The sequence below is a fragment of the Macaca mulatta genome, chromosome 8 (assembly GCF_049350105.2).
Source record: "Macaca mulatta isolate MMU2019108-1 chromosome 8, T2T-MMU8v2.0, whole genome shotgun sequence".
In the NCBI taxonomy this organism is placed as follows: domain Eukaryota; kingdom Metazoa; phylum Chordata; class Mammalia; order Primates; family Cercopithecidae; genus Macaca; species Macaca mulatta.
In genome coordinates this window covers 29,462,705-29,596,041 of record NC_133413.1, presented here as the reverse complement: position 1 = coordinate 29,596,041, position 133,337 = coordinate 29,462,705, and the positions used below count along the sequence as shown (strand labels likewise).

Sequence of the window (133,337 nt, the reverse complement as noted above, 5' to 3'; positions counted from 1 at the left end):
GAAAAAAGAGTCGGCACTGATTTCTGGCATTGCGGATTCTGCAGCCAGGGCGTCCCCTGTGCAGTGTTTGCTGAAGGTAAATGGAATGTATCACTACTGCCTCGTTTTCCATTTTTAATTTATGCTGCTCCTCTAGAGAACTATAAGAGTTTTTATTTTTCTCCCTTTACAAGAAAAATCAAGTAACTCACTCACCTCACAAATTATTTGGAATATGAAGAATCAGTGATGCAAAGCAAAATGTTTTCCAAACAAATACTGTCAACGTCCCTTTTCCCTTTAGAATAGAACATGTTTTGATACATTATAATTCTGGAAAAGTCTTCTCCCCTGGACTTTAGAGTGGGGAGTAGAGGTCAGATTCCGTCAAGCCAAAAGGAGATCCGTGTTGTTGATATTCTGTGTCTGATATTCACAGACGGATGGAAATGGTCATTTCCTAAGATTTTCTTCCTGTTTGAGAAGACCCACTGGCCTCAGCAGTCAGCACGTTCAGAGCTGGATCAGCTGTGAGGGTTTCAGTTGCAGCTGACACCTGACTGGTAACTTCACCTGGGAACCAGAACTCTGGGTGTAGTTTTGGCAACTAGTCAGTCCGTAGCAAGGTTAATAACCAAGAACGGAGTCAGAAAGCCCAGATCAGCCAGACATCTGCTGAATCTAGAGATCTTCATGGGAGCATAGCCTTGGGATCTCAGACCTAAGTGACGAAGTGATTGCCAGGGAATATGCAAGGCGAAGTCAGAAGTGAAAAGAAACGTGTCTTGGAACAACTTATCCCAGCATCTCCTGGTCTGATCTATCTTGTCACAAGCAAGGCCAAGAGAGGGTAACTCTCTTGATATACTCTCTCTTTATATTTCAAAAATATTTACTATGGACTAACAAAACCTATAAGGATACCAGGAATACAAAGATAAATGAGAGACTTTCAAAGCTAAAAATGGTAGATTGGACATAAATACCTTCTTTCACTCCCTCCTAAGACATTCTTAGTAAAACAAGAATAAAACCATTTTGTCTCTTATGGACATAAACCTACAACAATGGGCTATCAGAAGCATAAGTAAAAGTAAACTTCTTTTTTTTTCTTTTTAGAGACCGGGTCTCGTTCTCTTGCCCAGGCTGGAGTGCAGTGGTGCGATCATAGCTCACTGCCAACTCAACCTCCCAGACTCAAGCAATCCTCCCACCTCAGCCTCTTGAGTAGCTGGGACTACAGGCATGTACCTCCAGTCCTGGCTGATTTTTTAATTTTTTGTAGAGAGGGAGTTGTGTTATGTTACCCAGGCTTGTCTCAAACTTCTGGGCTCAACTGGGTTTCTCGCTTCAGCCTCCCAAAGTGCTGGGATCACAGGTTGAGCCACTATGCCCGACCCAACAGCATTTTTGAAACTGGAAAGCTGACGCACAACAGTGAATGACTTAGCAGACACGAGAAGGCTGAGTGTTAAGCAGGAAGCAGGAAGGCCACAGGATTCCCAAAAAGCTTAGGACTCAGTGGCAGGAGCTACTTTTGGAAGTGGAGGTGAACATGTGGTTAAAACTAGGCAATTGGTTAAAATTCAATTTAAGAAACAGGCCTAGAAACAGTGACCACATCTGAAGCAATGATTATCCCTAGCACTCAGATTATGTTCTTGAAATACCGTTTTCTACTTTCAAAAGAAAGACATGAGGGCTTCTTGAAGAAATGGCTGATACCAAGTCTGCAGTGAAAAATACCCATGATGAGCCTGGAACATGTTGTCATATGAGTTAAAAAGGAAGCTATGAAAAACTGTGAAGGCCATGTGAACAAGATCAGGGGTCAGCTTGGAAAGGTTACCATGGCCAAAGATGTTACAGTGAATGTCAGTGAGGATAAGAATTGCAATGAATTAAAATCCAGTAAATCTATTGAAATCCATATATTCAAAACGATGTAGTTTTTAAAACCTAAGTGATCTCCTTTAGAGGATGATTTGGAACTAATTCATTATTTTGAAAACTAGTAAATACAAGGAAAAAAATTGAAGCGTTAGATAAGTGTGGTGGCGGGAGCCTGTAATCCCAGCTACTCCAGAGGCTGAGGCACGAGGATCGCTTAAACCCAGGAGATGGAGGCTGCAGTGAGCCAGGATCATGCCACTGCACTCTAGCCTAAGTGACAGAGTGAGACCCTGTCTCAAAAAAATAAAAGTATATAAATGGTATAACTGTGTCACAAAATAGTAGTAGAAAGGGAACAAATCAACAAAAGGGAATTGACAGAATTAACATATCATCATTTTTTAGCCTTCAATAAATTAATGGATCTAGAATTTAAGCATCAATAACTACTAATATAAAAAGACAGACAACCAGACATTCTGTACACCTTGATGATAAAAAGTGTACTACCATCTATTGTTTAGTTCATGAATCCAGGTGAAATATATTAAAAAAGTATTCACTGTATATTCATTCAACTTCTTTATATTATTATGTCAATACTATTCACAGGTGAACTATGTAGTGAATATAATTACTTTTCATTTCTTGCACATTCTTTTACTCACCATTGAGTTAATAGTTGTCAAATTTTGTTTCATTTTCTGCAGACTTACTTAATTCAACCCGAAATGCTTTACCATTATCTAAATCTTCATTCAAGCATTCAGATACATCAAGTACCTTATCTATTTCATCTCCTATGGTTATATACTGATTTTTTAGTTTTAGGTATTTTCTATTGAAACTTCCCACAAGGAAGAGAAGGAGTTATTACTTTCCTCTATCACCCTAATATACATATGCACCCTTCCCGAACTCTATTTTCCAGATATTTTTAGGAAAATAGCAATGACCAAGAATAGGGGCAATGCTCAGAACCAAACAGGCCTGCCCTAACAAAGCATGACTCCAAGCCTGATATTATGATCTCTGGCCAAATGAGATTAAATTATAAATCACTAATTCTAAGATACTGAAAAAATGCCCTCAAATATTTGGAAATTAAAAATTATACTTACGTTCTAGCAAACCTACTTTGAGTATGTATCCAAAGGAATTAAAGTCAATGAGGTGATATCTGCACTCCAATGTTGATTGCAGCATTATTCATAACAGCCAAGATATGGAATCAACCTAAGGGTCCACTGATGAATGAATGGATAAAGAAAAGGTGGAAATATATACACAACTGAATATCTATTCAGCCATAGAAAAGAAGGAAATCCTGTCATTTGCAGCAATATGGATGAACCTAGAAGAGGTTATGCTAAGTGAGATAAGCCAGGAGAAAAAAGACTAATACTGTATGATGTCACTTACATATTGAAGCTAAAAAAGTTGAACTCCTAGAAGTAGAGAGTAGAATGATGGTTATGAGAGGCTGAGAGGGTGGGGGTGGGAGAGAAGGAATGGGAAGTTGTTGGCCAAAAGGTATAAAGTTTCAGTTAGACAAGAGAAATACATTTTGAGATTTAATGCACAGCAGGGTGACTGTAGTCAATATTAATGTATAGTACCCTCTAAAAGAGTGAACTTCAGATGTTTCGTCACAAAAAACGATAAGTGAGGTGCTGCATATGTTTATTAATATATTCCATGTTGTATACATACATATATCAAAACATCACTTTGTATCCCATAAATATATACAATTATGATGTCAATTTAAAATATTAATTTTAAAATTATGTTTATAAGTAACTCTGCATCAAAAAATCACAAGAGAAGTTAGAAAATAATTTGAACTAGATGAAAATGCAATATGCCAAAATTTGTGTACTGCCGTTAAAGCAATACTTCAAAGGAATCTATAGCTTTAAATGCTCATATTATAAAAGAAAACAGGTTTAAATCAATTTTCCAAATCTCCACTGTAAGAAGCTGGTGGCAGAAGGAGGGGAAGCAAATTAAATCCAAAACAAATAGAAGGAAGAAAATAATAAGGATAAAACTATCTTTGGTCACAGATGACATAGTTGTCTATGTAGAAAATCTATAAAAATCCTAAAAAAAAAAAAAAAAAAAAAAAAAAAAAAAAAAGAAAGGCTGGGCATGGTGGCTCACACCTGTAATCCCAGCACTTTGGGAGGCCGAGGTGGGTGGATTGCCTGAGGTCAGGAGTTCAAGACCAGCCTGGCCAACATGGAGAAACCCTGTCTCTACTAAAAATACAAAATTAGCCAGGCATGGTGGCAGGTGCCTGTAATCCCAGCTACTCAGGAGGCTGAGGCAGGAGAATTGCTTGAACCCGGGAGGTGGCGGTTGCAGTGAGCTGAGATTGCACTCCAGCCTGGGCAAAAAGAGTGAAGCTCCATCTCAAAAAAAAAATAAAAAATAAAAAAAAAACCAAACTCCTGGAACCAGAAGCAAGATTGCAAGATACAAAGTTAATATACAAAAATCAATTGCTTTCATATATACCAGCAATGAACAAGTGGAATTTGAATTTAAAAACACAGTATCATTTACATTAGCACTCTCCCAAATGAAATAAATTCTGTATAAAAAATATATACAAAATCTATATGGGGAAAACTACAACACAGATTAAATAAATCAAAGAACTAAATAAATGGAGAGATATTCCATGTTCATGGAAAGGAAGACTCAATGTTGTCAAGATGTCAGTTCTTCCCAACTATAAATCAGTACAATCTCAATCACAATTTTAGCAAGTTATATTGTAGATCTCAACAAACTTATTCTAAAATTTACATGGAGAGGCAAAAGACCAGAATAGTCAACACAATAGACTGAAAACAACAAAGTTGGAAGACTGACAATACCTTTTTTTTTTTTTTTTTTTTTTTGAGACAGAGTCTCACTCTGTCACCCAGGCTGGAGTGCAGTGGCGCAATTTTGGCTCACTGCAACCACCACCTCCTGGGTTCAAGCAATTCTCCTGCCTCAGCCTCCTGAGTAGCTGGAATTATGGCACATGCCACCACACCCAGCTAATTTTTACATTTTTAGTAGAGAGGGGGTTTTGTCATGTTGGCCAGGCTGGTCTTGAACTCCTGACCTCAGGTGATCTGCCTGCCTCAGCCTCCCAAAGTGCTGGGATTACAGGAGTGAGCCAGCATGCCTGGCCAACACCACCTAACTTTGATACTTACTATAAAGCTACAATAATCAAGACAGTGTGATACTGGTGAAATAATAGATAAATTGATCAATGGAACAAAATAGAGAACCCAGATGTAGAACCACACAGATATAGTCAACTGATTTTTTCCAAAGGAGCAAAGGTGATACAATGGAGCAAGGACAGTCTTTTCAGTAAGTGGTGCTGGAATAACTGGACACTCATATGCAAAAAAATATGAATCTAGACACAGGCCTTACATCCTTCACAAAAATTATCTCAAAATGGATCACAAACCTAAATGTAAGATGTAAAACTGAAACTCATAGAAGATAACTCAGGAGAAAACTTAGATGACATTGGGTATAACATTAACCTTTTAGATCCTTGATATTTACCTGAAAGAGTTGAAAACTTATGTCAACACACAAATCTACACATGAATGTTTATAGCAGCTTTATTCATTCATAACTACCAAAACTTGAAAGCAACTAAGATGTTCTTCAGTAGGTGAATGTTACATCCAGACGATGGACTATTATCCAGTGCTAAGAAGAAATTAGTTATTGAGCCTTGGAAAGACATGGAAGAACCTTAAATATATAGCACTAAGTGAAAAAGGACAATCTGAAAAGGCTACATACTATATGACTGCAACTATATGACACTCTGGAAAAAGGAAAACTATGGAGACAGTAAAAAGGTCAGTAGTTGCCAGGGCATACTGGGGAGACAGAGATGAGTGGGTGGAGCACAGAGGATTTTTAGGGCAGTGAAACTACTCTGGGTGATACCATAATGTTGAATACATGCTGTTATACATTTATCCAAATGCACACAATGTACACCACCAAGAGTGAACCCTAAGGTAAACTATAGACTTTGGGTAATACTAATATATCAATGTAGGTTTATCAGTTATAACAAATGCACCACTCTGGTGGGGGATGTTGATAATGGGGAAGGCTGTGCATGTGGAGGGCAGAAAGTATATGGAAATACCATCTTTTCTGCTCAATCTTGCTGTAAACTTAAAACTGCTCTAAGAAAATAAAGTGTTGAAAAAAGAAACTAACCATTAAAAATGTTAAATTGGATTTCATTAAAATCAAATATTCTTTTAACGCAGTGGCCCAGTGCTTTGGGAGGGCGAGGCAGGTGGATCACCTGAGGTCAGGAGTTCAAGATCAGCCTAGCCAACATGGCAAAACCCCATCTCTACCAAAATTATAAAAATTAGCCAGGCATGGTGGCACATGCCTATAATCCCGGCTACTCAGGAGGCTGAGGCAAGAGAATCGCATGAACCCAGGAGGTTGGAGTGAGCTGAGATCGTGCCACTGCACTCCAGACTCTAGCCTGGGTGACAGAGCGAGACTCTGTCTCAAAAAAAAAAAAAAAAAAGTCTTCTGTTCATCAAAAGATGTCAAGAAAATCAAAAGGCAAGCTACAGACTGGGAGAAACTATTTCCAATCACATACAAAATAGTAGTGTACACAGTAATGTATTGTGTGTGTACTTATCAATTATACACATAAAATCTATGCATTTCGTTGCATGTGAATTTTGACTCAATACAAATTAAATGTATTACATTTTTCAAAAAAGTATATATATATATATATATATATATATTTTTTTTTTTTTTTTTTTTTTTTATGGAGTCTTGCTCTTGTTGCCCAGGCTGGAGTGCAATGTCGTGATCTCGGCTCACTGCAACCTCCACCTCCCGGGTTCAAGCAATTCTCCTGCCTCAGCCTCCCGAGTAGCTGGGACTACAGGCACATGCCACTACGCCCAGGTAATTTTTTGTATTTTTAGTAGAGATAGGGTTTCACCAAGTTAGCCAGGATGGTCTCCATCTCCTGACCACATGATCTGCCCGCCTCGGCCTCCCAAAGTGCTGGGATTACAGGCGTGAGCCACTGCACCCGGCCCAAAATAGTATTTTTTAATGCTATTTTTTTGCAAAAGGATATGCCTTAAGTCTTGATCCAACCTGGAATTTTCAACTATATTCTATTATTCTCTTAGAGTTTTAGCCTAACCACAATGTGAACTCAGAGGCATGGTATAGGTTGGTAAATACTCTTCCTAGCTTCCTTTCTTTTTGGTTCTCTGCCTATTTCTGACACAGAGGAGCAATATCTAGGAAAGCCCTTTTGGCCTTTCTCTTTTGACCATGTTGCAGTACTCTTCTTGAGGGACCAAACTTTTGTTTTGGCAAGAGGCTTCTAATGACTTCACAAGCTCTGCAATTGATTCTACCCCATAAATGCTGGGGTAGAATTGGTTTTGTTCTTTACAGTCCACTGTGACTGGCCAGTGTCATCCTTCTTGATCTGTCACCTGGATTATCACTATTTCCCATTACCTGCTCCCTCCAATAATCTCAGGGAGATTTCTCCATCTAACACATGATTCTGATCACGTCACTGTCCTGCTTTAAATCCTACTGTGACTCCCTAAGACTACAAAACAAAGTTCAAATTTCTACACCAGAAAAGGCCACGGTCTGGCCTCTTTCTATTTCCCCAATTACTTTTCCTTGCCTTATTATTATTATTGTTTTCCTTGAGACAGGATCTTGCTCTGCAACCCAGGCTGGAGTGCAGTGGCATGGTCACGGCTCTCTGCAGCCTCAACCTTCTCAGCCCAAGTGATCCTCCTACCTCAGCCTCCTGAGGAGTAGCTGGGACTAAGGGTATGTGCCCCCATACCCACCTAATTTCTTAAATATTTTTTGTAGAGATGGGGTCTCCCCATGTTGCCCAGGCTGATCTTGAACTTCTGAGCTCAAGTGATCCTCCCATTTCAGCTTCTCAAAGGGCTGGGATTACAGCAGTGAGCCACCACACCCAACCTTCCTTGCTCTTCATTGTTCAAAGATTATGCATCTTTTGTCATGTCTCTACCCATCCTATCCTCTTGCCTGGTGAGCCCTGCCCTACCCTTGTGCCCACGAATCGGGATCATCATGCAAACTTGTCATTCTTCAGACCCAAGTCAATGAAATCTTGCAGGACACCCCCAGCACAGTCAGGCTCACTATCATCCATTATCTCTTTGACACATTGTATTACCTCTATTTGCTAAGTAGTCTGAATGCTCCCTGAAAGCAGGGTTTTGTTTTTATTTTTTCTTAGTCTTTTCATTTTTTTTTTAACATTCAACACTTGGCTCAGGTTCATTTTTTCAAGAAATAAATAAGAGAATGAGGGAGGGAATTGAATGAGTTTTCCCACTTTTGAAGTTTTCATGAGCATCCCTTAAAATGCAATCTCTCCTCCCACACACAGGGAAGAGACTCATCAAAGTCCTCCTAGCTCAGGCTTACAATTTAAAAAAGCAAACATGTAAGTCTCCTTCACTGTAGCAGCTATTTAATGAGCTATATGCCTAGCTTGGGACTGTTCTCTGATTGAGGGCTGCTAAATTTATGCTGAGAATATTAATAGGTGCATGAAGGGGCATAGGTATTAAGGCCTTAGGAGGCCTTTCCCTTCTGATATCCACCTACCCCTTTGTTGTGCCTGAGGAACAGGTTTCTTTTGGTTTGCTTTTTTGTTTTTCACAGGGTCTCATTCTATCACCCAAGGTGAAGTGCAATGGTACAGTCATAGCTCACGGTAGCCTCAAACTCCCTGGCTCAAACAGTCCTCCCACCTCAGCCTTCCAAGCAGCTGGGGCTACAAGCATACGCCATCATGCCTGGCTATTTTATTTTTTTGTAGAGACAGGGTCTCACCATGTTGCCCAGGCTGATCTTGAACTCCTGGCCTCAAGCGATCCTCCTGCCTTGGCCTACCAAGGCTCTGGGACTGCAAGCATGAGTCACCATGCTCAGCTAATTGCTTTTTCTAATTTTTCTCCTTTTTTTTTTTTTTTTTTGGAGAGACAGGATCTGGCTATGTTGCCTAGGCTCATCTCTAATTCCTGGCCTCAAGTAATCCTCCCACCCACCCTCCCAAACTGCTGGGATTACAGGCATGAGCCACTCTGCCTGGCCAATTTTTTTTTTTTAATTAAAACAAACAAACAAACAAACAAACAGTGTGTCATGTTGCTGAAAAAGCTCTGGGCTTGTTCTCATGCCTTAGCTTCATGTGTTCTAAAGCGACCAACTTCTCCATTTAACTATCTTCCTTGAGGAAAGGGTCTGAACCAATGATTTTCAGATGTCCTGAGAACATCCGGCTTATTTTTCTTCACCCAGTATGTTTATGCTGCTGTTGCCTTAGTGGCAGGATAATTTCAAACAGCATCCAGTGTGCAGGAGGATTTACATTCCCTCTAAGTTCCTGGCCCCCCTTTACATTCTAGGTGGGTACTTAGTACTTAAAGTATAAACCACCAAAAATTATTTCCTATTAATCACTGTATTGATTCACCCTAACATGTTGAGAATCAAGACATTTTTTTTTTTCTGATGGAGTTAAAAAGCAAAGAATATTGTGGAACAAAAACAATGACTGGGTACTGAGATTGTGGCCAGATGTCAGGGTCAGCCCAGAAATCTTACACAATCACAGAGGATGGAAAACTCATCTTCCTTAGGCATTAAGTAGGCGTCTTCCCTTAGGGAGGGTTTGAGTTCCCTGCCACGTCTTCCCAGTTCACTGGACCACAATGGAGGCAGGAACTCATCAATTACAGGCAACTCGGATCCCAGCACATTTTCCAAAGCACTTCTTGTTTTTCAAGCCCCATGTTCCCAGAACCAGCTAATTTCACTTCTTATTGGGAGGTAGGAAAAGTCAGAAAACTGCAAATGAAAACCTTTAGCCATTGAGGATGAACAAAGCTGGTGGAGACCAGCCCTCCCAAGGTGACTGTGCAAAGGGTTCTTCCCTGCAAGCACCCACCTTGCTCCACAGCTGCAGCTGCACCTCTCCCAGATGCCAGGGTTTGGACTCGGAGCTCCTCATCCCTTGGAATGACCTGGGTGATAGGAGCATCTGTTATACTATCTGTAGGTGACTTTTGCTGGGCTGCTGAATGGGAGCTTGTCGCCAGAACGACCAAGCCATGATCAGAAGCCTAGAACTTTCACCCCTACCCCTCATTCTCCAGGGAGGGAAGAGGGTCTAGCGATTGAGTTAATAATCAATCATGCCTTTGTGATGAAGCCTCCATTAACATCCCTAAAAGATAGAGTTCAGGGAAATTCTAGGTTGGTGAATGCATCCACGTGCCAGGACAGTAGTACACTCTAACTCTATGAGGACCTATGCTGGGGGGACCCTTCTAGACCTTGCCCTATGCTGTACCTCTTCATCTGACTGAAATATCCTCAGTAATAAATTGACAACAGTAAGTAAACTGTCTTCCTGGGTTCTGGTTGCTGCTCTAGCAAACCATTGAACCCCAGGTGGGGTTCATGGGAAGCTCCAGTTTGTAGCCAAATCAGACAGAAGTTGTGGGTAACCTGGGGACTTACTGCTTGTGATTGGCATCTGAAGTGGGGGCTGGTGTTTGGGACTGAGCCCTTAACCTGTGAGGTCTGTGGTAATTCTGCTCTGTGTCAGAATTGAATTGAATTGTATGACACCCAGCTGGTGTGGGAGAAGTGGCTGGCATGGGAAAAAGTGTGCACATCTGGTCACAGAAGTGTTGAGTGTGAGTGTAGAGAAAAACTGTTTTTCCACTATGCACCTGCCCATTGCCAGGCAGGAGACTGGGACTGGGGGTGCTGGGTTCATGTTAGATTCAAGGACACCCATTGTAGCTGTGATCTACAGATTGGGAGACCACCACTGCCACTGCAGGTGTCTTTCAAGACCCATGAAGTAAGTGACTAGATACTGGAATGTGGTTGCTGAAACCCTCAAACCACCCCCCCAACCCCGCTCTGCCCCCACCGAGCTGTACTTGCCAGGGGAAACAGGCAAGGGGCAGGAAGGGGATTCCATCTCATTTCTGCCTTCCAGATTGCACCGGGTACATCTTATTGACAAGATCAAATTCATAAACGGAACCTGTTTGCTGTGTCCCTATGTGGGTGACAGACCTTCCTGGGCTCACCTTCCATCACACTTTTTTTCTTCTCCCTTTGCTTTTTTTTTAAATTTAAATTTTTAACTTTTTAGGGGTACACAGTAGGTGTATATATTTATGGAGTACATGTCCCTTTGCTTTTAAAAAGCTCTTCCCCTGTGGACTTAACACTACAGAAAAGTACCCAAAACAAAATGTCCAGCACAATGATTTATCAAAGCAAACCCTTGTGTCGCATCACCCAGGTGGGGAGCTAGAATGTCAGCACCCCAGGAGCCCCTCTCTTTCTCCTCCTGATCCTTCCTATTTTCTTCCTCCAAAGTGATCATGAACCTGATTTTGATGGTAGTCACTTTGGTGGTGTTACCTTGTAATGTTTTTGTCGGTTAAGCATGCACTCCTAAATACTATGGCTTTGTTTTGCCTGTTTTGAGCTTCATATGAATAGCATTATGCAATCGTGTATTCTTTTGCATTTAACTTCTTTGCTGAACATTTCGAAGTTAATCCAAGTCTGTTGCTCGTTGGCCTCATCTGAGGACCTAATGGCTTTGGGACACCTGAGAAGCACCCTAGGGATGTGTTAAGTTGATTGGTTGGATATACAGATGTAACAAGACAAAACCTTAACGTTTCGATATTTTTCCTCTTCTTTCCTAAAAGTTCACACCTAACCAATTGAAGTAGTGTCGTTGTCTGGGGTAAATACCAGAGGTTCCTCATTTTACGCAAGGAAATGGAGTATGTGGACACACAAGAAGTGGCTTTAGGAGTAGAGATTTAATAGGCAAAAGAAAGAGAAAGGAGAACAGCTCTGTCTCCTGCAAGAAAGAGGGGCAACCCAGTGGGACTTCTGTCCCTTGGTGGAGCGCACAGGGTTTTATAGACAGGCTTGAGGCAGTGTCTGATTTACATACGGCCCAAGATTGGTTGGACCAGGTGGGACGTTTACATAGCTGGCCACCTACCCTAATCTTTTATTATGCAAATGCGGTTTCTACTTGGCCAGTGTGTGTGGCCTGCTCCTTACTGTGCACATGGTTGACAGGGAAAGGGATAGATGGAACCGCCATGTTGAACATGCCTAGCCCCAGGCAGCCTTTTCCTACTGGCACAGCTGACAGCATTCACAGCTGGAAGCTTGCATGTCTATGTCCGCAGATTGATTTTACAGGCTGCTCTTTGTTAGAAGAGAAGATGATTTGGGGGCTGCTTTTCATTAAAAGGAAACCTTACTGAGGACTTCCTTACCCTCACTATCTGCCTAATTTCTTCTTAACTCCTATATCACAATCGGCAGCAATTTACTTAGCTTTGAAGTAATTAGAATGCAATAGCAGTAAAAAAGAGAGAAAAGGGCCGGGCGCGGTGGCTCAAGCCTGTAATCCCAGCATTTTGGGAGGCCCAGAGGGGCGGATCACAAGGTCAGGAGATCGAGACCATCCTGGCTAACACAGTGAAACTCTGTCTCTACTAAAAAAAAGTACAAAAAACTAGCCGGGCGACTTGGCGGGCGCCTGTAGTCCCAGCTACTCGGGAGGCTGAGGCAGGAGAATGGTGTAAACCCGGGAGGCGGAGCTTGCAGTGAGCTGAGATCCGGCCACTGCACTCCAGCCTGGGCGACGGAGCCAGACTCCGTCTCAAAAAAAAAAAAAAAAAAAAAAAAGAGAAAAAAAAGTTAACTTTCTTTTTCATTTTCAAACTAGGCCCTTGAAAATCAAAAGGTGAGGTCCTGCATGGACCAGAAGTTAGAGTTTATGCCGTAAAAAGATGACAGTGCCGATGTTTCTTTGGGCTCAGGCAGCCAAATGTCAGAGTTGTGGGCTCTTTTGCTAAACCAAGGAAACCAGGTCACTTATACACTGAAATAAATAATGATCTGGGTTGCAAGCTGTTTTCCATGACAACTGACTAGTATACAAGATTTTGAGTTCATGGTTACATTTCACAAATGATAACACTGCACTTGTGAAGTTCAGATGTTTCTACGGCTCATCTCTGGAGGTAGTTTTATGGTTGCAAGATGGGGAACAGGATGGTTATGAGTAAGGCTTTACACCAGGGCCTTTGCTCTGGTGCATGCTTTTGGCCTCATTTTATATCTGCGTCGATCTCCCTGGAGTTGCTTTTCACTAGCAATGGTTAATTATGAAGCTTTCAGGCTCTGGCTTTAGGCAGGATTTTATTAGCCAGTAAGAGTAGAAAATCGGCTTGTAAAAATGTAGGACTTCATAAAAAGTATAGAACACTACAGATCCTTAAAGAAAAGGTGATGAGGTCTATAATATAATGCCTGCACAAGAAAATTAGAATAAGAGTTGAGAGAAGGAGAGCTGAGACACTATGCTTCTGTGCTTGAAAGAGGGTGACCAAAAATGGAAAGGCCCCAGAGGTGGAGGGGTGTATGTGTGTGTGCACACATGTGTAATGTGGAAGAGATTTTAAGCACATTTGTTAAAGAGGAAGTCTTTAAAGAGGGCAACATGGTTTCGAATTGAGGCTCTACCAATTGCTAAAGCCTGTGACTTTAGGCAAATTAACCTTTCTGTGCCTCAGTTTCCTCATTTGAAAAATGGAGTTTACAATCATAGTAACCTACATCATAGAGTTCTGAAGATTAAATGAGCTAATGCATGAAACAAGACCTGACATACAATAAATACTAAATACGTGTTTGCTATTATTGTTATTGTTTGATGTTGAAGAAAAATGACTATTAGAGGGGGTGAAAGTAAAGACTTAGGAGAGGAGGAGTGATTTGGTTAAGTTTCCTTAGCCCCCATCCCCTGCCTCCTCCTGAGATGGGAAGGAAGCTTAGGGATGCTGAAAGATTGGACTTTGAAGGGTAGAAGTACGTGCTCTATAAATGTGTTTTTTTTAATTGATGAAGGACAACTTTATTATCTACACTTAAAGGCTGATGAAAAACCATTACTTATCCTATTAAAGAAAATCTAATATTTCAGTTGAAAATATAGTAACTATACTCATGAAATATTAATTAAGTTGTCTAAAACACAACTTGAAAGCATCTAGCATGCATGATTAATTTCAGTACAGTGAATTCAAAATCAAGTATACATGTTACATACATCAAAGCTAGATTACAAATTATCATCATCATCACCTTCTTCATGTTTTCTTTTCATTGGCGGTAGTTTGTGATGACACCATATTAGTGTAATAAGAATGTCTCTGGACCATTCGTGGCGGATTAACCAGAACATTCTGAATTGCTGATGTTACAGGAATTAATGCTTCACAGGGCAATGTGAAGCAGACATCTGCACTGTAAACCTTTGCCTTGTGAGGGACATTTGAGTCTTTACACAAACATGGTTTCAAGTCCTTGCCACAAACATGGTTTGTGGGGGTGGTATGCCCAGTGTGTGAGCACCTGGTGGGCTAGTAACTGACCCAACATTTAACCTGGGTGAGACAGAAATAATGCAGGGTGTTCACAGGAGAATAAAAACTCCAAACAGAAGTTTCCCTTGAGTAGGGGCTATGGGCTGATGAACCCCTGAAAAACAGGGTGTGGACCAAGCTAGCTAAGACCAACTAGACGCAGTGCACTGGATTTGACCTAGGTTTCACCTAGGACCTCATTATATGCTCATTAACACACTAAATCACACCCACCAGTGCAGTGACAGTTCTGGGAACACCCATATGGTGTAAAAATGAGTGGCACCACAGTTCAAGAAATCTCCATCTTGTTCTAAGAATTTTCATCAATATTCCACCCCTTGGTTAAAGAAACCCCTATAGAGAGAAACCGCAAACCCCACTGTGTGATTCTCTTTAGTACACCCACAATCCCTGTTTTTAAGTGTGTACTTTTTCCCTTTGCAATAAATCTCCATACTTTCACCATTTTCCAACTCATCTTTGAATTCATTCTCAAGACGGTGTCAAGAGCGGGGTTCAGGGCCCACCGGCATTTGAGGACCTCCCCTGGCCCACTGATATCATGGGGACTGTTATTCTTCCCTCAGAAGTTGATGCCTTTTTCTCTAAAGACTTAAGCCTGTATGTATGAGACAGGAGTTTGACAGGACTGATTTCACAAGATAGAGGTCACAAAGACCCCTACTGATAAAACAGAAGCAGTAAAGAGGGCGGCACAAACCCACCAAAACCAAGAGGGCACCCCATGGGGAGCCACTCAGCGTTTCCTTTCCTGGTATACCAGGGTTGGAAAAACCACTCCAGGCAAATAACCTGGATAAAGATTGCAACGGAAATCCATTAGTGGATGACCTCTGGTCATCCTCACTTCTCATTGTAAGATAATTATAATGATTTAGCTGCCGAAAGACACTCCCCTGAGTGCCATGACAGTTTACAAATGCTATGGCAACCCGGGAAGTTATTGCCCTCTCTGGTCTAAAAGGAGGAGGAACCCTCAGTTCCAGAAAATCCCCAGGGCCTTCTTGTAAAACTCATGAATAATCCACCCTCTATTTAGCATATAATCAAGAAATAACCATAAAAATAGCCATCCTGCAACACTCCAGGCTGCTCTGCTTATGGAGTAGCCACCCTTTATTCCTTTACTTTCTTAATTAAATTTGCTCTCATTTTACTCTAAGCGCCTGCTCTCAATTCCTTCCTACTCCAAGTCAGGTAGCCTCTGTGGCTGTACCCTAGTTTTGGGGTTTTCCCTGCAACATATAGTTTGGAGCTGTTAAGCAATATCTATTGGGTGGCAATCTAGGGCTTGAATAGGGCTTGATCAATGGTGAAGGGGTTTGATTTCTTTGCCTTGCAATATCTAATAAAAATCTCTTGGGGTGGAGAGGTATAAAAGCTGGTCGGCGCACACTGCATTGCAATTGCACATCAGTAGCTTTCTTAGCATGGCTTGAGTAAATTTTTGCATCATCTAGAACTGTGGTCACATAGGGGAAGGCAAACTCCAACATGTGATTTGTACCTCTTGGCTCATATTCTTTGATCTCCTCGATCCTCAGGACCTGCGCCATCCTCGGTGGATGCCTCAGGGCACATCTTCCACGTGTCCTGGGGAGAAGCCTTCTCACCAGGCGGTGATCAGACTTGTGGGGCTTTGCCACCTACATTAATGGATTCCAGTCGCGATCTTGATGCAAGTTCTTTGCTTGGTGTGGTTTTTCCAACCCTTGGTGTACCTTAAAACAGAAATGAGCGGCCCCACAAGGGGTACCCCCTGCCTGGAGCACTGGGCCCCCTGGTCTGCCCCATGGCCCATCCCCTTCTGGGGAGCAGATGTTCCTAAATAATCGTTGAATAAAGAATATTGAACTGAATGTGGCAATTACATGAGTTAGCAACATTTCTAAATAACTTTTTTTTCTCGGCTAAAGATGATTGTTTCTTAAGCCACACATTTGTCCTGATAGTGTTTCAAGGCCTCATAAACCTAAAATAAAATTGACATCATAATCACGACACACTCAGCACGGATATGAGCGTTTGGAGAGCGCTTCAGCCTTCAGCACAGGCACGTGTGTTCTATTCACGGGTCCGTGCTCCTCGGAAGGGCTGATGGTTCCTGTAAATGTTTGTGTTCCCCGCGCCTTTCCTTCCTTCCCTTGTCTTTGGCGCCTGCGGTCATTGGGAGGCTTGGGAGAGGGAGTAGGAATGGCGAATCGGCGGGGCATGTCCTTCACGCCGCCCCGTAGCTCCGGCTGCTGGCGCTGGCGCTGGCGCAGCGCGCGGCGTTTTGAAAGCCGGGAGGGCTCCAATCGCAACGGCCACTGCCGCTGTCGGGCGTACGTGTTGGTGCTAGAGGCAGATACAGGGTCTCTCGCTGGGGGCTTCTCGGGACCAATTTTGAAGGGGTACTTGGCCACGACTTCTCTTCACCTCCGACCTTTCCTTCCCGGGGCTGAGACTCTGGTAAGGGGAAATTTTTTGCGAGCCCTGGCGGGGGCCGAGCCCAGAGCCGAGGCCTCTGCTGGGGCTTTCGTGACAGGGTAGGATCTGGTTATAGCCGAAGAAGGATTTTGGCAGCCAGCCCCTTGTGAGTCCCTGGATCGGGGTAGACAGTCTGACCTCCACTCCCGAACCCTGCTGAGCGTGTGAGATGCAGAGGAGCTGAGAGTCATGCGGTCCACACTTGCCCTTTGCTTTCCCTTGGACGTTCTACATCTACTTTCTCTTTTCTCCTTTACTTTTTCCTCTCATTCTTTTATTTTTCCGTTTTCTGCTGCCCGTCCGCGCCTTAGCTTTGTCAGTAGTATCCAGGTTTTTGTCAAGTCCCGGGGTCCCAGGCTTAGGTCCCAAAGGTCACTGACGTTTTGACCTGATAGATCTGTAGATTAGCTTGCTTGAGTGCTGCTCACCTTAATGCTGCTTCTTTTTTTTTTTTTTTTTTTTTTTTTTTGAGACGGAGTCTCGCTTTGTCGCCCAGGCTGGAGTGCAGTGGCCGGATCTCAGCTCACTGCAAGCTCCGCCGCCCGGGTTTACGCCATTCTCCTGCCTCAGCCTCCCGAGTAGCTGGGACTACAGGCGCCCGCCACCTCGCCCGGCTAGTTTTTTGTATTTTTTAGTAGAGACGGGGTTTCACCGTGTTAGCCAGGATGGTCTCGATCTCCTGACCTCGTGATCCGCCCGTCTCGGCTTCCCAAAGTGCTGGGGTTACAGGCTTGAGCCACCGCGCCCGGCCAATGCTGCTGCTTAAACAGTACTTGATTGTTAAAAATATCTTAAGTAATCCACAGAGTATGAGATTCTGCTCACGGTCATCCTACTGCCATTTCTAATATATCTTCATCTAAATATTCACTGTTTTTTTTAGCTGTCATCTTCATGAGAACCTTGTGATTTAGAATTAGTATGGTTATTTAACAATTAATGTTAAGAATGCATATACAATACATACATAATCTGAGGCAGAGTTTGGGCTACTGGCCAAAAGCCATCTGTCAGTAGTTAATGCCTAAACCTGAGTGTGCAGTCGGGAAAAAAGTGGCCCTCAGACAACTGTGAAATGGATAGGACATGGTATATTGAGGTGCAAATCGCTTGGAGTAGAAGGTGGGACTCAGTCCTAAGAGAATATAATGAAATGTTAAGACTTCTGTTTAAACCTAGTTGTTTTTAGAGATAGGTTTTCTTTTTTTAAAACATGCTGCTTCCGAATATCAAATCCTCCGTAGACTGAGCGGGAAAAGGCAGTGAGACTTATAAGGCTCATTATAAGATTTCCAGGACACTATGCGCCCGGGTTTTCTGCATCCTACTTTGTTGGCACCTCCTTGGTTGCTTTGTTTTTCCTTTCTCATGCTTGGATGCCCTAGGGCTCACCCCTCTTCTCTCTACGGTTTACTCCCTAGATGATCTTACCTAGTCTCTTGGCTTTAATAACGTCTGCGTGCTGCCATCCCACAAACTTAAATCTTCAGCTTGCATTCTAGACCCGTATCCACCCACCTATTTGACTCCTCTCCACAAAACTCTCCAACAGCTTTCTGTCTCTCAGTACAAGCTGAAATCTTGACTGTGACTACAGTTGAGTAGAAGCCAGAGTCCTGTGGCTACAATGCTCTACTTGACTTGCCACTTCCTACCCCCAGCCTCCCTGACTTTGTCTCTTTCTCCCCCTTGCTAGCTTGCCTCTTCGTGAAGATTTCTGCCTCAGGTCTTTGTATTTCTTGTCCTCTTTCTGGAAGACTTCCACTAGATATTTGCTTGGCCCTGCTCCCTCACTTCCTTCAAATGAGTTTCTCAAGGAGACCTTTCTTGACCACTTTAAACTCAAATATTAAGCCCCTTCCCAAGGCCTTCTGCTCCCTTCACTGATATATATTTCCCCTGAAATAGTGTACGTTTATCTTCATACTTGTTTGGGTCTCGTTTGCTGCTCTATTTCCAAAGTGTAGAACAGTGCACTGTTAGAGCACATAGTATGTGCTCAGTGTGTGCATATTGATTGAGTGAATGAAGAGTAGCTTCACACAGGTAGATAGAAATCTTAGAGAAAGCTGGGTACGGTGGCTCACGCCTATAATCCCAGCACTTTGGGAGGCTGAGGCAGGTGGATCACCTAAGGGTCAGGCGTTTGAGACCAGCCTGATCAACATGGTGAAACCCCGTCTCTACTAAATACAAAAAATTAGCTGGGCATGGTGGTACATGCCTGTAATCCCAGCTACTTGAGAGGCTAAAGCAGGAGAATTGCTTGAACCTGGGAGGCAGAGGTTGCAGTGAGCCGAGATTGCACCATTTCACTCCAGCCTGGGCAACAAGAGTGAAACTGTCTCCAAAAAAAAAAAAAAAAAAAAAAAGTCTTAGAAGATCTTTGAGGTGCCACATCACAGCGTCCTGTGGGGAAAGATAACACAGATGGAAGAAGGGGAGTCAGAATGACATGGGGAAATTATTTCCGAAGTAGAAATACCTCCTGCAACCACTCTGCTAAATAGTTTATCCTTCCCCAAAGTTCTGAAACTGGTTTTGAAGTAGAAATACCTCCTGCAACCACTCTGCTAAATAGTTTATCCTTCCCCAAAGTTCTGAAACTGGTTTTGAAGTAGAAATACCTCCTGCAACCACTCTGCTAAATAGTTTATCCTTCCCCAAAGTTCTGAAACTGGTTTCAGAAATTCTGCTGTCCTGCCTTCAAGTTAAATGCATCACTTCATAAAATTATTATATTCTTGACAAATACATGTAAAGGGGCTCTTCAGTGTTCTCAGTACAGGTAAATCTAAAGACAGTAGTGATTGTAGCTACATTTTAAACAAGATGAACAAACTTGTCATTAATAGACAGTTAAAGCTAGGCCTTTGAGATGATTTTCTTCCCCTTACTATGCAGTTTTTAAAGATGCTATTATTAAGGGCTCCATAAAAAATTTAAGCAAATCCCCCTTCTTCCCAACTTTTTATATAGATAAATGAGCTTATAGACATGTAGGAACAGTTTTGCTTTATAATAAATAAATCTAATAGGAAACCTGATTTTTTAAAAAGAAATATAATTTTTAAAATAAAAAAATTCTTAAATATGTTATAGAAGGAAGAAACACATTGAGTTGCTTTGTTTATATATGTGGTATGTACATTTTCTTTTCTTTCGTTCTTTTTTTTTTTTTGAGATGGAATCTCGCTCTGTTGCCCAGGCTGGAGTGCAGTGGCGTGATCTTGGCAAACTGCAACCTCCACCTTCCAGGTTCAAGCGATTCTCCTGCCTCAGCCTCCCAAGTAGCTGGGATGACAGGTACAGGCCACCATGCCCGGCTAATTTTTTTGTATTTTTAGTAGAGACGAGGTTTCGCCATGTTGGCTAGGCTGGTTTCGAACTCCTGACCTCAACTGATCCGCCTGCCTTGGCCTCCCAAAGTGCTGGGATTACAGGTGTGAGCCACCATACCCGGCCTCATTTTATTTTCACAGACAATTTTTATAACCATTTATTGAGATAATTGATGTATCATAAAAATGCATCTTTTGAAAGTGTAAAATTCAGTAGTTTCTAGTATACTCAGAGATTAATATATCAAACCATTATCTGGTTTTAGAACCTTTTCATCACCCCAGAAAGAATCCCCATACCCACTGGCAGTCATTCCACATTCTTTGTCTCCCCACCCCTAGCAACTATTCAGCTATTTTTGGTCTCCATGATTTGCCTGTTCTGGACATTTCCTAAAAATGGGATCATTGGATGGGCACGGTGGCTTATGCCTGTAATCCCAGCACTTTGGGAGGCCCAGGTGGGTGGATCACAAGGTCAGGAGTTCAAGACCAGCCTGGCCAATATGGTGAAACTCCATCTCTACCAAAAATATAAAAATTAGCCAGGCGTGGTGGTGGGTGCCGGTAGTCCCAGATACTCAGGAGGCTGAGGCAGGAGAATCGCTTGAACCTGGGAGGCAGAGGTTGCAGCGAGTCTAGATCACGCCACTGCACTACAGTCTGGGTGACAGAGCCAGACTTGGTCTCAAGAAAAAAAAAAATGGTATCATCATATATGTAGCCTTTATGTGTCTGGCTTCTTTAGTATAATGTTTTCAAGGTTCATTCTTGTATATATTGGCACTTTATTCCTTTTTATGACTGAATATTCCATTGTATAGCTATGTCACATATTTTGTTTATCCATTCATCATCTGATGGAGAGTTCTGTTGTTTCTGCCTTTTGACTGTTATGAAAAATGCTGCTTGCACAGTTTCCTTAAAGGATATAAGAGACCTGTTAACAACTACTCCTGGGAAGTGTGAGAGGGAGACATACTGATTACCTTGTTGTACTAGGTGATTTTTTTTTTTTTTTAGCTAAGTGCATATATTACTTTATAATTAAAAATACCCAATCACTAATATTATGACAGGGGTAACTAATTATACTTTTTGGTTTTAGTTTCCTCATTTTAAGTAAAATTGGACGAAATGTTTGTTGAGGTCTTTTTTAGTTCTCAAATTTTGTTTGTGATAAAATGAGTGATAATGTTATAGGCATTTTTTTTTGTTTGTGTTTTTTTTTTTTTGGTGAGACAGAGTTTCACTCTTATTGCCCAGGCTGGAATGCAATGGCACGAACTTGGCTCACCGCAACCCCTACCTCCCGGGTTCAAGCGATTCTCTCCTGCCTCAGCCTCCCGAGCAGCTGGGATTACAGGCATGCGCCACCACGCTTGGCTGATTTTGTATTTTTAGTAGAGACAGGGTTTCTCCATATTGGTCAGGCTGATCTCGAACTCCCAACCTCAGATGATCCACTCACCTCAGCCTCCCAAAGTGCCGGGATTACAGGCATGAGCCACTGTGCCCAGCTATAGGCATTTTTCTTCATGAATGAGAGTTGTATTCTTTGTATCTGCTGTGTAACTTACAATTTGTTTTCATCATAGGACTGAGAGTGGTTGTCACAATGGAAGGGATCAGTAATTTCAAGACACCATGCAAATTATCAGAAAAAAAGAAATCTGGTAAGATAGCAGATGTAAGACTTTTTTTTTTTTTTTACTATTACTATTGTTGTTTCTCTTAGAAATGTCCTAGTAATATTTAGTTTGATTCTTTATTATCGGTCACTTAGAAACTTTAGCGTAAATCCCCTTTATGATGTTAATATTAACAAATAAGACATTTTATAGGTCAGGGTTTGATCATATCTGGACTAATTTTATTGACAATCTAACAGGTTTGGAGGCTCTCCCTGCTCAATAATCAACTTAGCTTGACCCATTAAAGAACTGCTTTACCTTTCTCCCTCTCATCCATACATCGCTCTTATGAGGGAAAGATATTTTCCAAGGCAACTCAATGGACAAAGGACAATCTTTTCAACAAACACCTGGATATCCATGTGCAAAAAATAAGCCTTGACCCTTAACTCCCATTATATAAAAAATAGCTAAAGTTAAATTTCTAGAAAATAACATGAGAAAATATTCTGTTGTCCATTTCTAGTGACAGATTTTTCATATTGACCTTGTATCCTGCAACCATCCTAAACTCACTTATTCCATTAGCTTTTTAATAGATTGCTTAGGATATTGTATATGGTTGGTCATTTGTGGATAAATAAAGACAGTTTTACTTTGTTCCCCAGTCTGTATGGCTTTGTTTCTTTTACTTTTTTTTAATTGCACTGCCTTCAGTATGTTTTTGAATAGAAACGTTAGTGGATAATACTTGCCTTGTTCCCAGTGTATTATGTTAGATGTAGGTTTTTCACAAATGCCCTTTATTAGTTTGAGGAAGTTTTCTTCTATTTCTAGTTATTATCGTGAGTGGGTATTGAACTTTGTAGAGCGCTTTTTCTGAATCTATTACATTTCCTTTTAAAATCTCTTAATGTGGTAAATTATGTTAATTTTCAAGTGTTAAACTGACCATTCCTTGTGTAAAGCCAGTTTGGTTACGATATATTTTATGTATTGCTTGATTTGCTCATATTGTCTATATTCATGAGGGATATTGGACTGCAGTTGTCTTTTTGGGATATCTGTCTAGTTTTAGTATTAGGTTATTCTGTATTCATAAAGTAAGGTGAGAAATGTTTCTATTTTTTTAATAGAAATATCTTTTTGTTTAACTTTATGTGGAATTGTTATTATTCCTCCTTAAACTGGTGGAATTCACTAGTAAAGCTATCTGGGCCTGGAGTTTTCTTAGTAGGAAGATTTTAACTGTGATTTCACAGTTAATAGATATAGGGCTATTCAAGTGATCTCTTATTTTCTTTGTGAATTTTGTTAGTGTTTTTCAAGGAATTTGTCCATCACTTCTAAACTGTCAAATGTACTGGTGTAAATTTATTCTTGATATACTCTTATTAACCTTCTAGTGTCCTTTTTTATATCTGGTACTAGTATTTTATATTTTCTTAAATTTTTTTCCTTAATTAGTATGACTTGAGGTTTATATATCTTGGTGAATGTTGCATGCACTTGAAAAGGGCATTTTTTTCTACTCTTGTTGGGCACGGTGTTCTACAAATGTCAATAGGTCAAGCTGATTGACCTGTCTGTGTTATTTTCTTCAGGTCTTCTGTATCCTTACTGATATTCTGTGTACTTTTTATATTAATTACGAGAGAAGAGAGTTGAAGTTTCCAACTACAATGTGGATTTGTCTGCTTCCCCCACCCTCAATTTCTATCAGTTGTTGCTTCATGTATTTTGAAGGTTTGTGCTTTGTTATTAGGTACATACACATTTAGGATGGTTATTTCTTTTCTTTCTTTTTTTTTTTTTTTCCGAGTTACCTTTTGTCGCCCATAGTGGAGTGCAACAGTGCGATCTCGGCTCACTGCAACCTCTGCCTCCTGGGCTCAAGCGATTCTGGTGCCTTGGCCTCTGAAGTAGCTGGGATTACAGGCATGCACCACCATGGCTGGCTAATTTTTGTATTTTCAGTAGAGACAGGTTTTCGCCATGTTGGGCAGGCTGGTCTCAAACTCCTGGTCCCAACTGATCCACCCGCCTTGGCCTCCCTTTCAAGTGCATGCAACGTTCACCAAGATACATAAACCATAAGTCAGATCCCAAAGTGTTGGGATTACCTTGTCTGGCCTAGGATGGTTATTTCTTTTTGATGAATTTATACCTTAACTATTATGAAATACCCTTCTTAATCCTCAGTGGTACTCTTTGTTCTGAAGTCCACTTTATGTGGTAGTAATGGAGCCACTCCAGATTTATTTTGTGTTCTAATGATGTTTTTCAACCCTTTACTCTTGCCCTATTTGTGTCTTTATATTTAAATTGAGTTTATTATAAATGGCATGTCTTGAGTTGTTTTTATCCATTCTGACAACTTTAATTTCCTTTAATTTGACTGTTTTGCCATTAGCTACATGTGGCTATTTAAATTTGGATACATATTAATTAGAATTAAATAAAATTACAAATTGAGTTCCTCAGTTGTATTAGCCACATTTTAAGTGCTCAGTAGCAACTGACTACCTTACTGGACAGCAGAGATGTAGACATTTCCACATAGCAGCATGATGTATTGGACAGCTGTTTAGACCATTTATACTCAATGTAATTGTCTATTGTTGGATGTAAATCTGCTGTTTTGCTGTTGTTCCATAGCTCATTGATGATTTTTTAAAATCTTTTTCTCTCTTTGCTTCATTTTTTGATAGTTTTTGTTGTTCTGTCTTAAGATTTAGTTATTCTTTCTTCTGCTCTAAGATGATATAATTCTTATCCATTGTATTTTTCATTCCTAAGCTTCTATTTTGTCTTTTTCTTCCTTGTTATGCTCAGACTTTCCTTTATATCATTGAGCATATTTTTAATATTTGTCTTAAGGTTCTTATCTACTAATTTTGCCATCCCTGTCATTTTTTTTTTTTTTTCTTGAGATAGAATCTTGCTCTGTTGCCCAGGCTGAAGTACAATGGTGCAGTCTCAGCTCACTGCAACCTCCACTTCCTGGGTTCAAGTGATTCTCCTGCCTCAGCCTCCCGAGTAGCTGGGATTACAGGCATGTGCTACCACGCCTAGCTACTTTTTGTATTTTTAGTAGAGACAGAGTTTTACCATGTTGACCAGGCTGGTCTTGAACTCCTGGCCTCAAGTGATCCGCCTGCCTTGGCCTCCCAAATTGCTGGGATTACAGGTGTGAGCCACCATGCTTGGCCTCCTGTTATCTTACGGTATGTTTCTATTGATTTTTTTTTTTTTTGAGGCGGAATCTTACCCTGTGGCCCAGGCTGGAGTGCAATGGCACGATCTCGGCTCACTGCAACCTCTGCCTCCCGGGTTCACGCCATTCTCCTGCCTCAGCCTCCTGAGTAGCTGGGACTACATGTGCCCGCCACCACTCCTGGCTAATTTTTTGCATCTTTAGTAGAGACGGGGTTTCACCATGTTGGCCAGGCTAGTCTCAAACTCCTGACCTGGTGATCTGCCTGCCTCGGCCTCCCAAAGTGCTGGGATTACAGGCGTGAGCCACCATGCTGGGCCTCTATTGATTTCTTTTTCTCCTTGTATGGGTCATATTTTCTTGCTGCTTTCACGCCTGGTACTTTTTGATTGGGTGGTAGATATTCTGCATTGTCTAATACTGGATTTTGTTATTTCTTTAAAGAGGGTTTGATTTAGTTATGGTCTGAGGTTAAGTTACCTGCACATTAGCTCGTTTCTTTTGAGACTGGCTTTTAAGCTTTGTTATGAATGTTTATCTGGGGCTAAAATCTAGCTGTACTATCTAGTTGTGACCCTTTAGAGGACTTTACTATGTGTTACACGGTTACCATCTTCTGGCTCATGGTGACATGAAGTGTTCCCAGACCTGTATGATCTCTGGTAATTGTTGAGCCAATTGCTTTCCTCTGGTGCTTTCCCAGCTTTGGGGCATCTACACATTGTTATGTGCGGATAAGTACTTGGCCAAACACTCAAAGGGAGACTGTTCAGATCTTTGAAGTGCTCTCTTTGGAGCTCTCTTTAGTTCTCTGCTCCACAAATTCTAGCCACCTAGTCCTTCTTGACCTCTGATCTCTCTCTCAATGTGACAGGACTGCTGGATTATGTAACCTCTGTCCTGCAGTCTGGAAACTGCCTTCAAGCAGTAAGTTAGGGCAGTGATAGGGCTCACCTCATTTGTTTCTCTTCTCTCGGGGATCACAGCGCTGCTCTGCCTGTTGTCACGTGTCTGAAAAACAATTATATTTTGTCTAGTTTTCTAGTTCATGGCGAGATGGTAACTCTAGGAACAGTTAATTGTCGGGGGTAGTTAATTATTTTTCATGAGTAGAAGCAGAACTCCATCTTTTCATCTTTTTTTTTTTTTTTTTTTGAGACTGTGTCTTGCTCTGTCACCCAGGCTGGAATATAGTGGCATGAACACGGCTCACTGTACCCTTAACCTCCTGCGCGCAAGCGTTTCTCCCAAGTAGCTGAGACCACAGGTGTATGCCATCATGCCTGGCTAATTTAAAAAAAAATTTGTTTTTGTAGAGATGGAGTCTCTTTATGTTGCCCAAGCTGGTCTCCAACTACTGGACTCAAGTGATCCTCCTACCCTGGACTCCAAAAGTGTTGAGATTATAGGCATGAGCCACCACATCCAATCCCTTTATCTTTTAACAATGTTTTAAAAATGTGAAAACAGTTCGTAGCTTGTAGACCATACAAAAACAGGGCATTTCTCAACCTCTGCTTCAGAGTTATTGTAGGATGAAACTCTAAAAGTAGACTTGGTCAAAGGGTACCCATTTAAAATTGGGATATATGTTGTCAAATTGCTCTCCAAAAAGACTGTGCCAATTAATACTCTTGGCAGTAGTATATTGAGAATGTTAAGAGGTTTTGTTATTTTATTTTTTATTAATTTTATTTTTTATTTCTCTGACATTTAGTATTAAATTCAACTCCAACTATAAATATCCCTGCCTCTCCATTTATGCAGAAGCTTGGCTTTGGTACTGGGGTAAATGTTTACCTTATGAAAAGGTAAGTATAAGATTTCAGATTAACCTTTTTACATGTAACTATAATTCTACTGTACTTGGAGACAAAAAAGTAGTATGAAAATTCCAGTATTTAGATTCAGTGTCTGTTCCTGATCCTGGCTGACGGCTGTATTCCAGTCCCTAGACCCTTTCATAACTTTGCCAGTAGCTCTGCCTCTGCTTTTCTCCTAGCTTCCTCCTGATGCGTTATTAAAGGGGAAGTCATTTACTTTTTAATTTTTCATTGGCTTCCATAAGAAGAGGAAGTGGCAGGGGAAAGGGTACCTTTGTGGTAAACCAGATTCTTCATGACAAAACCTCAAAGAGGAAGCCAGTGTTGGGTGATGTCAGTAACTGCTGTCTCTTCTGCAGCGTTGCCCTCCTAAGATATTCTCTTCTAAAAGAAGTAAAAGGTTTATAGCATTGTTATTAAGAAGGGTAAATACATGATTTTAAAGTACGAATATTGAGTTAAAAGAAAAATGAAATAATTGAACAAGTGTGGTGCCAATATAGCTGTCAATAAAGTGTTTTTTTAAATTACTTTTTTATTATTCATATTTTTTTTGAAACAGAGTCTCTGTTGCCCAGGCTGGAGTGCAGTGGCACGACCTCCCAGGTTCAAGCGATTCTCCTGCCTCAGCCTCCTGAATAGCTGGGATTACAGGTGTGCACTATCACACCTAGCTAATTTTTGTATTTTTAGTAGAGATGGGGTTTTGCCATGTTGGACAGGCTGGTCTCGAACACCTGGCCTCAAGCGATCTGCCCACCTTGGCCTCCCAAAATGCTGGGATTACAGGTGTGAGCCACCATGCCCAGCCCAAAATTACTTCTTTTAATCATTACACTGTACCTAGTTTCATGTTTATTAAGTGGCAAAAAACTAAGTTAATATATATTCCTTACTTAATGCATTCTTGGAATCAGTCTGACTAGTCCAACCCTCCGTATCTTAGCTTCATCCAGGTTTACATTGTTTCCAGATAGAAATGCTTTCTTTAGTAAGAGGCTAATTAAGACTAATTTAGTAATTATATACAATGGGTATTCCTGAAGCATTTTTGCAGTTTAAACACTTTTTTTGTATGTGTGGTATTAATTTGTTTTCTAATTTGTTTTTTAGTGTTAACTCCTATTTTGAAAGAAATAAATTCTCATAGATTTATGGCTAGTTTCATTTTTTTCCCCTTTTTAAAAAAACGTTTAAAATGTAAAGTGTTTTTAACAAAGTTACACTGTATGTGGTTTAGTCAAAAAGCTTCAAATAGCTGATCTTGAAGAACAGCAGTGCCTGCCTGACCCTACCACTCCTCATGATTCAGCCCTGTCAACCTGGGATGTCTTTTATCCATAACCTGCAAATTTCCTGCACTTCTCTGCTGAATTAGATCCTGTGTTTTTCTCTATCTTGTGTCTTACTGTTTCTTGATTTACATCCTGTTTTCATTTAGGACATCTTGTAGCTCCCCATGAATTAGTGCACAGAAGATATACTTTTTGAGAATTTGCATTTCCAAAAATTTTTTCATTTTACTCATACTCGAATGGCCCTTTTTGGTTTTCTGGGTTACAATTTTCATTTGAAAACAATTTCCCTCCAGAATTTTGAGAATGTCAGTCACTGACAGTTTTTTTTTTAGCTTACATTGTTGTTGTTGACAATTATGAAGCCTTTTTGACTGCTGATTCTTCATATGTAATCCGTTTTATGTTATCTGTCCCTCCCACTGTCCTGGATCCTGGTATGATCTTCTGTATGTTGCTAGCATTTTGAAATTTCACAATGACATTAGTGATATGGGGCTCTTGGAATCTGAATAGTTCCTGTTCTTCAATTTTTGAGACATTATTTTAAAAATTACTTTGTTGATGATTTTCACCCTGTTTTTCTCTGTTCTCCATCTGGAATCCTATCATTTGAATTTTGAACTTACTGATTTCTTCATCTACCTCTTGGTTTTCTTATTTGCTATATTCTCGGTTTTCTGAGATTTCCCCAGCTTTATCTTTCAACACTTCTACTGAGTTTTTATCTTGTTTTAAATTAATTGTCCTTTTTAGAAAAAAAGCATGTTTAGTCTTTTGGAGTGCTAGAAATGTTCAGTATCTAGGTGTTGATAACACAGGTATATGCACATGTAAAAATTCACTGAGCACTTAGTATGCATATGGTGATTAATTATTACCCTGCTTCTGTATTACAGGTTCTCAACTGACAGTAAACCTCAGGCTGAAGACTTGTTTTATACCTTCCAAAGCTAGTTTATCATCTTTAGAAGCTGGGGATGGGGGATGGGCAGCTAGTGCAGAATTAAGGAGGGTATCTAGGAGTCCACCGGTTTTTTACCATTATTATTTAGAGACAGGGTCTCATTTTGTTGCCCAGGCTGGAGTACAGTGGTGCCATTATAGCTCACTGCAGCCTCAAACTCCTTGGTTTGAGCAATCCTCCTTCCTCAGCCTCCCAAGTAGCTGGACTACAGGTGTGGGCCGCCACATGTGGCTTTTAAAAGTTTTTTGTAGAGAAGGGGTCTCACTGTATTGCCTATGCTGGTCTCAAACTCGTGGCCTCAAGTCATCCTCCTGACTTGGCCTCCCAAAGTGTTGTGATTACAGTTGTGTGCTACCCCTTCCAGCCCTACTTGCTTTTTAAATAACTTGCAAGCAGTTAATTGGGGCTAAGCCAGTTATTTTCATCTGCTTTCCAGCTTCTGAAATTTTGTTGCTGTTGTCTTCTCTGCTGTTATTTCCATTCTTGCTGGCTAGTATGTCTTAAAATATCCATTTGCTATTATTTTAGTGGGTTTGGAAAGGATAAAAACAATGTGTATGTTTAAGCTACAGTTTTAACCCAGAAGTCTATATTTTTTTGTTAAGTTTGCATTCCTTGGTTAAATCCAACATAGTTTTGATGTAGTAGTATTTTTAAATAAACTGATGGATTCAGTTTGCTAATATTAAAGTTTGTTTCAATTTTTTTTTTTTTTTTTTTTTTTTTGAGACGGAGTCTGGCTCTGTCACCCAGGCTGGAGTGCAGTGGCGCGATCTCGGCTCACTGCAAGGAGTCTGGCTCTGTCACCCAGGCTGGAGTGCAGTGGCGCGATCTCGGCTCACTGCAAGCTCCGCCTCCCGGGTTTACGCCATTCTCCTGCCTCAGCCTCCCGAGTAGCTGGGACTACAGGCGCCCGCCACCTCGCCCGGCTAGTTTTTGTATTTTTTAGTAGAGACGGGGTTTCACCGTGTTAGCCAGGATGGTCTCGATCTCCTGACCTTGTGATCCGCCTGCCTCGGCCTCCCAAAGTGCTGGGATTACAGGCTTGAGCCACCGCGCCCGGCCTGTTTCAATTTTTATATCTAAGTGAGGTTGGCTTGTGGTTTTCCTTTTTCTACTGTCCCTTTTTATTTTTTGAAATTGAAGTTATATGAGACTCATAGTCCCTTTTCTGTTCCCTGTGGAAACAGTTTGTATAAGACTGAATGGTAAATTCTTTGAAAGCTTAGTAAACTCACCTGTAAAATCATCTATACTTTGTATTTCTAGTAGGAACATTTAAACTGGTGATTAAATTTATTCATCAGTTTTCTTAGATTTCTCTAAGTCTTTGTCCATTTTGTCTTAAATGATTGCATAAAGCTTTTATTATTTACTTATATACTTTCTTGTATCTGTAGTTTTGTTTCCATTTTTATTTGTGATATTGTCTTTATTTTTTCTTGTGTAATCTCATCAGAAATTTGCCTTTTTTTCTATTAGTCTTTTTAATGAACCAGCTTTTTGCATGGTCGAGTATTCAGATTTCATAAATCTATTCTTATTCTATAGATTAGAATATGTTATGGAAAAGGTGAAGATTGACTTGTTTACTAAATTCTAAACTTTCAAGAGCTAAACTTTCAACCCTTAAAACTTGAAAAATATATTTTTCATAATAAAATGATATGTAGATGCTCATCATTATCCTCAAATGCTGCTGTTATCTAAAACTGGAGATTTAAGAATAGTTTAGATCAACTTACGGATGATAGATGTGCATGAATTAAGAAATCTTGTGATCCTTTTAGTATAGGTTTTTTGATTAAACAAAAAAGGTTCTGCAGTCATAGAGCTATGCCTGTGAGAGAGTGCAAAGCTAAATAGATCTTTGGTTCAATCTCTTGTTTTGTGTTCTTACCATTAAACTTTCTGTCTTAAACTTCTGAGGCTCTTTCACTAGGTTTTGTGCTGTTATGCTGCATATACTTAAGTATTTTGTGATTTGCTGTACTCATAAATATCTACCACCTCAGGTAAATCTTTCCCTGACTTTATTTTACCTGTTTATTGAGGCCTTAAAACATTTATACCTTAGATATTTCTAAAATGGCTGAATCTTCCTAGAAAATAGAAAGTTTAAATTTTTCTCATTTGTATGTTCATTATCTCCTTAAGCACATATCTTTGAATATGTGGTAAAAGGTATAAGGTGAATTGGTCAGTGTGTAGTGAAGCAAGAACAGCATGCTGTTCTTTGGATGATGATATATGGGCAAAATGTTCTTGATTATCTCTTCTTTAAATTCCCTAATTTTTTTTCTTTAGCCTCCTACAACTCATCTCTGATACATATAATATTTAATAAGTAGTAGTCCGACATGCTCAAATGGAAAAATTGGAAAGTAACAATTTTCAGGTTTAAAGTTTGTAACATTCCATCTTTACCCTTCAAGTTCTTTTTATCCTCTCCCTTCCACTGTATAGATAGTAAGACTTGTCTATTAGATCTTATCTCCCAATTGAAATGGAAATGTAGCAGAGGTGTTCATAGTCCAAAACATCTTAAATACTGTTTTTTAAAACAAATTTCTTTCAAGTTTTTTCCCAAAAATTTGGAAGTCATTTTAAAAAGTATTGTGGTTGTATTGTTTTCTATCCTTTTTAAATGAATTTTTTTCTTAGATCTCCAAGAGGTTTGTCTCATTCTCCTTGGGCTGTAAAAAAGATTAATCCTATATGTAATGATCATTATCGAAGTGTGTATCAAAAGAGACTAATGGATGAAGCTAAGATTTTGAAAAGCCTTCATCATCCAAACATTGTTGGTAAGTTTAAATTTGGTAGTAGTGTCTGGTATATTATTTTGTTTATTCAGAAAAAGGTTATATGCTCTCTTAACTGGTCTCACTAATAGAAATGAAGAGGAAGGGGCTGGACGTTTAATGGGAATCAAATTAATGTGATTGGTCTAAAATAAAAATTTGCATATAATATTTTTTGATGCCTAAGTATATATTTAAACTTCATGGGAATAGATAAAATTGTGTTGCTAGTTCTATGAAGATTTTAGGAATATAAAATGATCGTCATTTAGATAATTTAAATCCATTTAGGTAATTTCTTGGATTTTTTCATTTTTAATACAAGTAGGGCTGGCGAAACCATTATATTTAGGGAAGCAAAGGAAAGTAAAAGTATTTTAATTTGTGGTACTACTGGCAAACACTGAAGGCGTTTTAAATGAGATCTACTGAATTAGTCTTGTATATAGTAGCTGTTTAATTGTATATTTGTGTTAGTCCAGATCCATGTTTTCAATCACATTACTATAAAGAACTTAAATATTATTGTTCTCTATATTAGTGAAGAAATGTCATGTTTTCTTTAAGGTTATCGTGCTTTTACTGAAGCCAGTGATGGCAGTCTGTGTCTTGCTATGGAATATGGAGGTGAAAAGTCTCTAAATGACTTAATAGAAGAACGATATAAAGCCAGCCGAGATCCTTTTCCAGCAGCCATAATTTTAAAAGTTGCTTTGAATATGGCAAGAGGGTTAAAGGTAACTATGCCATTATATTTTAAATGACTTGTTTTTGTTCATATTTTAAATGAACAAATAATCACTTTGCAGGACATCTTTGAATGTGGATGGATATTGTTACTTGTCAGTTCCAAAAAGGGGTCAGTACAAAATGGAGGCTTACATTTCTGCTTCCGAATTACATTCATGTGTAGCTTAATATGTTCTGAGAAATGTGTCATTTGGCAGTTTCATCACTGTGTGTGTGGACATCATAGAATATACTTACATATACCTAGATGGTAGAGCCAGTTACACACCTGAGCTATGTGGTATATATAACCCAGTTCTCCTAGGCAGCAAACCTGTATAGAATGATGCTCTACTGAATACTGTAGGCAACTGTAACACAGTGGTAAGTACTGTGTGACTAAACATATCAAAACATAGAAAAGGTAAAATCAAAATAAGATATTGTAATCTTGTGGGACCACTGTTGTATATGTTGTCCATCATCAACCAAAACATCCTTATATGTACATGTGGCCCTAGTCATTCATTGTCCCACATGGTCTCAACAATTTATGTATGCTTCACTGAAGATTCCAAAATTATTTCTAAAAATTACTAGACTAGCCTCAAAATTGTGATATCTTTTGAAATCTGTAGTTGTATCTTCTGATACAACTTACCAAGTTAACTAATTAATAAGTAAACTTATAAGTATATATACATACTTATAGTTAACTTGGCTGGGCGTGGTGGCTCACGCCTGTAATCCCAGCACTTTGGGAGGCCAAGTCGGGCAGATCACGAGGGCAGGAATTCGAGACCAGCCTGGCCAACACAGTGAAACCCCATCTGTACTAAAAATACAAAAACGAGCCGGGCATGGTGGCGGGCGCCTGTAATCCTAGCTACTCTGGAGTCTGAGGTAGGAGAATCACTTGAACTTGGGAGGCAGATGTTGCAGTGAGCCGAGATCACGTCACTGCACTCCAGCCTGGGCAACAAGAGCAAGACTCTGTCGTCTTGGGAAAAAAGTTAACTTATAATTATTTATTTTATAAGTATAAAAGGTTAGTGGGAGGATCTATTTCTAAAGAAACTTTTAGACTTCTGGTCAGTACGGCAGACTGAGATAACACGGTATGTTCCCTTCTCTTGTTTCAAATAATCTGAAATGCTGGGCCAGGCACAGTGGGTCACACCTGTAATCCCAGCCCTTTGGGAGACTGAGGCGGGTGGATTACTTTTAGCCAGGAGTTCGAGACAGACCAGCCTGGTCAACATGGTGAAACCTTGTCTTTAATAAAATACAAAAATTAGCCGGGCTTGGTGGCACCCACCTGTAGTCCCAGCTACTTGAGAGGCTGAGGCAGGAAAATCGCTTGAACCTGGGAGGCGGAGGTTGCAGTGAGCCAAGATCGTGCCACTGCACTCCAGCCTGGGCAACAGAGTGAGACTCCATCTCAAAAAAAAAAAAAAAAAAAAAAAGGTTGAAATGCTGGACAAATGTAAGCCTAGAGTTTAGGAAGGGAGCTCAAGTAGTTATATTTGGAGGTTATCACATTTTTTTATTAGTTTGTGTTTCTGCTCATATGTGTTAAATATTTTACTATTTTAGTATCTGCACCAAGAAAAGAAATTGCTTCATGGAGACATAAAGTCTTCAAATGTTGTAATTAAAGGAGATTTTGAAACAATTAAAATCTGTGATGTAGGAGTCTCTCTACCACTGGATGAAAATATGACTGGTAAGTTGTACTCAAGTTTTAAAATTTTGTTTTTAATACAGTGTTTACATTTTTAAATATGTAAGTCCACATGGATCAAAAATCAAAAACTATTTTTAAAAAGTATATGGTAAAAAGTCCCCTTTTTTCTCTCTCCCAGTCAGCCTGCAGTCTTCTCCCTTGCCACATGTACAGTATAAATTACTGTATTAGTAGTTGTAGTAGTAGTAGTATATATTTTAACTAGAGTTATCTTTGGGAAAGATTTGTAACTGGATTGGGATCTTTAAGCAGGAAAGTATCTGGGAATAGAAAGTAAAATTTAGTAAGGTTGTGTAAAGCGGTTTATTTAGCATCAATAAAGTGACAAGATTTAGGAAACTGGTAGAAGAAACTGGAATGAAGCAGAAAAGAGGCATGCTAATGAAGGCTGGTCTTTGGCTCTTTGCCCTTTCTTCTCTATTATATATACTACTGATCACTGGCTTCGCAGGGAATTTAAGATATGTTCTTGGTGAGAAACAAGAGCCAGCCAGCCTCAAGAGAAAGCCTCTGCTTGCAACATATTATTTAGTAAACAATACTTAAATGTGTCTCTTTATATGAACAGAAGTTAAACAAATGGTTAATAAATGCTGTTTAGAACATATAACTACTTTGATATCAGAGCATAACTCTGATATCAAAACCTGACACATTGTGGGACATCCCATTGATCCTGATGTGATTATTATGAACTGCATGCTGGTATCAAAATATCTCAACACATAAACATATACATCTGCTATGTACCCAGAAACATAAACTGACATTAAAAAAAAATTCATAGTCCAAAATCCTTCACAAACATAGATATCAAAATCCTTAACAAAATATTAGTAAATTCAGTCTAATACTACATAAAGACACTACATCTTGACCAACTAGGACTTATTCCAGGAAGGAAAAGTTGTAACATTCAAGAATGAATGTCCTCACTGTGCTATATGTTAGGTCATCAGAACTTACTCATCCTGCCTAATGGAAGCTCGTGCCCTTTGTTAATAATACTGTATACTTGAGATTTGCTGAGAGTAGATCTTGAATATTCTTACACACAAAAAGGAAAATGGTAACTATATGAGGTGATAGATATGTTAATTAGCTTGATCGTGGCCGTCAGGTCACAGTGTTTACATATATCAAATATCAAGTTGTATACCTTAAACATATAATTTTTGTTAATTATACCTCAAAGCTGGGAGGGGGGAGTCAATATAATTCACCATATTAACAGATTTTTTTATTATACTTTAAGTTCTAGGGTACATGTGCACAATGTGCAGGTTACATAAGTATACGTGTACCATGTTGGTTTGCTACACCCATTAACTTGTCATTTACATTAGGTATTTCTCCTAATGCTATCCCTCCCCCTGCCCCCCACCCCATGACAGGCCCTAGGGTGTGATGTTGCCTGCCCTGTGTCCAAGTGTTCTCATTGTTCAGTTCCCACCTATGAATGAGAACTTGCAGTGTTTGGTTTTCTGTCCTTCTGATAGTTTGCTGAGAATGATGGTTTCCAGCTGCATCCATGTCCCTGCAAAGGACATGAACTCATCCTTTTTTATGGCTGTATAGTATTCCATGGTGTATATGTGCCACATTTTCTTAATCCAGTCTATCATTGATGGACATTTGGGTTAGTTCCAAGTCTTTGCTATTGTGAATAGTGCCACAATAAACAGCATGATTTATAATCCTTTGGGTATATACCCAGTAATGGGATTGCTGGGTCAAATGGTATTTCTAGTTCTAGATCCTTGAGGTATCGCCACACTGTCTTACACAATGGTTGAACTAGTTTACACTCCCACCAACAGTGTAAAAACGTTCCTATTTCTCCACATCCTCTCCAGCATCTGTTGTTTCTTGACTTTTTAATGATTGCCGTTCTAACTGGTGTGAGATGGTGTCTCATTGTCGTTTTGATTTGCATTTCTCTTATGGCCAGTGATGAGCATTTTTTCATGTGTCTGTTGGCTGCATACATGTCTTTTGAGAAGTGTCTGTTCATATCCTTTGCCTTTTTGATGGTTTTTTTTCTTGTAAATTTGTTTCTTTGTAGATTCTGGATATTAGCCCTTTGTCAGATGCATAGATTGCAAAAACATTCTCCCATTCTGTAGGCTGCCTGTTCACTTTGATGGTAGTTTCTTTTTTTTTTTTTTGAGACGGAGTCTCACTCTGTAGCCCAGGCTGGAGTGCAGTGGCCGGATCTCAGCTCACTGCAAGCTCCGCCTCCCGGGTTCACGCCATTCTCCGGCCTCAGCCTCCCGAGTAGCTGGGACTACAGGCGCTGCCACCTCGCCCGGCTATTTTTTGTATTTCTTAGTAGAGACGGGGTTTCACTGTGTTAGCCAGGATGGTCTCGATCTCCTGACCTCGTGATCCGCCCATCTCGGCCTCCCAAAGTGCTGGGATTACAGGCTTGAGCCACCGCGCCCGGCCGATGGTAGTTTCTTTTGCTGTACAGAAGCTCTTTAATTAGATCCCATTTGCCTATTTTGGCTTTTGTTGCCATTGCTTTTGGTGTTTTAGTCATGAAGTCCTTGCCCATGCCTGTCCTCAATGGTATTGCCTAGGTTTTCTTCTAGGGTTTTTATGGTTTTAGGTCTAACATTTAAGTCTTTAATCAAATATGAAAACTACATATCGTCTCAATAGATGCAGAAAAAGTGTTTGCAAAACTCAACATCCATTTTTGATTTAAAAAAAGATTAACCTCTCAGCTAACTAGAAATAGAAGGGATCTTAGCTTGAGAAAGGCTGTCTACAAGAAAAACCTGCAGGTGTCATACTGAAGTAGGGAACAAGGCCAGGATGCCTGCTCTTGCCAGTGTTATTTAACAGTCCTATAGCCCTAGCCACTAAAATAAGGCAAGAAAATGGAGAAGGCAAAATTGGAAAGGAAACAAAACTGTCCTTGTTTCCAGTTGATATGTTGTTTAGGTAGAAAATCTCAAGGAATCTATAAAACAGCTATAGTGAAGTTAGTGATTACATTTCTGTGTATTAGCAATAATAATTGAAAATGGAATTGTTTAAAATCTATTTACAAGTACCAAAACCCAAAATATTTCAGAATAAATCTAACCAAAAAAGTCTAAGTGGCCGGGCGCGGTGGCTCAAGCCTGTAATCCCAGCACTTTGGGAGGCCGAGACGGGAGGATCACGAGGTCAGGAGATCGAGACCATCCTGGCTGACACGGTGAAACCCCGTCTCTACTTTAAAAAAAATACAAAAAAAAACTAGCCGGGCGAGGTGGCGGCGCCTGTAGTCCCAGCTACTCGGGAGGCTGAGGCAGGAGAATGGCGTGAACCCGGGAGGCGGAGCTTGCAGTGAGCTGAGATCCGGCCACTGCACTCCAGCCTGGGCGGCAGAGCGAGACTCCGTCTCAAAAAAAAAAAAAAAAAAAAGTCTAAGTCTTCTGTAATGAATATTATAAAGTATCACTGAGAAAATTCAGTAAGATATAACTAAGTGGAGAAATATATGACTGTGGTTTGGAAGACTCAATACTATTAAGATATTAATGCTTACCAAATTGATCTAGAGAGTCAGTCCAATCCTAATGAGAATTCTAGCTGGCTTTTTCATTGAAATTGACAAGTTGACTAAAATTTAAATGGAAATGTGAGTGGACCTATTTTTCTTGGGCTTTAAAAAAGAGCCAGTGTGTGATTTCTCCCCTTCCCTTTTCCATTGACATAGCAATCATGGAAGCATAGAAATGGTACTTCTCTCAGCCTAATATTGTTCACAAACTGAAGAAATTCAGGTCTAGAAGTGATCTGCTCAAGGTCACGCAGCTTGCACATGTCTTTGAACCAACCCAAGCAAGGCAGTCTGGCTCCAGAGTCTGTAATCTCAACATCCACATTCTATATTCCTACTAATTTCTAAGAGAATTGCTGTTTCTCTACATACCTGCCAACTGACCAGCTTCTTGAATATTTACCAACCTGAAAGGTAGAAAGTAATCCTTATTGAGGTTGAGTGTATTTTCACATTTACTGGTTATACTGATTAACCTGTGAACTACTGGTTCAAATCATTTGCCCATTTTCCTTTGAGTTGCTCGCCTTTTTGTGATTTGTAGTGCCTGCCTTCATAACCATCTTGCTTGTTTCAGTGACTGACCCTGAGGCTTGTTACATTGGCACAGAGCCATGGAAACCCAAAGAAGCTTTGGAGGAGAATGGTGTTATTACTGACAAGGCAGACATATTTGCCTTTGGCCTTACTCTGTGGGAAATGATGACTTTATCGATTCCACACGTTAATCTTTCAAATGATGATGATGATGATGAAGGTATGAATACAATTTCTAACATAAATCCCAGTCTCTTCATTCACACTAAAGATTGGTTTATATAATTTTTATCTTTCTGTTAAAACTTAAAATAGCAAGTTATAAGATCTTTAGTTGTGTAATTTCTAAGATATGTATTAGTACTGATGACTGATTTGGTACCACCAAGGTTTAATCTCACAAAAATGAGACATAGATTGAGAATAGGGGGAAAAATTGAGGCTATCCAGAGAAGCAAAAAATTGCCTTAAAAACTCTCCTTACCTGAGAAAATGACTGGAAAGCTATCATAGGAAGGGTGGTAGTAGGGGTCGATAACCTATAAATCCAAGACTAAAGCCAATCTACTTGATAGCAAGACAATTGAAGACATTTCCATTCTGTCTATGGCAGAATGGAAAGCATACTGGACCATAAATTCTTGTTTCAGGAGAAGGGTGAACTATTAAACTTTTCCATGACATAAAGTGATTTTGTTTATTGTTTCAATCTCTAACTCCTTCAAGATAAAACTTTTGATGAAAGTGATTTTGATGATGAAGCATACTATGCAGCCCTGGGAACTAGGCCACCTATTAATATGGACGAACTCAATGAATCATACCAGAAAGTAATTGAACTCTTTTCTCTATGCACTAATGAAGACCCTAAAGATCGTCCTTCTGCTGCCCACATTGTTGGAGCTCTGGAAACAGATGTCTAGTGATCACCTCAGCTGAAGTGTGGCTTGCGTAAATAACTTATTCCAAAACATTTATATAGTTACTATCAGTAGTTGTTAGATTCTCTAAAATTGGCATATTTGAGGACCATAGTTTCTTGTTAACATGTGGATAACTATTTCCAATATGAAATATGCTTATGTTGGCTATAAGCACTTGGAATTGTACTGGGTTTTCTATAAAGTATTAGAAACTAGCTACATAAGTACTTTGATACTGCTCATGGTAACTTAAAACACTAGCAGTAAAACGCTGTAAACTGTGTCTAACATTAATTTAACGACCATTACTTTTATTAATGATCTTGCTTATTCTCTATTTTAATGGATCTACTGAAATTAGCACTTTGTACAGTACAAAATAAAGTCTACATTTGTTTAAAACACTGACCCTTTTGCTGATGTGTTTATCAAATGATAACTGGAAGCTGAGGAGAACATGCCTCAAAAAGAATAGCTCCTTGGATACTTCAGACTCTGGTTACAGCTTATCTTGAGCTCTTGGATCTCCTCAGATCTTTTTTGCTTTAATTTATTAAATATATTTTCCATACTGAGTTTAAAATTTATTAATTTGTACCTTAAGCATTTCCCAGCTGTATAAAAGCAATAAAACTCAAATAGAATGATACAGAATAAAGGACACTTTGGGTACCATAAGGTGTCTCAACATTATTTTATACTTGATTTGAGTGTTGTCATTAAACTTGTTGAGTGAATAATGTGAGTAGGTTTCTTTCCTTCTCTTGGCCTTATTTTGCTAATCTGTAAAGTGTTTTGGATCAGTAGTTTCTGTAAGCCACAGTCCCCTGGGAATTTTCTAAATTACTGAATTGCCAATGTAGGTGGTATACCTAGATTTGGGTGTAGACAGAATTTTAAAAATTACCGACACAGGGGGTTCTTAGAAACATTAGGAACAACTGCACTCTGAACTTTAAAAATGCTAGAAATCCCTGAAGGCCTTTTGGTATAAGATTGTACCAAGCAATAGGACACAGATCATTAATTTGCATATATTCCATCAAAATATTAATGTGACAAGTAAACTGGAAGTTGTCTTAATCTGTAGAAAAACATATGTATAATTTTGCATCCTGATATTCAATAGGGTCTCTTATCCTCACTCTGACATGTGTCACTCTTCTTTGCCAAGCCAACAGAGCAGCTTCTCCAGGCCATTCTTTTCCTAGCAGTAATAGCAGTTCCTGCTTATAAGACAAAGCAGGAACTGGATCTTTCTTGAATTGGCTCTTTAACACATAAGCCATTGCTTTTGAGAAATTTGTTTTTAGTTCCTACAGTTGGGGTATCTAATAGGAATAAAGTAATAGCAAGGATAAGGCCAGCAAATTCACAGCCCTTATCTATGGTAGACATTATAAAATACTCCCAGCATGCACTGCCCCTTGAGTCTGGTGAGGTCCTAGAAATCCTCAACACAAGATTGCAGATAATCTGCTACCAACTGGGAGAAATTTTTGTATTCTTTTTCTAGAACTTGCTCTTTAAATCTCAGATGTTATCTTTTTGGACATTTGTCTCATTCTCAAAAGAGCAACATGTGACTTGGCTGGCTAAGGGTTTTTGTTTTTTGAGACAGGGTCTTGCTCTGTCAGGCTGGAGTACAGTGGGACAATCATGGCTCACTGCAGTCTTGACCTCCCAGGTTCAAGTGACCCTCACACCTCTGCCTCCCACCCTGAGTAGCTGGGACCACAGGTGTATGCCACCACACCTGGCTAATTATTTTTTTGTATTTTTTGTAGAGACAGGGTTTCACCAAGTTTCTCAGGCTGCTCTGGAACTCCTGAGCAACCCTCCGTCTAGGCCTCAAACTGCTGGGATTACAGGCGTGAGCCACCGTGCCCAATACTACCTTTACACTGAATTAATTAGTAAATCAAAATAACCTTCTCTCAAGTGGCTTTCTCACCTCCCAGAAAATCTTTCCCTTTAAAATCTGTAGAAGGCCTCCAGGAGCTTGTTATACCTCCATAAAAGGAGATAATCAGCAGCTGCTTGAGAAATGTTGAAGATCATTCTTTCATGTCTCCTGGTACCTATTTAATCTTCTACAATCTGTTGATTAGAATAAAAATTAGAAACGATTTTAAATGAAACAAATGCTACACATAAAAACTATATATAAAAAATGCTGTATATATCAGCTAAAAATTTAGGAAAAACAAAACAAGCCTCCCATCTTAGGTTACTATAACAAAAATACCATAAACGAGGTGCCTCAAACCACAGAAATTTCTCATAGTTCTGGAGACTAGGAAGTCCAAGATCAAGATGGTATCTGGTGAGGGCATCCTCATAGAAGGCACCTTCTGGCTGTGTCCTTACATGGTGGATGGGGCAAGGGAGCTCCCCCACCCTCTTTTATAAGGCCATTAATCCCTAAGGGTTCCTTCCACCATCATGACCCATTCACCTTCATAAGGCACTACTTACGATGGTATTACATCATCTTGGGGGTTAGGGTTTCAACATGATTTTTGGTGGAACACATTCAGACCATAGTACCTCCCTTCCAATGAGGGGAAAAAAATTAAAACTTATAGGAAACAGAAAACAAATCTATGATAGATAGGATCAACAATGCCAATCTTTAAAAATACTAACAAAATTGATAAACTCCTAGGCAAAACTAATCTATGGAGAAAAAAGACATGTCATGAATGAAAAAACTTTACTACAGATCCTACAGATACCGATCTTATTTATGAACACATGAAAAGTCCAAAAAAAAAAAGTAGTTAACTGAAGCCAGTAACATAAAAAAGAAAGACATCAAGACCAAATTGGGTTTGGTTTATTTAGTTCAGGAAAGCTAGATTACTTTAACATTCAAATAACAATGTAACTGCCATATTAACAATGAAGAAAAATCAAAATCATCTCCAAAGATAGAAGAAAGACTTTTTATAAAATCTGAGTATCTGTTCAAGATGTTTGAGAGCCTCTTAGAAAACTAGGAGTAGACTGAGGAACTTCCTTAATATTAGAAATTTATCTACAAAGAAACTATAGTAAACCTTATATTTAATAGTAAAATGTTGAAAACTTTACCTATATCAGCAATGAAACAAATATGTCCCCTACCATTGCTTTTATTCAACACTGTACTAGACTGGCGATCTTAGAAATGCAATATTGTAAGAACAAAAAATAAAAGCTGTAAGTTTCTAAAAGAAATAAAACTCATTCATAGACATTATGTAGATAAAAATAAATTAGAATTAAATAAGTTTAGAAAGATTGCTGAATACAAAGTCAAAACAGAAAACTTGTATTTTATGTATCAGCAAACAAGATGTAACTTAAAACACTTTTCCCAATGGCTTAAAAAAAAAAGTATCAGCTGGGCACACTGGCTCATGCCTATAATCCCAGCACTTTGGGAGGCCGAAGTGGGTGGATTACTGGAGGTCAGGAGTTCAAGACCAGCCTGGCCAACATGGTGAAACCCCGTCTCTACTAAAAATACAAAATTAGCTGGGCGTGGTGGCATGCACCTATAATCCCAGCTACTGGAGGCTGAGGCAGGACAATCGCTTGAACCCGGGAGGTGGACGTTGCAGTGAGCTGAGATCACGCCATTGCACTCCAGCCTGGACAAAAAGAGCAAAACTCCGTCTAAAAAAAAAAAAAACTATCAAATAATCCTCCCAAATTGATCTATATATCTGACACAGTTCCAGTAAAATCCCAACAGGCTTTTTTGTTGTTGGTAGCTTTTTGTGGAATAAATTGATTCCAAAATGTATACAGAAATGCAAAGACCAAGAATAGATAAACTATTCCTGAAGAAAAAAAGGTGGGACCATGTACTAATACTATAGCAAACATTAATATTATAATTAACACAGTCTGGTATTGGCATAAATATAAACTATATAAGATTAGTAAGAATAAACAGGCAGAAATAGACATACACATATATGGGCACAATTTATGACAAAGACCGCCAGGAGGATGCCTGAAACCATGGACAGTACTGAACCTGATTGCCCCCAATTGGAATATATGTCTGTGCGTGTCTTCTGCTGACAAATTTGATGCTTTTTCCATCTTAATTGAGCACTCATCACCCACTGTGGCTACTCTGAATAGTGGGTAAGTAAAACTTATGAATTCCTTACTTCTAGAAATTTCCATGTAATATTTTTGGTAACAAACTGTGGGAAGCGAGATTACAGATAAGGGGGGATTGCTGTATGAGGTGATCTAGGCTCATCTTGTACGTTCATTGCCCTATCCCTAGAATGAGCCATTTCTCCCAAGAGCCCCAGGTCCTTTGGTGGAGGAAGGTATTAGTAAGCAAGATCTGGCTGGGTGCAGTGGCTCACATCTATAATCCAGCACTTTGGGAGGCTGAAGTGGAGGATCACTTGAGCTCAGGAGCTCAAGGGCCTCAGGAGCTTAAGGACTGGCTGGGCACGTTGGTGAAACTCTGTCTCTACTAAAAATACAATACAAAAATTAAACAGGCATGGTGACACGCACCTGTAGTCCCAGTTACTTAGGGAGCTCAGGCGGGAAGATCACTTGAACCTGGGAGGTCGAGGCTGCAGTGAGGCATGTTTGTACCACTGCACTTCAGCCCAGGGTGGGAAAAAAAGAAAGAAACCAACCAAGATTTGGATGGTAGATGTGCTCATTGCCACTGGGGTATCATTGCTTTGAGACCTTGTCAGTGCACTTGCTTCTTGTATGTGTTACACTTAAAAATAAAACAAAAAAACACCCAACCAAGCCAAGAGTATCAACAGCAAATCATGCTAAATATTTAAAATAGAAATAGTTCTTGAAATACAACATATCTAAGACATACTGAATTGAAGCAAGATGCAAAATAACTGCATATGTATTTAGTTTATCTAAAGTAATAGGCACTAAAAGTAGGATTATGGGAAGCCTTTTGGTCATCTCTATGTATTATCTGAATTTTATGTTACATATACAATTTTCATAATAAAATATAATTAAAATCAGATTTAGTTGTATAAAATATTAAAGAATTTTAATTGATTCATCACAAAAGCATTAAACAATGTTAATTAAAAATTTTAAATAAATTAAAAGAAATAAACAAGTGCAGAAAAGAGCATTAAAATGTTTGCATAATTACATACATTTTAATACTTCCACATTCTTTTGGGAACCCAGGCTTTTAAATTTTGGAAACATGTTAACTCACTGGCAAATAAAGTGAATGCAGATGAATAGTTTCTACATATAATTACAATCTGGAAAACGACTTGCCTATAATCCTTCTGCCAGTTAGCAGTTGAATGATTTTTTAGAATCAAAATAATTTGAACAATGTTTTGCTTTTTAAAGTATCCAAGAATTACACTAGAAAAATGTGTGAACATTTAAGTGTATTTACACAGTTCCATGGTCTCTGATCCACCAGCCTATGTATATTTACTAACCTTGGTTCTATTACCATACATTTTGTAAAGACTTTTGCCAGGTATCTCAGAACAAGTAAGGTGCATTTTAAACAAGCAAAAAACTGAAAATGAAACATCTAATCCAACTAGGCATTTTGTTAATGACATCAATTGTCAGTAACAGGTTCCTAAAGTAGTACTACCAACATTTCCATACAACAAAAATTAACTAAGTGATAATAGTGCAATTACCAAGTATAATTTTAATTAAATCTGATGACAGGTAAACATTTAATTTTATTTTCAAAAAGATTAAACATTAAGCTATAGAATTCTGCTCTACAGAAATGCATATGGGATAATCTTATTCCTTACCATGTTACAAGTAAGAAATTCTAAACATTTTCTAAAGATATTCAAACTGAGTTACAACAGATGAGTGCCTATCAAGTGAAGACTTTTATAGAGAAGTCAGGAATTAGGCTGGGCACAGTGGCTATGACTGTAATCCCAGCACTTTGGGAGGATCGCTTGAGCCCAAAAGTTCCAGAGAAGCCTGGACAATATAGTGAGAACCATGCCTCGATTTAAAAAAAAAAAAAAAATTTCAGGAATTCCCTTTACAAATTGGGCATAGAAATTACTTGCCCAAGTTTAAATTTGCCTCTTTGCTTCTGATGTGGCATTAGATAATCCTGGTCCAAGAATGTACTTTACAAAACACCAGGTCACATTTCTAGAGAAAAACCACTTTGTCAATACTCTTACATAAGAGTCAGGTAATTTTCCAGTTATAGCTACAAAGTTTCATAATTAAAAATTCAGAGTGCTAATCAGTGAATCACTCAAAGGTTTTTCCTTTCTTTGAATCCCCAGATAATTTTCAACAAATTTATTCCTGACTTTTCAACTCATAAGGAACAAAAACTGTGACGTACGTGTGTGTGTATGAGAGTGTTGGTCTTTTTTGATATTTATTAAATAGTCTCTATTTTATAATAAGGAGCTCTCTCAACTTATCCAGACAGTAACTCCTTTATAACTGAAATCAACTTTAACTATTAAAATTATATACAAGGAAATTAGGAGTGTTGCAGTACTTGGTTGCAAATAACTTGCCATCTGGTGTTGGGTCAGAAAATGCTATTTCATCAGTGCTGAGAAAACAGCCAAACATGAAGCAATTCCTAAAAGAGAAGAAAAGATGATTTAATAATGGAAGCAACTTAACATTCTAATTAACATGAGCACAACTTAAGTAAATATTCTTGACTTAAATCAACTTTATTTTTAGTAAGTGAAAAAATGCCTTATATTTTAGAGAAAGAAGTCTAATGATATCATTTCACAGATGAGAAAACTAAGGTCCAGAAAAAATTCTGCTGAGGGGCAAAGGGAACCATCCACCTAACTCTAGTATATCCACGGTAAAGAGCAACTAATATAAGATCATACTGCTAGGCCAGGTGCAGTGGCTCACGCCTGTAATCCCAGCACTTTGGGGGCTGAGGCAGGCGGATCACGAGGTCAGAAGATTGAGACTATCCTGGCTAACACAGTGAAACCCCGTCTCTACTAAAAATACAAAAATTAGCCGGGCGTGGTGGCACATGCCTGTAGTCCCAGCTACTTGGGAAGCTGAGGCAGGAGAATCACTTGAACCCGGGAGGCGGAAGTTGCAGTGAGCCCAGACTGCGCCACTGCACTACAGCCTGGTTAACAGAGTGAGACTCCAACTCAACCAAAAAACAACACATCATATTGCTAATTAAAAGCAACAGATAATTAGAACAAACAAAAAAAATCACCAATTTTAAGCAGTAACCACACACACACACACACACACACACACATATATATATATATATATATTTTTTTTTTTTTGAGACAGAGTCTCACTCTGTCACCCAGGCTGGAGCGCAGTGGTGCGATCTTGGCTCACTACAACCTCCGCCTCCTAGGTTAACGTGATTTTCCTGCCTTAGCCTCCCAAGTAGCTGGGATTACAGGCATGTGTCACCACACTCAGCTAATTTTTTTTTTTTAGTAGAGACAGGGTTTCTCCATGTCAGCCAGGATGGTCTTGAACTTCCAACCTCAGGTAATCCGCCCTCCTTGGCCTCCCAAAGTGCAGGGATTACAGGCATTAGCCACTGCCCAGCCTATATACTTTTTTCAACGAAGACATCCACTGAGAGCTTTAAGAAGGGAAAAACTAATCTGCATTTTGACTACAACTCTCCTTGATCTTGCTTACCTTAGGATTAAAAGTAATAAGGAAGTGGTTAAAAGAATTCAACATCTCCCACAACTTGTTTGTGAAAGAAAAAAACAGAATTAATCAAAATTGAGGGATATTCTATAAAATAACTGGCTTGCACTCTTCAAATTCTTCAATGTCAAAAGACTGAGAAACTGTTCCAGATTAGGGAAGATGAAGATTAAAGACACTAAATGCAGTATGTGATACTGGGCAGAAAAAAAAAAAAAAAGCCATGAAGGACATTTGAGACAACAGACAAAAGTGAAATATGGACTGTCAGATAAAAGCATTATATCAATATTAAATTTCCCAAATTTGATAATTGTATCATGGTTATATAAGAGAATATTCTTGTTCTTAAGAAAAACACACCAATGCATGAAGGGGTAAAGGAGCGTAATATATGTAACAAAATAATTCAGGAAGTTTATCTAAACATAGAATGGTAAAGCAAATGAGGTAAACGTTGAACTTACTAGGTCTTGACAAAGGCTTCTTACTACTCTTGCTGCTCTTTTGTAAGCTTGAAATTATTTCAGAATAAAAAATTAGAATTTGATTCAATTAGAAGACATAAGCTTCTAATATATTAAATACTATAATTAAATACATAATATGGTAGAACTAGGTTAGATACTGGTATTCCTCATACCAAATTTATATATCTAATATAAAACATAGAAAAGTATTTCATAACTAATCAAAAATCTTTAAGATATCAATTTTTCCTACTGATCCCTTTTGTAAGTATGTGTAATTGACTAGGATTTATGGCCCAAGATTGGGTCCCCATAATGGTGTTGGTATTTATTTTTTTAAAAATGGCATAGAATGCAAAAGGCTTGAATAACAGTATTCCAAAGTGTGGTCTCTGGTTTGGTCAAAGTGTGCTTATTGGTTTGTAACCTATTATCTAGACAATGAAATATGTGTAGAAATTGAGAGAGTAAGTGTTGTGAAATTCATCCACATAACCTAGCTAGATTAGGTAAATTAGCAAACAAGTTTTTTTGCGACATTGGAAACTTTAAACAGCAATACATAGTGTTAGTTCAAAGTGTGTACATGGGAATTAAAAATGGAGACTAATTTTTTTGGTTGAGATATATATACTCATATACCGTAAGACTCACCCTTTAGAAGTGTACAACTGAGTGGTTTTGTGTATATTAACAAATATTGTCCAATCACCACCACTATCTAATTCTAGAACATTTTTATTATCCCAAACCCAGCACTCATTAGTTGCTCTTCATCTTTCCTCAGTCCCTGGAAACTGCACATCTACTTTCTGCCTCTGGATCTGCCTGCCTCTTATGGACATTTTATATAAATGTAATCACACAATGTGCGATCTTCTGCAACTGACTTATTTCAATTAGCATAATGTTTTCAAGGTTCCTCCATGATGCAACGTGTGACAGAATTTCCTTTATGGCTGAATAACATCCCATTGTTATTATTGTATCAATATACCATATTTATCCATTAATCACAGATTGGATTATACTTTTTTGGCCTTTATAAATAATCCTGCTATGAACCTTCATGTACAAGGTTTTGAGTGGACATGTTTTCTTTTCTTGAATATATAACCTAGGAGTCAAACTGCTAGGTCACATAACAGTTTAACTCTGAGAAACCATCAGATTGTATTCCACACCAACTGTACCAGTTTACATTCCTACCAGCAATGTACAAGAGTTTCAGTTTCCTCTACATCCTCACGGACACTTGTCTGTTTTTTGATTACAGTCATCCTACTGGGTATAAAGTGGGACCTCACTATGGTTTTGTGATTTCCCTGATAAAGATGTTGAGCATCTTGTTATGTTGAATTAACCATTTGCAATTCATCTTTGAAGAAATATCTACTGAAATTCTTTGTCCATTTTTAAATTGGGTTGTCTTTTTATTGTGTTCTAAGAATTTTATGGGTATTAGACCCTCCTTAGACAAATGATTTGCAACTATTTTCTCTCGTTCTATGGACTGTCTCGCAAATCCACTTTTTAAGTTATGCTTATGAGTTATAGCAAGTCTTCATTATCTAGTCACTGTCAATGAACATGTACAGCTTCTGTAATTTTTCAAACCTTTACTTTGTATAGATTTATTGAAGCATAATTTCACATCTGCTAAGTCTAATAACAATTTGAGATTGTATTTTTGTTTTGTTTTTCTATTTTTTTCTAGCAATCCATTTTTATTTTATTAGTGTTGATCTGTGACAAATTAAACTAGTCCTTTAGCACAGGTAGTTTGAAAAGCAGTGGGCTAGTATGTTTCAGACCTGGAATATTGTGCCCTAGACTGAGTACATCTAGTATGGTTTTTCTAGTGCCAATACCTTCCTTAGTCTGACTTTGATAGTATTTATACAGAAGTATCTTACCAATATCCTTCTCTTTAGCTCAGAAGCCGAGAGGTACTGGGAAAGCTATGAACCTAAGGTTCTGGATCTAGATCCATTTTATTTCTTACCTGAGGGTATCAACCAGTCGTCTTGCAATGCGCTTTCTTCTCTTCAGTCTGAAAACCCAGATTCTACTTATCCCACAGACTGCAGGTTCTGGTACATCTGAACATTGCCAAGCCCTAGAACATTCTGTAGAGGTTGGGGATCCTGGACCAGCTGGTTCAGACAGGACACGAAAGGCCTGCAATGATATATAGAAGCATCTATAGCTAACAACACAGATGAGTTCACACTGCTTTTAAAAAAATATTCCTTAAATAAAACAAGTATCAAAAATTTAACTTATATCTCCACCAAATATGTTAAAAATATTTTCTATTTCTTAAATTCTTATCCATTTAGTCACACAATGCTTTAAAAAAAACTAATGGTGTTGAGACATTCACACATTCTAGTGCGTCCCATAGCATTATGAAACTTTCCTCTTTAATTAAAACAATTGTAGACATTAGACTCTTCCTTTCAATAAAGTATATCAACCTCTAGCATTCTCTCCATCCTAAAATGTATATATGACCACCTAAAGAAACCAGTAACACTAAAGATTTATATCTATTAACTATGAAATTTGGTTGGCATTGCAAGTTTCTTAAAAAACATTTTTATTTTGAAATAGATTCATGAGAAGTTGAAAAAACCACTACAGAGGACCATGTGTCCTTTCCTGAGTTTTCCCCAATGATTACATCTTCCATAACTGGTATAATACCAAAACTATGAAATTACCATTGGTAAAATGTGTGTGTATAGTTTCAGGACACTTAATCATACCTGTATATTCATTTAACTACCATCACAATCAAATACAGAACTATTGAGTCACCACAAAGATCTTCTTGCTCATTATAGTCACATCCACACTACCCCGTCTCCCAACCTCAATCCCTGACAACTACCAATTTATTCTCCATGGCTATGAGAATGTTATATATTATATAAATGAAATCACACACCATATGACCTTTTAAGATTAGCTTTTTTCCACTCAGCATAATGCCCCTGAGACTCATCCAAGTTGTTAAGGGTATCAATTCTTTGTTCCTTATATCGCTAAGTAGTATTCCATCATATGGATGTATCATAGCTTATCATTCACTTAAAGCATTTAAGGACACTTTGGTTGTTACCAGGTTTTGGCTATTACAAATAAGGCCGCTATTAACATTCTTGTACAGGTTTTTGTGTGTACATCAGTTTTCCTTTGTTTTGGCTGGATCATATGGTAAATACATGTTTAGTTTTTTTATTATTATTATTTTTTAAAGAGACAAAGTCTCACTGTTGCCCAGGCTGGAGTGCAGTGGCACAATCTTGCTCACTGCAACCCTCCACCTCCTGGGTTCAAGTGATTCTCCTGCCTCAGCCTCCCGAATAGCTGGGATTACAAGCATGCACCACCACACCCAGTTAATTTTTGTATTTTTAGTAGAGGCGGGGTTTCGCCATGTTGGTCAGGCTGATCTCGAACTCCTGACCTCAGGTGATCCGCCTGCCGCAGCCTAAGTGCTAGGATTACAGGTGTGAGCCACTGCGCTCAGCCTGTTTAGTTTTTAAAGAAACTTCAAAACTTTTTCCAGAGTGGCTGTAATATTTTACATTCCTACCGACAATGTGTGAGAGATCTAGTTTCCCCATATCCTCACTAGCATTTGGTATTGTCTCAATTTTTTACATACTGTTACCTCTTCTGACAGGTGTGTATTTAGTTTTTAATTACCAAAAACAAAACATTGTTTCTGACCTGAGAGTAGAAGAGAATAGTTGGCTACATCTTGCCTATTATCAGGACATAAGAGTCTACTTCTTTGAGATCAAAGAAGGAAAAGGCCTTTTAAATAAATACACAACATAAAAAGATGTAAACTGTAAAATTAGTAATGTTGAAGGGAGAAAAAGTACAGAGCTTTTGTAGGTGATATAAATTGTTATCAGCTTAAAATAGACTGCTATATTAAAGGATATTTTATGTAAGCCTCATGACCAAAAAGCGAAAACCTATAGTAGATACATAAAAGATAAAGAAATCAAAGCATACCACTACAGAAAATCATCAAATCCCAAGGAAGACAGCAAGAGAGGAAGAAAGGAATATATATAAAACAACCAGAAAACAAAACAAAATGGCAATAGTAAATCCTTATTTATCAATAATTACTTTAAATGTAAATAGAATACATTTGACAATCAAAAGACACACAGAGTGGCTAAATGGATAAAAACACAAGACTCAACTAAATATTGCCTACAAAAGATTCACACAGACTGCAAGTGAAGGGTCAGAAAAACATACTCCATGCAAATGGAAACCGAAAGACAACAGGAAGTACCTACACTTACATCATAAAAAACAGATTTCAAGTCAAAAACCACCAAAAGAGACAAAGAAGGTAATTATATAATAAAAAGGTCAATTCATTAAAACAGTTGTAAATATATGTGCACCTAACATTGGAGCACCTAAATATATATTTAGGATTCTGAAAGGAGAAATAGATAGGAATACAAAATTGAAGAGGACTTCAAGATCCCACTTTCAACAATGGATACATCATCCAGAGAGAAAATAGATAAGGAAATGCTGAACATTTTTTTTCTTTCTTAAGAGACAGGGTCTCACTATTGCCCTGACTGGAGTGCACTGGTGCGATCACAGCACACTGCAGCCTTGAACACCTGGGCTCAGGTGATCTTCCTGCCTCAGCCTCCCAAGTACCTGTGACTATAAGCATGCACTACCATGCCTGGCAAATTTTTGTAAAGACAGGGTCTCACTATGTTGCCCAGACTGTTCTTGAACTTCTAGCCTCAAGCTATCCTCCTGCCTCAGCCTCCCAAAGTGTTGGGATTACAGCTGTAAGCCACTGAGTTCAGCCAGTAAACACTGAACTACACTTCAGACCTAATGGACCTAACAGAAACACACATAGTATTCCATCCAATAGCAGCAGAATGAATGCACATTCTTTTCAAGTGCACACAGAACATTCATACAGTATAAAATTATAGATCAATGACAGGAGGAAAAGTGGAAAACTGACAAATATGTGAAAATTAAACCACATGCTCCTGAACAACCAACAGATCAAAGAAATTAAAAGGGAAATTGACAAATTTCTTGAGACAAATGAAAATGGAAACACAGCATACCAAAATCTATGGAATGCAGCAAAAGCAGTTCTACATAAAAAAGAAGAAAGATCTCAAGTAACCTAACGTTACACCTCAAAGAATTAGAAAAAGAATAAAGCCCAAAGTTAGTAGAAGGAAGAAAATAAAGATAGTAGAGATAAATTAAACGGGGACTCGAAAAATAGAAAAGATCAACAAAATGAAGAATTGGTTTTTTGAAAGATAATAAAATTGACAAACCTTTAGCTAGATGAAGAAAAAAGAAGACTCAACTAAACAGAATCACAAACAAAAAGAGGAGATATTACAACTGATTATCACAGAAGTACAAAGGATCGTAAGAGACTATGGATAATTATATACCAACAAATCAGGTAACCTATAGGAAACAAATTCCGAGAGGCATACAACCTGCCTACACCAAATCATGAAGAAACAGAAAATCTAAACCAATAGAAAGGAGATTCAATTAGTTTAAAAAAAAAAAAAACAACTTGCATCATAAGAAGGCCCATCTGTAATGACGTCACTGCTAAATTCTACCAGACATTTAAAGAATACTAATCCTCAAACTCTTCCAAAAAACTGAAGAGGAAGAATACCCCCAAAGTCATTTTACAAGGCCAGAATTAACCTGATACCAAAGCCAGAAAAGGACACTACAAGACCGGCCAATATTCCTGATAAACAGATGCAAACTGACACATTAAAAGAATAGTACACAATGATCCAGTGGACTTTATCCCTGGATGCAAGGATGGCTCAATACACGCACATCAATGTGTTACACCATATTAACAGAATGAAGAACAAAACTATATGATCATCTCAATACAGAAAAGGCATCTGACATCCTTTCATGATAAGAACTCCCAACAAATTAGACACAGAAGGAATGTACCTCAGTATACTAAAGGCCATATATCACAAGCCCACAACTAACATCATACTCAGCAATGAAAAATTGAAAGCTTTTCCTCTTAGATCAGGAATAAGACAAGGATGCTAACTCTCATCATTTCTATTCTACATAGTTCTAGAATTCCTCACCAGAGCAATTAGGAAGAAAAAAGAAAGGCATTCAAATTTAAAGGAAGAAGTTAAATCATCTGTTTGCAAATGATATGAACTTATGCACAGAAAACCCTAAAGACTCCACCAAAAAAACTATTAAATTCAGAAAAGGCGCAGGATACAAAATCAACATACAAAAGTACCTTTTCTATATAGGAACAATGAACTACAAACTATCTAAAAAAGAAATCAAGAAGACAATCTATTTACAATAGCATTAAAAAAACCCACTTATGAATAAATTTAACCGAGGAGGTGAAAGATCCATACACTGAACACCGGAAAACACTGATGAAAGAAGCTGAAGAATATTCACATAAATGGAAGGATACCCAGTGTTCATGGCTTGGAAGAATTAATATTGTTAAAATGTCAATACTACCCAAAGCAATCTACAAATACAATGCAATCCCTATCAAAATTCCAACGGCATTTGCCACAAAAATATAAAAAAGTCCTAAAATCCTATGGAACCATAAGCGATTCCAAACGGCCAAAGCAATCTAGACCAAAGAGTAAAGCTGAGGGGCACTGCACTCCTACTGGCATTAAAACAAAACAAAGCAACTAAAGGAACAAAACAGATAAAATAAATCCAGGCATTTAGAGTCAACTGGTATCTGACAAACACATCAAGAACAAACAATGGGGCAAGGACACAGTCTCTTCAATAAATGATGTTGGGAAAAATGAATATGCACAAAATAAGAATAAAATTGGAGCCTTATCTCAAACCACATACAAAAATCAACTCAAAATGGATTGAAGACTTAAAATGACGGACCTGAAGCTGTAAAACTATAAGAAAAAAAATGAGAAAAAAGCTTGACATAGGTCTGGGCAATAATTTTCTGGCTATGACTCCCAAAGTGTGGGCAATAAAAGAAAGAAATGTAAAATCAAACTGAAGTTTCTGCATAGCAGAGTGGATAAACACAAACCAACCAACCTACTGATTGATTGGAAAAAAATTTTGCATATACAATAGTGGATAATAGCCAAAATATATAAATAACTCTATAGCAAGAAAAATACTCGGATTAAAAAATGGACAAAGAACCAGAATAGATATTTCTCAAAAGACATACAAATCAGGAACAGGCATATGAAAAATGCTCATTCAACATTACTATTCATGAAGGAAATGCAAATTAAAACAAGATCACCTCACACCTGTCAGGATGATTACTATAAAAATACAATCACCATATGCAGCAATCCCACTCCTGAGTGTATATCCAAAGGAACTGAAAAAGTATGTTGAATAGAAATCTGTACTCTCATGTTCAAGGCAGCATTATTCGTAGCCAAGATATGTAATCAACGTAAGTGTCCATCAATGGATGAATAAATAAAGAAAATGTGGTACATATACACGTGGAATACTATTCAGCCTTTAAAAAGGCAATCCTGATGTTTGCAACAACGTGAATGAACCTGGAGGACATTATGTTAAGTGAAATCAGCCAAGCAAAAAAGAAAAATAGTGCAACATCTCCCACAGGTAATCTAAAGAAGTTGACTTCATAGAAGCAGAGTAGAATGGTGGTTGCCAGAGGCTGGGGGAGTGAGAGATAGGAGAAATGGGGAAACGTTGGTAAAGGGTACAAAGTTTAAGTTAGGATAAATTCTGCAGATCTATTGTACGGCATGACTATAGCTAATGTATACTTGAAAATTGCTAGAAGCCGGGCACGGTGGCTCATGCCTGTAATCCCAGCAATTTGGGAGGCCGAGGCGGGCAGATCACGAGGTCAGGAGTTCAAGATCAGCCTGGACAACATAGGAAACCCCGTTACTACTAAAAATACAAAAATTAGCCAGGCATGGTGGCACGCAGCTGTAGTCCCAGCTACTTGGGAGGCCGAGGCAGGAGAATAGCCTGAACCTAGGAGGCAGAGGTTGTGGTGAGCCGAGATCGCACCACTGCACTCCAGCCTGCGCAACAGAGCAAGACTCCGTCTCAAAAAAAGAAAGAAAACGAAGAAAATGAAAATTGCAAGGGGAGATCTAAATGTTTTCATCACAGTAAGTTGATAAGTATGTGAGGTGAAAGATATATTAGCTTGACTTAGTCATTTTACAATGTATACCTATATCAAAATATCACATTGTACACTATAAATATTTGCAATTTTTATTTGTGAGTTATACCTTAATAAAGCTGAGGGAGAAGAGAAAGGCCAAACTGATCACTTATACTGGCAAAAATACAAACAAGCTGCTTTTCTCTCCAACTTCTAATAACACAAGGAGAAACTATGTCTTCTAGAACATTGCTAATTAGTACCCAAATTAGATTCTAATTAAGGGATAATGACTATTTTGCCAAAAATATTAACCTTCACTAAGCCACATGTTTAAAAACTTCGGTTTATAGATCTGCTTACTTAAAATCAATATACTTTATAGTCCAGCTGTGGAAATGATTACATGAACATAAGACTGGCTTACCTGTCCTGTTTACATAAAGCAAAATTCCAAATATTAATGGAAATAAATAACTTCAATTATCCACAAGGTCAAGATATTCCAGCAGAATGTCATTAATGGTAGCAATCTTAAATGCTGAGACTTCTCCCAACTTTTCTCTTTATTTTGCCCACAAATTATGCCAATAATTTAAAATAAATATACCATACCTGTTTGATGGGTTCTGCAATTAAACACCCAACTACTCTCTTTTCATCAGATATAAAAAGAAAAGTTTTTATTTTGTTTGGACACTTAGGAACAACTTGCTGGAAGCCCAATTCATTATCAACAAGTTCTTGGACATCTTCTACCTAATGATTTTAAAAACCAAGACAGGTGAATGTTTTAAAAAGTACAATAGAAACTATACATATTTATATACACAAAATGTATGATTACTGTTACTTTAGTGTCTTTAATTTCTATTTCTTAAATTGACACACCTCCAAAATTATTTCACTATTGATGCATGTAGCTGCTACTGTGGAAACAAGGTTTTAAGAACCTATTTTAAAGATCACTTTCAGTAGAAATTCAGACACCTGGGAGGGATAAGGAATAGAAAGCTTTAAAACACATTTGTTTTAGCTTTATTCATTATTCATGGTGGCTAGACATCCAACCTCAGAAACACAGGCAACACCAATATAAGAAATAGACCCTGGGGCCATTAATTTCTCAAACTGAAAGCTTAGTTTATCTTTCACAAGGGAAAGATGAACATAAAAGATAAGCTGTGGAGCCTTATCTGCCTTCTTTACTCCTTTGTCCTACAATTCTAAGTTTAGTTTTGTATAAATTGCTACGAAAGTAATCATTAAGCAGGTACCCAAGTGAATTATGTCAGCAAAGGCAGTGTGCACTTCAACATAGGTTGATTTCTTGGGGGTGGGGAAATGCGAGTTAAAAAGATAATGTTCCATACCTTTTTGATAGCGAAGCTTGGATCATGTGGCAGAACCAACACAATTTTCCCATCCCAAAACTCTGCTACTACACGTTCTTTCTTCCAACCCTGCCAAAGGAAAAAAAGGTCACAGTTTAATTTGTGAAGAGAAAAAAACCAACACTAAATAATTTGATGTGCAGAAGACAAAAGGCTAAACAGTAACAGATATTTAAAAAAGACGAAATCCAACTAAAAGTAATGTGGGAAGAGACATAAAAGATGCCTAAAACAGGTACCTGGCCTCAACAAGCTTATATCCTATCTGGAGACATGTATATGATTATAAAGCAAGGTAAAGAGGTAATGGTGCGGTGGCTCACACCTGTAATCCTAGCACTTTGGGAGGGCTGAGGCGGGTGGATCACTCGAGGTCAGGAGTTTGAGACGAGCGGGCAGGTAGGGGAGGGGTAGAAGAATAAGCCAAATTCCAAGAAAAGGCTAAATAAAAGTCCTTATATATTTGTCCCTTATGTTTAACAAGACCATGGAAGGGCACAGTCTTATAACTATTTTAATCTCAATCCCCAGCATAGTGCTTTGGCATGTGGCCCTAGTGTTTGAATGATACTGAAGTATTATGGTACTTGAAAAGGGTTTAAAAACCTTGGTAAGATGTCAATGAGCATAATGGGGAAAGTGGTTAACTTGCCTTCAGGCTAAGGCAACTAACTGAATAAGCACAGGTGTAGAGAATGGCAAAAAAAAATGTGGTGTAACTGGAAAAAATGAGGTTGAAATATTAGAAATAAATTTAATAAGATCCACATTGACAAAACTATAAAATGTTCCTGAAAGACATCAAAGATATGAATCAATCAGAGGTATACTAAGTTTCTAAGTATACACTAGGTTTATATTATAGTATATACTAAGTTTATATTATAGTATGTACTATACTAAGTTTCTAAGTTATACTAAGATTTTTTTTCCCTAGAAATAAATGGCATTAGTTTGACTACTTTCAATAAAAATTAGAATAGGTTTTTTATTTGGGGGGAATGTGATAGGCTCCTTTTTTAATTTGAAAGAGTAAATGTGCAGAAAAAGTCAAGACATTTTTTACAGAGAAGGATGAAAGGGAACTTACCTAACTATACATCCAAATACAGTATGGAGCTACGTTTGTAAAAGTATGGCACTGGCCAGGAAATAATGGATGGTGCAGAAGTGTCCAATAACAAGCCCATTTATATGTGGGAATTTAGTATGCATTAAAGGTGGCATTGCTAATCAATGTGGAAGATAAACCAGTCAAACAGTAATGCTGGCACACTTTGCAGTCCTTCAGGAAAAATACAAAGTTAAGATCCATCTCTGACACTATGTCTTGAAAAACTTCCAGTGGATTAAAGGTCTAAAAATAAAATTTATAGCTATATATTTTTTTTAAATGTAGGAAAAACTTCTTACTAATTTTGGGACTGAGATGATGTTCCTGACTTAAGAAACCAAAGGTCACAAATTAGCTAAATAAAAATTTTGTTTTCTTTGTAGCAATATACACCATAAAAAGGTTAAAGAAAATCCAAGTAATGGTATTTGCTTGTATATGCAGAAAATATCTCTGAAAGATATATAGATGAACCTGTGAATGCTGGATGCCTATAGATAGGGGAACAAGGTTTCTGGAAGGGGTATGGAGAAACACTTCACTGGATATACTTTTGCATTCTGTGAATTTCGAATCATGTGAAAGTATTACTATATCAAAAATATAAATTCAAACCTTAAAAAAAGGGACAGGGAGAATGTATTTGTAACACAGGAATAATATACAAAATATATAAAGGATAACATGTCCAGTATGTTTCCACAAATTAAAGAAAGAAATCCAATATAGTATAGTCTGGCTTCATCAGAGAATGTGGCTTATTCCAGCGGCACGAGCTTAGAGCTGGAGAGGGAATGTGTCATGCGACAAGGTGAGCAGGGGCCAGATATGAAGAGATCTGCTGGCCAAGGTAAGGAGTCTCGGTTTTATTCCCTAGTGCAACAGAAAGCTGCCAAGTGTGAAGCAGACAATGTCAGAACCTATGTTTTAGAACTTTCTGGCTGATGTAGAGATATCAGAGAGGGCAAGAATTTAAATTATACACATATACACTTTCTCTTTTGTATATATTTTATATGCACATATATAGAAAAGGTTAAGGCCAGATTAAAGAGCACCAAACTGCTGGTGGGAACTTTTTCTTTCTAGAAGTATGTAGAATTATACTAGACTTATGTTTTATTTGTGGCTTTTTTTTTTTTTTTTTGAGATAGAGTTTAGCTCGTCACCCAGGCTAGAGTGCAATGGCGCAATCTCGGCTCACGGCAACCTCCGCCTCCTGGGTTCAAGCGATTCTCCTGCCTCAGTCTCCTGAGTAGCTGGGATTACAGGCGGCTGCCACCACGCCGGGCTAATTTTTTGTATTTTTAGTAGAAACGGGGTTTCGCCATGTTGGGCAGGCTGGTCTCAAACTCCTGACCTCAGGTGAACCACCCACCTCAGCCTCCCAAAATGCTGGGATTACAGGCGTAAGTCACCGCGCCCAGCCTAGACTTATGTTTTAAAACATTATTTCTGGTAGCACTATGGGAACCCAGAAAGCAAGCTGTTTCAATAAACAGGCTAAAAACATTGTGAAGGTATTAACTATGGCAATAAAAATAGGGGAAAAGGAATGAGTAGCAGGTACAATCATAAAGATAGGGCCAATGATAGGATGTGTTGGGACTTGAAAGGTGTTTAATGAATGGGTGGGACCTCACCTCTCAGAAAAAACCTGGAGAAGTCATGGAAAGGCTATTTTTTCTAAGGCTATCCATAAAGACAACACTATAGTGGGAAGAGGGTATCTCTTCAGGTCTTTGAATTTTGTATATCTTGACTGTTCAGCTCTGCTCAGAATGCAGCGTTTACAAAATATTTATCTTATATTGAGAAGATAAGCTTGAAACATCATCATTAAAAGTTAACTTTTCAGGCTGGATGGTGGAAAAGAAATGTCTTTTTTAAAGCAGTTTTACTTCTAGAGCAAACTGAAAGACTATCTTTTGGCTCACCACATATTTGATTCCTTCCAGAAACCTGTGGTGATGCTGTACATGCTGCATTTCATCTTCAGGGTTGGAAGCAGTATATATCATACCACAAGACTTGCACACAGTAGCCCCAAAATGTTTCTGACCAGCGTCCTATAATTGGGGGGTATAAAAAGAAGCCCATTTAAATATAGCACAAATAGCTCTAAATTACGTACCTATAACCATTCATTCAAATTTCACCTAATTTTTTTTTTTCTGCTGACACAAGAGAAAAACTAAATGAAAGTCTGGTTACTATATCCTCCTTCCCTCCCCCAAAACAAAATGAAATGAGATCATGCCGGGCACAGTGGCTCATGCCTATAATCCCGGCACTTTGGGAGGCTGAGGTGGGTGGATCACTTCAGCCAAGGAGTTAGTGACCAGCCTGGGCAACATGGTGAGACTCCATCTCTTTGGCCGGGGCGGCGGGGTAGAAGAGACCTAAAAATGCAATAAATTGATGGAAGGGAATTGTTTATTTGAATGCACAGTGTAAAAACCAAAGATTCTTTTATTTTTACAAGATTCCTTACTAGACCCATGGTTCTAAGAAGCAATAAGACTAAACTGTGGAAATTATAGCTAAAACGAACAACAGAACTTTTTAATGAAACTCTTTTTTTTTTTTTTTTTTTTTTTTTTGAGACGGAGTCTCGCTCTGTCGCCCAGGCTGGAGTGCAGTGGCCGGATCTCAGCTCACTGCAAGCTCCGCCTCCCGGGTTTACACCGTTCTCCTGCCTCAGCCTCCCGAGTAGCTGGGACTACAGGCGCCCGCCACCTCGCCCGGCTAGTTTTTTTTTGTAATTTTTTTAGTAGAGATGGGGTTTCACCGTGTTCGCCAGGATGGTCTCAATCTCCTGACCTCGTGATCCGCCCGTCTCGGCCTCTCAAAGTGCTGGAATTACAGGCTTGAGCCACCGCACCCGGCCTAATGAAACTCTTAAAGACCTGAAAAAGCCTTCTTTCAAAGAGAAGAGCAAAAATTTTAGGACTTCTATATTAATTATACAATATTTTTCCTTAAGTGGCTAAGAATATTAAATTATTCTTAATATTGAAATTATTTGACAAGAATTGACAAAAAATAAAGTTCAGGAAAAGCACAGATAAATTCAAGAATATTCAGTGTCACCACCTATAACTCCCATTCTGTCACATAAAACATTGCTTAATGCCATTGAAAATACCAAGTTCTGAACTGTCTAATACAGGGGTTTTTCTGTAAAGGGCTAGATAGGAGAAGCTTTGTTTTGCATTTACTCACAATGATGAGCTGGTCTTTTGTTTTTTTACTTGTATCTCTGGTATTAGTATTTTTCTGGATATTGGTCTGTTTCAAGAAGTTGATAGATCCCACAGAAAGCTGTTCTTCACCTAAAGATCTTGACACAGAAAGTTGATAAATATCATATAAATTTGATAAATATCACAATTTGATATTATAAGTTGATAAATATATAAATTCGTAATTTTTGCGGAATTACAAGGGAAAGAAAGCAGACATTTAACAGAGTACCTTGCAATTTTTAGTGCTTTCTGACATTAACTTGATGAGATAATAGGGACAGGAATAATGAGAAATCGGAGGCCCACTCAGAGAGGGTCAGTAATTTACTCAAGGTAAAGTAACTAGTAAATGGCAGCATTAACACTCAAATCCTGGTCCTCTGACTCCAAGTCCCAGGGACTTCCTTCTACAATATCAGATGCACAAAGATGCACACTTTGGAAACTGACTTCACCCTTTAAAAAAAGATTTTTTTGCTTTATCAAATCTTAGGATAATATTTACCTATACAGTTATAAAGAAATTCCTGGGGTACTAGAGGAAATAAGTATAATACTGAACCACAGATCCACAGGAAATCAGAGTCACCATCATATTATGACCCAGCAACGTTTTACCTGGGCAATGAAGCTACTAAATTTGCCTTTCCTTATACCAAAAGCAGCATCTCACTACTCTGAAATTCTTAAGGAAAAAAAAAATTTAGGCTGGACAGATGTAGTTGAGACAACCTTTACCTATTAGGAAAGAATGCTGAGATTGACTTACAGAGGTTGCAAACCGGAGCCCCTCAGGCCAAATCTAGCTAGCAGACATGTTTTGGTTGACCCATATGTTATTTAAAACTTTGGATTAGCCTCCAATATTTTAAAATTTAGAGATTTCACTTAAAAATGTGTATTTCCAATATTAAAAGAGACTGTAAGATCACTAAACCTCTATTCCATCAAAGAATCTACAAGTTCGAACTTGGAATAGCACACGCCCTTTTAAGTGGACAATTCTTCAGCTGGCCCTAGTTTCCACCCAGCCTGCTGGCTCTGTAGGTACTGAGTTTGTAACCCTTGCCTTGTAATGAAAGGAGTAGAAATCCCTAAAGAGTAGAAGTAAATAAGAAACCCCCCCACCCAGTGCCCAAAGTAAGAGGTTCAAACAACAGGGGGAAAAAAAAAACCTGACAGAGTAGAAAAGAAAAAAGTGGAGCATTAGCTCTACTGCATTAAGCTAAGTCAAGCTGTCTTCTTACCATTTGTCTGAAAAGTAGTTTTCAAATTGACTTGACAAATCTATGCTAAGAAATACATTTCACATGACTAGTATAGACATAAAACCAAAGTTTCACTAAATATACTTGCTGTGTGAGATACACTACTCCACTAAAAATAAATGCTATTGTTGGAGGCCAAAAGAATGAGAGTTGTGACCAATTCAGTATACCACTGGAGGCCATATAAGCAAACAGCAAACTGTTCTCATGAATGCAGGTTGCTGGCAAACTGACCAACTGCGTCTGCCACCCAGAAGGAATGCTGAGGGCAGTCATGCCCAGGCACAGTGTTTCTTGCCATTATCTACAGGCACATTTGAAGCTTGTTAACAATCAAGTGAACCTGTGATAAATCATGCAGCTGACCTTTACCTGCTCCCCTCTGCTGTTTCTACCCAATAAATACAAAAGGCTGTAGAAGCTCAGGGCCCTTGCTCACTAGAAGCGAGAAGCTCCCAACCCCTTCTTTAAAAAGATCCTTTTGTCTTTGTCTTCATTTCTGTGTTCGTCCACCTTCGTTCAGTCCCATAGTAACTGTCACTAGATATGACACCCTAAACTGGTCTGATGAACTACTAATGGGCTGCTACCTACAGTATGAAAAAACATTTGTCCAAGTTACTGACCCTTTTCACCTTATGCAGCCTTTGCTAACTCAGCTCTCCCTGACCCTGCATGTGTGATAGCCATCTCTTTGCTTCCATTTTAGCAATTGTAACACTATACTAGTTTAAATGTCTACCCTCCTCTAACCATAACCTTGATAGCAAGACCACGTTAATTATCTTCACATCTCTAGAACTCAGTATAGCTCAATAGCATGTGATACTCTCTAAATGTTCACTGAATGAATTTTAAAAACCAAAAAACAAATGTGAGACTAAGCACTTTGAGAATCTGTAATCTATCTGAAGTAACAGATTAAATCTCAAATTGCTGATAACTGACATTTTGGAGTCTACAAAAAGAGTAATATCATATTATTTAACAAATAGTATCCCACTGTCTTTTTTTTTTTTTTTTTTTTTGAGACAGAGTCTTGCTCTGTCGCCCAAGCTGGAGTGCAGTGGTGCAATCTTGGCTCACTGCAACCTCTACCTCCTGGGTTCAAGCTAGTCTCCTGTCTCAGCTTCCTGAGTAGCTGGGATTATAGGCATGCCCCATCATGCCCAGCTAATTTCTGTATTTTTAGTAAAGATGGGGTTTCACCATGTTGGCCTAGTCTCAAACTCCTGATCACAGGTGATCCACCCACCTTGGCCTCCCAAAGTGCTGGGATTACAGGCATGAGCCACAGAGCCTGGCCTGTCTCTTTATACTAGACTAAATTAGTATACACTTTTATCAGTTAATTGTGGTAGGCTTCTGCTATGGTTTGAGCATGTCCCCCAAAATTCATGTGTGAAAACTTAAGAGGTGTTTAGCTCATGATAGCTCCACCTTCATGAATGAATTAATGTTGATTATTGAAGGACGTGAGGCTGCAAGCCAAGGTCTCTTGTTCTCTCACGTACACTCTCTTGTTCTGCCTTCTGCCATGGGATCATGCAGCAAGAAGGCACCCACCAGATGTGGCTGCTTGATCTTGGACTTCTCAGCCTCCAGAACTGTGAGCCAAATAAATTTCTGTCCATTATAAATTACTTAGTCCATGGTATTCTGTGATAGCAACACAAAATGAACTAAGACAGCTCGCATCTTCAATAAAAGGTCATGAAAGATGACAACACAGGTGAAAAATGGGAAAGGTGAGAAAAACTAGAAACAAACCTTTGAAGAGGAAAAGCTGCCCACTCAACCTAGTCACTGAGGCAATTTAAGATGAGGTGCTCTGAGAGTAAGGAAAATGTAGCCGGGAAGTTCCTTAGTTAATATCTGGAGTTATTTATAATCAAATGGAGAGAGAAGGATCAAAGCTACTTAGGAAGAAGATGTTTAGACTATAAGAAACTACTTTTTCAGAGCTCTGCTGCCTATCATGCTCTCTACCCATCCGTGCCTCCCCCAATGCAGTCTTCAGCTATACTTTATGATAACATTAAGCTGCTGCAAGTTACTTACTCCTCCAGCCAGCTTTCTCATCTACAAAATGGGTAACAATGGTACCTACATCATGAAGCTGTAAATGCTTATTAAATTGTAGCTACTATACTATCACCCAGGGAAGGAAATATAACTTAATGGGCATTTGGTTCAGATATAGATTCTAGTCCTGGTCCTAGTACCTAATAGCTGTGCAACTGTGGCTAAATTACTAACAGTTTCTTAGGCTAAAAATAGAATAATAGTATCTACCTTCTAATTTGTTGTGAAAATTAAGATAATAGATACAAAAGCTACTTATTACAGGTAAGGTATTATATGTTAGCAATTACTCTTACTCAAGCATATAAAGATCTTTTCCATCTCTCAACTCTTAAGTTCTTATGTTTCCATGAGGGACTGATTTCATCACCCTATTCTCAATATTATTCTCCTATTCCCCTTAGTGAGGAAGGAAAAAACTCCCCAAATTAAGTAGCACGAGACTGAAAAAGAGACCCAGAGGACCTGTGTAATTTATAAGGCTTGAACTTTAAAACAGTAACAATTCTCACCTTTTTGAATTGACTGAAGATGCACTGAAGATTGGATAGACAGTGGACTTAGGAGAAACTGGTAGGGGAAAAATTGTGATAATGTGTATTACCAAATAAAATCAAAGCTTTAATTCATAAGATTTCAAAGGTTAATTAAGACAAAATACTACTCAAGATCGAGATTTAACAAAGAGGCAAAGGTAATCCCATGGAGGAAAAACAGTCCTCAACAAATGGTGCTGGACCAATTAAACGTCCACATGCAAAAAAAATTACACCTATTCAAACCTTATGTAAACTTAACTCAAATGGATCACAGATCTAAATGTAAAACTATGATCAGGCATGGTGGCTCATGCCTGTAATCCCAACACTTTAGGAGACCAAAAACGGGAGGATTGCCTAAGGCCAGGAGTTCAAGACAAGTCTGAGCAACTTAGTGAGACTGTGTTTCTACAAAAAAAATAATAATAAGGTAAAAACATAAAACTACAAAACTTCTAGAAAAACTATTAGGGAATAATCTTCATGAACTTGGATTGGGTAATAAGTTTTTACACACAACACCAAAAGCATAATACATTTATAAAAAATTAATTTAGACTTTATCAAATTTAAAAATTGTGCTCTACAAAAAATAAAGAGAATGAAAAGACAAGCCACAGATTGAGGGGAGAAAATATTTGCAATCATGTATCTGATCAAAAACTTGTATCCAGAATATATAAAGAATTCTTATGGTATGCCGACAGTTCAGTGATAAATGAGAATTACTACTGATACATCCAACATCATGGATGAACTTTAAATGTATTACTAAGTGAAATAAGCCAGACCCCAAAGGATACATATGTGTAATGTTTTTCCTGGAAAAGGTAAAACTATAGAAATAAAAAGCAGATGAATGGTTGCCACGGGACTGCGGGGAAGGACAGTAACAACAAAATGTAGGCATAGGGAAATTTTAGGGTGAAGGAACTGTTCTGTATGGTACTATAATGGCTAATACATAATTCTATACATTTGATAAAACCCACAGAACTGTAAAAATCACAAAGAATGAACTTCAATGTACATCAAATGAGAAAAAAATATGTATAAATATCAACCAGGCTACTGAGGTAGCCTAAGATGGAATGCATACTGTGAGAAATGAACCTAACTATATTAGAACTGTACAGCATAACGACACCGAAGGAGGTAGGCGGAAAAAGAGAAGCTGGCCTAAGTAACTTCAGCAAATGGTGTTTTAACTAGAAGTTATAAGGATAAAGACAAAAAGACACTACTTAAAATTGTACTCTAGGCTGAGTGCAGTGGCTCACGCCTATAATCCTAGAAAATACGTATATTATTTAATATATATATATATTAAACTATATATGGAATTCTACAAAGGGAAAAAATTGAAAATATATCACATTTAGAAAAGAATGGCATGAGTTGATACAGGATTCCACAAAAGCTTACTTCGGCAATAATTACATACAGAAAAAGACACTGAATTAGATAAGATTCATCTCAACCTCAACATGAACAATGATATGAAAGGTAAGGGAGGCCGAGGCACGTGGATCACCTGAAGTCAGGAGTTCGAGATGAGCCTGCCCAACATGGCGAAACACCATCTCTACTAAAAATACAAAAAAATTAGCCGGGCATGGTGGTAGACACCTGTAATGCCAGGTACTCAGGAGGCTGAGGTAGGAGAATCGCTAGAACCCTGGGGGCAGAGGTTGCAGTGAGCTGAGATTGCACCACTGCACTACAGCCTGGGTGACAGAGTGAGACTGTCTCAAAGAGAAAAAAAAATTGCACTCTAATTGGTTAATATATTTCTCACAGGGGTATGAATTAATAATTATGAAATGTTTTACATGTTTACTGGGACAGAACAAATAAGTAGGTGAATAGTGAATAGTAGGAACTAAGTTTCTCACTGTCTGAGAGGGAAGTTGCAGATGAAAAAAGGATAGAATAAATCCTGGAGTACTAGATTAGAGTTGGAGATATCAACGTCCAACTGGCAATATGCAAACAAAGAAATAAGACAGGAAATGTCACAGACAAGACTAAAGACACATTACAATTAAACATAATTCAGTACCTTGGATTGGATGCTGGGACAGAAAGAAAACATTAATAGAAGATTCCAAATGAAGTTTAGTTAATAGTACTATACTACTACCAATATTTGGTAAACTCCAAATAAAGTTTAGTGTTTATGGCCGGGCACAGTGGCTCACGCCTGTAATCCCAGCCCTCTGGGAGGCTGAGGCGGGTGGATTACTTGAGGTCAGGAGTTTGAAACCAGCATGGCCAACATGGTGAAACCCCATCTTAACAAAAATTAGCCGGGCATGGTGGCGGACGCTCTATAATCCCAGCTACTTGGGAGGCTGAGGTGGGAGAAATGCTTGAACCCTGGAGGCAGAGGCTGCAGTGAGCCGAGATGGTGCCACTGCACTCCAGCCTGAGCAACACAGCAAAACTCCATCTCAAAAAAAAAAAAAAAATTCTATACCAATACCAGTTTCTTAGTTTTGACAAAGGTATTATAACATAAGATGTTAAGAATTGAGGTAACAGGGTAAGAGATACACTGCTATTCTCTGTACTTTAACTTTTCTGTAAATCTAAAATTATGGCAAAACAGTCTATTAAAAGAAAAGACCAAAGTTAAAACAGCGACTGATTTGAGGAAAATAGTAAGTTAAGAGTGGGCTAAAAAAACAAACTTTAACTCTGCACTGAAAAATAATTAGAGCTCATCCTCTAGAAATAAGGCCAAGGCAGGTGAGAGTCTGAGCTGCTATGGGTAAGTTACTTAACACAAGTCCATTTCCTCATCTATAAATGGGCATATCAGGACCTACAGTAGTTGGGAGAATTAAATGATACACTGTAGTTATTAAGTAATAAAATTTTGGTCTTTTTAATAACTTTCGTGATTTCTGCCATATCCTTATACCATTGTATTATTTTTATTCACTATCTTTCTTTAAATAGACAATGTACTAAAATATATTTTGAAAGAAAAATTTATAACTATTGTAAGTAGATGGCATTGTTTTTCTGTTATATGTTCTATTGTATCAGTGCTTTGAGCACAATCTATGAAAAACATAACTTATACTAAATACTTAGCACTGCCTGATATATATATTCAGCACTCAGTAAATACTAGTTATTAGCATATCTCAGAATCATAAAAAAAGCTTTATGTATTCATAATTTATTAAACTATTTAATTGAACACTGATAGCATAAATTAGGAATACGATTTCAGAACTGACAGAAATTTAAAAATTAACTTTAACTCTTTAGAGATCTCTTCCTAGATCATACAGCTAATTAGCAGTAAACCTAGACAAAAATCTCATGGTTCCTGACATTTCAGTGTCATTTATAAGACTTGGTAAGTTCTGCTCACAACTGGGCTTTGATCACAAATATACATAATAGTTTTAACTTACATTGTTTTGGGAGAAAGAGTAGATATGATTTTATAATGAGAACACTCAACTCTAGAGAGCTTAAGTAACTTGGCCACAGCCATAGACCAATTAAGACTACCATTTTGTCTAAAATTTTAACCTAGGATCTTCTTGTTTCTTGTTTTTCAAAACGCAATGCACTGCTTTACTACAGAAAACGGTGTCACAGAGATAAAAACAAAGATACTAACTACAGGCACACGACTGGAAAAAGACCCAAAAATTATTATAAGAATTATTATTATATAACATATGTAATAAAGCATTAAGCAGTTAAATTCATGCTAGTTTTCTCTTACTTGTCTTATTCTCACCAAGAGAATCCTCTGAAGGAAAAGCTTCATTTTTATCAACTTTATGTTCCTTTGACGAAACTCTGTCATCTGATGAATCCTGAAAATAGGTTAAAAAAAAAAAAAAAAAGGAACAAATCTAATTTTTAACTGTTTTCTAGTGAATGAATCCCAGATCTATTTCTAAAACAAAGGATTTGGTTTATTATGAATTACATTTCATAATGTGATTTTCAATCGTCAAACTATTTTTAGGAAAACTTCCCCTGTATTCACCAAGTGTACATTATCTTTTAAAAGCCAGAGTATGGCAGGGTGCAGTGGCTCATGCCTGTAATCCCAGCACTTTGGGAGACTGAGGTCAAGGGATTGAGACCATCCTGGCTAACACGGTGAAACCGTCTCTACTAAAAATACAAAAATTAGCTGGGCTTGGTGGCACACACCTGTAGTCCCAGCTACTTCGGAGGCTGAGGCAGGAGAATCGCTTGAACCCAGGAGGCGGAGGTTGCAATGAGCCGAGATCATGTCACTGCACTCCAGCCTGGCGACATAGCAACACTCCATCTCAAAAGAAAAAAAAGCCAGAGTACACATGTTGTAATCTGTCATCCTCTCAAAAATGTGTTATACTTCCTGATAGAGACGGCAGAATGATTGCAGACCATCACTTTCATAATGAAATGAACAAAAAAGTCAGTAAAAATGGCAAAAATTTCCCCAGCAGCCACCAAACTGGAAAGGGACAACTTTTTGCCATGAACTTTTAAAATGAGCAGCTAAGGAAAGAATAACTTTCTAGAGTCACTGGAGAGTAGCAGGAATGTGGGAAAAGCAAAGTAGAAAAAATTCTGACAGATTTCCCTCATACTAATTTGGGAATTACTAGGGAATATACGGCTTGGGGAAAAAGGAAAAACCTCTTGGTTAAAATACAACTTCTACTACTCAAAACCATAATATCCCAGCAGAGGTGGGATAACCCATCAGTTTAACACTTTTCAGGGCTCCATGAGTTGGGGAAAGGGTATCCTCATGAAAATCAGATTCACCGGCCGGGCGTGGTGGTTCACACCTGTAATCCCAGCACTTTGGGAGACCAAGGCAGGTGGATCACGAAGTCAGGAGTTCAAGACCAGCCTGGCCAAGAGGGTGAAACCCCGTCCCTACTAAAAATACAAAAATTAACCAGGCATGTTGGCGGGTGCCTGTAATCCCAGCTACTTGGGAGGCTGAGGTAGAGAATTGCTTGAACTCAGGAGGCGGAGGTTGCAGTGAGCTGAGATCGCGCCACTGCACTCCAGCCTGGGCGACAGAGTGAGACTCCATCTCAAAATAAAAAAACAGAAAATCAGATTCGCCCTTAGCTAGCAGAAATGAATTCTAGACATGGGTATTTAGCAATATCCTGAGAGAGTATAGTCCCTTTCCACAAATTTAAAATGACAAAAGCCCAGCCTCCCAAACTACTGAAAACTAACTCAATACCAAACCCATAAAGTGAAGCTAAGAAAATGAAAATAAGACAGAAAAGAGAATTACAGAATTCTCTGTTACACTGCTTACAGAGAACTCATCAGGTCACCATTCATTTGGTACACCACCAGGCTGTACCAAATAGATCATCATCATCATTAGGAGATGTATAGGGAAACTGCAGATTCTTTCTTTGTTTTACTGGATTGAGACAATTTTAGCTTGAGTTATGCCCCAACCTTTCAAAAAACTTAATTTTCATATAAATGTATAGGTATAAAGCACAGTTTAATAAATTTTGACGCTTACTCTTGTAATCAAAATCCCTATCAAGACACAGAAGTGTTTTGTTGATATAAACAGAAAATGAATTAGTAAAATTAGACTGTCATGGCTTAGCCAGCAAGAACCTATCTCATTTAACAATCTACTTGGCCATACTTGATAAACAGGAAAAAAAATATTTACAGTGAGGACTAAAAACTTAAATGCCTTACAAGGGCAGCAGTAAGTAAAATTATCAAAACTCAACTGATCTAAATAGATATACACTGACTTAGAGAAATGAAGAGCCAGCCCATACTTGTCAAATGGTATGATACTCAGCCTGATATTCAGCTGATTATTGCCATGTAGAAATGAAGGCTCAGTTTTCAATATTTCATGAGACACCAGAAATTTCTTGTATTTAAAAATAATTTTGGCTCCAATTTTAAAATTATGTAGGCCAAGCAAAACATTTATGGGCGAGATTTGGTTTACTGGCCACCAGTTTATAATCTTTGCCACTGAGGTTTGAAATTTAGGTGATTACAAGAGATGAACTGGGGTTGAATTTGAGAGAAGTGAGTGAGGAAGGCAACGATGAGAGGTGGGTTAGGAAAGACATGACTATAAGCCTGAGTATACTGGGTATCACATACGCCTACCATTTCTCCAGCTACAAGGGTTGTGATGAATATAAACAAGCCACCATAGACATGGAAGCCCTGATCTGGGAGACAACCTTTCTTAAGGCTGCTTCATTGGCTTTCTGTCCCTAGCTGCCCCACAAAACCCAACTTTTTTTCTGACGAAGGTTATAGACAGAAGATCAGCAACAGAAGTTCTACACCAGCATGGTCTAACATGGTAGCCACCAGCTACATGTACCTATTGAGAACTTAAAATGTGGCCGGGCCAGGTGCACTGGTTCACACCCATAATCCCAGCAATTTGGGAGGGTGAGGCAGGTGGATCACTGTAGCCCAGTAGTGCGAGACCAGCCTGGGCAACATGGTGAAATCCCAGCCTCTATAAAAAATGCAAGAATTAGCCAGGTGAGGTGGTGTGCACCTATAGTACCAGTTACTTGGTAGGATTGCTTGGGTCTAGGAGGTTGAGGCTGTAGTGAGCAGTGTTTGTGCCACTGCTCTCCAGCCTGGGTCACAAAGAAAGACCCCATCTCAAAATAAATAAATAAATAAACTCCTTACAATAACTAAACACTATGCTATCTGGCTTTATAAAAGCAGTCCAGAAAATAAAATTTTATTCAACTATGTCATACTAAAGTTTTATTATATAGCCATTTTTAAAGTGATATATTTAGCTTTACCTTTATTAATTCCTCTTGATTTTTACTGCTTGCACTTAGTCCAATGTTCAATTTCTCTTCTAGGATTAAGCACTTTGGCACCTGCCTTGTCTCAAAAGCTTTTTTTTCACTGACAGTCTTTACATCAGAATCTTCAATCACTGCTGATTTATTCTTTTGGGTGCCCCGTGACAGCTCATTTTCCAGGGACCATTTTCTAAGAGAGGATTTTTTTCTACTAACAAAAAATGCTGCTCCACCCTGGAGCGTAACTTGTGGTTTTATTTTTTGGCTTAGAACCCGAGGAGCACTGGGATTATTTTCAGCTGAGTGACAATTATTTTCTTTCTCCATAATTGGCTTATAGATCACTCGATTTTGCTTGGGATTTCTAGAATTCCTTGATACAGGCTTGATGTGTCTATACCTTGGTTGATACTTAGCAGTTAAACTCTTCTGTGGTTTTTTGTTGTTCTTCTTGGAACAGACTGGTTTTCCCTGCATTTTTTCTGTCACAATGGGAAAAGATATATCTTCATCATTAGTTTTTAGACAAGTAGATCTACTCTCTTTTATCAGCTTTCTCTCCAGTGGATTGAGGTACCACTTATTTTGGTTGTAGAAAGATACGGTGGACACAGAAGATTTAAATTGTGAGCCTTGATTTGCTGATGGCAGTCTATTTATTTCAGTTGTTTTGAGTGCACTTAAAACAAAATGCCCTTGTTGAGAGCAATGCAGGTTTTCTTCATTTTTATCACTGTTTTGATTAAAACAGTGCTTTTTATTAGGTGATGGAAACAGATTTTCAGTGAAGTGTAAAAGGCTATAAAAAAAAAAGTCCATTAAGATTATTTTGTGTCAAAATTTACATAAATCTACTGCTAAGTAATAAGCTCAACTTATAGGTCATATTAATACATGTACCCCCAAACATACACACAATTTTCTATTAGTTTAACAGTAGGATTCTCAAATTGTCTTTATCAAATAAAACATTCAAATATCTTCCCAAAGAGCCCATGTTCATGAAAACAAACACCATACACAAAGAAGCTTTGCTAGACATATATGCATGTGTTTTAAAATCTATTTCTATGTGTTGGCCATATATAAATGATAGCTCATATATTTTGCTCTATTGTCTACAAGTCCCCTATAATAATTGTCTGTAAGGAACTGACCCCCTGGGGCTTTTCCTGGGTAATTAATATCTGAGTACACAAACTTTCTAGAATTGTTTCCAGACAAGCATCTACTGTATGCAAGACACTATATAAAATATTGTAGGGGAACAGAAAGGAACAAGGTAATAGCCGATCTGGTATATTTCCTAGCCATAGAAAATAGCTTTCTTCAATAGGCTGCTTCTATGTCAAAAGAAAAAAACAAAAACCAAAAAACAGCCTTCTTTGATTCCCTTGAAAAGGACTAAATAATTCGTTATGAAAACTTAATGTATTTCCTAGCTAGAATTAAAATATAGGTTATCAGGTTATCACTGTAGCCACAAGGAGTAGGCTAGTGGAAGAACAAAAATTTTAGAAAATGGGAGAGAACAAGAGAGACAAGGTGGATTTTTCTAAGAGTTTCTATTCGTAGGATGAGATTCACCTGTCACAGTTCAAAGAATCCTGTTTCCTCTTCCTTGGAATAAGAGCTGCCATTTTATTGAATTCCTAAAAGAAATGACAATAACCACATTCATCAAAATATTAAAAGTCGCTTAATCAAAATTATACCCCCTTTAATTAGTCTATTTCACACCAAGTTAAAACCCTATTTTCCGGGAGGCCTTCCTCGACACTGCTCTCCTTCCACCCCTCCCAGGGTTACACGCGCTTGTTCTGCTTCCATGGCACCCTGTATTTCCCTAATAGTCCATTTAAGACATTTTCTTGTTTCCCCATCTCAACAGCCTTCAATGAAGGCAGAGACCGTCTGTAACTTTTCATCAGAGCCCAGCAAGAAAATGGGTGAAGCACAGTCCTCTGCCATTTTCCTAGCTGAGGAGCCTGGAGCAAGCCGTTTGCTTCCCTTTTTATAAAAATCCCTTAAAGTCGTGAAGCTGCTGAAAACAAATGCAAGAATGCACGAGCAGGCGGCTATGTGGCTCGTCAGAGTTCATTTCCTTCCCCTTCCGTGGCATCAGGAAAATTCCCCCCAAAGCAGCACACAAGCGTTATTTCAAAGCCATTAATAAATGAACAAACTGAAAGGCCAGGGTCTCTGGGAATTCAGGTCGAGCTGCGGCTTAAGGGATGGCCCCTCTGGGGCTAAGCGAGGAAAGGTAGGAGAGGAAAGCGTCCCGACCCTGAACCCGGTCAGGGAAACAAACAAACCAACCCTAAATCCAAAACAAGGAAACGCCGACGTCGGGAAGATGGAAACCCAGCGCCTGTGAGCGCGGAGAACGGGTTAGTGGCTTCTTCGGTCTCGGGGTCGCGGACCTGCCGAGCGCCAAGCAAAAGCTCTTTTCCCGTGACATTCGTCCCCACGTCCCACAAGGTCTCCCGCTCGCCTCAGCCTTCCACAGTCCTGCCTCGGCCTACTCCAGAGGTTACCTGCGCCTCAGAACCCGGCAAGCTCTCCTCAGCCCAGCCAGCCGCTCCGTGAGCGTCTTCAAATTATCGCGCGCCAGGCTAGGAGGAAGCCGCTGCGTTCCGATTGGCCACGGCTCAACGCTTCCAGGGGCTGGCTCGGTGATTGGTGGAGCACCAGCCCTTACCCCGCCTACCCTGGTGGCTGTGTCCAAGATTCTCGCGCCCTGGTGAGGTGAAAAGCTCTGAGGGAAACCACGCCACCCACAATTCCCTGCAGCAACGCCGGGCTGCTTTCCCGGGGCCTTGTTTAGGTGCATTCTGGGAATTGTAGTTCTCGTCCCGGTTGAAGTCGATGTACATTCTGGGGTCACTTGGGGTAAGAAATTTTTGTAAAATGGCCTCTCCAACGTGGCGACAGAGCAAGACTCCGTCTCGAAAATAAATAAATAAATACAGGCCTCTCCAAGATTCTGAATGCACTTATTTTTCACATTTGAAGCTTGTTAGTTTCATTTTTATCAGTAACTTTAGGTTTCTATTCACTATTTTATTTTTAAAATTAAAATATAAAACTTAACACCTGCTATGTGCCAGGCATTCTTAGATGCTTTACATGTTTTGTTTCTTTTACTTCTCACCACAATCCATAAGGTATTAATATCTATTGCCATTCCCATTTTACAAATAATACAACTGAGAACCCCAAAACAATTGCTATTTACAGAACAGAGTTAAATTCTTACTTTGGAAAACCAGAAAGTTCCTAAAACGTTTATTGTTAGCTATTGTTACTATCTTTGTGTCACCAGCTCCTGGTACAGTGTTTCTGGCACATTTTTAGTTTCAAATAAGTTTAGGGTTTTATGTTTATTTTTTCAAATTTAATTTTCACAAATTTGCATGTCATCCTTGAGCAGGGGCCATGTTAATGTTCTCTGTATCATTCCAATTTTAGTACACATGCTGTCAAAGCGAGCACATAAATAAATTTCGTTAAGTGATGCCCTCAATGTCATAGAATGAAGTCAGTGAGAGTGATTTAAGAGTGTCAGTTTAAAAGGAAAGGCTGAGGCAAAAAAATAAGAATGTAGAGTTTGCTTGAGTTAAAGTGGAGACAGCTGCCCAGAAGATTCCACCCCCCCCCCAACCCCCCACCCTCCACCAGTAGCTTTGGATATGAGCTCTGTCCGGCCTTTGCTACAAGCAGGTTTTTAAAGACGAAAAAGGAGGACAGGAAGTGGGCTGATACACAACTGTCAAGCATTTTCATTTATAGAAACTACATGCATCAGTGATTGGCTAGACATTGTTAAGCTGTAGGGTGTGGGTCATAGTGTCTTGTGTGGCAGTGTGAGGTTAGTAGGTAGCTACTTGTGGCAGAAGCAGGTAGTTTCAGGAGATGAATACATAGCTCAAGGGGATAGTAGAACATGATGGGGTCTCATTTTAATGCCTCTCCAGACCTAGTAATTTAAAAGGACTCACATTCCTCAGATAAAAGTGCTTTCTCAAAAGAGAAATAATCAGGGCAAAACCAAGTGCTGTAGGAGCCTTACATGAGTATGATTATTCCTACTTTACAGCAGGAGTACCTCTGAGGTTCAGAGGTTTGGGATGGCAGGCCTTCGATTTGAGCCAGAACACAGTCCAATCCCCAAGAGGCATATTCTCCAGGTGAGTATCAGAAACAACTCCCTTGTGTGCTATGTTCTAAACCCTTGGCGCCCATTAACTTAATTAACCCTAAAAAATATCCTGTGACTTAGCTGCTCTAGTATCATCTTCATTTCGCTGCTGAGGAAAGTGAAGCACAGATAGGTTAACTAATGTGCCCAAGATGCCTCTTTCCCTTAACCCACAAATCATTGAACCAAACTCCTTGCCAATACCCTTCGCCTCGCCAGGACTAAAGATGGCGCCCACGGCCGGCGTTATGACGCGCCCCGACGTCCGCCGGAAGTGCACGGAGGAGTTCCGAGAACCAGGCGGCCGCCGAGAGTCTGGTATCCTGAGCTTCGTGAGTTGAGCGCTGCTGCTCCACTGTGGAGTCACCGCATCGCTCCCGTGATCATGGTGTTCTACTTCACCAGCAGCAGCGGTGAGTGGGCGCCGCGCCCTCCGGGACCCTGCTGGACAGCGGGTTCCGAAGCCGGGACCCCCAGTCCGCAGCTGCGCCTGATCCTCGCTCTAAAATGCCTCCTTGATGCGAGTGCCTCTTCCCGCGGCCTCTCGTTCCCCCAGCACGTCTGTCCCTCCCACAACTGCAGGGTTTCCCCCGGCGTCTCCTCGTCATGGCGTGGGGGGCGCGGAGGGGCGATGCCACTGCTGTATTTGTATCGGGGAGTTCTCCTCCTCCAATCGGAAAGACGTCCCGTCACTCCCTGGAATTGGGCCAGAGCCTGTGGGCTCCTCCACACACCTTATCCCAAGTCTTCTTCCCACCTTCCGTCTGCGGCCTTTATTGTGGCTGCACCCTGATAATTATCCCCCGTGAGAAAGGACACACCTGCTAACAACTTTTTCTTAAGGAAGTGCGCTTTACCCTTTCAGGAAGGGGTTGTAGGGTCTGGGATGCAACAGAAAACAATAAAAAAGACCCTGGAATGTCCACCCAGCCACTCCCTGGGCAGTTGATGTCCCAGATCTCAGAAGTGACCTGTGATAATGCTCTGACTTATCTTTGACAGATAAGGAAAGGGTGCTTTTCGTTCCCGGGAAATGCCATGTTCCGAATTGGTTTCATTCTGTTCCTGTTATTCCCCTTTCCTAAAATCAACCCCCAGCTAATTCCCTTAAGACAGTTTTGGCCCATCTTTTCCAAGATGCCTTTCCTGATCCTAGCTCCCACCCCAAGATTGCTTAGCTGTTCCTTTTCTGGGACCCACTTAACGTTCCAAGTATGCCTTTGGCATTGCACTTATCACGTGGTATTAAATGGTGTCTGCTTGAGCTAGAGTGTAAGCTCCTTGAGGGCGTGGACAGGATCTCTTTACAGTAGTCCCTACTTGTCCTGTGTTTCGCTTTCCGTGGTCACATCATCACAAGAAGAAAAAGAGTGAGTACAGTAAAATAAGATATTTTGAGAGGGAGAGAGCAGAGTCACATAACTTTTATTACAGTACGTTGTTATAATTGTTCTATTTTATTATTAGTTGTCGATAATCTCTTACTCCACCGAACTGATACATTAACTTTATCATAGGTATATATGTATAGGGAATACCAGTACCATGCCTCCCTTAATGACAAGAAGACATTCTGAGAAATGCTCCATTAGGCGGTTTCATTGTTGTAGTAACACGGTACAGTATACTTAAACCTGTGGTATAGCCTACCACAAACGTGGGCTGTACGGTATACCGTGTTGCTCCTAGGCTACAAACTTGTACAGCACGTTGCTGTGCTGAATGGCTGTAGGCAATTGTAACACAATGGTATTTGTGTATTTAAACGGGGTTCAACTTAGAAAAAGTGAGTTGCACCACGGTGTTATGATGGCTACCAGGTCATCAGGCAATAGTGATCAGAATTTTTCAGCTTCGTTATAATGTTATGGGACCACCATAGTATGTGTGGTCTGTTGCTGACCAAAGCATCATTATGTGGCAAATCCCTTTTATATATGGAATTCAGTATTGTCCTCGGTTTCAGGCATCTACTGGAGATCTTGGAAGGCATCCCCCACAGATAAGGGGGGACTACTGTACTTGTTTCCCTAACTTAGTGACTGGCTAGTAGTTCTCAATAAATGCTTGTTGAATAAATGAATGCCATTTTTTTCTTACTCATAGCACCGTCTATTCTGTTGCTACTCTATATGCTAAAGGTGAGGTTTTTTTGTTTTTTTTTTTGAGACGTAGGTTTGCTCTTGTTGCCCAGGCTGGAATGCCATGGCACGATATCGGCTCACTGCAGCCTCCACCTCCTGGGTTCAAGCAATTCTCCTGCCTCAGCCCCCTGTGTAGCTGGAATTACAGGAATGTGCCACCAAGCCTGACTAGTGTTATATTTTTTTTAGTACAGACGGGGTTTCTCCATGTTGGTCAGGCTGGTCTCGAACTCCTGACCTCAAGTGATTCGCCCCCCCACCTTGGCCTCCCAGAGTGCTGAGATTACGGGCGTGAGCCACTGCGCCTGGCCTAAAGGTGAGATTTATTTTATGTATTTATTTTTGAGACAGAGTCTTGCTTTGTCACCCAGGCTAGAGTGCAGTGGCACGATCTCAGCTCACTGCAGCCTCCACCTCCTGGGTTCAAGTGATTCTGGTGCAGCTGGGATTACAGGCACCAGCCAACATGCTTGGCTAATTTTTGTATTTTTAGTAAAGATGGGATTTCATGTTGCCCAAGCTGGTCTTGAACTCCTGAGCTCAAGTGAACTGCCCACTTCGACGACCTCCCAAAGTTCTGGAATTACAAAAGGTTGAGTTTTTGTTTTGTTCTGTTTTTTGTTTTTTTGAGATGACTTCTCCCTCTGTCACCCAGGCTAGAGTACAGTGGTGTGATCTCAGTTTACTGCAACCTCCACCTCCTGGGTTCAAGCAATTATCCTGCCTCAGTCTCCCAAGTAGCTGGGATTACAGGCACACGCCACCATGCCCGGCTAAGTTTTGTATTTTGTTAGGAGAGATGGGGTTTCACCATGTTGGCCAGGCTAGTCTCAAACTCCTTACCTCAGGTGATCCACCCGCCTCGGACTTCGAAAGTGCTAGAATTAAAGGCGTGAATCACCACGCTCGGCCAAAAGGTAAGATTTAAGTGAAACTAGTTCCACATTGTTTGTGTGGGTTTGAATAAGGTGATACTTTCTCTTTAGAAATAAGATGGAGGCCCAGGTAACTTGTAACTCACAGACCCTACTCTTCCACCGTCATCACACTGACATCTCCTTATTTTTCTCAGTAGTTTAGGTTTCCACAGTGTGCGCCGTGAGCTATTTCTCTGTTTCTGTACCTGTGGTTTGTTTTACCCATATTATTAAAATTACTAGAAACAAAATTCAAAACCAGCCTGAAAAATCATATACCCTTATAGGCCTCTAAGCATTTTCATTCTTGGCAACTCAGGCATCTCTTTATAGCTTCTCCACTCGTGAATCTTCAACAACATAGATATCCATATAAACCCAACAACGGAAAAACATATACAGGCAGGGTGTGTAGGTACTGAATGTATTTTATGCTATTCTATTCCCCTTAAAGTTACTCTAAATTCTTTAAGTGCTAGTCACACATACACAGCTGCCCTTAATAGAACAAAATGCTTCACTAGATTTGTGGGTCCTGTTTTTTTTCATTGACTTCCATTATAATATCAGAACTGTTTCCTGTTAGAAAAATATTTGGCCTCTAAGCCTAATAAAACTGCACTTGTGCAGCTGATCTTTTACAACCGCAAAGTTAATGGAAAAATCATAACTTTCTCAGTAAAATAGTAATAAAACTTTACATATTGGCAGTATAGAAACAACAAATATATAGAATCTTCAGGAAATGAATTTGTATGGCTTGCCAAGTTTTCAACTAACTGATGGTTTTTACTGCATAAAAACTTTTTTAAAATGGGAAGAAAATCTTCATAGGAAGTTGTTCTTTTACGTTTTAAGATTAATATCTGACTAAAATGTGTTCCATTTTCATTCTTTCATGCTGTCTCATAAGGGAATAATTGAACATTAGTCTAATATGTCAAATTCAAGACCATCTGATTGTAGATACTTGGCTCAAAGTCCACTTGTACTTTTAATACCTGTTAATGTCATCTACCTAAAAGTAGGTTGTTCTATAAATTGTGAAATAATCAGATCACCTCTGAAGTTGGATTGGTTGCTACCCGTAAGTCAAGTGTCTTCCAAATAATGAGTTCCAGTACTAGTCAGCCGTATTATTTAGATGAGAATAACAAATGAACTAGAATAATTCAGTTTACTTTTCCTTCTTAACATGGAAAGGAACTTAATTCAGACTTGTTGCGCAACAATGATGTTCCTTTATATTTTTCATCTTCTTTTCTTTTTTTTTTTTTGAGATGGAGTCTTGCTCTGTTGCCCAGGCTGGAGTGCAGTGGCATGATCTCGACTCACTGCAACCTCTGCCTCCTAGGTTCAGGCGATTCTCTTGCCTCAGCCTCCTGAGTAGCTGGGATTACAGGCATGCGCTACTATGGCTGGCTAATTTTTATATTTTTAGTGGGGACGGTTTCGCCATATTGGCCAGGCTGTTCTTGAACTCTTGGCCTCAAGTGATCCTCCTGCTTCAGCCTCCTAAAGTGTTGGGATTACATGCGTAAGCCACTGTGGCAGACTAATTTTCTATTATGACATAATTTCAGTCTTTCAGAGAAGTTACTAGTAAAAGATTTCATGTATGTTCTCCCAGAGTACTCCCAATTTTTTTTTTTTTTTTTTTTTTGAGACAGTCTCACTCTGTCACCCAGGCTGAAGTATAGTGGCAAGTGTAGTGGTGCAGTCACAGCTCATTGCAGCCTCAACTTCTTGGGCTCAAGTGATCCTCCCACTTTAGCCACCACAGCCAGCTAATTTTTAATTTTTTTTTTATAGAGACAGGGTTTCCTCATTTTGCCCAGGCTGGTCCCGAGCTCCTGGGCCCAAGTAATCCGCCTGCCTCAGCCTCCCAAAGTGGTGGGATTACAGACGTGAGCCACTGTGACTACAAATTCTGGCATTTTACCACACGCCTTGTCTTTCTTTTTCCCTTTCTCTTTTTCTGTATTTTTTTCTCTCCCACACACCTTTTTCCTGAACCATTTGTTAGTAAGTTGCAGTTAACCCCTGAATGCTTCAGATTTGTTTTTCTAAAATCAAGGGCATTCTCTTCTCAAAAGACATTTTTCATTATCAAAATTAGGAAATTAACATTGCAGCATGGCTATTATCTAATGAACAGGCTTTATCCAGTTCCTATTAGTGTTGTAATGATGTATTTGTAACAAATATACCATACAAATCATTGTTGCATTCTTTAGGTGTCATTACTCTGTAGCCTCCTCTAATTGGGAGCAGTTGCTCAGTCTTTGTCTTTCATGGCATTGTTAGTTGAATTACTTTGTAGAATGCCCCTCACTTTAGGTTTCTTATGGTCATTTTCTTAATCACCTCATTTAATAAGTCAACCATCAAAACATTCCTCTGTTATTCTTTTGACTGTAGCTTAGAGAGCTTGGCCTGCAGAGATAACTTTATTAATATTTTATGTCAGTTGTTATTTTTTCTTTCTTGAGACAGTCTTGCTGTCGCCCAGGCTGGAGTGCAGTGGTACAATCTTGGCTCACTGCAGCCTCTGCCTCCCAGGTTCAAGCAATCCTCATGCCTCAGCCTCTCCAATAGCTGGAATCACTGGCGTGTGCCACCACACCTAATTTTTTTTTTTTTTTTTTTTTGAGACGGAGTCTTGCTCTGTCGCCCAGGCTGGAGTGCAGTGGTGAGATCTCGGCTCACTGCAAGCTCCCCCTCCTGGGTTCACACCATTCTCCTGCCTCAGTCTCCCGAGTAGCTGGGACTACAGGCGCCCGCCACCACACCCGGCTAATTTTTTGTATTTTTAGTAGAGACAGGGTTTCACCGTGTTAGCCAGGATGGTCTCGACCTCCTGACCTTGTGATCCACCTGCCTCAGCCTCCCAAAGTGCTGAGATTACAGGCGTGAGCCACCACGCCCGACAGTAATTTTTGTATTTTTAGTAGAGATGGGGTTTCAACATGTTGACCAGGCTGGTCTCAAACTTCTGGCCTCAAGTGATTGGCCCACCCTAGCCTCCTGAAGTGCTGGGATTACAGGTGTGAGCCACTGCACCTGGCCTATATCGTTATTTTGAAAATTCTGTTCTAATTGCAAAAGCCATCTGTACATTTTATAGCAGGCTAACCAAGGTAACTGTTGTTAAAAAATGTTTATGCTTCCATACATATAAATAAGTATGTGCTCATGTAAAAATAAAACGTGTGTGTGTATACCACACACACATACCATTATAATTTATTTTTTATAAATTGAATCTTCTTATATATAGATACACAAAAATACTGTTCTGGTACTTAATTTCTTCACCTGCCATTTCTTTTTAATGGGTACATGGTATTTTGTTTATGGATGTTCAAATCTGTAATATATCTAAAGAGTCTCTATTAAGGGGTGTTTAGGTTGTAAAAAGATTATTGCTTGGTGGAATATTTTGGTACTCTATTATGGTGACATTATAGGTAGTGACATTATAGGATTGAAAGGGTATACACTTGAACTATTGCCAGGCCATTCAGAGAGAATCTGAAATGCTTTTTAGTTTTATTCCCACCCTTTTGGCATTTGTTACGTGCTACACTAAGGCCTGATCAAGGTACTACAGTGGTCAGTAATAGACAAGCATTTCTGTAAACTTGGCAATGCACACATTCTTTCAAGGTACCTTTCTCAACTACTTCTGTACTTAGTTACTATAAATGTCAAACAAAGGAATTAGGTTTTTTTCCCCCAAGAAAGGCAACTAGGATTGATCACTTAAGAAACTTTTCATTACTGAAAGTACAGGAAATCTCTCTGATACAAGACTTTTTAATTTAGGAGAGCGTATTGCTCTTTGTCCTTCAGGGCTCCAGGTACATGTGTGTGTTCTGTGCTGTGGTATCATAGCCAACAGACTGTCCAGCCCAACCCTGCACTTATCCGTACCTTGCTTCAGTGTGTATTTACGCTTCAGTACTTCTTCATCGCAGGCATTGTAGCCTGAGGGCCCAGTGTCTGTAAATTCAGGAGTTTAGTCTAATTGGATCTAACAAGTTTTGGTAGACTAGCTTTGAAACCTGGCACTCAGTTATAATTTCAGTAGGAAACTTTAATCCAAGATCAGGGATGTCTGCAATAAAACACTACCTTGGTAAAGCAAATGTCATTTCTAGGATAAGTCATACCCAGAAGATTCTACTTGATTTAGGACAGTTGTTTCTAACCCTGACCTTACATTAGAATTACTTGGAAGGCTTTTAGAAAACACAAATCACTCTTGCCCACCGTAGATTTGGATTTAGTTGATCTGAGGTGAAGCTGGGGCATAATTAGATGATTCTAATGTAGATCAGGGGTCAGAGTCACTGGTTTAGAAGTTGGAGAATCATGGTCTCCCTGAATGCAGTAGAGAGCCTGTTAGAATTTGCAGCACACCTGGAATATGATGGGTAATATTGGCTAAAAAAATTATGCAAAATAAAACTTTCATGAACATAGGAACTTAGTTGTGGGGTTTAGTTTTCTTTTCTTTTTTTTTAATCTTGAAGGGAAAAGTATAGGACTGGACTGGTGATACCATTGAACTGTAACCCTGAGAAAGTAGGAAAATAGCTATTGATAGGGATGGTAAACTTTTTCTTTTGGGGCCAGATAGTAAATATTTTAGGCTTTGTGAGTCACCTACAATCTCTGTGGCTTATTTTTCTTTGTTTTGCTTTTTCTTCCAACCCTTTGAAAATGTAAAAACCATTCTTAGCTCAAGGGCTGTTCAAAAACAGGTGGTAGGCTGGACTTGGGTCATGAGCCATGGTTTGCCAACCCCTAATGTAAGCATTGTCACTTGTTTTTCACATGGAACAATTTTGTTGGTAATGAAGTTACTAATTGTTTTTTATTTTTGTTTTATCTTAGTTAATTCATCTGCCTACACTATTTACATGGGAAAAGATAAATATGAAAGTAAGTTTTCAAAAGCATTTGATTTTAAAATTTTCAGCAGGTAAGTGTTATGTCTCTCTCACCACCTTCCATGCCCCCGACCCGGTTTGTTGGTTCTAAGTTTTCACCTACTTTGATAAACTAGCTTATGAGAAACAAAACAAGCTCATCCATTATAAGGAACTCCAAAGGATTAACTTTCCTAGAATTTAATTGTATAAAATAATATATGAACTAATTGGTCCATCCGTTGCTGATTAGAAACTTACACTTTACAAGAAGTATTGTGTTGTTATTTGACTTACAGTAATATGAATCACAGATTAACCTTTGCTGTTTACTTCAAATTAAAAAAAATCCTCTGTGGTTTGAACTTTGGAGATCATTTTCTGTCTTTTTTTTTTTTTTTTTTTTTTGGGAGGGAGTTTTGCTCCATTGCCCAGGCTGGAGTGCAATGGCACGATCTCAGCTCACTGCAACCTCCGCCTCCTGGGTTCAAGCAATTCTTCCACCTCAGCCTCCCGAGTAGCTAGGACTATAGGCATGCGCCACCACATCTGGCTAATTTTTAGTAGAGACAGGGTTTCACCATGTTGGCCAGGCTGGTCTCGAACTCCTGACCTCAAGTGATCCACCTGCCTCAGCCTCCCAAAGTGCTGGGATTACAGGTGCGAGCCACTGAGCCTGACCCATCTATTTTTTACAACCATTTTAAAATGGTTAAATTAGTGAAATTAGTGAAAACATACTTACTGGGGCTTTTGAGGCTGAAAATGCTCTTTTTGAGTTAAGAAATACTAGCATTTTTCAAACTTCGTTGACCGCTTTTCTTAGTATGAAGTACATTATGTTTTGATGTACACGTTCATATCGCTAAAACAAAAACTTACAGAAATTACTCATACTACTTGCTATTCCCTCTTTTTACTATTTCTATTTCATTTTTGAAAGCTAATCTCAATCGGCTAAATAAATTTTTTGGCCCACTAATAAATTTGAACTAAAGTTTAAAAAAAGAGTAGGTTTTCATGATAATAAAGTTATGACATTAACTTTGGGTGTGACTTAATGGTGAAGTAGTCTGCAGCATATTAATACTTGAGTTTTATATTTCTCTTACCCATAAATCATCACAAGTAACATTGACTATTAAAGCATTTTTCTTATGTAGCTGAGGAGGTGCTGCTGTCTCCCTATGTTATGTTGAACAATAAGGCGGAGTAGCAGGAATCATGATTATCTATCGTGAATACAAATCCAAATATGTTTTTCTTTGTACCATATCAAGAGTGGGAACCTGAGGCTTAGATTACTGAGAAGCACTAAAGCAGAGTTAGTTGCCACATATGCTTGTGCGAGTTTTGCACTGTGCAACCTAGTGGGTGGGGTGTGAAGGGCTGCCTTGATTCTGGTTCACACGGATGGGCTAGCAGTGGTGCCAGCCTAAGGCAGCTGTGCCAGTGACATTCCCACTGTGTCTCTTCTGTCCTTCTCTGTTCATTTACTGTTTGCTGGGGGCTTGTCTTTATGGGACCATGTTCCAGCCTGTGTCAGGTATCCGAAGAGGAAGATTTAGTTTGCGCTTTCACAGCATTCAGGTGGACTTACACACAAAAATAAGTATGGCCCAATTTTATTGTGAATGTACTCCAAAAAGTAAGGTCTATTTTTTAAAAACTATAGACAAAATGAAGTAACATGAATAGTAAATGCTGTAGAAGTAGACAGATGAGAGATAGTAAATGTGATTGAAAGCTGAGAAGGCTTTGTGGAGGAGTGGGTTAGGATGGACTAGATTGTGGAATCCTTTGAATGTCTGTTGTAGGAATATATAGATACAAATCTAGATACATAATTTATGTCACAGATATAAATTTAGATGATATTTTTAGAGCTCTCTGGAGTGGCATTTTGCTGTCATTAAAACCTATGTAGAAAAAAATTTAAGAGGCCAGGCATGGTGGCTCACGTGAGCCTGTAATCCCAACACTTTGACAGGCGGAGGCGAGAGGATCACTTGAGCCCAGGAGTTCGAGCCCTGCTGGGCAACATAGGGAGACCCTGTCTCTACAAAAAACAACAATAAAAGAAAATATTAGCTGGGCATAGTGACACACACTTGTTGTCCTAGCTACTCAGGAGGCTAAGGCAGGAAGATGGCTTGAGCCTGGGAGGTAGGCTGCAGTGAGCCGTGATCGTGCCACTGCATTCCAGCTTGAGTGACAGAGCGAGAATCTGTTGTCTGAAATAGTGTATGTATGTATGGAACACTTTTTCTCTAGGAACTCTTAGAGTCATTTGGAGGTATCAACTTTTCCTAGGCTGCCTTGTAAGAATGGGCATTACTTCTCTAAATCACCCCATTGTCTGGCATTCCTAGCCCATTGCATTTATTTCTAATAGTCTTTATGACTTCAGACCAAGAACTCATTAGAACCATCAATTTAAGTGGAATGATTTACTTTCACTGAAAAGCTTTCAGGTCTGTTCTTTTTATCAGCCAGCAGGTGTCATCAGGGAGCCAAACTTTGCCTGACTGAGGGAAAGAGATTTTTTAAATTTCTCTTTCCTTTTTCTGCTTACCTTTTGGCTATTTGCTCAGTCCTACTTAAAGCATTCGAAAGCCTTTCAGAAAACTGATGGTGTCTACAGTTGTTATGAGTGCCTTCACCCAAGATGAGTCTTCCTTTTGCTTTTCCTTTTCTGGACAGTAAATACCCCATTCAAATTATATAGACCATACTTTCTTGGGTACATTTTAAATCATCACATATGAATCATTCACAATTTTTTTTTTGAGACAGTCTCTCACTCTGTCACCCAGGCTGGAGTGCAGTGGCGTGATTTCAGCTCACTGCAACCTCCACCTCCTGGGTTCAAACAATTCTCCCACCTCAGCCTCCCAAGTGGCTGGGGCCACAGGCACGTGCTAACCATGCCTGGCTAATTTGTGTAATTTTAGTGGAGACGGGGTTTCGCGGTGTTGGCCAGGCTGGTCTCAAACTCCTGACCTTAGGTGATCTGCTTACCTCAGCCTCCCAAAGTGCTGGGATTACAGGCGTGAGCCACTGTGCCCAGCCTCGTTTACAATTTTTAAATTGGCATTTAATACTTAAATACTTCTGTATTAAACAGAATTATTACCAATTATTATGGCTATATGAAATATTTATTGATATAACCTTTATGTAGTGATATATATTAGCCTTAAAAAATGTGCATTCACTTTGAGCGAATACTTTAGCTTTTAGAAATATACCTTAAGGAAATAATCAGAAATATGGACAACTTGATTTAAAACATTTATTGAAGCATTTATAATTAGAAACAACCCAAAGGCCAACAATAGAAAAGTGTATTCATATAAGAGAATTAGGTGGTCATTGTTCCCAAAGAACTTTATTTTTATTTTTATCTAATAAATACATAGTTTAAAAAGTTAAGTAGTAATAGAATGCTTAGAATTAAAAAAAAAAAAATCCGGCTGGGCACGGTGGCTCACTCCTGTAATCCCAGCACTTTGGGAGGCCGAGGTGGGTGCATCACAAGGTCAGGAGATCGAGACCATCCTGGCTAACATGGTGAAACCCTGTCTCTACTAAAAATATTAAAAAATTAGCTAGGCGTGGTGGCGGGTGCCTACAGTCCCAGCTACTCGGGAGGCTGAGGCAGAAGAATGGCGTGAACCCAGGAGGCAGAGCTTGCAGTGAGCGGAGATCGCGCCACTGCACTCCAGCCTGGGTGACTGAGCAAAACTCCGTCTCAAAAAAAAAAAAAAAAATCCTTCTTAATACCCATGTTCCACCCCACCCTGTACCTCCCCAGATAATTACTTTTCACTCTGTTAGCTATTTCTTCTGGTATTTTATTTCCATATGTGATAGAATTTTAGGTGATTTTTATTTTCTTTTTATACTTCTATTGTTTGTTTTGTTTTAAATTTTCTATAATTTTATAATCAAGTTATTTTTCTTAAGTAAAATAGTGCTTTAAAGTTTCAGCAAGATCATTTTAATGTTTAAGTATTATTAGGTGAGCTGATTTTCTGAAACATCTAATGTGGCTGCATTGTTTTGTCAGTGTTAGTTTTATTATCTTCATATAGAAATATCTGAGCCTTAGATTAGAAGTATTATATAAATTTATAAAAATTATAGGTCTATATTGTCCAATTTTGAAAATTATTATTTTTTTTTCTGTATTTTCAAGCATCAAGGCCTCTGAATTACTCTTCTTCATTGAGGGAGAGAGAAATTTGTGGGAGGACCTGACATTTCTCCCATTCTTAACTTATAAACGCTGGCATATCTTCATTTGACAGTTTTTGCTTCTTTGTTTTCTCATGTCTCATTGCAGATGAAGATCTGATCAAGCATGGCTGGCCTGAAGATATCTGGTAAGTAACAATTTCGGTTCTGCTCTCTGTAGATCATCGTTTCCTTTCTTAGACTTGGCCAAGCATTCAAACTAGAATCGTGCTTTGTACTGTGGTTTATGGGTCTTCAGGGGTAAACAGCTGACTGCCAGTTCCCTTCATTTCTAATTACCTTGCAAGTTGGAAATGATGTTTTTGAGTTTGATCTCAGGCTTGAGAGCAAAGGCCTCTAGAACACAGGCCTTCTTTTTCCTCCTTTTGTCTCCACGCCGTAGTAAGTTACTGAGACCACACCTCACTTAAATATTCAGGCCACTGTTCTTGAGTGGTAAAATGAAGACTCCACATGAAGCAATGAAGAAAATAGATACAGGCATCCATGTAGATGGAATAGATGGAGGTTCTGACCAGTCCAACTTTAAAGGAAGCACACTTGTTCCCCTTTGTCTTCTAAACTCCCCGATGAGTTTAGCTCTGTCTTGATCCAATCCCAACGCCTTCTCTCTAAAACAATGTATGCAAACTGTTTTAAATAATAACATATACTTTCTTAGTCTCCCTTTGAGATGATTTATTTTGCTCACAAAACCCAGTCCAAAAAAAAGAATACCAAACAAACAAAAAGACTTCATTTAAGCTGAATTCTTTTCTCTGTCTTAGAACACCATTTAGACTTCTACCATTCAGACCTGGGACCGTTTATGAACACGTGGGCTTCTGTCCTATAACACTCTCACACCCAGTTTACTTTATTTGTCTTCGTCTTCAGCTTCCACCACTGACTCTGACCCTAGTGTTGTCTCTCTTCTGGAGCACAGTCCTGCCTATGGAGTGAGATATCATCTTCCTGACTCCTCATACCTCCTACCAAATGTTATCCCTGAAGATAAAGGCACCTGGGTCCCGTTTGCTTTATTATGATAGTGAACATCTATCAAGCACTTAACTATATGCCAAATACTACTAAGTGTTTACCTCCAGTAGTACATTTAATTTCACAACAACCCTGTGAAATAGATATTAATATTATGCCCATTTTTTCAGATGAGGAAATTAAGGTTAAGAGAAACTGACCAGGTCTGCTCTGTCTGCTACTGGCTCCGGCTCTGGTTCTAAGTCACTGCTTCTGTCTCCTCCAGACTGCTACTCTTTTGGCTTCAACTCCTTTCTTCTCCCAGGCTGTTGCTGCAGCTCTCTCTGGACCTCTTTTCTCCAAATGTGGACACAGACCCCTCACTTAATTCCCTCTAGTGATGGAGCTGAGGCTGCTGCTTTTTAGTAGAGTTGATTTAATTTTCTTTTTTTTTTTTTTTGAGACAGAGTTTTGCCCTTGTTGCCCAGGCTGGAGTGCAATGGCGCGATCTCGGCTCACTGTAACCTCTGCTTCCTGGGTTCAAGAGAGTCTCCTGCCTCAGCCTCCCAAGTAGCTGGGACTACAGGTGCCCATCACCATGCCTGGCTAATTTTTTTTGTATTTTTAGTAGAGACTGGGGTATCACTGTGTTGGCCAGGCTGGTCTCGAACTCCTAACCTCAGATGATCCACCTGCCTCATCCTCCCAAAGTGCTGGGATTACAGGCATGAGCCACCACGCCCGGCTGGAACAAAGGAATTTTAAAGGCTTTTTAAAATCTGGTCCCTATTCCAGCACAATAGCCTGTCTTCTAAATCCAAATATGTCCTCAAGTTAAACCCTGCTTGGTGCTCTCTTGCCTCAAGTGGGCAGTGTGCAATGCTGAAAACAGCCAGACTGGGGCTGCCCGCCTTCCTGGGGCCTGAGACAGTAAGCTGTATGAGGACAATGACCACCTATTTCATTAACTACTATGTTCCCAGTACCTAGCATAGGTCCTGGCACATAGTAGGTATTCAGTAAATATTTGTTGATTTCCTAATTGACTCTCTGCCAGCGTAGAAATAGTCCCCATGAACACTTCCCTACAATGGCCACTTCACAGTTATCTTCATTTTGAGCTCCTGCCACCTGCAGCTGGATGATTTTCAGTTGTTTTTAAAGACCAGCTATCTCTAGACTCTCATGGAAATAAGAATGGCTGCACCTGTTAGGCAGTTAGCTGATGGAAATTTTTAACCTATCAGGTTTGAGGCATAAATACCTGCATAGAGAAGGCTACATAATCAGATGCAGCCTGAAAATCAGTGTACCACGGTCTTCTACCTGACTTTCATTTGTTTAATTAAATAAATGGAAGAGAAATTTCCAGTTTACAACCCACATCCAATAAATTATGACCTCAGTTTTTCATTTCATTAAGGTTAGTACTTCCCAAATTGGTCTACAGATACTGAGAGGCCCATTTTGACCCCCTTTAATAGTCTTGAGATGAATGACTCTTGTTGGATGTGATTGGCTTTTACCTTCAGAAGCTACACTTGAGGTGTGATGTGAGTAGGTGTAGACCTCAAAACCCATTCCAGCTGTCAATTTTGGACATATTCCAGCTGTCAATTTTGGACATATTCCAGGGAGTGCTAAGAATGATCCTGAGTTGATCACCATTCCAGCGTGGGGTGTTTGCCTGCTTCACTTTGTGGAGCTTTTGAATCATTCATTACCTCTGTGAATGTCAGCATCTGAATTTATCCCGGAAAACCTCCTGAGGCTCTTTTAAGCAAAGGGTTTTCCTAGGAATCAGTGAGAATGGAACTAAATTCATCTTTTCTTTTTTTTTCTTTTTGAGACAGAGTCTTGCTCTGTCACCAAGGCTGGAGTGCAGTGGTGCAGTCTTGGCTCACTGTAACCTCCACCTCCTAGGTTCAAGCTATTCTCCTGCCTCAGCCTCCCAAGTAGCTGGGATTACAGGCATGCACCACCACAACAGGCTTATTTTATTTATTTATTTATTTATTTATTTATTTATTTTTTGAGATAGAGTTTCGCTCTGTCACCCATGCTAGAGTGCAGTGGTACCATCTCAGCTCACTGCAACCTCCACCTCCCGGGTTCAAGTGATTCTCCTGCTTCAGCCTCCCAAGTAGCTGGGACTATAGGCACCCACTACTATGCCTGGCTAATTTTTTTGTATTTTTAGTAGAGATGGGATTTCACCATGTTGGCCAAGCTGGTCTCCAACCCCTGAACTGAAGTGATCTGCCCACCTTGGCCTCCCAAAGTGCTGGCATTACAGGCGTGAGCCACCGTGCTTGGCCCTAAATTCATCTTTAAATGTAGGAAAATAGAAATAGTGTGCATTTACTGTGTCCAGACCTCCTAATGATTAGTATTTCCACAGACTCCGCTTTAAGTAGTTGGACAGCCCAGCTCCAGGGCCCTGAACGTGTATCCTCAGACAGTTTATGCTCATTTAGTGAGGTTTCTGGTCTCTGCATTCAGAAAAGGGTAACAGGGAGAGGAAGATAACAAGGATAAGAGGGAACTATGGTTATAATTTAAACTTTGAGTAAATGTTTAGAAAGATTTGAGAAATCGTTTGTTTCTTTTTTAAGGAAACTTGCTCAAGATTGTTTATAGAGCTGGATTTTTTTTTCTCTTATAGTTTCATCCATTCTCCCCTGCCCTTTGTAGAGGTGTATCTATCATATACAAACCTGAAACTGGTGTATATTGGTAAAGTTGCTGTATATTGGTAAAGTTGCTGTATTTTGGCAGTGATATTCCTGTGTACGTTTTGGTTCTTTCTCTCCTTATGTATGAATATCATTAAATATATATTGAATTATTTGGGTGTTTCTTTTGACAAAATCTACATCAGAGACCTTTAAGAAAAAAATCAGAATGTAATCTACTGTAGGCCCATGGGGAAGGAGATGTTGTAAATAGAGAACTGGCTTAAGGCAAATAAAAGTTGGAATGGGAGAAGTTACTTCTCAGTTATCTTGGTTACTAGTGTGATATTTTCCTAAGATTTTGAAAGACGGTAATGAGATATGTAATTTTTAGATTTGCAAAAAACACAGGTTTTTCTGGCTGGAAAATATCCAGCTGAAGGTGATAATTAGTTTGAATCTCTCACATGGGAATGCAAATGAGTAAGTGAACCACTTGGAGAAATATAAGTGAACTAAGATGTTATGTCCATTTCTGGCTATTACTAATGATTAAGAGTAAAACCTAGAGTCATCACAGACTCTGTGCCAAAAGTGCCTAATATTTTTCTGTGTTCATAGTGAATAGCAAGATGACTAACCTCTTTAAAGAGGGCACTTTTATATAGAATCTTACAGTCTACATCTTGTACTAGGTGTGAAGGTGACCATTTTCACCTCTAAAACATTTATTAGTGCTTAAGAAAATGGCTAGAGAAACTTAGTGGGATGTAATGGTGCCTCTTTAGGATTTTCTGAACATTCTTCAGTCTGGAAAGGTAAGGACCAAGGAAGCAGTATGACTAATATATTAGTCCGTCTTACACTGCTATAGAGAAGTACCTGAGACTGGGTAATTTGTAAAGAAAAGAGGCTTAATTGGCCGTGGTTTGGCAGGCTATACAGGAAGCATGGCAGTGTCTGTTTCTGGGAGGCCTCAGGGAACTTTTAATCATGGTGGAAGGCAAAGGGGAAGCGAGGCGTCTTACATGGCAGGAGCAGGGTGCTGGGGCCACGCACTTTTAAACAGATCTTGTGAGAACTCTGTCACAAGAATAGCACCAAGGGCATGGTGCTAAACCATGAAGAATCCACCCCCATGATCCAGTCACCTCCCACCAGGCCCCACTTCCAACACTGGGGATTACAATTTGACATGAGATTTGGTGGGGACGCAAATCCAAACCATATCAACTAAAGTTAACAGAATCACGAAGTGACAGTCGCGTTACCTTGTTTGTTGTGTGATGCTGGGATTCTGAGGGGGCATTTCCGGGTATTGGAAAGAGAAAGTCAAGTTCATTTGGTGAACTGAAAACATAAAAATCTCATATCCTGAATGTTGCATAGATTTTAAAAGGTTTAATAAAATTGATAGATGATAGAGTCATAATGAAAGGTAAATTTAAGGGGCAGGGGACATTCTGAATGTTTTTAGGACAATGTCAATAAAGGACAGTGCTCACCCAAGAGACATATATTAGCATCACTGTCAGAACGTAGGACTGGATGAACTACTGGGCTTGTGAATTACTGGGTTACATGATTGAATTGTAACCCATTTAATGATGTGTTCTGCTTAGCATCTTTAGGCCCCACCTCACTCTTCCAGCTCTCTATTCAACATTCTTTTGGATTGTTTTGCTATCACTTGAAATTTGGGATGTCACAAACAAAACTGTCGTCTGTTTGCCCCACACTGTGGTTCTGCTCATCTCCCAGGCTGGCAGCATTGGAGACTCACGGACTTCTTTCATTCCCCACTCTTTTCACCTGAAATTCCTTTCCTTGGTTTTGCTCTAAGTCCTATGCTTCAGTCAGGGGTCAAGCAAATCTCACTGTCTCCTTTTTAATCATGAAGCCTTTGGTCACTGATAGTTCTTTTTATATCTTGAAAAATCACCCTTCCCAGCAAGTTAATATTTAGTATCTCTGCTCATCTTGGCACTTACTCACAGCTCCATAACTCAGTGTTTCTCGTACCTCTTCATGGTGATGGGGAGCCCTTTGGAGGTGGTGACTCTGCTGTATACTCCTCATGATGCTTCACATGTGGCAGGCATGGAGTGAACACTTTTTAGAACAGAATACTTTAAATGGCGTGTGGCCTGAGGAGATAATTGTCTTGTACCTCTTGCTAAAAGTGGTTTTCATTCTTTGTAGGTTTCATGTGGACAAACTCTCTTCGGCTCATGTATACCTTCGATTACATAAGGTAACTGAATTTAAACATGGATTCATGACTTTTCTCCTGATGATGCGTCATATCTTGTTCTTTATCTTTTGCAATTAAATTGCTTAAAGTAATAAGTCGGTATGCAAATCTAGAAGTTAACAAATGAAGACATGTCTTCCCTCTGACCTAGAAAATCACTCTGTAACATTCTAGATGATTTTTGAGATGTAGAAGGAGGTAGTGTACATATTTCCCAGCTAGACGCACTGCTTATTCTGCCACTTCTGGTGTGCTGTCTGTCATCTCTGCTTTCCTTTTCTTTCGATTCAGTTGACACTCCCAGACTTTGTGTCTCCTCCAGTGGATATCATGTGTGGCTCATGTGATTCTCCTGCCTCAGTGAAGGGCCTGTGTTCCCAGCTATCCTGGGCTTCTTTAGGAAGTTTAAAAGAACATGCTAGTAATAAAGGAAAAAATATTTAATGGCCCCTAGTAATGCAATACCACTATTTTTCCAATCTGTCTCTATTCATATATTTTATATAGTTGAATCATAGGGTATATATGCTTGTGAGTGTACTGCTTTCTTTTTGATAAACTTTTAACTTTGGAAAAATATTAGATTTACAGAAAAGTGGCAGGAGTCATACAGAGTTCTCATCTACCCTTCACCTAGTTTCCTCCATCATTAACATCTTACATTACTATGGCAGATTTGTCAAGATGGAGAAACAAACCTTGGCATGTTGCTGTCACCTAAACTCTGGACTTTATTTGGATTTCACCAATTTTCTATTAATGCCCTCTTTTTGTTCTAGTAGCCAGTCTAGAGTACCATATTACATTTAGTTGTGTCTGCCTACTCTCCTCTAGTCTTTGACAATTTCTCCATTCTTTCTCTGTTTCTCATGACCTTGACAGTTTGAGAAGTACTGATCAGGTATTTTGTAGACTATAGCTCAGTTTGCATTTATCTGATATATTTTCTCGTGACTAGATGGGTTATGGGTTTAGGGGGAGAATATCACAGAGTGAAGTGCCTGTCTCATCACAGCGTATCGGGTGCGTGCATTACCGTGACTTATCATTGATGACGTGAGCCTTGATGGCCTGGCCAGCGTAGCGTTTGGAGGTTTCTCTACTACAAGGTCGCTTTTCTCCCCCTTTCTGTACTCTTATTTGAAAGCAAGTCACTAAGTCCAGCCCATACTCAAGGAGGTGGAGGATGGAATTAAGCACTACTTCCTGGATATGGGAGTGTCATATACATTATTTGGAATTCTGGAAGGAACATTTTTCTCTTTTCCCCTATTTATGTATTCAGTCATTTATTTGCATCAGCCTAGACTCCTGTGTTTATTTTATCCTTTGAGGTATGTTCTGGAACCGGGTTATTTTACTCTGATATCGTTGCAGCTTCAGCTGGAACTCTTTCAGTGGGCTTCCGTGTGCTCCCGTGTCCTCTGACTTGCTCCCATCCTTTTGTTCTTTGAGCACATCCTTGCTTTCTGGCACTACGGAGAGTTCCAGGCTCGTCTTGTGTTTTCCCTGTCCCAGCTCCAGAATCAGGCATTTCTCCAAGGAACCTTGGTTCTTTTCAGTGGTAATGGTGTTTTGAAATCAAGATCTAGACAGATCCTTTTGTAGTTTATGAGTGTGGTGATTGGCTGTTCATGTGCGTGTATGAGATGTGCCACCCTTGAACCTTGTCATGTCTGATGTGAAAAAATTTAAAAAGATCTAGACTCTGGGTGTGCCTGTTACTACTGGAGTGTCATTGCTTTTCGGCCCTCTGAGGTGACAGAGAAGGAGATACATGTATGTGTACTAACCCATGCATATGCACATATCCGTAATTGTTTCTGTATCTCTCCATCTGTATTTATACTAAGCTAAACATGAGCTCATGGGGATGGCTCTGATTGTCATCCTTTGCTTTTTGCCTTAAAGCATTTCCAGTCAAAACATTGTTTTCCATGCTAGCACTTGGGGAGGCTGAGCCAGGAGGATCACTTGAGCCCAAGGAGTTCAAGACCAGCCTGGGCATCATAGGGAGACCCTGTCTCTACAAAAAATAAAGAAAATTTAGCTAGTTGTGGGATACCCATCTGTGGTCCCAGTTACTCGGGAGGCTGAGGTAGGAGGCTCACTTGAGGCCGGGAGGCTCAGTAAGCCATGATCACACTATTGCACTCCAGCCTGGGCAACAGAGCAAGACCCTGTCTCAAGAACAACAACAACAAAAACACATCATTTTCCAAAGTTAGCTGTAAGCTACTTTTTTTCCCCACCCCTTTCAGTGATGTGATGTCCTGTGTTTGTAATACAGTTAAATTCTTTTGTCCACATTTCAGCTTGACATCCCTTGGTTGATTACTTTTTAACGTGACATTTTGTAAACTTTTTTATGTTGCTATATAATTTTCATATTTGTTATTTTGACTGACTGCATTGAGTTAATAATATGCTGCAATTAATATGAAACTCCCTTGTCAGAATATAGGTTGTTTACAATTTTCCAGCATTATGAATCCCAAGAAATAACTTTTCATGATCTACCTTCTGGTTCTGTGTTTTGTTTTTTTGTTTTTCATTATTCTTTTAGAATAATTCTTAGGAATGGATTTCCTGGGTCAAAAGATGTACATAGTTTGGTAACTGCTTTGTTGCCAGATTGCCCTCTGAAAGTACAGTGCTTGTTTAAAATGCTCTCTACTATTTATAGGTTTTCCAAAATCTTTTTGGGTTTTATAACTTTTAAAAAAAAAAAAAACTTTTGGCCGTTTTGATGAATATAAGATGCTACTTCATTATGGCGATAATACTCACTTTTTAGTTTACTAGCAAGGTTAAACATTTTGCCCCATCTCATACTATTTATGTTTTTGAGGACTATATGGTGAAGGAAAAGAGGATTATAAACTCTATGCTGGAGCAAAATTCTGAGTTCTTTTAGGCAACTTCTTGCCATTTTGGAACTATTAGATTTAGAGGAAATAAATTATGGCATTACCAAGTTTCATTTTGGGTCAGATTAATGTCTTCTTTGGGGAATCTGCTGTGTCAGAAGATGGAAAATACTGGTGGTAGTCCCAAGTTCACATTATCACCAATTATTACTTGTTTGAATTGAAGTTCAATTTCACTTTCTTTTGGAAGCACATAATGAGCCCAGTTTAATTTTTTTTGGTAGATATGGGGTCTCACTGTGTGGCCCATGCTGGTCTCGAACACCTGGGCTCAAGCTATCCTTCTGCCTTGGCTTCCCAAAGTGCTGGGATTACCGACGTGAGCCCCTAAACCCAGCCTAATGTGCCCAGTTTGAAAGTGTGTGCTCCTTGAGAACTTTTTTTTTTTTAATTATTTTTTTTTAAATTTATTTATTATTATTATACTTTAAGTTGTAGGGTACATGTGCATAACGTGCAGGTTTGTTACATATGTATACTTGTGCCATGTTGGTGTGCTGCACCCATCAACTCGTCATTTACATCAGGTATAACTCCCAATGCAATCCCTCCTCCCTCCCCCCTCCCCATGATAGGCCCCGGTGTGTGATGTTCCCCTTCCTGAGTCCAAGTGATCTCATTGTTCAGTTCCCACCTATGAGTGAGAACATGCGGTGATTGGTTTTCAGTTCTTGTGATAGCTTGCTAAGAATGATGGTTTCCAGCTGCATCCATGTCCCTACAAAGGACACAAACTCATCCTTTTTTATGGCTGCATAGTATTCCATGGTGTATATGTGCCACATTTTCTTAATCCAATCTGTCACTGATGGACATTTGGGTTGATTCCAAGTCTTTGCTATTGTAAATAGTGCCGCAATAAACATACGTGATTAATTTCCTGCAGTAAATGACATAGCCGTTGTACTTAGTAGGTACGAAGGAAGTGTTGGAAATGCAGAAAGACTAAGGGGTTCATTCAGACTCTGGGGCCAGACTGCTGGCTTTGAATTCTGGTTCTGCTGCTTACTCACCATGTGACTCTGAGCAAGTTACTTAACTGGCCTGTTTCTGCATCTGTAAAAGGGGCATCACCTCACTTATTCATCTTTGATTTTGATACAAATTTCTGTAGAGAAAAAGGATCAGTGTCATTTCTGTTATTTCTTCCTTATAATGAATGGTTGAGATCTACACAACAAGAACTTTTTTCCTGATTAAAGCTGAGGATAGATGACCTACCAGTTGTCTGAGAACTAAAACTACACATTTTCTTTTGAGAGGAAGGTCATAGGGACCTCGGCCAGGAAGACATCCAGTTGTCAAAAATAGGCACCATTTTCCCACAAGGTTTCTAGAAGTCAGAATGAGAAGAAAGAGAATAAAAATTACTCAGACATAATTATAATTAATATTCTGGCAGTTTTTTTCATTTCCTGTTTTGTTTTTACTTATTAAGTGTCAGTATTTTTCATATTACAGCGTTCTCTTATTTTAAACATTCTCATAATGCACATAGTAAATTTACTTTTCAGTGTTCTGTAACAGTTGAAGAACCTCTGCTTATAATAAAGTCATACCTGGTAGATAAGGCAGCAAATGCCCTTTGAGTGCTCTGGTGTCAATGGATAATGAGGTAGTGGACCAATTGGTTTATTTTTGTATTTCAGGGGGAGAATATAGAAGACATCCCAAAGGAAGTGCTGATGGACTGTGCCCACCTTGTGAAGGCCAATAGCATTCAAGGTCAGTTTTCCTAGTGGTGTTTTTAGAATTAGCATTAACTTTCTCTGTGTCTGAAGTGGATTACATTTTAGTGAGCATGCTCTTGACTTTGGCCTCCATCAAAGGAATAACATGTGCTGTGCCTTTGCCATGTTTTGTTCTTTAAGATGGATGGCAATTTTGCTACCTGTCAAATAACTAAAAACTGATCTCCCCACCCCTGTCATTTTGATGGTCCTATCTGAGTCTCAGCTCTTTTTACTGTTTCCTTACCTTGAATAGAAGGTTGTCTAGATCTGTCTGTACTTAGTGTTATTATAAAAAGACTTTGGGAAATTTGGTGATGTTGATAGCTAAGCAAGAACAATGTGTTTTGTGGCTTTATTTTTAATGTTGTTTGATATCTTTATTTCTATTATTTGTCATTAGATTCTAGAAAAGTCCCCAAATCATGCTTTTCTACTTTTTCTTTCTCTCCTCCTCTTACGTACTTTTTCCCTCTTAAATTGTGAAGTTGTCAAGTCAGTTGATCTTGTTACTTCCCCTCCCCACTGAAGAGAATCTTATTTAGTTGGTCTGGGGTGATTCCCAAGTATCACTGCTTTTAAAAGTCCTCTGTGTGATTCTCCTGTGCAGTGTGGGTTGAGAACAATTAGCCTAAGTGTTTTAGGTGGGGCTTGGCATACTGTGCTTGGTGATTACCTGGTATTTATTTATGCCCTGCAAGATTTCATCTACTCGTCATGAAGGGTTAAGAAGGATGATTATTAGGTTAGAGGTGGGGTTTAAGAAGGGAAACTAGGAGGTGGTGCTCTGCTAAGGATGAGCCAGTAGATCCGATTTTAGGGTGTAGAACATAGGTCTAGATCAGGTAGAGGTTATTGTGGCTTGAGATGGAGTGGAAGGATGCTCCAGAGGGTTGGAAAGCAATCATGGTTTGGGTAGAAGATAAACATGGGGCAAACCCACAGCTGATAACAGGTACCAGGGGTTGGCAATTACAGGACAAGAGCAGCGCAGCATTCCCCTTTCCCCGTCACTCAGACTGTGCTTCCCACACCTTCACTTGAATGATGAGTCAGCACCTAGCCAGAGAAGGTAGAACTCTTGCTTTACAGAGCCACTGATTTTCAACTCTATAAGTCAACAAATTGTAATACATTTTGGGACATTCCATTTTATGAGTAGAACAGAATTTTCCAAGATTTTCAGCGAAGATCTTCAGTTACTGAAATAATAAGAATTGAAACAGTCATTATATTCTTTTCTTCTGTGTTCCAATTTCCTTACATGTCCTTATGCCTTCCCATGCCCCTGGCTAGCAGACATGCCTTTGTTAAAAGAGCTTTGGAGGCCTTATTCTTGGCCCAGCTGCTTTCTTCTTAATCTCTTCTTAGTTTACTAGTTCTAGAGAAAACAAAGAGGAGCAAAGAGTCATGACCCTGAATTACTCTTTCTCTCCTCTTCAGCCTTCTGCAACGATAGCTCAGCTAGCAAATAAGGAGCTAAGCCCAAGGGTCTTGCTCTTGTGAGTCAGTAGAAGATACTGTGCCAAGGAGTGGAGAAAACAGTCTTTGCTCTGAGATTTCTAGAGGACACTCCGCTTGTAGGCACTTTGTAGGAACAAAGTTTTCCCCCGGTTGACCACCTGCAGTGATCAGAACCAAGGACATTGGGGATAAACTTGTTCGTTGCTGTAGAATCAGCCTGTTCTGGGTCATAGGTCTAGAATCTTAGGTCAGCCTGTTCTTTGTTCACCCAATGAATCTTTCCAGATTAAACTTTTAAAAGTTTAGAAACTTTCTTGACTCCCCTCGGCCTAAACTGTTCAGTCCAGACTTCTGAAGTCGGTATTTAAGCATCTCTGATTTGACTGCGGACTTCTTTTCCTTCACGTATTTCACCCTACAGCCAAAGCCAATATTTGCTGTTTTCTGACCTTGCACCCGGCTTGTATTGTTTCTTCTGCCTTCAGGTTTGTCCTTGTCAGTCATCAGAGTCCAGATTTAAGCTAAGGTCCACATAGTAGGTATAGTGGTGGTAGTAATTGCTAACATTGATGGAACGTTAATTACATGCCTGGCCGTGTGCTAAGTACTTCACAAATTATCCACCCTGTTGAGTTAGATATTATTTTCATTTTATAGAGGAGGACACTGATCTTAAAGAGAATTAAGGAACTTCTTCAAGGTCTTAGAGGTCTAAAGTGCAGTAGAGACTGGATTTGATGTCACCCCATTTGACTCAAGTCTTCTGGCGTAACCCCTGAGCTCTGTGAGCCTCCTCGATGAAGGCTTTTCCTTCTTCAGCTGTGAGTGGCCCCACTTTCTCTGTGCTGTCTCAGCACTTTCCTCTACCTTTCCAACAGCATTTGATCAGTTCTCCTTTTAATCCAAGTTATTTATGTGCTTGCCCTGCTCCGTTAGAGTCGTGGAGAGCAGGAGTCATTGTCTAATCATGTTTGTATCCCCCACAGTGCCTTGCACATGGAGATTTTTTAAAGAAACTTTATTTTGAAAAAACTTTCAGATATACAGAAAAGTTGCAAGAATAGTACAGCTACCATATACCATTCACTTAGATTCATCAATTTTTAAATTTTTCCATATTTATTTGCTTTATATATAGCATACCCATTAACCTTTTTAGCCGAACCATCTGAAGGGAAATTGTAGATATCATGACCCTTGAACATGTTTCTCTGGAGAACACGGACATTGTCTTAAATAACTGCATTACAGTGGTAAAATTCAGGAAGTTTAACATGGATAGAATACCGTGTTCTGATATACAGTCCATATTTAAGTTTTGCCACTTGTCCCACTACTGTTTCTTTATAGCTTTTTTTTTTTTTGGATCCAGGGCCATGTGCTGTATTTATTTGTGCTGTATTTAGTCTCCTTTAATCCAGAAATGCTGCTTTGTTTTTCGAAGAGTGCAGACCAGTTGTAGTAATGGGATTACTAACCCACAGTTGGGGTTTGTCTGACGCTTCCTCTGGATTAGAATCCCATCATGCACTTTGGGGCAGGAATATTACATAAGTGAAGTTTTGCACATTATAGTCAGGCAGCACATGATGTCATTTTGTGCCATTTTTGGTGGTGTTAACCTTGAACACTTGGGTAAAGTCGTCTTCCAGCTTTTTACAGTGTACATGGGGATTTAATAAGCATTGAAATCTCTTGCCATCTAATTTGAAAGGACCAGAGAGAGCATCAGACTAGTGATTAAACTGCGATTTCCAGAGCTGCCAGGGAGGGTATTGGGGGTAGAGGGCATGAGTGGTGGAGGAGGTGGTGCAAGGGGTAGGAGGAGGAGCGAACAGGGCACCTGGCACTCCTTCTATCCAGAGCGCCTCTGCTCTGATGACTTCTGTATTTTCTTTAGTAAAAGGGTTCCACTGCTGAAAGAAAATATAAGCAAAAAATCTATTCAACTATTCCAATTTCCTCACATTTCATATGCGATTCAGAGGGCCAGGGGACTTCTCCAGACGGACTTGGGTAGCTCGTGGTAGTCCCAGCTAGAGTCCAGGGCTTGCGAGTCCCAGGCCATGGCTTTCCAGTGCTGCTTAACCTTCAGAGTCAAGGAGTCCTTTGAGAATCTGAGGAAATGTATTCAGTCCTTTTCTCTCAAAAAAACCCACAATGATACATTTTGCATCCAATGTTAGAGAGTCCTCAGAAGTCCCTGAAGCTAATCCATGGACCCCTACTTGCCGTAGTAATACTTCCGTCTGAATTTTGTCAGCTTTACCATTTGCCTTTTGTGGGTGGTTTTGAAAAAGTATTGGTGGTTTAAAACAATGGGTGGCCTGTTCATTCTAAGCCGTTTCCCTTGTCGGCTTATGGCAGTTTGCCAGTGGGTAAGGGAACACATTGCTCAGTCTCATCCTGCCTGCATGTTGAAGACAGTCTCTCTTGGCAGGCTGCAAGATGAACAACGTTAATGTGGTATATACGCCGTGGTCTAACCTGAAGAAAACAGCTGACATGGATGTGGGGCAGATAGGCTTTCACAGGCAGAAGGATGTAAGTGTTTTGTGCCACTGAAGGAGGCGGAGCCCTGATACTGAATGGAGTATCCTATCTTTTCTGTCTGACACCATTGTTGTTGAGGGCTGAGCATGATGTGTGTTTTCTAAAGGGAATTAAACTGGGTTGCTAAACCCCTGGAAAGCCTCACCCCTCTTCTGGGAGAAAAAAACAAAAAGATGCAATATCTTTTCTCCTATCTCCCTTAAAGGTAAAAATTGTGACAGTGGAGAAGAAAGTAAATGAGATCCTGAACCGATTAGAAAAGACCAAAGTGGAGCGGTTCCCAGACCTAGCAGCAGAGAAAGAATGCAGAGATCGTGAAGAGAGGAATGAGAAAAAAGCCCAAATTCAGGAAATGAAAAGGAGAGAAAAAGAAGAAATGAAGAAGAAGAGGGAAATGGATGAACTTAGGTATGTTGGAGCTGTGGCATTGAGACTGGCCTCAAAGATTATTCCCTGATGATTTTAATCATGTATTAGCCATTAAAAATGATATATTGGTAGAAGGAGGGACATGTAACAAGCTTAGAACCTTGAATCAGTTTTTTAAAAAAGGCATTTATATTAATGTGTTGGTTAAAAGAATTGCTTGTTTATGGCGGCAGGATATGAAAGTGGATGAAATAAAATAACTAATTTTATTCATAGAGAAACCTTCATAGGTTATCCCTAGTTTGGTTTGGTTTGTAAAGTTCTTCTGGAAAGGAAAAGGTGCTTTGGGAGGGGTTTACTATTGACTAGCTGTGCTATTTAAATAAAGTTGTGTTGGCTCTAAAAACCAATGCTAGTAATTCTCAAAGCTGTTTTTAAAACTCTTTTTCTACGTTTTGAAAGTTTAAAGTAATGTGGTAAGGCCTGTTTCAAAGCACTACCTTTTTAAACAGCTAAATATTTCAAGTACAATTTGGCTCCTGAAATTCTAATGAAGACATGAATTCTAATGAAGCCATGACAATAATGATTGTGAGTCTTCTATTGCCATTGAAACCAATTGCCACAAATGTAGTAGCTTAAAACAACACAGATTTATTGTCTGAAGATTGGAAGTCCAGTAGTATTCTCACTGGGCTAAAATCAAAGTGTCTGGAGGCACTAGGGGAGAATCTTTCCTTTCAACTTTGAGAGGCACCCACATTTCTTGGCTTGTGGCTCCTTCTCCAAAGCTTTCCATAGTCACAGTCCCCTGTCTGACCACTGCCTTCTCTGCTTTTAAGGAACAGTGTGATTAGATTGGGTTAATCCAGATAATTCAGGATGATCTCTCCATTTTAAGGTCCTTAACTAATGACATCGGCAAAGTCTACTTTGCCATAGAAGATAACATATTTATAGGTTCTAGAGACTAGAATGTGGATGTTCTGCCATACAGTGCTGTACCCGAAGGGCCCCTAGTTGTTCTAATTAAACGAAATTAATCCTGCAAATTCTCATCACAGAACTCCTAGATTTTTCCATGATTTTTTATTTGCAAGACATATACCAAAAAGAAAAAAGGGTTACTGATAACATATATTGCCTTTGGAAATGGTGTGGAATCAGAAACATGTTGCGTAGGCACGTCCTAACCCAGTTTCGTTGGAATGCCCTGGATTCTTAGAAAGATTGTTGGGTCAGAATGTAGGTATAATGAACACATACTGTTATTTATTATTCACATGCATGTGTTTCTGGTTGGGGTTCTGCTAAAACAGGCTTAGTAGCTTCATTTAAAATACAGTGTTCATATGGAGAACTTCAGAAACGTTACCCTGAATTACAATCTGCTAATATGAGGCTAACTAACATATATGTTTAAATATTTGATATGGCCTAGAATTGTGAATCTGCTTTGTGTTTGAAGTGAAAGAAACGGTATTAACGCCATCAGTGAGGTAAAATGTGTGGAATTCTGAGTGATGCAGGATTTAGAGTAGTTAATTCTTTTTTGTTTTGAGTTTGGAGTGGGGGGAAATTGAAAACATGCCTTTTAGTGCCCTTTGTATGAATCGAACATAATTTTGTTTAGAAACATGATGGAACATCATATTAGGAACATAAGATCACCTAATTTACTTATAACATTGAATAAGGAAGAATAGCTAACCTTTCTGAACGTTTTCCCTCTGCCAAACACTGCACTGCGAAGTGGTTTACTGCATTCTCTCATTTAATGCCAACAATAGCCATAGCAGATTTTTATCTGCATCTTATAGAAGAGGAAACTGAGCCTGAGAAGCAATCAAGAAACTTGCTACAAGCTCATGTGGCTACTTAGTCTCAGTCTGATTCTCAAACCTACACATATTACTTATTATACTCTTCTGCCCTCTGTTCAATTTATTCAATTTTAAAGTAATTTTTATTCAATTTAAATCAATCAAGTAATTTATAGATGTCATAATTCAAATTAAACTGCATGCTACTAAAATTTAGGACATTTATGTGATTTTATGAGTTTCAAAAATTACAAGCATTTAAACAAAATTTGTCCACCAAAACACAGTTTCAGATCTTCTGGGTTTTTTTCCATAGTGTCATCGACATATAAAACACTCCTTTTAACTGAAGGGAAAACTCAATCTTACTGAATATAAGATTTTTGCTTCAAAAATTTAATCAGTCCCACTTTCTAAGTTGTCACTAGTCATTTGTATTTTTTAATAATCTCCATGGATCTCAGAAAACCAAAAACAATCGCTATTTTTATTTCCATTAACCATATGCCACACAGACAACTTTCTGTCACATGCTGCAGAAGATAGAAGAACGTGGCACAGGGCTGCAGTGCCGGGAATGGGACGCGGTGACATTGCAAGGGTTTGCTTGGCACATCCGGAGCTACTGTTTGCTGTGTTCTGCAGCATCTGTGAAATTCCAGCAATAGGCTCTATGCTTCTGACTTGTTTTGTAATCTGTTTTTACATTTTGCAGTGCTAGCATCGTTTTAATTTCTGTCTTTGAATCTTCCACCCAAGATATAGAAATGTATGTCTATTACTGTCTTTTAATTTTGCATTCTTTTATTTGGCTTTTTGTGTTACTGAACCAAACATTTATTACATCAAAATTAAGTCAACCCATGTAGATGTCGAAACCAGAAGAAATAAGCAATAGTCAGGGATACATCATAAATAGAGGATGGGTGAGTAACAGATGAGAGGTTGAGGCAGTCAAAACAAAGAGTAAGGACTATGGCTACCTGAGAGAGGGATATTTAAAAGTTCAAATGGGGCCGGGCAAAGTGTTTTATGCCTATAATCCCAGCACTTTGGGAGGCTGACGCAGAAGGATTGCTTGAGTCTGGGAGTTTGAGATCAGCCTGGGCAACAAAATTAGACTCTGTCTCTACAAAAAATAAAATAATTAGCCAGGCGTGGTGGTACAAGCCTATAGTCGCAGCTACTCTGGAGGCTGAGGTGGGAGGATTGCTTGAGACTTGTTGGCTGAAGCTGCAGTGAGCTTACTGCATTCCATCCTGGGTGACAGAGCTAGATTCTGTCTCAAAAAATAAAAATAAAAAGTTGTGATAGAGACTGGGAGATCAGAATTGGAACCCACAGCTCAGGTAATTGGATTGAGAGAAGTACAAGACCCAGGTGAAATGGTAAGTCAGAAAATGTATCATCAGTTTGAACATTGACATGAACTTGATTTTCAGGCAAAGCTTACTTCAGCATGGAGGATAATGTGGAAAGATTTTAGCCCGTAACTGACAAAGCAGGAATCCAAACTCAAGTCTAATCCTGAAGCCAATAGTCTGTATCATGCTTCCTTTGAGGCAAGGAATGAACAAACCGGCAAGGCCAGAGTCAAGGTCACACGTAGGCAAGTGAAAGAATGAAAAATTCGGTACATTGTAGAGTGACTTAAAGATTTCCTTTGGTCCAGAATTTCATGTTGTAAGTGATAAAGAGCCTTTATAGGTTTTGTGGAATATTGGGAAAAGGTAGACTTACAGGATGAATGAAGTAACATGTAGGAGAGGAAATGGTGAAACCATTAACTAATTAAATGGGTGACAGTCTCATGAAGAACCGACTTCTTTGTACCTCTTTTTGTTTATCTTATACACATTGCCACTGCCTTCTACTGTAAATAACACTGTGTGCTGTGCCTCCTCGTGTTACCTGTGTGCTCCTTCAGGGAGACATTCGTGCATCCTTGCGTCCCCTTACAGGTGACAGAGTGCTTTGTCTATGCAGTGAGTGACTAGTCGTACATCATGAATGTACTAAGATTAGCTTCCCTGGTATGGTGATTCCTTTTATGTTTCAATTTTAAAGTAATTTTTATTCAATAAAAACCAAGTAACTTATATATGGCATAATTCATGTTAAACTGCATGCTACTAAAATTTAGGGCATTCGTATGATTTTATGAGTTTCAGAAATTGTATTTAAACAAAACTTAAAAAGCAAAACACAGTTTTTGTATCTTCTGGGCTTTCTTCCATAGCATCCTCAACATATAAAATATTTGTATTTAACTGAGGGGAAATAATTCTCAGTCTCATTGAATACAATTTTTGCTTCAAAAGTTTAATTAGTCCCACTTTCTAAGTGGTTGCTAATCACTTGTATTTTTTTAATAATCTCCATGGATTCAGAAAACTAGAAACAATTGGTATGTCTCTTTCTGTTAAACACATGCCAAACGTATCCCAGGCTGAAATGCCAGGGTGCCATTGTAGCTCACTACAGCCTGCAATTCCTGGGCTCAAGTGATCCTTCTACCTCAGCCTCCTTAGTAGCTGAGACTACAGGCTCACACCACCATGCCAAGCTAATATCCTTATTTTTTGTAGAGGTGGGGTCTTGCTATGTTGCCCAGGCTGATCTCAAACTCCTGAGCTCAAGTGATCCTCCCACCTCAGCCTCCTTGGTAGCTGGGACTACAGGCTCACACCACCATGCCCAGCTAATATCCTTATTTTTTTGTAGAGATGGGGTCTTGCAATGTTGCCCAGGCTGATCTCAAACTCCTGAGCTCAAGTGATCCTCCTGCCTCAGCCTTCCAAAGTGCTGGGATTAAAGGCATGAGCCACCACACTTGTCCCCTGATATGGTGGTCTTGAAGTTAAGATCAAAACTCTGATAGCTAAAGAGTTGGAAGGAGTGCTCTAAAGCAGAGGGAACTATCTATGCAAAGACCTTGTATGGGAGCAGCAAGGCAAAATGCAGGACTAAAGTCCCAAATGTCTAAAGCAGCAGGGATGAGAGGGCACTTGGATCAAGGGGCCAGTCTACGCAGGCCTTGCTGGCCGTGTTTGTCTTCATCCTAAGAGCACTGTGAAGCCATCAAAAGGTTTTAAGCAAGGGTTAATACAATGAAGCTTGTGTTTTGAGAAGGTCACTTTGCTGACCTGATTGTAAAGGGAACCGGAGTGGGTGTGACCAGGTTAAGAGCATTCCACATCACAGATGATGGTAGCTTAGAATATGGTGGTGACTTGGGGTGGAGAGAAGTGGATCAATGAGAGATAATTTTCTAGGTAAAACATTAGGATTTGATGATAGTTTGGATTGAGGTGAAGGGCAGGGAAAAGGGGGCTAAGAATGGAACTCCTAGGTTTCCAGTTGGAAATGAAATGGATAGTGATGCCATTCTTTGAGCTGGGGAACACTGGAAAAGAACTAAACTGGTTTGGTAGGGGGAAGACCATGAGTTGGATAGGGACATAGGAATCTGAAAATACCCTTGAGATCTCCAAAAAGATGTCAGGGAGGTAGTTGGACTAATGGAAATGGAGCTCAGAGGAAACTAAAAAAAAGGTAAATTTGTTTTTGTTTGTTTTTTTTGTTTGTTTTGTTTTGTTTTTGAGACTGAGTCTCACTCTGTGACCTAGGCTGGAGTGCAGTGGCACCATCTCGGCTCACTGCAACCTCCACCTCCTGGGTTCAAGTGATTCTCCTGCTCCAGTTTCCCGGATAGCTGAGATTACAGGCATGCACCACCATGCCCAGCTAATTTTTATATTTTTAGTAAAGACAGGGTTTCACCATGTTGGCCAGGCTGGCCTTGAACTCCTGACCTCAAGTGATCCGCATGCCTCGGCCTCCCAAAGTGCTGGGATTACAGGCGTGAGCCACCGCTCCTGGCCCAAGAAAAGTGAATTTGTGCCTCATTATCGCATAGATGGCAATTCTGACCCAGTGATTCTTCAGCCTGGGTAGATCCCCACAACTGGGCATATGGATCCATTTAAATCTTCACGAGTGATTTTCAGATGCAGTCAGGATTGACATTCTCTGCTGTCACCACTTTTGTTTCATTAACATGTCTTTCTCCTCCCGCTCATGCAACCCGTTGATCTTGTCTGGTGTTTTTTTGTTGTTGTTGTTTTTCTTTTTGTTTTTAATTCCTTGGGGATACCACTTACTCTTACAAGCTTGCAGGTCTCTCCAGAGGGAAAGTCTTCCTGGTCTCTCCCTCCGGGTGTCTCCCAACTCATTATCTTTGACTGTGACATTTCTCCTTCCCACTGGTCTTCAGTTTTCAGTTTCTACAGTTCATATTTACTTGGGTGTCTCACTGTGACTTCAGATGCAGCGCGTCTCAAACCAGGCACATCTTCTTTGCAACATTTTCCCATTTCTCTTAATTTTTTCAAATCACCCAAGCAACAAACCTTGATGTCATTGTTGTTTCTTCTCTGTATTCCTTCTTACCATTACAGCTGTTGACTCCAGGGATTCATGCCCTCAAATTGGGGTATTGCAGTAAGCTGTGGCCTGGTAAGAGTGTGGGCTTAGGAGTCAGACCTGGGTTCAAAAGCTGGCATATCTTCTTATCTCTAAGACCTTGGACAATGTACTTAACCACCCTGACTCTGCTTTCTTGTTTTGTACAGTGGGCTTAAAATACTCCTTGACCTATTAGGTGGTTGTAGAGGTTAGCAGTAATTTATGTAGAAAGCGCTTTCTACAGTTCTTACCAAATAAAGGACACCTAGTAAATGGTAAATACTGTTATTTTGAATGGACCTTCTTGCCTTGACCACTTCTCTCCTCTCTCTACTCTTGTTTGCTACAGACTATTCTTTTCAAAACATTGGTATTATGTAGTCTCACTTTCCTTTGTCTCTTTGTGTATTTGTTGTTGTTGTTTTTGAGATGGAGTCTTGCTCTATTGCTCATTCTGGAGTGCAGTGGTGCGATCTCAGCTCACTGCAACCTCTGCCTTCCGGGTTCAAGTGATTCTCCTGCCTCAGCCTCCTGAGTAGCTGGGATTACAGGCGCACGCCACCACACTTGGCTGATTTTTGTATTTTTAGTAGAGATGGGGTTTCACCATGTTGGTCAGGCTGCTTTCAAACTCCTGACTTCGTGATCTTCCCGTGTCAGCCTCCCAAAGTGCCTGGATTACAGGCGTGAGCCACTGCCCCCAGCTGTGTATTTTTTAATAGTACTTTTCACTGTAGTTATTGATGAATAAGTCTTATTTCCCCTCCTAGTAAGTTCTGTGGGTCCAGGCTTTGTGTTAGTCATCATTTTCTGTTTTCTTCTCATCCGATTCTCCACCCAGGCTTAGCACAGGGTCTTATGCATCATGGATATTTAATAAATACCCATCGAACCTCATTATGGCTTTACACAGTTGTGTATTATGGCTTCTTGCTGAACACATTGTGTTCAGTCATGCAATCAAGACAACATAATTGGACCCCACATCCAGCCTGATTTCCCATTACTTTACTTTGAGAACCTGCCCGAGTTAGCTGGATCTTCAGCAAGTCATATAGATACCATCTCTGTCTCTTTGCTCATCCCACTCTCTGGATCTGAAATGCCCCCTCACTCATCCTGCCCACTTGATTGGCTTGATTTGGGTTCTCCCTTTTCTGTGAAGGGTGCCCTGACAGCTCCTGCCCACACTGATGTGTTTCCTCCTTTGAATTCCTGTAGCATTTACAGTCTGAGCTATATACCTAAGCAGTGAATCATATCAGATCTTGGCCATAGGTGAATTTCCCCATCTAAAAAGTAGGAATAATGCCACCTGTCTCGCCAAGTTATTGTGGAGGTGGTGACATGAAACAAGTGGGAGAAAGCACTTTGTAAACTATTAAGTGCTGTGCACATCTTTTTTATTGTTTATAAATATGTATCCTTTGAACGTTACAATCTCCTTGAGCTCAGAGATTATATCTAATAGCTCTTGCGGTTCTTCTAAAGCCCCTGAGCAGTGCTGGATACACAGGAAATGTTCATCAAATATTTGTTGACTGGATCACCATATTTTAAATGTATGTGTGTGTGTTTTTTTTTTTCCTTCTAGGAGCTATTCATCACTAATGAAAGTTGAAAATATGTCTTCAAATCAGGTACGTTCAGGTGGTTTGCATGAATGTTTGCCTTGAAATAATTCACTAAGGGTTTTTAATAATTGTGTTACTGGCCATTATTGCCTTACATGTTGCAAATAGGTGACTGTGATTTGGCAACCAGGACACCACTCAGGCTGGAGTCTGTTAGGCATTGCGCCTCCTTCCCTGTGGACTTCCTCATGTGTGTTGTTAAGTAGCTCATCTCAGGGAGGGTGATTGTCAGAGCTTGTCTACTGTGGAATACAGGTCTATTCATTTTATATTTACAGAACTTTATTCAATTTCCCCTCTTTTCTGGTTGCAGGCATGCAAAAGTGCCTTCATTTATTAGTGTTCTATATCACTGTGACTGTAGAGTCCATATTATAATTGAGTGAGAACAAAATTATCACCTTCAATTAAAATAAAAGTACTTACCCTAAGATCTTATGTGACTAAGTGAAGCCTAAGTGACAAAATTGGTTGTTTTCATGTTCCTTAGGACCTGGGATAAAAACGGATGATGACCTATGACACAGTACTGAAAGGATCTTCTTAACATCACATCTAATTATTTGATTGGAACTGTCAGAGAATTATTGTCCTTGAGGCTGTCTTTCCCAAAATTTGTCTTGAAGTACCTAGAGATAGCACAATTTAGCTGCTATTGAGCAGTCTGCAGAAAATGGAAACGGGGTGGATATATTTGGGATTTTGCATGTTTTATAGTATAGTTAAAAAATTTAGTCATCCCTCAGTATTTGTGGGGGATTGGTTCCAGGACTTCCTGAAGCTACCAAAATCCTAGGATGCTTGAGTCGCTTGTGTAAAATGGAGTAGTAGTTGCATATAACCTATGCACATCCTTCCATATACTTTATCTCTAGATTACTTATAATACCTAAATAGTGTAAATGCTATGTAAATAGTTCTTATACTGTATTTTTAAAATTTATATTATTTTAATTGTATTTTTTAAATTGCTTTTTTCCTCTAAATATTTTTGAGCTGAGGTTGGTTGAATTCACAGATAAAGAAATCAAGGGCCAACTGTAACAGAATTTAAGATCCCTTATAAGTCATCTAGTCAAACCCCAGATTTAATGCATGAATTAGAAGTAATAGGATTTTATATCTTGTTTATATCTACATATGCTTCTAAAAATTTGTAAGAACAACATTCTTAATCCCATATCTATGAAGAACTAAATTTATGAGGCTCCTTTATGAATCGGAGACGTTTCTTTATAATTTATTCCTGAAAAATTCCAGAATAGCATTATTAAATTAAATAGAGCTTTGAATTTGAAGTTTAGAGACTTAACTGTCATTTGCTAATCGTGAGGGATTAAAAATCCCTTGGACAAGGGAGCTTTGTCACAGTGGTTGGGTCATTTAAACTCTCTGAGGGAGTATTGATCATCAGTAAACTGGAGACATATTATTCCACAGGGCTGCTTCAGAATTGAAGCAAAGACACATCGATGTGAAAGTCTTCCTTGACCTACTCTGTAAATAGTCATATTTTAATCCCTTGTTCATATAGTCTTTGGTTGCTATTTTTCCAGAGTATCATTATGAAAAGATGAGATGTGTTTAATCCTTTCTGGAAGCTAATTTCAGATTTCTTGAAACTATTGGAACACTTTATCGCTAAACAGTAGTCTTGAACATACCACAGCTCAGATGTCATTGTTGGGCTTATTTTGCTTTTTGAACTTTTCTGTATTTTAGAGGCTACTTTCCACCAGAAATCTAGCCCCCATATTATTTCATGACCTTAGTCATTTCATTCTCATTATGGATTTGTAAAGTTTGTATATCATTCTAGAGTTGAGAAATAAATACACACACACATATACATACCTACCTACCCACCTACATACGTACATATACAAACACCATCTGATCAGTGATGGATGTTAAAAGTCCCAAGACTAGAAAATTGAATTTGTAGCCCAAAAGATTGCTAACCTTTCTACCCTTACTCTCCCTCTGTTGCTTGCAACCCCTGCTCCTGAGCTCCAAGTATGAATCAGGTTCAAGATTCCAAGGAAGTTTTGCACTGGGTGTTTTTATTCTCTCTTTCAGTGAAAATGTTTTTATAGTTTTTCTCCATACTTTAAAAGAATAGACTAATTCTCCTTGTAACCATCTTCTGTTAAGGGATACAGATGTTTGTGTTTTGTTTTGTTTTGTTTTGTTTTTCATAAGTTATTGGAGTACAGGTGGTATTTGGCTACATGAGTAAGTTCTTTAGTGGTGATTTGTGAGATTTTGGTGCATCCATCACCCGAGCAGTATACACTGTACCATATTTGTAGTCTTTTATCCCTTACCCCCTCCCACTCTTACCCGAAGTCCATTGTATCATTCTTATGCCTTTGCATCCTCATAGCTTAGCTCCCACATATCAGTGAGAACATACAATGTTTGGTTTTCCATTCCTGAGTTACTTCACTTACAATAATAGTCTCCAGTCTCATCCAGGTCACTGCAGATGCTGTTAATATATTCCTTTTTATGGCTGCATAGTATTCCTTTGTACATATATACCACAGTTTCTTTATCCACTCATTCATTGATGGGCATTTGGGTTGGTTCCACGATTTTGCAATTGTGAATTGTGCCACTATAAACGTGTGTGCAAGTATCTTTTTTGAATAATGACTTCTTTTCCTCTGGGTAGATACCCAGTAGTGGGATTGCTGGATCAAATGGTAGTTCTACTTTAGTTCTTTAAGGAATCTCCACGCTGTTTTCCATAGTGGCTGTACTAGTTTACATTCCCACCAGCAGTGTAGAAGTGTAAGCAATACAGATGTTTTATGATCCAATTTAGAACGTGATCAGTTGATTTTTCAGTTAAGGGCAAGTGTTTATGTAATAGAGGACTTAAGTTTTAATTTAGCTTATACAGGTTCATCAAGAAGAGTAATTACTGTAATTCCAAAACATAGCCCCAGACAAGTGGGAATTCTGCACATCTAACCCACAGCCTTTACAGGGAATGGCTTAAACTCTCGTTGATAACAACCCAGACTGTCTTACTGAGTTGTTCATCTTCAGTGTTTGGGATCTAAAGCTGGCATTTGAAGATACTAAATGACTCTTTCAAACATTGCTACTGCTTTTATTTCAGATTAAGACTCTAGGGCAATCATACTCTTGGCGCCTGGATATAACACAGTCATTAGTCTGCTCTTTGTACAATTATCGAAGACATTTTTACCGTGGCTTCTGTTCATTATGCTAATGGAAGAGAAGCACAGAGAAAACCACTAAGTGAAGCTGGTGCTAAAACCAGACTTCACAGGAACTAATGTTTTCTACCCGTATCGTATTTCTCTACCATCTTTAATAAGGGCCATTTAGATAAGCCTTAGTCTGATCCCTTTCTCTAACAATGCTGATGTCAAGCAATGGGAAAGAGAAAGAAGATAAAACAAGTGGAGTGTTCAGGTTGTGACATTGGCAAGCAAATCAGAATGCACACTCTTAGTGAATGTTGTCCAAAAAGGAGTCAGGGCTCTACCTTTGTGTGTGGCCTTCAGGACTTGCTCATAAGCCACACAATGAAATCAGTCCCTTTGTGCTGTATACCGTTATAAAGGTTTTTTAAATTAAAAAATGTCACAAACCAGCTAACTTGGTAAACTAGCCCATGTTTGACTTCCTAATGGCCTTTCCTATTAACGAAGAAGAAGAAATCAGAGCCATGTTGTGAAGTCCCAAATCTGTGACAATGTTGAGGCTCAGATTACTGGAACTTAGGCCAGAAATAGTTTGCATATTGGCAGAATTGCTGGCATGAGGATATTGAGGTAGTGTTTGCTTGGTACATTTGTTGAAGGACCTGTCATGTTTTCTTACAGTCACATTTGTTTTGCACTGTACTAGGTCAGGTGGGACTTACTTCATTATTTAGAAATCAGTGGTCACTTATTGCTGTGTAATCAGGCCATGTAATGACACCTCACAGAATACAGCTGTTAATTCAGCTATCTCAGGAAACTGACAACTTAAGATGGAGAAGTGATGAGTGAATTTAATTATTTTACTTTCTGAACTCAGCAACTGAGATGAGAAAGCAGCTTGCTAATTAAGATAATTGTAAATTTTAAATATTGAATTATTTTCAAGGCTTTTATGGTCTCATTTTTTTGTTTCCTACAGGATGGCAATGATTCAGATGAATTCATGTAAAAGGAGAAAAGGACCTTTGAAAGATGTGAATGTAGAGACAATTGCAGACCTTTTGGTTTCATCTGTGTTCTGAAGTATAAAATACAACCAAAATTCTACCTTCATCCTACCCAGAAATTATTGATTTTCGAGTTTTAAAAAAATTGTACCTTTTTTGCTGACAGAAAAGGATCAGATATGTATAAAATAGTTGAACTTGACAGCATATAACCTAACGTGAAAATGTTTTTGCCAGAACATGTCTTGGTACCTTGTGAAAGCAGGCTGCCCTTGTTCTTGAGATAGACTTTAAAGTGAAACAACTCTGAAAAGTACTTCTGTTGCTCTGGTCTATCCCTGAAAACAGATGTCTTGAAACACTTTTCATATTCTTAAAATAATCTTCACTTCTGTTAAGAAGAACATGTTGGTGGGTTATTATGCGAATGTTTCCCTGTCCCTGATTTCCCGATTAGAAAAAAGGGCGTATGGGTTTTGAAAAAGAGATTTTTCAGAAGATTGTAAGCTTCACTATTCATGTTCCATCGTGTCATCTGGGTCTATAGTGTAGTGACCCTCAACAGTCTGTCCCAGCTTTTATATCCTTGCTTCCTCTGAGCAGGGGCCTCCATCTTAGTATCATCATATTTAAAGAAATTGATGGTGTTCATCAAGGTGGGGCCTGTGGCAGTTGTTGCCTGAGCACCGAGTAACCCAAGCCACCTATGCGACAACTTCTGGGCCCAGGAGTAATTTCTCAGCATTGAGGGTAAAATAGGATGGAGTGCTCTGTTGATCATTTGGGAGATGTAGGCTACCTGATTTGTGCCTTGGGATGCAGCGTGAAGCAGAAGTCCATATTGCAATTGTGATTTTAGAAGGAACTAAGCGTTTCACTAGCCAGCCAAGTAATTATTTTCTTTACCTTGAAGTCATATTTGAGTTGTAACCCCAGAGTTAATTTCTCATTGTAGATTCAGTAACTTAGTATGTAACATTACTTCTCACGCGAACCCCTCGCTATCTGTTGTGGTTCTGAGCAGAGGATGTCTTTTGATTGCAGTATGTAAGGCAACCCCTGTGGAAGGAGGCGAAACAAGGAGAAAGAGAACAAAGCCTGCCGGACCAGAGGCGAAGAGATGGATATTTTACTCACACCCACAGCAGCAAGAATGACCTCCTGCAGCAGATATTCCACCTGTAATAGCACTTTGGAACTGTGGGCAAAACCAAAAGGCTAGTGTTTCCATTTATTTCACGTTGGTGAATGGGGTTGAACTGGAAAATTCACGGAGGCATAACTCACTGGCCGAATTTTGAGAGGGTGTAGAAGATGACTTTAGAGATGAGTGGTTTTGTTTATGTGTCTAATGATATTCAGTCTGACGTTCTGCAATTTTAAAAGTTATAATAAAGTATCATTTTTTTTTATCTGGAAGGACATTGATATATGTATTCTTAGAATTTGCTATAAAAAGGGTAGCCCCCATTCCACAAGCTGATTTTGAGGGTGATCTTACTGTAAAAAACCTCATTCATCATAGGCTTAGTCTGACAGATTCTGTAGGGGACTATCATCTTTCTCCTCCTCTGCTAAATGCCTCTTTCTTCCAGCTGCTCACTGGGTCAAAGGGATGTCCTTTCTCAGATACACTCTTGATTGACTGTGAATTCATAGCTGTGCTCCTTCCATACTTCCAAGGAGTCCGGCTTCTGCAGAATTCCTCTGTACCTCACACTGCAACACGTGTAGATAGCGCCTTTGAAGAATACCTATATTTTTACTATAGTATGAGAAGTCCTGGGGCTCAAATTTTAAACATTTCCTAACTCTCAGCTTACACTGGTTTAAAATGTCCAGGTCTCTCTGCTGAATTCTCTTGTTGAATTCGTAACTGTCCAACCTCATCTATGTTGATTCCTACGCCCCCACTCCCCAGCCTCTGTGTTTTATTTTTTTCCCCATCTCTGCTGGTCCCAGGGAAAGCAAGGACGTTTTCTTTTGAGGACTTATAGGTTGATCGCCCACAGGTCAAACTGTTGGCATTGAACCGCTCTCATTTCTTGCTATTGGATTGTTTCCTAAACGTTGGATAGGGGAATTCGAAATTGTTGCTATTTTTATGAGCTGTGCCCTTGATCAAATCTGTGCTGTGGGTCTGAGTCACTTTGCCAACACTGTCTTCAGTTTCACCACTCTGATCAGCATGCAGGCGAGGGGCATGTTTAGTTTACTTCCCTAACTGCTGTCTTCTATAGCTTTGGACTTCATATTTCTTATCCACTTTTGTCTAGGCTTTATGGGCAGGGGAACTTTGTCACCGTGGTTGGGCTACAACAAATCTTAAGAAGTTTACCAACACAGATGTTGAGAAGTTTATCGAAAAGTACTGACATTAGCAGAATAGGTGATGGACATTAGTTGAATCTCTTCAGTGTCTATGTGTTTTGTTGTATTGTCTTTCACTTGTTCTTGAAGCATAGATTGCAGCGAGCCTTTCAGCTGTTCAGTGCCAGCGGTTTTCCCCACTCAGAAAAGATGGTGTGAGCCATGCACACAGCCGGCAGGATTAGACGGGGAGAGTTTCAGCTGCAGCTTCTAGTTTAAGACCAAAGCCCTTCCTCCCACTATTGCATCTGTCTGAGAGGGGGAAGTTCTTGTTTTCCAAGCTGGAACTGTTTATGAGGAAAACGGAGCAGAGTGGCAAAATGGAAAAGGAACAATTTTCTAATTTTTCCTGACACGTGATACTGAGGCCTGCTTTTTCTTTGATTTGAGGTACAGCATGTGAATAACAAATTTCCATATTCAAAATGATCATATTAGAGTGACTGGATGACCTTTTGATTTTAAAGCAGACTAAAACCTAATCAGACTACAACCAAAAGTATACAATTAGAAACTTAAATTCCAAGCTAAATTTCAGCTTTGACCCACCTAACTCCAGTGAATAGGTGGCAGCTCAGAAACAAGGACGGCACTGCTGCTGCCCGGGCAAGCTCACATCCAGCTGGCACTTCGTGAGAGCTCCTTCCTGCCAGGCACGTGTGAGTTCAGTGTGGGCAAGAGACTTTTATGCACATTCTGTCGTTCAAAAGGGAGACGATACCAACCCCAGATGCAGCATGTCCTGAATGAATGATCTGTAAAATACAATAATAAAAGCTTATAGTTTGAGTAGAACTGTGTGTGTGTGTGAAAGATTTCACTTCTCATTTTCTCCTGCAAGTTCCAGTCTCACGGATGGGATGTGCCTGCTTATTTCAGGCAAGTGGGGAGACAGAGGTACTTGCTCCCCATGTGATGATGCCCTTCACACAGTCACAGCAGGAGGAGAGGAGCAAATCATAGTAAAGGGAAGGTCGCCCAAGAATTCCAGGAAGAGGATTGAAAGAGCTGAAATACCTCGGTGTTTGAACACTAGCACTTGGAGTTTACAGCTTGACCCTCTGCTCTCCCCAAATTCCGGGGGGTCTGCCTGACATTTTGGCCAAGGCGAGCCTGCAAATGTGAAGACTTCCTGGACGGTTTCATGGATGACTGTAGGGCTGTGGATTGTGTTCTGTTGATAGATTTTCACCTCTTTTTTGATGGAGCTTACGCTATTGTGAGAATGCTTGCAGGCAGGTTTTAGGCTCAGAGGAGCCACACAAACATATAAGTTTTTCTCCCAGCTGTAAAAGCATATTTGAATCCTTAAATGTTTACTAGAGCACATTTGGTTTACATTTCTAGTCAGGGCATCCATTGATTTTAACTTCCTTAGCTGCTAGCGTTCTGGGGTTTAAATGTTTAAGTAAATTAGTCTATATAAGGAATGTAGTTTGAAACCAGAATTTTTATACAGAAAAATTTAGAGATGTGTGTATATACTAGGTGACTTAGCAGTGCAGTGACAATACAAATACCTACCTAATGCCATCTTTTAACCGGGGTCTATTGTTAGATTATACATACCTCTTTTTCTGTCTTAAATGGATTGTTTAGTTTTATCTTTCTGATTTCATTATTGTGTCAGTTATTGGAGGGGCTGTGAGCTTTCTACCTTAGTGGTGTAGACCTATAGTCACACCAGATGAAATAAGATGAAATAAGTCACACCATAGCCAGATGAAATAAGAAGCTGGTCTCTGCCCTTGGCATGTGCTGAGTGGCACCAACCTGGCAAGAAATGGCAGCCAGAGGAAATTGTTGCTCACTCTGGAAATCCATGTAGCTTTTCTAGTTCTCAAGCCTGGTGAGTGGATGCCAATATTTAAAGCTGAAAAAAAAAAAAACAAGGAATTCTCCAAAGTCAGTGTTGTGCTTTGTTCCAACATCAAGTAACCACTGCAGTGAAAATATTAGACAAATGGCCTGACATTTCACATCCTGCCTGAATGAGGCCTTAGCTGCCTGGGCTCCTGCTGGTGTTTTGGTTTCTGCATCAGCAGTTTGCTTTCCATAGACAAGGCTAACATTTGCTTATGATTTCAGAAGAGAACTGGGATCTTTCACGTGGTGAAGGCTGATCTGTCAGACTTGAAGCTTTTTGACCCTTGGTGAAGACACAGTGCAGGGTCAACAGATTAAAACCACAGACTGAAAAAGAGAAAATATTTGGGGCACCGTGCAGTGCCCTGGAACCAGCCTAGCCTTGCCAAAATCGTCTTCCACTGTGAAGCCCTGATTTTCATGCAATAGCCCTTCCAAACTCTGAAGTTTGTATTTTATTTTATGTACTCTGCATCCGTGAGACTTACATAACATTTCAAAACTGGAATTGCTTTTAGGAGAGTCTTTGGAATCAGTTGGAAGGTCTGAAATAGACAAAGCTTAAATCTGGTTACCAAACGGCCTTTTTTTTTTTTTTTTTAAATACAGAGTCTTGCTCTGTCGCCCAGGCTGGAGTGCAATGGTGTGATCTTGGCTCACTGCAATCTCTGCCCGCCAGGCGATTCTGCCGCCTCAGCCTCCCGAGTAGCTGGGACTACAAGTGCACACCATCACACCTGGCTAATTTTTTTATTTTTAGTGGAGACAGGGTTTTGCCACGTTGGCCAGGCTGGTCTCGAACTCCTGACCTCAGGTGATCCACCCGCCTCGACCTCCCAAAGTGCTGGGATTACAGGCGTGAGCCATTGCGCCCAGCCCCCAAAAAACCTTTACTGGTGCCTATTCTTAGAAAATGTTTTGTGTTTTCAACAAGAAGGGGGCAGGAGGCACAGGGTCCTTTTCTGCCAAGGTAGAGAATTACCTGCTATGTTTAAAACCAGCCATTGGGGCTTTGCAACATAGTAAAACCTCAGTTAATAGAACAATTACTGCTGAAATGGGGTATAGTTTAAAAAAACAAAACAAAACAAAAAAAAAACAGAATAATAACATCAATTACTTGGAATTTTTGTCTCCCTTACTTCTGTGGAAACAGTACATCAGCAGCTGAGGTGGAAGAGTGCAGTGGCTCACTCCTGTAATCCCAACACTGGGAGGCCGAGGCGGGAGGATTACTTGAACACAGGAGTTCAAGACCAGCTTGGGCAAGATGTTGAGACCCTCTATCTACAAAATAATAATAGTATAAAAATTAGCTAGGCATTCCTATAGTCCTAGCTACTCAGGAGGCCAAGGTGGGAGGATTGCTTGAGCCCAGGAGTTTGATTCTGCAGTGAGCTGTGATAGCACCACTGCACTCCAGCCTGGGGTACAGGGAGACCCTGTCTCTATTTAAAAAAAAAAAAAAAAGATAAAAGCGGGTAAACAAAACACACAAATCTCCCCTCATTTTAGCTGCTGCCACCTCCCTTCAGGCCCTCTGTTAACGCCCCCAAAGCCCAGGAGGTCCTGGAGGAGTGGCCCCCAAGGATCTCCTGGGCTTTGAGGTCAGGAAGAATTTTTCTTTTCTGAAAATTAATTTTTTAAAATCTACAAGCATAGGTACTTAGGGTGCAAATCAAAAGGTATAAAAGGGTATAGGGTGAAAGTGTTTCCAGTTCCCCTGCTTGGGGACAATCAGTGTTACCTTTTTAAAAATCAGAGGCAGTCAGGCGCAGTGGACTCATGCCTGTAATCCCAGCACTTTGGGAGGCCAAGAGGGGCTGATCACTTGAGTCCAGGAATTCAAGACCAGCCTGGGCAACATGGCAAAACCCCATCTCTACAAAAAAATACAACAATAAAAAAAGTCCAGGTTGTGGGCACTTGCCTTATAGTCTCACCTACTCAAGAGGCTGAGGTGGGAGGATTGCTTGAGCCTGGGAGATCAAGGCTGCAGTGAGCCGTTATCTCACCAGTGCACTCCAGCATGAGCGAGAGTGAGACCCGGTTTCAAAAAAAAAAAAAAAAAAAAAAATCAAAGGCAGAAGCTCTTGTTCTGGATTCAGCTGAACTTGGGAATTCTGCCTGCTTCTAGGCCTGGCAGAAGCAGTGGCTTAGCTAGAGGGAAGGGGCTGGGGCTTCTCTCTGCCTTTGCATCCTGGGGCTCGTAATCCGAGAGAGAATACCACATTCCCGCACTATGGGGCTGAGGGGAAGATATTGAGTTGAGAAATGAAGAAGAACAAGATTAGGAGCCCCTTGGTGTCCCTACCATTGAGTGGGCCTCTATTTGGACACAGAGTTACAGGGTGAATCGTTTCTTAATAAGCTCCTCTGATCCAATTAAAATCTGAGCTCCATGTAGAATGACCCAAAGAAGAAAGCCATTTGCTTTCATCCCGGTGCTTGAGGGTAGGACAGAAGTGGGAGTGTCTGCAGGTGTAAGGGGGTGGGAACAGGACTGGCCCCAGGCACCTCCAGCTCCCCTTTGATCATCTCCCCACGCCCAGCCTGCCAGAGCTTCTCGGTGCCCTGCTGCCTTTTCTTACCCCATCAGAAAGGATGGGAGAAGAGCTCATGTGTGGGTGAGGATATTGAATGCACTGTCTACTGAAGGAAAGGGGGCACACACCATTTCCACTCCTAGACCTTCCGCAGTGTGCATTTAGGATACAGCTCTGCTCCTTTTATTTATTTACTTACTTATATTTTAAATTTTTAAATTTGTTTTTTGTTTTTAATTAGAGATGGAGTCTTGCTCTGTCATGGACTGGAGAGCTGTGGCATGATCTCGGCTCACTGTAACCTCTGCCTCCCGGGTTCACGCGATTCTCCTGCCTCAGGCTCCTGAATAGTTGGGACTACAGGCGCCCACCACCACGTCCGGCTGATTTTTAAATTTTTATTAGAGACGGGGTTTCACCACATTGGCCAGGCTGCTCTCGAACTCCGGGGCTCAGGCAATCCGCCTGCTTCGGCCTCCCAAACTGCTGGGATTACAGGCGTGAGCCACCGTGCCTGGCCTCTGCTCCTTTTCTATGTGACTTTAGATGCATGACTTGTCCTCCCTGGGTCTCCATTTGCCCACTGGGAGATGAGGAATAGAGCTAAAGCGGGGGCAGGTAACACCTGTGGGAAGGTGAGGCCAGTGGCTCACATCCTGTGAGCTGTGGGGGCTGCGATGAGCCAGAGAGCACATAGCTCTTCCTTTAGGGCAGCTGCTTCAGTTGTGGGGAAATGGAATTTTATAAGGGAAGTCAATGAGTAAAGTGCAGTGAAAGAGCTGAACTTGGTAGGACTGAAAAAAGGAAGTTACTTGTTTCTCCCACTTTCTTCAACAATGCTCTGAATTCTCTTCCCCGCTCTTAGATGCCATCTTGGACAAACAGATCAGATTCCATGATTTCCTGATCACTTTCCAATATGGGAATTGTTATATATATTTGAGACAGGGTCTTGCTCTGTTGCCTAGGCTGGAGTGCAGTGGTACAATCACAGCTCATTGTAGCCTCAACCTTCTAGACTCAAAATCCTCCTGCTTCAAGCTGTCAAATACCTGGGACTAAAAGCGCATGCCACCACGCCTTTATAAACCACCTTTAGTAACCACTTAACTAAACAGCACGCCCAGCTAAGTTTTTAATTTTGCTTACGGTGGGTCCCCCTCTATGTTGCCCAAGCTGGCCTCAAACTCCTGGATTCAAGTAATCCTCCCACCTCGGCCTCCCAAAGTGTTGGGAGTACAGGCATGAGCCATCCCACCCAGCCAAGAACTGTTCTGTTTTACAATGATACTTTCCTTTTAGATATGAAAAATTCTTCTCATTTAAATCAGAACTTCAGTCTCACATATAATTCAGAACTTCAGCTCACCTCCTGGTTCATGTCTGATACTTCACCCTGCCTCTTCCAAGATGACCCCATAGTCCCCCTCTTCCCCAGCGACGGCCCCTCCAGAATGGGGGTGGAGGCTGGAGAAGGTGGGTTTAGGGAGCATTAGCCCCTGGATCCTCCAGGACAGGGGCAGATGGCAGGAGTCAGAGAAAAAGAGGAGAGTCTTCATGGCAGGCATTCTTATAACCTGACTGTTGGTGGCCCCACTGCAGCAGGGGCCCCAGTGCTGGTTCTTTTCTACCCATTTGTGGGTTCTTCAGGCTCACTGTAAGGATTGTCAGTGCCATAGTTTCTGATCCTGGAATGCACTTCCCAGCTGTCTTTACAATCTCATTTCTTTACAATCTCCCTTCCCCAGTCACAAAGGGCACACCTGCAGCCACCTCTGAGACTTGAGTCCACTTGGACAGCAGCCCTCGTCGGTGAAGTCTCAACAATGTAGCTCTCACCTGGAACCCAGCTTTCTCCTATTGCTTTCCTGTGATCGAGGGAAACCACTTGCTAAACGAAGCAAGTCCAGTTTGACCAGCGGCTACCACTGTCTCGCCATCCTGCTGTTGTGGGTATCTCTAGCTTGTGTCCTGCCTTAAGAATTCTCCAGGTGAGAAAGGATCTGTTCAACTCCGGCCCATCTGCAAGTTCCAGAAGCCTCCTCATTTGGCTTTGGGTAGTAGGATTGCAAGAGTGGAGCTCTCCCTTCCTGGGCCCATGGATTCCCTTCGGTGCCCTTTAAATTGTCATTTCTTGTAGAGCTGTTGGGGTAATTGGTTTGGCTCTCTTTCCGTATATCATGCATCGTGTGTCTTTCAACCAAAATCCCTTCTTGCTCTCTGCTTTGAGACTTCATGAATACCCAGTAACATAACATTACAAATCTAGAGTTTTTAGGTAAAGTTTCCAAATTTTTATATATTGGCTCAAAATTATTTAATACTGTATGGGCCAAACAAGGTTTGTCTGTGGGCGTGTCCATTGCCCAGGAGCTGTCAGGTTTTAAGGGCTCTGGAGAGCTCTGGCTCTGAGTCCAGTTTAGAAAGAGCTCTGGGTCTTCTCTGTGACTTTCTGTGAATTCATCATCTGTGAATTTCTGATTTTCCTGGATTTAGTATGAGCCACTGGAAGGAATTCTAGGTGACAGAGTATTATCCGGTGTGGATACCACCAGTGTCCTAGAGAAAGAAGAGATGCAGCAAAGGACCAGCAGGTGGCAGGAGAGAGTAAACCCTGGTCTCAGCGCCCATCCCGCGGAGGTTCAGGGATCCTTGAGGAGGCTGGACACAGGAAGTGCTGCACCTCACAAAAAGCTGTGCTTCCGGGCGGATTTCAAAGTTCTTTGCCTTTGAAATCTTAGAAATGTGGGTGGAAGGTGCCTGAATCTTCTTCAAAACCAATACTACGTGTTGATCTCAGAGGCAAACTGAGCCAGGTGCTGTGGCTCACACTTGTAATCCCAGCTACTTAAGAGGATCATTTGAGCCCAGGAGTTTGAGACCAGCCTGGGCAACATAAGGAGAGCCCATTTCATTTTAAAATAAATGCTGTTGGCTGGGCGCGGTGGCTTAATGCCTGTAATCTCAGCACTTTGGGATGCCGAGGTGGGTGCAGATCACTGGAGGTCAGGAGTTCAAGACCAGCCTAACCAACATGGTGAAACCCCATCTCTACTAAAAATACAAAAATTAGCCAGGTGTTGTGGCACACACCTGTAATCCCAGCTACTCAGGAAGCTGAAGTAGGAGAATTGCTTGAACCTGGGAGGCAGAGGTTGCAGTGAGCCAAGATCACACCACTGTACTCCAGCCTGGGTGACAGAGCGAGACTGCATCTCAAAAAATAAATAAATAAATAAATACTGTCAAAGCATAATGCTTATATTTAAAATCAAATTTCTTTGGTTTTAGAATAAACCGTTTTTTGTTTTTTTTGTTTTGTTTTGTTTTGTTTTGAGACGGAGTTTTGCTCTTATTGCCCAGGCTAGAGTGCAGTGGCACAATCTCGGCTCACTGTGACCTCCACCTTCCAGTTTCAAGCAATTCTCCTGCCTCAGCCTCCCGAGTCGCTGGCATTACAGGTGTCTGCCACCACGCCCAGCTAATTTTTTTGTATTTTTAGTAGACATGGGGTTTCACCATGTTGGTCAGGCTGGTCTCGAACTGCTGACCTCGTGATCCACCCGCCTTGGCCTCCCAAAGTGCTGGGATCACAGGCGGGAGCTACCACTCCTGGTTGTTGTTGTTTTTAACAGACACTGTCTTGCTCTGTTGCCCAGGCTGGAGTGCAGTGGCACAATCATAGCTCACTGTAGCTTTGAACTCCTGGGCTCAAACAATCCTCCCACCTCAGCCTTCTGAGTAGCTGTGACCACAGGTGCACACCACCACACCCAGCTACTTTTTAAAAATTTTATAGATGCAGGGTCTTGCTATGTTACCCAGGCTGGTCTCAAACTCCTGGGCTCAAGTAATCCTCCTGCCGTGGGCTCCCAAAGTGCTGGGATTACAGGCGTGAGCTACCACGCCTGGCCAGTAGTCAGCTTCTCTCTTTCCTTTGTGCATATCATGCACACGTTTCATAGACTCACAGCCTGTCGAGGTTGGAAGGGACTTTAAGGGTCATCTTAGCTGACCTAACTCTTCTGTGACCTCTGCGACATCCCTAAAAGAAGACCTAAGCCGGGGCATGAATGCATCCAGAGACGGGAGTTCATGACTCACAGCGATTCTACCTGCCGCTCTGTCTTCTGGAGCCACACAGTACAAGTTGAATTCCTCTTTCATGTGACAGTTTAAAAGGTTTCAAGACAGCTGTCAGCTGCCACCTGTGACTGTCCCTAAACATCCCATTCTCTGTGATCCAATGAGACACAGCAGGAAAAGCAGGCATCTCAGAACAGAGGATGGCTTCTGACATCCCATGGGGCAAGACCCCCAGCTCTTCCCTGTTTGCCTGACTCCCAGGGAAGGAGCAGCTGTTGAGCTGTGCATGGTCTCCAGCCATGACTCCAGTCATGAACCCAATCATGATCCCAGCTGGCCTGCACAGAAATAGGGTAGAGACAATTCTCCAAATGTAGCCTAGACACCTGACTCTGACTTACACCACCCATTAAATCCCCTGTCTTTTCCACACATTATATTGATTAGATTATTCTAGGGTTTTTTTTCTTTTTTTTTTTTTGGAGAAGGCAGTGGTTTGGACCATGGTATAGGACTTTAGATTTATTCCTTAAAATTCTTTTTATTATATAATGTGACAAACATAAAAAAGAGTGTATGAAAAGATATGTTCATTTTCAAAGATAATATTAATATAAATCCTATATTATATTTCTGAGGTTAGGAAATAGAACAGTACTCACCCATCCTTCCTCAAAGCCCCGTTTGTACCCTTTCCTAATCGCATGCCTGGCTTCCCCCCAGCGCTCCTGAACTTTGTGACAATCATCTGCTTCCTCTTCATATCTTTTATCTCTGATGTGTATTTCTGTAAACAATACACTGTTCAGTTCGACCTGTTTTCATTTGTTTGTTTGTTTGTTTTAGAGACAGGGTCTTTCTCGGGGTGCAGTGGTGCAATCACAGCTCACTGCAGTCTCGAGCTTCTAGGCTCAAGCGATCCTCCTGCCTTGGCCTCCCGGAGTGTTAGGTTTACAGGTGTGAGCCACCACCGATTCTTCCTATTTTGAAACTCATTCATGGAATCTTATTGTAATGTTTTTTCTATGACTTGCTGCTTTCACTCAATATTACGTTTTGGTGAATTTTCTCTGTTAAAAGACATCTAGTTGGAATCTGCCTATTGAGTTACATATGGTTCTCATTATTTCCTCGAACATAATTCCTTTTACAAATATATCTACATGTTTGTAAATATTCCTTCTACATTGTCACCCCTCAAAATTTGGAAGAATGGGATAGGTCTCAGAATAGTGCCTTTGGGAAAACATCCCTTCTGACTGAGGTTAATCCATTACTTAGCACTCTTTGGGCACACTTAACCAGTTTTTTGTTTTGTTTTGTTTTGAGAAGGAGTCTCGCCCTGTCGTCTGGGCTGGAGTGCAATGGTGTGATCTTGGCTCACTGCAAACTCCACCTCCCGGGTTCAAACGGTTGTCCTGCCTCAGCATCCGAAGTAGCTGGGATTGCAGGCACCTGCCACCACGCCCAGCTAATTTTTGTATTTTTAGTAGAGACAGGATTTCACCATGTTGGCCAGGTTGGTCTCGAACTCCCAACCTTGTGATCTGCCTGCCTCGGCATCCCAAAGTGCTGGGATTACAGGCGTGAGCCACTGTGCCAGGCCACACTTAACTAGTTTTAATCCTCCTGATTTTACTTTAATCTGGACTATGTTTTCCTACTTGCTCACATGGTTGTCAAAAAACACCTTGCTTTAGAGCCAGATAAAATATATTTATGGTGTCTTCCTGACCTACCAGTCTAGCAACCTTGTCAAAAAAAAAAAAAAGGAATAGGTTTAGAGAACTTGTATTGACTCCTAGTGATTGCTGTACTATTTTCTAAATAACATAAAGCAGCCCTTTGATTTCTATAATTTTGTCTGTGATTGACAACAAGTCATCAAGCCGAGAGTTGTGGGAATTCACCGTTGACCTCTGGAAAATAAAAACTACCCTTTCCAGGTCAGGCATGGTGCCTCGCGCTTGTAATCCCAGCACTTTGAGAGGCTGAGGCGGGTGGATCACTTGAGGCCAGGCATTCAAGACCAGCCTGGCCAACATGGTGAAACCCTGTCTCTACTGAAAATGCAAAAATTAGCTGGGCATAGTGGCACACACCTGTACTCCCAGCTACTTGGAAGGCTGAGGTCAGAGACCATTTGAACCTGGGAGGCAGAGGTTGCAGTGAGCTGAGATAGCACCATTGCACTCCAGCCTGGGTGTCAGAGCAAGATCCTGTCTCTGAAACAAACAAAGAAAAAGAACTACACTTTTTGATCTCTAGTCTTGCTTTCCATGATTGCTCAAAGTTCACAAATAACACTTGAGAGATCTCCACTGACAATTTTTCAGCATCTGGGGTGTCTGTCATCTGGTCCAGGAAGTTAGGAGTTGGAGAGGACAAGAGGTATTTTTAGTACAGAGAATGGACTGACTGGACAAAGCTCTTAATGATCAGCTTCCAGAACGTGGTAGATGAAGTAATTTGTAAGAAAATCAGCAGTTGGCATGAGATTAAGACTCTGAGGATGAAGGGGAAAGGTTGAGACAATCGGTGCGTGATGAAAAGCACACTCTTACGAGAAATGAATCAGAAGATTGCCAAAAGGAAGTGGTAGAGTTAGAACAATTTTGTAGTCGGTCCATTTAGCATGGAATGATAACTTTCTCCACCTGCCAATTCTGAGCCAAGGAACAGGAGAGAAGAAAGAAAACAGGATAGCCCAGGCCTGTGGATGCATCAGCTCAGGGGTGAACTTCAAGGAGTTTAGGTCATTTGTGGGGCAGCATCAGAGGGGCCGAGGGGCTCCAGGCCCCACCAGAAGGAAATCACATATATATGTGTGTGTGTGTGGACAGGTGAAAATGGGACAGGTAACATGACTGGGGGTCTGTCCAAGAGATGAGTGGATTATGGAAGGAAAGGGAAGGCACCATCAAGTGTGAAACTGAGCAGTGGATATGCAGAGTGGTTGATGCTGGGATGGGTTCTGGGGAAGCGATGCAACCTGCTGCTGAAGAGGGAGCCCAGTGTGCTGGTGGGAAGGAGAGATGGCTTCAGGTGGGGCAGCCATATCACCTGAAGTCAGGGACAAGTTGACCTGGTGCCAGGGTCAGTAGAGTAAAGGGATACCCTGTTGGAGAAAGTAACAGGACCAGATGCTGTGACCTTCAGTGGGGGACGATGGCAGGTAACAGTCTGGGGAAGCAGCAGAAAACAAAGCGTGGTTTCCTACTTGGCCATAGAATGTTATGCTGAGGGGAGATGGATAGGAGAAGACTGCTTTGGTTAAGGAGAAAGGCTAAGGAGAAAAGGACTTGAAAATGAATGGAAATTTGCAGTGATAAAGCTAGGGAGAGCAGGGCTTTCTGACAGCAGCTCAAGAATCAGCCTTTAGAGAATGGGTCTGAGGCCAATGGCCAGGGACAGAGCACAGCAGGGAACTGTGGGTGGCTTTTGGAGAAGACATACTGTGGATAATATGGATGGAGGCATGAGGGTTTGGAGGTCTGTGTGAGAGCGAGGGGTGATCCTGTTGAAGCCTCACAACCCTTCGATGGGGTGAATCTGACCTCTTTTTTGTAGATGCAGAAGCCCAGAGTAGCTATGAACATGAACCATGAGCTCTCTGTGGGCAGGGCTGCCTGTGTCTTCATGCATCTTCAGTTCTACAGGAGTACCTGTCCCAGGTGTGGGAGTTTGTGCAGAAGGACAGTTTGTCCATTTGCACAATACCTGCAAGCTTTTCAGGAGCAGGCAAAAAGTGTATAAGACCTTCCTTGGAAAAGTGTACTGGCTTCTAGATTCAAATAGAAACCACAATCAAATACATATTTAATTAATGTCTACAAATGTCATGCTACCATATCATCCTTATGTCTAGATTTAGCATTCATAAATATTTCATTTCATTTAGAGACAGGATCTCACTCTGTTGCCCAGGCTGGAGCACAGTGATACTGTCATAGCTTACTGCAGCCTCGACCTCCCAGGCTCAAGCAATCCTCCCACTTCCACTTCTTGAGTAGCTGGGACCACAGGTGCATGCCACCACTCCTGGTTAATTTTTGTATTTTTTCTTTTTTGTAGCAATGGCGTCTCGCTATGTTGCCCAGGCTGGTCTCAAACTCCTCGGCCAAGTGATCCACCTGCCTTGGCCTCCCAAGGTGCTGGGATTACAGGCAAGAGCTGCTGCACCTGACCTTATTTCATTTTAAACTTGTAAATTAGGAGTGCACTTTGATTACTGAGGAATCATGGTCATTTGTAAACTGAATTGCTCAAAGCCAAACCTCAGAATTATCCCTGAGTTAAGGGTGAGTTCCAGGGCCCTGAGTGTTCCTGGCAAGACCCCCATTCCACCTCAGTCTTACCAACACCATCAAACTTGAGGCCATTGGGATGCATCTCAATTGTCTTTTATTACTCTAAAGGCCAGAACTAACCATTTAAAAACCCTTGTTCATGGACAATAAACCAATCTTGCCTCAATCTTTTGTTCTTTGTATTTCTTGCTTTATTTTTATCCATGACATTTTTCTGCCACACTGTATATATTTTGTATTTATTTGTTGGACTCAACCCCAAATAAGTTCCATAAGACCTGAAATTTTTGTTCCTTCTGTGTCCCCAATGCCTAGAACAGTGCCTGGTTCATAGTGGGCACTCAATAATATTGGTTGAGTAAATAAAATTTTTGAAAGCAAAGTTTTTAAAAACTTCAAAATTTTACAGCAAATACACATATATATATTTAATGCATAGTATGAGTAAATTTTATTGCATTTGATGTGAGGTGGAATAGAGCTTCCAAAAAAGTAAGAAGCTTGGATGTTCTTAAAATGGCCTTACTCATGAAATGAGGGAGGGGGGAGGAAGGGAAGGAGGGATGGATGGATGGATGGATGGATGGATGAATAGGTGAGTAGATGGATCATAGGTGGATGAATGGATGAATTGGCAGATTGGGTGAATAGGTGGGTGAATGGATGGGTAGGTGAATGAATGGATAGATGGATGGATAAATAGGTGGATGAATGAATGGATAGATGAATGGATGGATGAATAGATGGATGAGTGGATAAACAGGTGGTTGGATGAATGGTTGGATGACTGGGTGGGCGAATGGATGGGTGAGTGGATAAATAGGTAGATGGATGGATGGATGCATGGATGGATGAATGGGTGATGGATGGATGGAGATGGAAAGGACCTTAGAGATCAGCTGGAACAGAAATATACCCTAATTTGATCATCCAGGTGGTGATGGAGACTTGACTAGAACCAGGATCCTGATTCCTAAGCCAGTACTTTTTTTGAAGCCCCACACACATAGTGGGTAATAGATGGGGTAAGGGTCTTAGTTATCAGAGATGAGTTTATTATGAAACTGATGAAACTTAAGTGGTAGGGTCACCTGACCTACACTGCCCGTTCCCAGGCTGATCTCTAATTTCATGTCTGTAATGTTACATTCCCTAAGAGTCCTCTTGAAGAAAGACTCTTGCCAGAGTATATTAGCTTCAAGCTTCCCAAAATCAGGATTCACCTGATCTTGGGCAAAGACAGAATGGCCTCCCCTCACCACTACCAACCCCCTCCCCCCATACACACATCCATCTGCTGACTTGCTCAGCACCCTCCTGTGTCTTACTTGCCAGAGAGGGTGAGGTATCCTTCCTCACCCAGCTTTTGAGCACCCAGCTTTGAAGCACCCCACATCTCCTATAATCTCCATAACCTCTCCAACTGCAGTTCTTTTATGGGGAAAAGCCCTCATCCCTCCCCGTCCTCTGACCTGGCCATCTCCTGTTTGTCCTTGAAGACTAAGCTCCAACATCTTCAGGAAGTGCTCCCTGATCAGCTGCAGGGTGAGTCATGGGCTTTTTCTCTGTGTTTCTTGGCTCTCTGTAATTCCTCTACATTAGCACTTCTCAGAGTAAATTATAATCAATGAGTCATTCCCAGGGCTCTAGAGCTGCATCTTTTCTATTTTAGACCCCACGACATTTTAGTGACAGAGGTCTCAAAGAAGTGAGGAGGATTGGGTCTTTAAAGACAATTGGGAAGGGAGACAATTAGTTTGCCAGTTACTACATCTGCTTCTTCAATTGCAAAAAAAATCAACAGTGTAGGGGAATAAATAATAGGATGTTTACCAAGCACCTCTTCTGTGTCAGAGACAGTGTTGTTTAGTCTTTTCAACTCCTTTGCTATTGTCAGAATTGAATGGATGAGAACTCAGAGACCCTGAGAACTAAGATGGCTTGGTCAAGGTCACACAGCCTAGACCTTACCTTCATTTCTTTTTTTTTTTTTTTTTTTAACTTTTATTTTGAATTCAGGGGTACAAGTATAGGTTTGTTACATAGGTAAACTTGTGTCATGGAGGTTTGTTGTACAGATTATTTTATCACCCAGATATTAAGCCATTAACCCATTAGTTATTTTTCCTGATCCTCTCCCTCCTCCCACACTTCACCCTCTGAAAGGCCCCAGTGTGTGTGTTCCTTTCCATGTGTCCACATGTTCTCATTATTTAGCTCCCACTTACATGTGAGAACATACAGTGT

At 39.9% G+C, this 133,337-nt stretch overlaps 3 protein-coding genes, 1 non-coding gene and 2 pseudogenes across 17 annotated transcripts; 3 read left to right on the top strand and 3 right to left on the bottom strand.

Annotated features, from left to right (window-relative positions):
- Positions 1 to 14,162: 14,162 nt before the first annotated feature.
- Positions 14,163 to 16,046, bottom strand: LOC144330574 (transcription initiation factor TFIID subunit 9-like; annotated as a pseudogene).
- Positions 16,047 to 16,746: 700 nt separating this feature from the next.
- Positions 16,747 to 39,934, top strand: PBK (PDZ binding kinase). Of its 3 annotated transcripts, none has more exons than XM_001109768.5 (8): positions 16,747 to 16,883; positions 21,899 to 21,976; positions 26,869 to 26,962; positions 31,901 to 32,043; positions 32,608 to 32,777; positions 34,366 to 34,495; positions 38,650 to 38,829; positions 39,336 to 39,934. In XM_001109768.5, exons 2-8 carry the CDS (start codon positions 21,919 to 21,921, stop codon positions 39,530 to 39,532), a joined length of 972 nt encoding a protein of 323 aa, XP_001109768.2. In that variant the 5' UTR covers positions 16,747 to 16,883; positions 21,899 to 21,918; the 3' UTR covers positions 39,533 to 39,934. The 3 variants fall into 3 exon arrangements, with proteins under 3 accessions (XP_001109768.2, XP_002805336.2, XP_077799468.1); XM_002805290.4 differs by having other exon boundaries at positions 16,747 to 16,941; XM_077943342.1 differs by lacking the exon at positions 16,747 to 16,883 and adding an exon at positions 20,217 to 20,265.
- Positions 39,935 to 42,355: 2,421 nt separating this feature from the next.
- On the bottom strand, positions 42,356 to 75,193 carry ESCO2 (establishment of sister chromatid cohesion N-acetyltransferase 2). Of its 3 annotated transcripts, XM_077943340.1 has the most exons (12): positions 74,940 to 75,193; positions 73,990 to 74,054; positions 72,397 to 73,201; positions 69,330 to 69,423; positions 65,552 to 65,609; positions 61,664 to 61,781; positions 60,376 to 60,507; positions 57,304 to 57,393; positions 56,546 to 56,689; positions 49,706 to 49,881; positions 47,698 to 47,744; positions 42,356 to 46,145 (listed from the first exon to the last, which is right to left on the bottom strand). In XM_077943340.1, exons 2-12 carry the CDS (start codon positions 74,040 to 74,042, stop codon positions 46,102 to 46,104), a joined length of 1,761 nt encoding a protein of 586 aa, XP_077799466.1. In that variant the 5' UTR covers positions 74,043 to 74,054; positions 74,940 to 75,193; the 3' UTR covers positions 42,356 to 46,101. The 3 variants fall into 3 exon arrangements, with proteins under 3 accessions (XP_077799466.1, XP_015000526.2, XP_077799465.1); XM_015145040.3 differs by lacking the exon at positions 47,698 to 47,744; XM_077943339.1 differs by lacking the exon at positions 47,698 to 47,744 and having other exon boundaries at positions 74,722 to 74,973.
- A 602-nt stretch (positions 75,194 to 75,795) lies between these two features.
- LOC114680449 (U6 spliceosomal RNA) lies at positions 75,796 to 75,897 on the bottom strand. The gene has a single exon (XR_003732675.1). It is a non-coding gene; the product is annotated as a U6 spliceosomal RNA (small nuclear RNA).
- Positions 75,898 to 76,881: 984 nt separating this feature from the next.
- On the top strand, positions 76,882 to 117,331 carry CCDC25 (coiled-coil domain containing 25). 10 transcript variants are annotated; one of them, NM_001266572.1, is given in 9 exon segments: positions 76,894 to 77,016; positions 84,567 to 84,614; positions 88,950 to 88,989; positions 94,699 to 94,750; positions 99,330 to 99,405; positions 103,315 to 103,418; positions 103,633 to 103,835; positions 111,681 to 111,726; positions 115,885 to 116,761. In NM_001266572.1, coding segments are annotated over 9 exon segments (627 nt in total). In that variant the 5' UTR covers positions 76,894 to 76,988; the 3' UTR covers positions 115,915 to 116,761.
- LOC114680529 (small nucleolar RNA U13) lies at positions 96,347 to 96,437 on the top strand (annotated as a pseudogene).
- Positions 117,332 to 133,337: the final 16,006 nt, after the last annotated feature.

Bases quoted from the DNA above. Each gene is read 5' to 3' on its own strand.
- PBK (XM_077943342.1), top strand. The intron at 26,963-31,900 runs GTAAGTATAAGA...TTTTTTTCTTAG, and splicing joins AATGTTTACCTTATGAAAAG to ATCTCCAAGAGGTTTGTCTC. The intron at 32,778-34,365 runs GTAACTATGCCA...TTACTATTTTAG, and splicing joins ATATGGCAAGAGGGTTAAAG to TATCTGCACCAAGAAAAGAA.
- ESCO2 (XM_015145040.3), bottom strand. From the start codon at position 74,042: ATGGCAGCTCTTATTCCAAGGAAGAGGAAACAGGATTCTTTGAACTGT. The intron at 73,202-73,989 runs GTGAATCTCATC...TTTTTTTTATAG, and splicing joins GATTCTTTGAACTGTGACAG to CCTTTTACACTTCACTGAAA. The intron at 56,690-57,303 runs GTATGGAACATT...TAAAATCATTAG, and splicing joins CAAGCTTCGCTATCAAAAAG to GTAGAAGATGTCCAAGAACT.
- CCDC25 (XM_077942733.1), top strand. From the start codon at position 76,989: ATGGTGTTCTACTTCACCAGCAGCAGCG. The intron at 84,615-88,949 runs GTAAGTTTTCAA...GTCTCATTGCAG, and splicing joins GGGAAAAGATAAATATGAAA to ATGAAGATCTGATCAAGCAT. The intron at 103,419-103,632 runs GTAAGTGTTTTG...TCTCCCTTAAAG, and splicing joins GCTTTCACAGGCAGAAGGAT to GTAAAAATTGTGACAGTGGA.